The following is a 129,509-nucleotide window of genomic DNA, read 5'->3' on the forward strand; positions in this document are numbered from 1 at the left end:
TCTCACCATAACTACTTCTAACCTCAAGCACGGGTCCTTGGCTGTCTGACCTCTACACTCTAGTTATGCAATGTCCTTAGAGAATTCTGTGCACTGGCCACTGTGATGGAAACCAATGGGCCGGGAGTGCTTTGAGTTTATTGGTAATTGTTCTGCCAAAGTTGGTGTTTGTATGACAAGCGTGTAAACCTGTCAGATAATCAGCAGAGGTCCGAGTTGGTAACGGCGCGTGTAATCGCCTCCGCCTGATTGGTAGGACCAGACGCTCGGCAGGTGTCTCCTCTCGAGTGCTGAGAGGAGAGTTCAGAACGTGTTCAGAACGCTAATTCAGAACGTGTTGGCACGTAACATCTGTAGTGACGGGCCTCCGTGCCGCGGGCGCGAGGAGGCGAAACCCTAAAGTAAAACCTGCCGCTCTGCTCTCGCAGTGATCTGTTGGCAATCGCAAGTCAGCAACACCTCTGCTTTATTATTTGACACTTTACATCTAAAAAGTCTTCTCTTTCTATTTATGTAACCCATAGTCTTTGAAGAGTATGGAAAATGGCATTTCTCTCTGACCTCTAGAAGTTCAAGTGTCATGGGAAAAAAAAACACAGGAACCCCCCCCCTTTACTCTATGGACCTCATTTCAATATACTGTTTACAGTTTGACGGAATTGTATAATTTAATATTTCTCTTGTACTGTAGTTTATATTTATTTACAGATTTTTTTTGTACTGTGTGATTTGAATTTTTTGTTCCTTGCTATGATCAATGTTTTATGTAGTAGAGCACTTATGATCACAAATTAAGGTTTTTGGTTTGATTGCACTACATTAATTTTTTTTAATGCAGTTCTGATTTTTTGACTGGACTAAATAAGCTGTGTCTTAATGTATGTGATAAGTACTTTTAAATTTTTATTTCATGTGGTCCATTTATTTTTTGCATTGTATGTCAAAGCGCTAATTCTCTTGTTGTGCATGTGTAAGATTTAATGGCTCCATTGTATTATTTGACCATGTCATTTGGAAACACATTCCCAGCTGTAACGTTGTGTATGGTAGTTTTCACTGGATGCTAGACTTTTCAAAACCACTATTCTTCTAATAAATTTTGTTGTGAAAAACTTTAAGGGGTTCCAATTCTGTCATTTCTAGTGCGCTTTCTAAATGCCCGTGCTAACCACCCGGGGCTGCGAAATGCAAACTGTCACAAATCGAGAGCGGCAGAGGGCGAAGTGAAAATAGAAGGTGAAATTAATTCCAGCCCAAGGATTGAGTTTTGGAGTCTCTGAACTCCCGTTTGTTTCTTGTCCTAAATAGGAGTGGCGATAAAGCTGCTTTAGCAGCTGGGTTGGGAATACATGTGAAAGCTGAAACGCCGCCTCGCAGCAGCTCGGTCTCGTGAACTCTCGTACTCTAATTCGCTCTTCCCTGCTGGCCACCTTAATTTCTTTCATGGTAAATAATTCATCTGGTGAAGAACGAACAGTCTCTCAGGGAGGGGAGTGGGGGAAGTGACGTAGGCATGTTCATCGAGCACTTAGTAAGGAGTCAAGGTAGGAAGGGTGGTAATAAAAGCCTCGCTGGGAAGCCCGGCGGCTGCCTGGTGCGGTTGGGTTTGGCGTGCGCTGGGTCGGGCAGCGGGGCAGCGTGCCTTTTGGAGAGGCTGGGTCATGTACCGGCGGAGGTGGGACCAGGCCGATGGAGGTTGCTCAGCTGCTCGCTTGCACCAGTAGGCACGGGTGTTGATTTTATTCTCTCTGTGGCCACCAGCTCTCCCTCCGCAAAGGGGCAGGTTGCTGGCTCCCTGTTCACATCCGGAAGGCTCCAGCGACTGTCCTGCTGCCCTCCTGCACAGGGGCGCAAGGCAAACCCAGCAGTGACGCCACGCTTCAGCTGGTCCTTGTTGGAGACCCGTGTTTACTTTCTCGTGACCGTGCTTTGGGTTGAACTACTTTTGACATTATGCATTATTAATACTGAAATGCTGAATACTAAAAAGTAGGTTACAGTAAGTGGTGTATAATGGAACCCACACGAGTTTAGGCATTTTTGCTAACCTCTATGTTCAGCCCTAGGATGATTTTGAGAGTGACGCACAGGGATTTCCTACCTTTAGGAACATTTATAGTGCTGCACACTGTCTAGCCCAGGTTTCTTTTCTCCTGAGAAATGGCTTTTCTCACTTGTGCTATTGAAAAGTAGGTAATTTAGGGTTTGCGTTGTGCTAATTAATGTGATTTTTTTTTTTAGTGGTGTTTTTCTTTTTTTTTTTACCCCCAGGATCCTGTTCCACTGCAAACTCTTTGTATTCCTTGTATACTAATACTAGTATTAAAACCAAAAAAATAGTAAGGTAGCTGGGTGTTGTCATTGGTTTAGCTTTACTGGGCAAATATCTTAAATAAAAAACTTGGTTTGACTAGAGACTACATCTTACACTTATTCAGGAATAGTAAGCCTTTTTGTGTAAATAGCTTGAAAGCCTTGTGCTGTAAACTAGCATTTATCATTTTTTTTCTATGTGTCTGAATACATCTGTCAAATCTATGAAAATAGCCTTTGAAAGTGATGAACCATATTCCCATCTGCCATTCTTTAGGGTGTATTACACTCTGCAAGCTTTTCCCAGAACATTTTAATCAACGCTTTTAGTCCTGCGATTATCAGAAATACCAAGTTTTTCAGGTTTTCCTGTAGGACTCGCTGATGGTCTCATACTGTTAAGCTGAAGTTCTTCAGGCTTAAAGGAACACAGCCTTGAATTCTTCTTTAAAAGCTGTTTTCTGTAACACACATGTATCATGAGGAGACTGCACCCAGACCCAGGAAGAAGCATCCATGCTGTTGTTGCAGAAGTAGAAAAGAAACCTAATTAGCCCTGTTAGGCTGCTTAATAAGTCTTCTACTAATTTGCCTCGGCTCGTTTTGACTCGGGATGGGTTTTGGAGCTGGAAAGAGGCAGCTATCTCTTCTGAACCTGCAGGAGCACATCTGGTCACCTGCTGAAGTAACAGATCCTTCATGGAGTAGCAGTGAACTGTACCCCCACGTACACCTGGGTCACTTTCTACAGTCCAGATACTCTAGCAGATGTGGAACAAGAGGCTCTGCTGATTGCTTCTTGGTGAAAATGTCTGCTTCTGTGAAGACAAGAGCAGAAAGCTTCAGGTCACTGCCTGCAAGTGTTGGGATTAATACTAGCTGATAAGGACCTACCTGAAAGTAAGCAACCTGACCTCAGCATGAAGGATCTGAAACACTCCTGCGTTGGATATTGACTTGGGTTTTGTGAATGAAGCTGATTTAATTAAGGAAATTCCTGAGCATCACAATTTCATCTTCTTGTGCAACCAAAACAGAGCCCCCGTGTCGTGGCTGCCCAGCAGCAATGCGAAGCTTGCTCTGGTGTCCTCAGTAAGGTGGATCACCAGTGGCTTTCCCGCCTGAGCCTGCGGAGCCCTCTAATTTCCTAGAGGCCTGACAAAAGTGGGTCTGGGGGGAGGGGGAGGATTTAAATCCCAATTCAGGAAGATATTTTAGCAAATCACTTATTACTTAATCTGCAAACTCTGCTCTGGCAGATGCCCAACTAGAGGTACTTGCGGAACTGTGGTTTCAACTGGACGTGAGTAGCAGGTTCTTGGACCTGTTTAGGAAAGTGATTCATGTACAGAGTAACAGAGGTACAAATAGAAAGCAATTTCAAAGACAGAACTCGAAGTGTTAGGCACAAATCCAGGAATATGGAGTATGATACAATGAAGATGACAAAGACATTAAAATAAAAATTGATCTTTTTAATATAGTTATTCTCAAGATGCTTTAATAGTTGTCACAATGCTGGAAGGATCCCATATAACACTGTTTGTGGGAGTACTGTTTCCCCTGATCTGCTTCCTTTGATGCAGCCTCTGTGACTCAAAATCCAAGATGTTCTCAGTTGTCTGCTAGGAAATTCAGAAGAAATCTGAATGACTTCACTCTTGTGAATTACGAATTAAGTTCCTTCTTGCATGCCTCCCCAAAACCCCAGACGACACAACCTTTAAAAGCTCTCTTTTAGTATCACGAAGAGGGAGCACAAAACAATTGCATCTTATTTTTACAGGTCACTTCTAACGTATCGAAATTTACAGGTCGCGTTTGAAAGAAAGCTTCCACAATCTCCTCGTGCCGCCGCCTCCTCTGCAGGCGCCATGCAGCTCTGCAGGCGGCCCACTGCGCACACGCTTTACAAGAAGCACATTTTTGTACGAGACGGCTACGGCGCAAATCTGCAGGAATTGTTTCAAAGCTCAGCTAAAATTAGAAGCGCTTAAGGTGTATTTCAGAGTGTAGAACTATGAGCACTGCTGCCTGAACATGCAAAAGTTGCCCGTATGACAGTACAGCTGCATCTCCTCAAGGGACTGGCCAGCCTCTCGGGCTGTAACCTACGGAGCACCTGCAGTACCGCAGGGAAGGACAGGGTGGAGGCTTCGGCCGCAGCCCGTGCAGACCTGCGGTGGGTCCAGCGACATGCTTCCCCCAGCCTGTGCTGAGGCTCCCGCCTGATCTCCCCTGCTGCTGTTACCTGGGCTAGCTCGATCCCAGCTCACGTGCCTACCTTTGCTGGGACTCCTGCCTCCAGGTGCGGATCAGCCAGCCTTGTGCCAAGAGGAGGGGTAGTTTGTCTATGCAGAGTGTCATGGTTTGACTTTACTGGAGAAGGAGAGACTTGTGTGAGTTTTAGTTGCTGGATCAGCCTAAAACCACGACACAGAGTTATCAGCAAACTGTCTGTAAAAATAATAGTGCTAAATAGGCAGTTCTGTTACACCTGCTAAGGTTTGGTTTTGGTTTTGTTTTTTGTTTTTTGTTTTTTTTTTCTGACCTGCACCAGGATCCCATCATCACATGTCCCAGATCCCTCCTACCCAGCTAAGAAAGCGTAGGGCTTGCTTAACTTGTTTTGGAATGACATTCCTAACTTTGAAAGAGGCTTTTATGGTTTCCTTTCTTAAAGCCAAGCCTTTGACTGTGCTTTTCTTCTCGCTGAGCTGAAGAGGAAGGCTCTGACACTAATTTTGGGAGTTACTCTGGCTCTGCAGGGATAAAAACGATACTAGGAGAAGCTGAACAGCTTCCCCGCGCATGTGAAGGGATTTTCATACACACAACTGGTACCTGTGCTTTGACCCTTGCTGTAATCTAAGGCTGAGGTGCTTGCTTGGAAAATCCAGTAGTTTCCGCCAAGTCCCCCTTTCAGGTGAAGGTGGTGGTATATTTTTTTCATGTTTTCAGATATGCTGTGGTCACACCTGGTCTCTCAGATTCCTTTCAGGTCTTTTAAAGCAAGTAGCCACATGTGAGGTGTTAGCAGTGGTTTGAAACAAACTATTTGACTTTGAAAGGAGATTGTAAAAAAAAGATGCTGTAGGATTCTGGTTTTGCATAAGAAGCCGTCATAACAAATGTACTCTGTTTGTACAGAAATACAAGTTTTCTTCTGATTTCTAGCCATCAAATATCAGCCCGAGATGGGAAAGCTATACCAGCTTACCTGGTACTTGAAGCGTGCTCACTAATAGCAAAGTTCTCGTTGGGCCATGGTGACAGCCACCTAACCTCACTGCTCGCTAGAGGTCTGCCTAGCTGTAATTCAGTGAGCTTTTCTGCTGATGCATTAGAAAAAGTAGATTTTTGCTCTTGTTTCAGGGCCTGCGTTGTCTTTTCTCTAATAGAGAGACACAAGTGTGTACGGTAAGGGCGACTGCTCGACTGCTCTGTAATTCTTGCCTTCTTGCCTTTACCTGCCCTTATGTCGGTGCCTGTACTTTTGTTTGAGTGTAGTCTGGATTGCTAATTGATAAAAGCAAAAATAACATACCTCTGGATTTAAAAGATACACACCTTGCTTTTCCTTTAATGATCTTATTATTAAATAATAACTAGTAACAAAGCTTAAAATCAGTGTAACCTAGCACAAAGTGACAAAGGTAGCGGCTTAGTGCTGGCAAAGAGCAGTTTGATGAGGTTTGGGTTTTGGCTGTTACGTCTCTTCTTTTATAGCTCCTGAGTGAAAAAAAAGGACTTTCCTCATGAGGTTAATAAAGAGTAGTGAGGCCTCAAAGGGACAACAGGGAATTGGGCACTCCGCCTTTTGTGGGTCAAAAATCCCCCCCGTATATGTGGTTTGGGCTCTGGCATCGCCGTCTGAACACGTGAGTCGCTGTGAGGAGGATTTTTCAGAGGTGGTTTTGCTGCGATTTCTGGGGATGGTCACATTCTGTGTTTCTTTGGTCATACAAAGCACAGTGAAAATGCCAACATCCCGTTAGCGCTGTGGTCTCATTACCACCGCGTGGTTAAGCATGAGTTCATTTCTCTGAGCTTTCAGGGTTTGCCTAGTGCACTTACTGTTAATAAGATAAAAAACATCTGTGGTGGAGGAGATCTGTGAGTGCTTGATGGGCAGTATGTGCTAATGGGTCATCATCACTTTAGTTTCCTCTGCGAAGGTTAGGGACTCATTTTCCTGCTGGTGGGAGTAGTGGGACCAGGGAGGTGCAGAAGTCAGAGGGAGGCAATCTGTGAAGGCATCTCGGGGGGGATCTGCCAGGCTCTGCTGCTCACTCCTTCCTCGCTGTGCATGAGGAGTGATGAGTCACTTTGGCTTTTTCCAAGGGATCTGTTCCTTTGCAGGCATAAGCTGTTGTTGATAATTTTTTTCCTGTTATTTTTATCTTTATGGCAAACCAGGAATCGATGGGTTTTGTCCCCAGTATAAAGAAACAAACAATACCTGTTGTTATGCTGCGGAAAGGAAAATGGCACAGAGATAAAGTACATTTTAACTGCGGCGTCCAATTATAAAGGGTAAACTGCCCAAAACTGAGGATGCTTTGAACACAGCAGATAACCCTAAAGGAAGCTGGGTGTATTAGTGGTGATGGTGTGTTACACACTGAGCAATGTGTCGTTCCCTGCCTCAGTTTGCCACGTAGCTGGACAAATAACAGATGCATGAGGGAGATGGGACCTTTTTTAGTGGACGTTTGGCATGGTCAGACAAGGTTTATTTGTTAGTCTTCCTTTAGCATTGAGATGTGTGGTGATGTAAACGAAGGAGAATAATAATCGTGGGCCAGGATGCCAAGGTGAATTTTTGAGAGGAGAATAGACTCTCTTAAGAGGAGGAGGAAGGACAATAGCGCGTAATGACAAGGGTTAAAAAAAGAAGAGATGATGTGAGGGATGTGCAGAAATGGAATGATGAGAGGTTTGAGCTGAAGGGGAGGGGTGTGCATTAGCGCAGAGGAAACCTCTCCCTACTGGCATGCATAGAGACATTTCCTGCCTTATGTTTTGGTTTCTTAATAGTTATCTGACTATAAAATTAACCTATATCGTTTAATGGTAGTTGAATGGCAGTTAAATTAACCCACTTTCAAAATAGAGCTTACCTAGCCCGTCAGCTCTGAGACAGCCTCGTCCCCAGGCATCCGGGGCTGCAATCCACTTCTCTGCCTTAACCTATTTCCCAAGCAGCCGGGCAGAGTGGTGCATCAGAAACAGAGTTTGCGGCTCAGCCTGGCAGTTGACAGAGAATACGGACACGTATCAAACCGCTAATTCGTATTTCACTGGCATTTTTGTGCAAGGAGGTATCGCATCGGCACGTGGGGAACACTGTCGTTAGGAGTTGTGATACCGTTTCTATTAACAGCGTGGCCTTGATTATCTGAGGCCCAATTATCTGAATCTCCAGGTTATCCGAAATGGGGTCATATCCCCCAACATCTGTTAATTACACCCAAGATACCCTCTGCTCTCCAAATGTCTTCCGCTGGCCCCTCCCAAGCTTTGGCGACCAGCTCGTGCTGAGCGTGTTTAGCTCTAGCGAGCGCTCTACCATGTTGCTGCATTTGTTTTTTCATATCCATGTTGGGAAAAAAAAAAATCCTGGATATTTGCAGAATTTCAGAACCTTGAAGACTTCTAGAAGTAGACAGTGGCTGTGCGTGGCAATGTGCCTGTTGGAGCTGGGACCAGCAATGTCTACAGAGAGGGAACGTCATGCATTGGGTTTTCTTCCATCCTGCAGGTGCAGCAGTCCAGCAGTATAGATGCAGTATAGGAGGGGAAGGTGGGATTTATCACAGCGCAGCGTATTCTGCCTTCGAGCCTTAATTTTCTAGAGATGAGTGCACCTTTAGTGGGGGTTTCTCCTGTTGTTGAACCTCCATGGTTGCAGTGACTCCAGCTGACCTGGATGTGCATGCCCGAGGGCTGGGTTAGGGAGAGCTTTGTCCCGGTTTGTGGCAGGATGGACGGGGAGCCAACAACGATGAGCTCGGGAGCAGTGGGGAGGCCACGCACCTCCCTCACCTCGGGTGCAGAGCCAGCACGCGTTCCCAACTTGTACCTGGGACTGTTAAAGACGCTAAGGGCATCCCTCCCTACTCCATAGGACTGCTCCCTGGGATTCATTCTCCCTTGCCTTAACTGGGTGCTGCTTATTTTAAAACATGTGCAAAGCTGTGAAAATCCTTGTAAGAACTCTTTTTTTTTTCTTTTGCCCTGCACGCTTTTGTTCTCCGACTTCTGGTGCTATCTTTTTTTCTGTCTCTTCTGATCTTTTGGTGCTATCTATTCTTTTAGAGCACCTAGCTCAGAGAAGATGCCAAGTACTGCCGCAGAGAGAAACATTCATGGTAATTTTTTTTTGTTTCCTTAAAGGGAAGATCCCAGATGTCCTTGATAATTAGAAAAATTAGCAAGGACAATTCTGGAAAGGCTTTGAAAGCTAGTATGTAGAATAATGTTTCCAACATGATAAATTTCCCTTGGTTTTAGAGCAAATAGCTCAGTGGTAAGATTTTTAATTAGTCATTAAATATTGTATTAGAAGTATTACAAGTGATGATAAACTACTATAGAATATGGTTGAGTTAGTAACTTGGGGAAGGTGGGAGTGGAGGAAGCTATGACAGGAATATAAAAAAGATAAACTTATTTGAGGTTGCCATAGTTTTATTTAATATAAAACCAACTTTGGTTTGTTTAATTTTTATTTGGCTACAGGTGGGGAGAATGTGATTTTTAATGTTTAACTACTTGAAAAATAAACAAACAGATAAAAGACACTACTCTGAAGGGTTAAAAGTCTGAATCTGTAATGGATGTCTATTGTTTATCCAGTCGGTTGGCTTATTGTACAACCTGGATACCTTAACGAATACATGCAGCTGTCAAAAACCCCAACCAAACAAAACCCATCTATAACTTGTTTCTTCCTGCTTTTCAGTTGAAATGCAAGCTCAATCCATGCCCACACGCGTCACCAAGGACAGTGTAAATTCAGGGGCCTTGAGAACCCAGCAGCACTATTTCCATAGTTATTTTGGCTGTGCTTTGCACAAGTTCAGCTTTTAATTTAGACAAGAAAAATGCTTTTCCTTCTTCCTAACTGTTGTGTGGAGCCTCAGCTCTTTCTGTGCTGCTTTTCTGTTTTTTTTCAGTGCAGCGAGAGAGAATTACTGTAGCACCCACAGAGGTGTGAAGGGACTCATTCATCTGTGTGGGGAGTGTTAGGTGCCAGGCATATTTCTGAGGATTGAAATACAGGAATTTAAACTGGTACATCCAGTGTCAGCCTTTGATCGGGGCTTTGAGAGATGAGCTCCAGAAAATCGGGCTGCAGTGGCTTACATGGCTGTTTTGCCCATCCCCTGCAAAGGACTGCCACATCCCAGAACAATGCCAGCAGAAGGAAACGTGTCCCCTCACCTCCACCTCTCAAAGCATGATGTCTTTGCTGCAGCTATGAGCGAAGATAGGTTTGAGCATGATACTGTGTGTCAAATAGGGCAAAGAAGATGCAACGTGGGTTGCCTTTTGCTGCCCTGGGATAATAATTTCAGGCAGAGGGCTGACAGTAGCCGTGGCTCCGTGTCCACTGCGGTGACATTGGTGTGGGCTGCTGCTGAAAGGGGCTGGCAGAGAGCTCATTTCTGCCTTCCACTGTGCGAGACCCTGGTGTGGCTCTGTGTGCAGACCCCCTTGGCACTGGGGAAAGCGAGCCCACCTTTGGCAACCCACAACCACTTTCAAGCTCACATTTGGCACGCAGGATTCACAATGCCCCTGGGGCTGGGGTCAACTCACCTGGCTGCCCACAGTGAGCAAGCTGCTTTTAAGAGGCTGCTCCTCCTTTGCAATCCCTCAAAATGGCATTTCCGCTTGCCCTGAGAACTAAATAAAGTGGCTGAAGCCAGCAGGGCTGGAGGTGCCACCTGAGGGCAGCTGGACACGCTGCCTTGGACCTTGGGGTCACAGTGGGCGTGTTCAGCGCTTTGAGTTCAGCGGATGGAGAGCATCGCTCTCAAGTTAGGCTTCCTTCTTAGTCATCCACATTTCTCAAATCTCCGCTTTTAGCCAGGTTTCCGAGGCACCCTTTGGCTTGGTGGGGTACTCCTGTGATACCTCTGGTTTTGGGTGGTGAGGCAGCGCTCCACCACAGGCATGGAGTCAGCTGAGTGACACCAGCAGAGGAAGGGGAGAGGTCATCCCCGTAAGAATACTAAATTGGGTTTTATAAGTTTATAGCTATGTTTTGTTTCTTTTACAGAACTATAATCCTGGTGCTTAGAGTGGTCTGAAAGGAACAGAAACACTTAGCCTTGAACTTTTGTTCTGCTGCTGCTTCTTGTGCCTCTGAGGTACAAAACATACCTGTAAACTTATAATCAATCAAACCGATGTTCAAGGGCTAAAAAAAGAAACCCTAAAAGGGCACAGGCTTCATGTTCAATAGTGAGAAACTTGGGGTGGGAAAACCAGAAGATTGCAGTTGGCAATCAGCAGGTTTTCGGAGACCGACGTCCCAGGTAGGTTGGTATGAACCCATTGATTTCTTTCTCACCCTCTTTCTTCTCCTCCTTGCTCCCCCCCAAAATACATTCTTGAGCCACAGGCAGGCTGGGCTGCCCCTAAAGCTCCGTTTCTGGTGTTCACAAGCAGAACAAGGGCGGTGTCACCCTGATGCACCCAGAAAAGGGGAGATGCGGCAACCCCACTAGTAGGTTGGGGGCACGGCAGGAGGTGGCTTTGCAACGAGGGCAAAGCTCCTGGGGCTGCACAGAGGAGCCTCGGGTCAAATCCAGATAACTTGGCCTTTCCTTCCCATACTGTAAATCCTATACCTGTGCAGCAGTCTATAGGTGTTATGGACAGACAAACCCCTGCCTTCCCCCAGCCCTATCATCCCCAACCGTGTGGCTTTTGTTGGAAGCCCTGTGTGACCCCCCCAGCAAGAGCTGGGGGAGGGTTGACTTCAAACTCCACTAAACAGTAGAGGCACAATGCAAACAAATGTATTGCAGCACGCAGCTATGCAAATAGCTTTAGAGCACAGCACGTTTTCCCCAGCGTTAATTGCTGCACCGCTGGGGTTGCGTAGCAACAGCTCAGTTTGTGTCTCTGACAGCTCCTGCCCCTTGATGTCTCTGACACCTTTTGCAGCAGGCAGGGAAGGAGGAGAGAACAGGGCTGCCCTGGCAAAGCTAGAAGGGCCAGGAGGCAGCGAGGGGCTCAGGTGATAGGATTTGCTCGGGGTCCTTCTGCTGGCACGGGGCGATGTGTGCAGCGGGGCTGGAAGCGGGATGTTGGGGTGCAGGAGCAGAGGAGCCCCCGGCAGCCGCAGCCTCATGTAGGCAGCTTTCAAGGCTGGTGGCCAGCAAGGGCAGACCTGTCGTCTCCCAGGCGCGGCAGGAAAGCTTGCTGGCAGGTGGGTTGTCTCTCCCATCGCAGTGAATCCTGCTGGGTACCCCGTATGGGTCTGCGACTGCGCTTGCAGCTCAGCTACAGGCACAGAGGGTTTCCCAGGAAGTCACCTCACCCCAGCCACGGAGCTGCAGTAGGTTTGCGGCTTCTCCAGCCCTTCAGAGGGATGACATGTTCCTCACGAACACCCAAAGCCAAGACAGACTCAGGCCAAGGCCCATGGGAAGAGGTGAGTGTGGGCACTGGGAGAAGGCTCAGATGGTACAGGCAGTCCTGGGCTCCCTCGCTTATCTGCTGGACCCAGCAGCTTCTGCTGTGCTGACTTGTGCCTCCCGAAAGGCAAGCTCTTCAGAGACAGGGGTGGCTGCCTCCCGAGAATGATTTTTCCTCCTCTTTAAAACCATGTTCCCAATTCCCATCCTCTGCGTTCACCAGTTGGTCTTCAGCTCCCGCTGTGCCTTTGCCAGCAGGGCTGAGGAGCCTGTTGGTACCTGGCACCTTCCCCTGGGAAGGCACTTCAGCTCTGCCATCAGCTCACCTCTCCTCTCCCCTTTGATAAGCCACGTAAGTAGATAGTTTCTCTGCAACAGTTTACACAATCTGTAAGCAACCCTGCCTGAAGCCATGGGGCACTTGAAATAAACGTCTCTGTTACACCTGAGCATGAAACAAGCTCTTCTCTGAAACTGCCTTAAGTAGGGAGGATGTGGGCAATCCTGTGTCCATCAGCTGCCAGAAAAGAGAATGACCATGGGCATGTTTTATTTAGTAGTAATAGCCAGAACAGACAGGAATGGTGGGAGATGCTGGGCAGGTACCAGGGCGCACAGATTAGCAGGTCCCAGGGAGCACAGAGCTGTGTCCGGGAGATCTGGGGATGGAGAAACACAGGCTGCAGCTCAGCACTCTGGGAGGACAGGGAGAGGAAGGACTGAGGTGGGGTCCAGCCATGCTTGGAGCCCAGACGCAGGTGCTAGGGAGAGCTTCTTCTCAAGGTTATCCTTTGAAACCCAGAAAAAGGCGATGCTGCCTGCAGCACCCAAACAGGAGTGGGCTGGGGAAGGAGCAGATGAGCTCAAGGGAAGAAGTTGCAGCCCATCTTTGAGCCAAAGTGACATGAAAGCAGAGGACCCAGAACATGGTGCACCCGCAGAGGCTGGTGAACCGTGTTGCTGAGCGTGAGATGGTTCTTCTAAAAACAAAGAGCATCGAGGCTGAGTAGATCTATTTCCTTTATGAAGCCGGAAAAACATTTATCTGTTTTATAAATTTACAGCTTGACAGGCTGTGTATGTCTCAGATGGACTCCTTGGAGTATGGTGGGGCAAATAAGGTGAAAACGAGCGCGGTGGTCTCAGTCACACTTCAGAGGAAGAAACTAGGTGAAGGCAAGGCACAAATGCCACCCTGGAGCCTTTGGCACTGGGAGCCCAGGTCCCCTCAACCATACGAGCAGATCGCGGGTCTTTTCCAGCCCTGCACACCTGTGCAAAGCAGGCGTGACCTGAGACCAGCTGCGTTCGGCATCGCTACTGCAAGGCGAGGAGGGACAGTACCGGGCCACTTTGGTCCCTCCTCCCAAATTAGGGCCTCTGTACACAGACCTGCAGCCTCCTCCCTCGCCCAGCCTGTAGCTCTCCTTTTCGTCCTCGTTGCCCATCCAGGCAACCGCTTCGCCTGTGCCATGGGCTCTTCCGTGGCAGCCAAGGTGCCTCGGCAAGGAGGGAGTTGGCTGTTTTGCCACCATAGCCGCTTCCGAGGCTGCCCGGGGAGTGTGGCGGCGGGGTGGGCCGGGGCAGGGCACACCTCTGCCGCCGCCGTTATAAATTCAGGCTCGCTGGGGGAAGATGGCTGCCGCTCTTAGGAGCTGGGCTTGGGAGCAGGTAAGAGGAAAGCAACCGCCCTCTTTGCAAAGGTGGAAGAAAAAAAGTTGTGCTGAGCTCTGCCTTTTTACAAAGCCTCCAGCTCCAAGCCCTCCTCTTGCTGGGGGGCTGTCGAAAGGTTTTTTTATCTCCTTTGTTATTCAGGAGGGCAAGGGGCGGAGCTGGGCTGTGTAAGAGATCCTGGCTGACATAACCCTTCCCATGCAGGGCTCTGGAGAGGGGCCAGGTTGTACCTGGGCATTTTTATTTAAACTAATCCCAGGCGTTGCAAATTGAAAGTCATTGCAGCACCAGGTAGAACCAGTTGAGACAGTTGCTGGAGGGCTTTTTTTCTCACCTGGGTGTAGTGAAGCAGTCTCAAGGTACGTTGTTTATCACTAACCTCAAGAGCCTGCTCTGGAGGTGCTGGAGCACATTCGACATGCCTAGCTTGCTCAGCCTTTCCAGGTGGTTTTGGGAAAACTCTGCCGAAGAAGCCTTTAAGGAAACTGAGTGGCGGTGATTGAGGTGAAGCCTTGTTACGCTTAAAAATTTGGGCAAACTGGAAAGCAAAGGGCTGGCCAGCAGATGCTTGGGGCAGGCTTGGCTGCAGCCTAGCGTTTCTGGGTGAAGAGGAGACCAGGTGCCACCTGACCAGCCCAGAGTGGCCCCTGGGCACCTTTCCCTGCCCTTTGCTGAGTTTGGGGACGAGCCAGGGGAAGCGGGTTGCTGAAGGTGCCTTCCTGGCACTTGCCAGTTGAAAGGAAGCAGCCAGCAAGCAGTAGGTAAGCAGCAGGTGAGAGCTGGCCAGGGCTGCGTCTGGCACACTGCCTGCCACTGAGCCCAGCCAGCTCCGGTCCCTGCTTTCCCTCCTTCTCTCCACTGACAGTTCCTCCGAGCCGGGACTCTTCCTCCCTGTCCACCTGCTGAGCCCTGCGCCTGGCAGCGTGGGAAGCGAAAACCCACTCCGGATTAAGCTCCTTTTCCCCACCTTAGCCCTGAACCTGCAATAAGTGTTGCCCTCCTCAAGCCAGCTGAGCGAGCAAGGTTGGCATCCGATGCTGGGGCTGGAGAGCAAGGCTGTAGCGGGGGGAAATGATTTTCTCTCCTCTGGTGCAAGACCAGGAGGTGCAAAGTGCAACCGTTACTGCAAAGGAACCCGACGTTGCTGGCAAAGATCCTGTGCGAGGCAGCATGGGTGCCAAGGCACGCAGTCCCCTTGGCATGGCACGGACTGAGTGGGAATCACCTGCGCTGCCGTTGGGAACAGATACAGACTCGATAACATTGCCTGGCATGGCACTCCTGATGAGTTCGTGCAAACGCTGGATAATTATCCCATAACTTCTCCACCAGTAGGTCCTAATTAATTGCCTCTGCTGAGCAGGTAAACAATAATCGCCTCGGTTCGAGAGCTAGCTAGTGGCAGTGATCCTGTAGCCAATGGTGCTGTAGAAGCACGCTTTTCTGGGCGACCACTGCGTGTTGACAGTCAGCCCATCAGCTGCAGAGCCATTTTATTACATGGCAGTAAATCAAAGGTCGGTGCAAATGGCAAGTCACCGCTCCACATCAGGGTGCGTTGCTGCCTGCATGTCCTGCAGGCCGGGAACTCGCCAAAATTTCTGCACTGGTTACAGAGGAGGCTCAGATCTGCTCAGTTTGCCCTAGACCCATTTCCTTCTGCCACCGAGACGTAAGCAGAATTTGAAGACCTAGAGCAGTTCAAGATTTCTGGTGTCTGGCTGCCCAGCTGGGACGCTGCTCTGCTCCCCCCAGCCTGGCTGTGCAGGCTGAGCATGCAGAGGTGTGCAATCATCCTGGCAGGTCCCCAAAGAGCTGGGCCTTCTACACTGGGCACCGTGCAGATACTAAATCTGATTCTCACTGGGAAACGTAGGTTTGCTTTGAACATGGCACATGGTGCCTACACACCAGGATGTCCTAGGCAGAAGTGTAATTATGGGTCCTCTGGCAGTGGGAGACAAACAGTAGTGCAGTCTGTGTCCTGCCAGCAGTATGCATACATAAGTGTGCACGCTGGGGACTGAAGGGATACCTGCCAGCCCCGTGACAACAGGGTGCTTGATCTCAGCTGGAGGTCAGGCAAGCGATTTGCCTGAGTGGGAGGAGAGGGATTATTCCAGTTTTGCAGCATAAACTTTTATTCCCTGGGACATGTTACTGATTGCTTCTCTCTTTGTCTCTCTAGTGAGGATGCAGCAGAGACAATAGCAATAGACTCTAACAATCAGCCGAAGTCTCCACTGGAAAAGTTTATGGTCAGACTGTGTACACATCACCAGAAGCAATTCATTCGTGTGCTAAACGACATATACACTGAAGTGCAACCAGACTCTGAAGGCCAGCAGTTGTCTGAATCCGAGAGCATGGAGGTCTCTACTTGTGGCTCTGGTTGTAGCCAGCGAAGCACTGAAAATCAGGATAAGGGTGCTACTTGTACTGAATTAAAGCCCCCTTCTTCCTTGGACCTGGGACAGTCGGGGTCTGACGGCCCCCTGCATGTTACAGGACAAGCCTCGAAGCAGACGGTGGAGCTGAAGTCTCTGGACAGAGCAGAGAGCTCCAGTCCTGCTTTGAGAAGGGACTTCTCCGAGCTCCCCATCACCAGGCTTCGTTCTGCTAGTCCAAAGGATAGCTCCACCCAAGGATACCTCAGCACATTGAACTCTTCCTCTTTGAATTTCCATCATGCCGCAAAGAGCCTGGAAGGGCAGCAAGCTGCTGGACACGAGCAAGAAGCCGGTGTCAGAAAGTGTGAGGACAAAGAGCAGCTAGCAGGTAAGACTCTTGTAGAAGGTTATATCTCAGTCAAAGTGGCAAACGTGAACAGCAGTGAGGACAGCTTAGACAGCTGTCTGGGGTCCCAAAAGAGCTCTTTCAGAGCTCTGCCGGAAGAGTCCTGGGATCCCGGCTTTGCGGTGACACCCCCTCGCAGAGCCGACAAAGAGAACACTTTGCAAACCAGCTCGAAAGCATCTTTGCACCAGGACTTAGACGCAAAAGAACAAGACATGAGACCAAAGCAAGAAAACCACCTGCACGCCGTGGCCAAGGGCAAGGCAGGCTGCCACCTGCACCCAGCTGACAAGGGCCCGCTCGACAAGTCCAAAGAGGGCTGGCTGCCTGCCAGCGCTGCGCCAGCCGCCCTCCGGACCTCCAGCGGGCACCCCCGCGCCAAGGCAGCCTCCCTCAGATCCACTCGGAAGAGCAAGAAGGCATCGGGGCTGAGGATCAATGACTACGACAACCAGTGCGACGTGGTCTACATCAGCCAGCCCATCACCGAGTGCCATTTTGAGAGCCAGCGGTCGGTGTCGTCCCGCAAGACGGCGAGGAAGAGCACGCGGGGGTACTACTTCAACGGGGAGTGCTGTGAGCTCCCGACTGTCCGCACGCTGGTGAAGAGCTCCCGGGTGGAGGAGAGGGGAAGCAGCCCAGCACTGCGAACAGAGACTCTTGTAAGCGCTAAGCCACCCCTGGTGCTCTCGGTGGGGGGATCTGCGGGGGCGGGACGGGTAGGCGAGAAAAGAGTTTCCCTGAGGCTCCTGGCTAAAGGGGCACCAACCAGCCGAGAAACAAAAGAGCGAGCTGAGCCAGGCTCTGTGCAGCCGCGGGATACACGGGCGCTGCGATCGAGGGAAGCCACCATGGCCATGCCCTTCTTCTCGCTCTCTGCTCCACCCAGCCCCCAAAAAGAGGATAGCTCAGCTGGCTCACTGCCCCCTGGATCCCCTCCTGCTGAAGGAGAGGGGACGAGAGCGGAAGGCACCGTCCTCTGGGAGGCTGGCAGCAGCCTGGGCTCCCACGGGGACAGCAGCGGCGGCGAGCAGGCTGCTGATTTTGCTGCTGCTGTCCTCGTCTCAGAAGCACCCAGTGGCAAGGAAGATCGTCCACTCTCCAAAGTACAAACTGATCCAGACCTCCCCACCAGCCCAGAGCCGAAGTCCCCCTTGCAGCCCCCCGCCACTGTGGACACAGCACTCCTGGCCCATGATGGTGCCGGGGATCCTGCCCAGCTTCCGGGCGCGGGAGATGTGGAACCCTGCGGGCTGTGTCCAGCAGAGCCCTCCCCACGCTCTCCAGGCCGGCAGGCTCCTGATGAGCTCCCTTCTGCCGTGGATGAGGAGAGCCCCCCAGAGCCCTCTGTCACCTTGCAGAGCATGGATGTGAACAAAAGCATTGATGTTGAACCAGAAGCCAAATTATTGGGCATGACAGATGGCGGCTCCCTTGAGTGGGAGGAGGCTGCGCTGACCAGCACAGCGCTCCCCGAAATCTCAGAAGGGGAGGCAGTGCAGAATAACAGCACAGCAGATGAAAAAGAGCTCGTCGAAGGGGAAATGTCGCCTGAACCCGACGGCTCAGACACTGCAGGGAAAGACTCTGTCTCTTCCAAAGACAGCCTAGACAAGAAGCGAAAGAAAGGCAGGAGAGTGCTTGTGGCATCAGACCGGCGTCTCCGAAGCCAGCAATCCCAGTCGCCTGCCGAGGGCAGTGCTGAGGACGCTGGTTCTTCCAGCTCTGTGCAGCTTCCTTGCCTTCAGATCAAGCTCTCCAAGAGCCCTGGTGCTAAGCGGTTCAAGAGAGAAGTGCACCTGGATGGGACAGCATCCATGCACTTCCCAAACGACTGCTTCCCCAATGTGCTGCTCAAAACCAGCGAGAGGCCAGGCACTGGCCAGGATCCAGAGAGCATCGCTGAGCAGCGGCTGGGTGAGGAGAATGGTGTCACCACCCGAAAAACCTATAAAAGCATCTTAGCGACAGAGACTGTGGCAGAGGGAGAAAATTCCTCTAAAGATGAGGCCCCTACTAACGGCAGCCAAAGTCAACCAGGTGAGATGCTGGAAATCAGCGTCCAGGCTGATTCTGAGAAGACAAGCATTCTCCTCCCTCTGGAGAGCAGCGTGCCTTCAAATGATGCCGAGCAAGTGGAGGTGAAACAAGGTGATGCCAGTGCAAAGGACAAGGAGAGCTCCGACAGTGCGATGGACACAGGCAAGCTGGAGAACTATGAGCCAGTGGCCAATTCACCTCCATGTCCCAGCAGCAGAGGTGGAAGCAAACATCTTCCAGCAAAGGCTGCAAAGCATAAAAAGGTCGCCCTGCAGTTTTATAACTTAAGACACGCGCCCACACTCATAGACACTGCGAAAAAGAGCACACCAGGGAAGGAGTCTATGCAAGTGATCCCCAAACTGAGGGACGAAAGCAGTTCAGGGAATGACGACTCCCTGGCATTGGAGGACGTAGACACGGCTGACAGCAAACCAAAGTTCATGGAGTGGTGTGCTGAAGAGGAGAACCAGGAGCTCATTGCTGAGTTCAATGCTCAGTACATGAAAGTTCAGAAGGGCTGGATTCAGCTGGAGAAGGAGGTGCAGCCAACCCCCAAGGTAAAGAACAAAGCCGACAAACTGAAAGAGATTTGGAAAAGCAAGAAAAGGACACGGAAAAGTAGAGGCTCGCTGGAAGTGCAGAAGCTTTCTCCTGTCCAGATGCTGTTTATGAAGGCCTTTAAGCTGTCTGACATTTGCCAGTGGTTTCTGGAGACGACCGAAACCAGGTCTCTAGTGATCGTGAAGAAACTCAACACCCGTCTCCCAGGGGAGATCCCCCCGATCAAAGTCCCCATGCAAAAATATTCCTCCTCCAGTCTCTACCCCAGCTCGCTGCAAGCTGAACGTTTGAAAAAACACCTCAAGAAGTTCGCCGCTACTACCCCGGCTCGAAATAACCTGAAGAACCAAAAGCTTTGGGCCAAAATTCGGGAGAACACTGATAAAGCCGAGGTTGAAGAAGCCACCGCTCCCAACCAGACTTCTGCCGACACCGGCACTGAGGACCTGAGCGAAGACAAAACCATCCAGCCTGCCCCTAGCTTGCCGACGCAGGCCAGCACCAGGATCCTGCGCAAGTACTCCAACCTACGGGGCAAGCTGCGAGCCCAGCACCGCGTGGTGAAGGCGGAGAAGAAGAGTGATGGCCTGGGGAACCACCCATCCCTGGAGAGCAAGCAGAGCCGGAAAAGCGTGTGCATCAACCCACTGATGTCTCCAAAGCTGGCCTTACAGATCAAAGCAGACGCCTTTCCCGCTAAATCTCCATCAGTGGATGGGACGGGGAAGGGGCGGAAGGGGAAGAGCAGGTCCCAGGAGGACCCCTCACCCAAAGCTGACCTCCAGCTCAGCAGGAAGAAGAGAACGCTGAAGGAGAGCGGGAGCATGCAGGAGCGATCTGTCTCCTCCACCAAGGACAAGCTGCCTGCCAAGAAGGTGAGTAAAATAAAGCATTCGGAGGTCAGCGCGAAAGCTCCCGCCACCCGAAAGCAGGCTGCCATGGAGAGGAGCAATAAGCTGGTGAGAAAAATGTCTTTGAAAGAGAAGAGAGTCCCGAAAAGGCAGCTGGAGAAGGTGCGGCTCCCCATGCGGAAGGGCAAGGAGAACACAAGCAGACGGGCCGTGCTCCCCCCCGGCCACGAGGAGCTGGCCAAGTCCCCGAAGCAGAAGCCCCTGGGCGAATCCTCCACGCGGTCGCAGAAGATGGCCAACAAGAAGCCCAGCAGTGGGAAGACCCTGACGAGGTCGATGAAGAAGATGCAGGAGAGCAGCGGGTCGCAGGGCAAGAGGAAGCTGAGGGCAAAAGTGGACTGTTCGCACAGCAAACGCTCGCGACTGGACCCGAAATAGCGGAGAACCGGTAGCCATGTACAAAACTGATGTATAGTAGTAACCCTTTACCATGCATTAACTAAAGCTGCTTTTATAAGCTGTAGCAAGCCTTTAAAAATCCGCAGTTAAAGGACAACGCCCGTGATTTTAGGCATCAGCAGATGTGTCTCGGACAGAGAAGAGGTCGGCCTGTCTGGCTCTGCTGTTCAGAAGGAAGTTTCTGCAGTTTGAACGTTCCTTGGGTTTTTTTTGAACTTGGAACCAGGCAGTTCTAGTTAAAAGTACAGTGCCTTATTTATCACTTTAAAAATAAAAATAAGAAGCTCGTCTGTGTGATTTGGAGGCTTGCGTTTTATACTTGAGGCACAAGCACTTGTACTGTAGCAGAAAGAAAACCACCTTCGTGCACATGAAGTAGCTTTCGGCAGCCTTTGGGTGCACGCAAACATTTCCCTTTCCTTCGGAGTCCTCCTGTCTGTCTCCTTTGTGGCATTTAAAGCAAAACCAAAACCATTTCCCATCAGTGAGGGAGAGAAAGGCGAATCTGTCCTTTGTCAGTTCGTTAGTAGCAGCTGCTGGTGTCCCATACTGTTACCTGCATAAAAGTATTAATTAGCTACTGGTGTGTGTACTGCTGATGGCCACCTCGCTGCCCCGTTGCACAGCCTGTGGGCTTGGGAGGTCCTGCTCAGGCAGAGGTGGTGGAGGAGATGCTGCCTTATCCGCTGCTGCCAGCTGGGCACGCTGGGCCGCATACGTCTTTATTTCTTGCTGGCTTCAGGAATGAATCGGTCCTGCCGTGCCCTGCTTTTGGACTGATCTCCTTCTCCCGTTTTGCTGCGCTCGTGGTGGTTTCTGTGGTCTCCGATGGCAAAGCAGTTTCCGCAGTGCTTCGCTGAAGGTTGAATCTCTCCCTTTTTACAGGCTCGAGCTCCTTCTGATGTCAGTGCTCTGCAGAAGGGGAGCCCTGGCCCTTGCCCTGTGCTCTTGTGCACGTCTTGCCTAGCACCCTCCTAAGCCAGGATTTGCAGTCGGAGTAGGGTTGAGAGAAGAGACTGACCTAAGTTTATTTTTCACCATGATTTGCATTTCATCCTTTCACTAGCGAGGTGCGGTGGGTTTGTCCTTGCTTGTGTCTGGTGCTGTGGAGCCTGAAAGTGGCCAAGCCTCTGCCCTGTCCCACACGACACTTCTGCAGGGCTCCTCTGCACGCCTCTGCAGCACGTTCCAAAGGCGGCTGCAGGACCGCAGTGGCAGAACAGGGTCACGGTGCACAGCACCTCTGAGAAAAGCCTGTTAGAAGCGCGGAGAGCGCGTGGCTGTGCTGGCTCTGCTGGGCAGGGGTGGTCAGCAGCTGAGAAGTAGCTGCTGCAACCCGTGCTCGGGGAAAGGACCCTGCTCAGCCATTGCGTCTCCACGGCTTCGCTTTCACGTTGCTGCACAAAGTCCGTGTGCAGGAATCCCAATGCAAGCTTCCAGCAGCAATGCCTGAGAGGGCACCGCGCCAGCGCTGGGGTCACCCAACTTTTAACTGCTGCTTGCCAGTCCTTGCTCAGCTCCTTGTCCCTGCTAAGAGCAAGGCTCCGGGGCAGCCCACCCCTTCGAGAGATGCCTGTGCTGGGGGCAGAGGCTAGAGAGGGCTGGGCTGCCATGAGAATTGTTTTTCACTGTCGGCATTCAACCCCCAGATCCCAAAACCCATGGACTGGAGATGGAAAGCAGATAATCATCTTTAAATCTCTCATTGTACCCGTTTACTATAGAGGATGAAACCAGGCGCTTGAGATTCGCATGCCCTTCGCAGAGCACCTCTGGCTCTCTCGCAGGTATTCCCTCCCCCCAGCACTGACACACACAAGGCTGCGGCACGTTTTTCTCTTACTATGAAATGGCTGATTTAAAAAAAAAAAAATCCTTTACCTTTCTTTTGAATCACACTAGAATAAGTTAACTCTCTGGACAGCTAGGAAGTGATTAAATCTAGCCTGTCAGTCCCTGTACAGATTAATATGAAGTGATCTATTACTTTAATTTTTACTGCATGCATTAAATATGTCAAACATTCCATCAGAAAAGATTTAAAAGTGTTTCAGGCGAGGTGTGAGGCAGGAGGGCACCGATGGCAGTTAAATGAGGGATCTGTACCTTTCTTAGAGGTTGTGTTTCCCTCTTGCTTCTCCATCCATGCTTACTTATGTCCTCCTCTAACCCCTGGCTGGGCAGCCTCTCTGCAGGCACGCAGGCCCGGGATTTCCCCTCCTTCGGCTGGGCCTGGCATGTGTGTGAGCACCCCTCTTACCTCTGCTCCTCACGCTGCTCCCCTGCAGCAAAACCCCCTTTCCCCATCCTTCAGTGTCACTCCTGAAGCGCCTGCACCGGCTGCGCGTGCAGAGCCGTGCCGGGCACCACGCACCGAGCGTTCCTCGGGGCTTTCCCTCTCTCTTGCTCTCTTTCTTTTTTTAGCTGCTGGTAAATGCAGGTTGTCCTGCTCTCCATCTTCTGTGCTTCTGGGAGTGGGAACCTCATTAGGATAGAAACCTCGACAAAGCAAGCAGAGAGAGGTTTTCTGGCTGGGGTGCTGCTGCTCCAGCCTCCCGGCTGCCATCCTGTGCCAGCACCAGTTGGCTCAACGTGGCAAGGGTGGGAGACAGCAGGTGTCACGCTGGCGCGGGAGCGAAGCGGGATCTGGGCATCTGTCTCAGTTCAGCGCGTGTTGCTTGACTTAGGCAGCGGCGGGATGAGCGCGTTGAGGTTCTGGGCAGCATCCCTTCCAGGCTTCAGCTTCAGAGAGGAATGGCAAGGACCCATTATGGGGAGAAATCGGAGATACTAAAAGGACAACCATATTCCTCCCACCCCTTTGAATTTCTGGTCTTGGTCTGTAGTTTTCTCTCATACTGCTGTGTTTCAGCTTACTTGGATGGAGATTTCCCATGCTGGACGTAGGTCCCTGTGGGATGAAGCCCTGTCAGCAGATGCTGTAGGAGTCATGGGGTCCCGGGAGGGACCGAGGTGGCCCTGGCCATGCTGGGCGGTGCACAGACAACGTGGCCTGAGGCCCAAAGCACCTGCAGTTTGTCCCAGTCTCAGATGCCTTCCCCCTCATTTAAAAATTGCAGTTTTGAGGAAAACTGAAGTGTTTGTTCTCTACATCATGTTGTTTGTGAGGAGCTGGCAGGAACGTTTCCTCCCGCAGCTGCTGCGCTGGGTGGTGGATTTGGCTCATGCAGGTAGTTTTTAGGGAGAGCAGGCTTTGCCAAGGGAGGGGAGGGTGAAGCCATCGCCTATGGTTGAGTAATTGCAGCAAACACTTGGGGCATGACCTCTTCAGCCCACCTCGAGGTGGGAATATCGGTGCTTTAGTCGAAGTTCTCTGAATTACAGGTTTGTGCAATCCTTTGGGTTACCCCGGGAGAGGATGCCCCAGGGGTAAGGTAGGCCAGGGGTGGTTGTCATCTCCGGAAAAGCATTAAGGCTTTCTGCTCTGGGGAAACACCCAGCTCCTTGCCGGGCTCCTTTCCTTGCTGCCACTGCTCGGGGAGGTGTCGTCTGTGGCCCCTCTGCCTCTCCTGTGTGCGTTCTCTACTTGACACTGGTAGTAGCTGTTGGGTCTTGCACACTACAAGACCTGCTTTTGGTGTGCTTCACACTTGCTTTCATGAGTGCTTTATTTTGGGGCAGGATGGAGGAATGCTGTAATTTGCTAGAAAATGAAATTTCAATTTAATTTGCTAGCAAGTTAAAGGGTCTACATGTGAGGTGACGGCCTGGCAGGGTGGCATTGCCTGGGTAGCTTCATTTTCTTTACCAGTGTTCAGACGTTTGAATTTTTTCTCCTTTTCTTTTTTCCCCAATCAGTCCTCGTTTGCATTGCTCTCTTCCCGATTTATTTCCCAATTTCCTCTCTCCGTGCAGCCACGTTTCAGCTAGAACAGTGCACAAGAGATATACGAAAATAAGAAGAGGTAATACCATATATATAACCTGTTGCTCTTTGTTAATGACTGGGGACACGCACTACTCGTTTCTGTTTGTTCTGCAGCGAGGCAGCAGTGAGGTTGCAGAGCTGCACAGCAGTCTGCTTCCAATAAACGCAGGTTCTGCGCCATGCGATGGGATGCACAGGGAGCTGCAGACGATCTTAATGAGCGGAAGGAAATAAGCGGCACGATTTATGGCCTTATTCCACACGGGGTTTGAGTGTGTTTCCGTTTGCTACGGTGCGGAGCTGCCCAGTGGCACTACCACAGTGCCATCCTCAGCTCCGCAGCCTCATTGCGCTCCTCCTCCTCTGGGCCACCCCACAGCTCCTTGCTCCTCAGCCTCAGCCCTGGTTTCAGCACAGGTGCTGTGTCCCGCAAAACAGACCTCTCCTCTTGCTGCTACTTTGACTTTCTCTGCCAGCCACTTTCTCATCCTGTTCTTGAAACTAGTTGCTATCCCAGTTGCCTGGTCCTTGTACCAGGAGCAGCATCTTCTTGGCTCTGCACCTCCACAGATGTCCTTGCTGTCCCTTTGCTGCCAGCCCTCTCTCGTTTGTGTGGTTACCTTTTCCTCTCTCACCTTGTCGTCGACAGCTCCGGGTCTTCATGCTTCACATGGTCAGGAACCATCTTACCTGGCCTTCAGAGGGGCTGGGTTTGCGAAGTTCAGAGTCAAAATTTATCTGTCAGAGGGTTGAGGGCTGCATCAAGGGCAGGTTGAGTCCAGGATGGCTCCTTCTAGCTGTTAGGTTCTTGTCTAGCAAAATGCTAGCCCTGGAATGGGTTTCTCTGCTGGCAGGGTGCGTGCGGTGTGCCTGAGGTGTGCACGTGTTTATATACATCACTAGTGAGGTTCTTTTTGCTCGTGTTTGCTGCATGCGGTGGTGTTTCTGTGTTCGACTGCCAACACAGCAGCGAGATGCCTTTCCAGCAAACCTTCTCCAAAGAGCTGTTTATCTGGCGCTGACGCTTTCAGCAAACCTTCTGCCGTGTTGCTAGTCAACCTCCATGAGCCGCGAGAAAGGTATGAACTTGTCCCTGCTGCTCTCTGTGTCTCCATCCCTCCTGTGCTGGACCGAGCAGACTGGCAGGCTGCCTGAGCCGCTTTTTGCTGGAGTGCGGATGAGCAAAGCTGCAGCCCAGCCTGGTCCCAGCTGCTCAAATGGCACCTCTGGAAATGCTGATGTTTCCAAAAACTCTGCCAGCCCTTCATAACCTCCCGGGAAATAGAGAGGCAATCTCAGAAGGACACGGAGGTACCGCTGCCCTGTTTTTAAGACTTGCTAATGGACAGTTTCTCTCTCCAGCTCGTATTCTTTCAGCCTGACAATTGCATTCCCGGTTGAAGACGACTGGGAAAGCCGCAGTTCCCGGCGTCCCACAGGCATGGGCAGTGCCTGGGGCAGCAGGGACTACAGGCTGCCGTCCGGCTCAGGCTCTTGCCTTTCCACTGCTGGCAGTTGTGCAGGGGGAAGAGGGCTGAGCCCCAGCCAAGGTGTCCTCGGGTCCTGGATGGCCCGGGAGCGAGGCGGAGGTAGGCTGCACCCTGCCAGGGAACGCCACTGCAGCTTTTCTTGTAGCAGTAGTTTTATTTTGAGCAAACCACGAGGCTACGATGTCCCCGCATCGCGCGCGTCCGTCCCCCCCACCCCATGTGTCGTAGCGTCCGTTCGGCCCATCCTTTAGCTTGGTGGTTGTGAAATGAATCCATCTGTTCTAAGATGTTCTCAGGAGTTCTTGTTTTGTATTAAGCTCACCCCTAGGCTTAGCAGAAATCACGGTCCCTATACTCCCTTCCCTCCTCCCCACGGACAAGCCCTCTCTTTCACGAGCACTTGCACCCCCTCCCCGAAGGGTGGTGGGTGGTGGGGGGCAGCTGGCGGTTTTGATTCAGGGCACGTTGGCAGCTTGGGGGCAGCCGGAGGAGCTGGGATGCAGCCGGCCGGTGTTCACGGCATGGGTCCAGAGGCCAGGCAGTCCCTCGGGCTGCGTTGCTAGCCAATGTTTTCTAAGTCTGTTTGTAAGAGTTACCTAATTTTAAAATGAAATGTGAATATATATTATGTGTAGGTGCCATGTAAGATAGTGTTGTGCTAGGCGGCAGGATGCTAACCTACTTTTTAAGCTTTTTTGGGGCAGGAAAAAGCATTTTTCTCTCACTTCATGCTCACAGATCTAATATTGTAAATAGTTTTTTAAAATATTTATTTCATGGGCTTTCCACAGGTTCTTGTTCTGTCTTGTCTGACACGGTTGGTGGGGCTGTATCGCCCAGTGTGCCGCAACCAAAGGGCTGGCTATTGCGGGGGGCGGGGGGCGGGGGGTGCAGACGGGATGGGATGGGGTGGGGGGGCGGTGGTGGTGTTCGGTTTGTTTTTTATGTCACATCAAATTTGAAGCATTAACTCTTTCTCTTCATCTCATCTTGATGATGTCAGACCTGGTCCATGGCCATGGTCCCCGGGGAGGCAGTGAGCTCCCGTGGCCGGCCAGGATGGCTGTTCCCTGGGGCGGGGGCACTGCAAGCAATAAGATTTGTAGTAATAATGTCTGCTTCGATGGCAGGGGCTCTCAGGGCCAGGTGGGAATAAGCCCGCTCCCGGCTAGGGCTTGGACCAGTGAGGGATGGGGAGGTCTCTTGGCCTGGGAATGCCCAAGGAGGCATCCCCAGGCATGCAGGAGGTGGGGGCTGTTGTCACCCCTGGGGAACCCCCCCAGAATGGCTGGGGTAGCATAGGTGGTTACCAACAGCAAACTCCTGCTAGCAAATTACTGCAGTGAGCAGCTGCCTTCAGGGCTCCTGTGCTTTCTGTGGGTATGGGTGACCCAAAGGAGCACACCACTGTCACCCTTAAAATCCCAGTGCTGGCTCCAGAAGGTCATTTGCTTATTTGCTTGCCATTCTGCAATTTTTATTCTCCTTCTAAGGGGTTCGAGGTCATTTGGTTGTTTTTTTTTCCTAAGTGTGTTTGGATTTTTCTTTTTTTTTTTTAACTCCTTTTTACTTGGAAGTGTTTGCTGGCTGTCAGCATCAGCAGGATCATTGCTGCTTTTATGGTAACGGGTCCCTGACTTGGAAGGGTGGAGCAGGGAGCACTGCCGGGTCCCAGCGCTGCAGGACCCCTCGCCAGCCTCACGCTTCCTTTGCCCTTGGAACAGGTGTGTAAAAAACAAAATAAATAAATAAATAAAAGTTAAAAAAAAAGCAACAACCCAGTAATTTTTTTTCTTAAGATGCTCAACGTTTAAATATTATCTCCACCCTGATGGCAAATGTTTTTCCTTCATCTGTATCTGGGAGAGTTTTGTTTCTCTGTTTGTTTCTATATGAATTGTAGACACTGAGCTGAAAAGTCCTCCTGTCCGGTACTGTATGTTTGAGCCTAAGCAATGTGAACTGTACAGACCAGCGGTGGGAAATGGGAGCCGGTGACTGCATCTGGGAGAGCCGCAGCTTGGGACGGCATTCCTGGTTGCTCTGGGGAGCGGGAAGTACCGCATCACAAGTTGGGAAAATGAACTCTCTGCTGTGAATTCTCGGTTGGAAATGTGGAGAGTGGTTTCCATTAGATAATGTTTACATACCTCACCTGATGAACCTTTGAAAGTGTATATTAAAAAAAAAAAAATAAAATTATATTAAGTTGCTTTAAATCAATATGTATAGCTATAAGAGCTGGGTCATTTGAACTTTGAATATGTATCAATTCTCTAAATGTTGACATTTTGTGAACTCTGTGCTCCTGTCTTTTATTTCATCCTAGCCTATGGAAGAAGTTGTGTTCTTGTTCCAGGTGAAAAGTCCCTCACTCAGATCTGAACTCTTCAAGGATTCCCACCACTTTGTTTTCTTTTCTTCCTCCACTGTCGATATTCACCCTATGAGCTTTCTAAAGGTCCGTATTTTATTGCAGCTTATTAAACGTTTCTTTGATATCGATGTTTGTTTTGTGTGGTAATTGTGGAAGGGCAAAGGTGAGCGAGTACATGGGGGTGGGGGGGAGGGGCAGCAGGCTGGCACCCTGTGGAAGAGGGATATAAATACCTGGGTGGGATCTGAGCGCTCCCATGCTGGTGGTGCCACTTTCTGGGGCAGATTTGTGTTTATGGCATGAACAGAGCAACCCCTTGGTACTCCCAAGGACTGCTGCCCAGGCCTCCCTCCCCTTCCCCAAAGGAGTTACAGGTGCCCAGTTTCTCCCTCAGCCCCTCCATCCCCGCAGCACTTCAGCTCCTTACGCTGCCTCGTGCATGACTCAGGCAGCGATGGCTCCTTTTGCAAGGCAATGCAGGGAGACCCCCGTCTCTCCCCAGAGATGAGCCCTCAGCCCAGGACTGCACATCCTAGCACCATCCGGGCAATGCTCTGGCCAGAAGAGGTGGCTGGGGCTGCTCCAGGAGCAGCGGGTTGTCACCCATGGAAGGACCAACCATCTCCCACACCTGTGCCACCTCGTATGCCCAGCAGCTCCTCAGCACCAGCTGCCCCCTTCTCCCTCCAGGAAAGAAGAGGCCAAGCCTCTGAATGAATAAATGTCATGTTCACATGGAAGACAACATAGACAATACCAAACATCTCCTAAAACAATACAGGCTCTGCCAGCGGAAGGATGCTCAGTGCCTCCTTCGCCAGCCTAGTACAAACCAGCGTCTTCAACAGTGACACACACAAACCCCACGGGCCAAACAAAGCCACCGTCATTTTCCTGCCCAGTAGCATCTGTAAACAAAAAGAAAACATCATTTGTTGACCCCGAACATATAAAAATACTATAACAAAATGAAATACAAATATATATTAGAATCTGTAAGTATTCTGTATAAAGAGATACTTTAGCGGTTAGCTTACAGCAAGAACAGAAACACAACACAACCAAGCCCCGGCCGGGCCACCGGCAAAATGAGACGTGTCCCGGCTCCTCCATGCGGCAGAGGGGGCTCCCGTGGAGAGGTCGTTTGTGGCCGAAACATGCCCCCATGGTGGTGGGAACGTCCTGGATGCCAGCAGTGAGCAGGGATGGTGACGGCACCCACGAAGCCAGATGCACGCGGCAGAGATGCCTGGAGCCCAGTCATAGCCGGAGGTGCAGACCTGAAGCTGCTGTGCTGGAGCAGTGCGATGGAGAGACCTGGGGCTGTAGCCCTGGGATGAGTTTGTCCACCCGGATGATACGGTGACGCACTGTCCAGCTGCGTGCAGCGTCCCATGTCGAGCTCCCACCATCATCAGTCCCACGGGCGCAGAAGCGATGCTGCAGAGGTCGGGTGCATGCGGTATCCCGGCATGGGCACCCCATGCGGCACCAGCAGTGGCGCATCCACTGCAGGCTTTGAGGGGCGCTGCCCGGGCACCAGCACCTGAGTGCAGGAGCTGGTGGGACACGTCCTGGCAATGGTGTCAGCTCCAGGCTTGCAGGCTTTGGCATCTTCAGCCTCTTCAACCAGCCCCAGCACTGGGCACAGGAAACCCGCACCCTGGCTGTTCCAGCAGCCTCCTGCCCCCGCTCGTTGGAGCAGTGGGACATGGAACACCTCTGCTCAGCTGCAGAGCTCGGGCTGAGGCCGGAGGACAGGGGGTCGTGTGCTGCCTCATGCAGTGCCCACCTCTGAGCAGAGCCGCCCGGCTGTCCTAGCAGTATTGGGGTCCCCTTCGCATTAACAGCACTGTGCTGGACTCCGCAGCGTGGGGCGAAACAGGCACCAAGACCCCCACAAATGTGTATGTGCCACGGCCCGTGCCCCTGCTCAGCACACCTGGGACCACCCTGGTCCTGCTCCACCCAGCATAGCCCCAACACCTCCGCAATGGGCTGGAGCCATGCCCTGTGCACCCTAGAGCCCAGGTGGCATGCACAGCACAGGGGTGCCACCAGCAGGTCAGGCTGTGACCATGGAGCTGGTGACATTATTTGGGGTCCTCTGGGCTCCAGCACCCAGCTGTGGCACCAGGGAGCTGCTCGCTGCAGCTGCTATTGGGGCAATGGCAGGTTCTCAGCAGGGAGGCCAGGGCTGCCGGAGGAGGGGACAGGGAACCTGGCTCGGGGCTCGCTAGCACCACGAGATGCCGGCTGTGCCGTGCAGCCCTCTGCCAGCCCCATCCTGCCATGGCCACATCAGTCCCCTCTGCTCCAGCCCCAAGGCTGGAAAAGCCCCTGGCTCACGCAGATGGACACAAGGAACAGGGCTGCCGGGGAGGGGACACGTGGGGCACACAGGCATTGCCCTCTGTGGCTGCGGGGTTGTGCTGGGGGGAAGGCAGAGCATCGCAGGGAGCAGACAGGGAGCACCCACCTTGTATCCACACATCCCTGTAGCTGCAGTTCTTAAAAAATTCTCTATCTACACATCTGCTTTGTTTGTTGTGTTTTTTTTTTTCTTTTTTTCTTTTTTTTTTTTTTTCCCCAACCCTCTAGCTGCAACAGCTCTACCCTCTGTCGGGCTCCTCCGATGCAGTTGAGGTTCGGAAACACCCGGACAGCAGCACCGTGGCTGCAGAGCAAAGTGAGGTCCTTCGCTCAGGGGTGGGCTCCCCACCGGCCCCCCAGCTCTCCGGGGCCGGTGGCTGCTCACAGGCACTGGCTACAGCCACACTTGCTGGGCTTCTCCACCTCCTCCACAAAGGTCGCTCCATTGCTGCACTCGAAGGCGTATTTCCTGCGCCGGAGCCGCATCCCAGTGCAGCAGCTGGCACCAGGGCTGCCACAGGCGCCCCGGCACTCCACCCAGGCCACCGGTCGTGTCGTCTGGCAGATGGCGTAGCCCCGCTGCACCTGGTGGTAGTCTCGCACCGGCTCCCCGCGGCACTCCAACTCTGGGGGACAGTGATGCTCAGCCCAGGTCCCAGCGTGGGGCTGTCCCCACCGGGCACCCACAGCCCCTGCACCTACCTTGGTCACAGAGGGCTCCAGTGTAACTGCCGTGGCACTCGCAGGTGGGCTGACCATCCGGGGTGAGGCGGCAGTGGCCGTGGACGCAGGGCCAGCGGTGGCAAGGGTCAGGTGGCTCAGCGGGCTGGTTGCAGAGGGCACCTTGGTAGCCCTCGTGGCACTGGCAGCTGTAGGAGAGGGCATCGAGGGGCAGGCACAGCCCGTGCACGCACCTGTGGGCATCCGGCACCGTCAGGCACCCACCGGAACAGCACGGCACCAGCATGCACAGCCCACTAGCACCAAGCATGGTATGGCTCAGCACTGGCACAGCACCAGTGCCAGCACAGTATTGCACCAAGACCAGCATGGCACTGCCACAGCACAGCACTGGTATGGCACAGCCATCACGGCACGGCACTGTCACAGCCCTGGCATGGCTTTGGCACAGCACCAATGGCACAGTACAGCCTTGGCATGACTCAGTACCAGTGGCATGGCACAGCACTACCACAGCATGGCACCACCATGGCATGGCACAGCCACGGCATGGCAGCGCCATAGCCCGGCAGTGGAGGTACTCACTTGTGCCCCTGGCAGGGGCCGCCAAGGGGCTGGTCGCAGTGGGGCCCGTCCCAGCCAGGCTCACAGTGGCAGATGGGGCCCTGGGCGCCAGCGGGCTGGCAGATGCCATGCAGGCAGTAGAGCTTGCGGCAGGGCTCGCAGCCCGGCACCACCCCCGGTGTCATCCGCGTCTTGGTGAAGTCCTGCAGCTCGTTGTTGATGTAGAGGTTGCGAATGCACCCATGGAAGCTGGTGCCGTTAAGGAGCTGCCAGAGGCGGAAGGCAGCCGAGTTGACGTCCACAGGCATCCCTGGGGAGAGGAGGACCATCAGCATACCCAGATGCCCCCCCCATTGCTCCCTTAGAGCCTGTCCTACCTCCCACGTAGAGGGGAGCCTCGCTGTTTAGCGTGTAGTGCTTGCCCGAGTTGTCCATGGTCATGGGACTGCCGCCATCAATGGAGAGGTTCACCATCTGATCAAAGGTCACCAGCTCCACAGTGTGGAACTGCCCGTCGTTGATGGTCTCGGCGCTGGCAAGGAGGGCTGGGTCACTGGGGACCCCGCCAAACCCGTGCAATGGGGGTGGCAGTCCCCAGTGAATGGGGACGGGGTGGCAGGTACCTGTAGATGGCCGAGCTGGGGTGGGTGGTAGGGTCATAGCTGACCCTGACGTGGCCCTGGTACAGCTCCACGGCCATGTGGTCACTGTCACCGTTGTACAGCAGGATGCCATTGCCTTCAGCCGTGGAGACCTGGCAGGGGGAGAGGTGGGAGCCCACATCCCCGGGGCAGCACCCCCAATGCCACCCCTCAGCACCCCACCTCCCCTCCCAGCCCTCACCTGCAGGGTGATGTTGGCCCGGGGCCAGTCCTGCAGGTCAGTGAACTGCAGGTACGTGTCACGGTCCACGAAGTTGACGCTCAGCAGCTTCTCACACTTGGGGCCACCGAAACCGGGTAGGCACTGGCAGAGGGCGCGGGCACCCCGCTCCACACACGCGGCCCCATTCTGGCACTCGGCTCGCTCGCAGAGGCCAGGCTGGCTGGCAGTGCGGGGTGGCATCTCGCAGAGCTGGCCACTGCGGGGCCAAGGGTGCTGCTGGGCATGGGGCTGGGAAAGCGCCTTACCCACTGCCCACTGCCCCATGGGGCTCTGACAGCACCCCTCTGTTTTGGGTTCCTCAGGGAGGCTCTCCAGCCAGTGGCATCAGAGGGACAGGGACCCCTGGAAGCTGAGCCCTGTCCTGGAGTCACTCTCCAGGGATGCTGGCTCCCCCCAGCCTCCATCCCCGGGGACTCACACACCAGCCCCAACCTTTCTCTTGCACTGGGGGGTGTGGATGGACGTGGCAGCCAGGGCCAGTCCCTCCTGCAGTGACAGGGAACCATCCTCATCATGCCCTGGTGCCCCCCATCTCCGTGGCAGTACCTGTAGCCCTCGGTGCAGAGGCAGGAGTAGCCGTTCACCTCATCCAGGCAGCGGGCGTTGTTCTGGCACCGGTGGTCCCGGCAGTCGTCGAAGTCCTCGCTGCAGTTGCTCCCCACGTAGCCGGGTGCACACTCACACCTGGGGCAGGTGGGGGGCTCACAGCTGCTCCTTCCTTCCTTCCCCCCAGTGCCGGTGGGCACCTGCTCCTCCTGGCATCCCGCTCCCCATGCCCCCTCGCCAGCCCGTGATGAAGCAAACCTTTCTCCCCCAGGCAGCCGGGAGAAAGCATTTGGTGGGAGGAGGGGGGGCTCACCTGGGCCCCTGGCTGGTGGAGATGCAGGTGGAGCCATGCTGGCATGGGCTGAGTTCAGCCGAGCAGAAATCCAGCGGTTGCTCACAGAAAACCCCTGCAGGGTAGAAGAGGGGGTGCCAGGGCGTGCCCAGCAGCTCCAGGACCGCAGGGGCAGCCCCGAACCCCATGGGCTCAGCTCAAGGCAAGGAGCTGTCAAGCCCACAGCCGGCACCGCCAAGGGCACAGGGCTCTGCTTCTGCCAGAGGCAGCTCTTGCCCCAGGCAGCGAGGGCATCCCAGGGTATGTGGGCTCGGCTGGGCGTACCCAACTCGAGGTGGCTGTGCCCAGAGGAGCCCAGAGGCCACAGTGACAGGCAGTGGGACAGCAAGCAGAAGGGCTATTAGCCCTCATGGGTGAGAAGGGGGAAGCACTGGGCACGTCCCCCTGCCAGGCCCACGAGGTTTGGGGCCAACCAGCCCTTGTTCTGGGTACCTGTGTAGCGGGCAGGGCACAGGCAGGTGTAGTTGGAGGCACTGGGCACACAGGAGCCCCCATTCTCGCAGCTGTGCTCCTTGCAAGGGTCGCTGGTGGCACGGCAGCTCGGACCCTCGAAGCCCACCGGGCACAGACACCTGCCGTGGGGCACAGGGCAGCATCAGGGGGCAGGAAACACTTTCGGGGTCGTTCCCCCCAAAAGACCAGCACAGGATCTTGGCGCAGAGTGTGCATGCCAAGAGGCCCCGGGAAGCGGGGTCCAGTGCCCCCCTGCCAAGCAGCAGGCGCAGGGAAGGGTGGCAGCGTGCAGCCCCGCAGCGCGGCAAGGATGCCGAGTTGCCACAACAACGGGCTTAGAGGCCACTCAGCGCGAGGGGCCATCGGCTGCGCAGCCTACCTCCTCGCCCCCAGCCTGGCGTCTATTTTCAGCTGCCAATTGCACCCTAGTTCCCAGAACCGCCTGAAACATTCGGGGTAGCGAGGGCTGCGCGGGGGTACAGCGGCTCTGCAGGGAGCAGCAGTGACCCCCAGAGACGCATCCTGCCCCATCCCTCAGTCAGTTCTGCTGCAGCAGTTGGATCCCTCTTCCCTTTGCTTCTCCATATCTCCTGTGGTGGCAGGACCCCCTCTCCCCCACGCCCTCAGCCCAGGAGCCTGCAGGGCTGGGGGGGCATGGGGAAGTGGAGCTGGCACTCAGCCCTGCTGGCACTGTGCTGGCAGGAGGTGCTGGCAGGGCTGCAGAGAGCAGGCAGCACGGGGCGGAGCTGCAATATCCCAGCTATATGCCCAAGGGAGCACGCAGGTGGGGAATGAAGCATCAGACTTCATCTCCGTGGAATGCCAGGGCTCCACACCACTGCCCAAACACTCATCTTCTGTGGGTCCACATCCAGCACTCACCTGAACCCAGCTCCTTTCCCCTCCTGAGGCTGGCAGGTCCCCCCGTTGGCACAGGGACTGGAGGAGCAGCTGCTGAGTGCCACCTCACAGTCCCTGCCCTGCAAAGGAGGGAGAAGTGGGAGCAAGGAGGGTGCCAGGGCATTGTGCCCAGCTCTCCCTGCCCTGTCCCACTCGGGGAGGCACGGTCCCACAGGCAGTGATCTCCAGGGGCACAGCAGAGCCCCTGCGTTGGACCCCCAGGACTAGCGTACCTTGTAGCCACTGAGGCAGGTGCAGCGGTAGAAGCCGAGGGGGTCATTGTGGCAGGTGCCCTGGTTCTGGCAGGGGCTGGAGATGCAGGGGTTGCACTTGGCCTGGACACTCAGGGCAGGTGGGCCTGCAGGATGGGAGTTTTGGAGATGACCATCAGTGCAGGGAGTGATGGGGAGGTGTCTGTTTGTGGGCACCCACCTCCAGCCACAGCTGGGAGCAGAGCCTGCCCTGCCGAGGGGCTGTGCACCAGGCAATGGGACAGCCACAAGTTTGCTCGGTCACCAGGGAACGTGCCACCAGCCAGGTAAGGGGGCAGAAGCATTCCAGTCCCCCTCCTCCACAAGGCAGTCCAATAGATGAAATGCTGGAGTCCCCCAGACTCATGGAGCATCGCTGCTGTCTTGCCGAAGGAGGGCACGGATAGACAGACAAATGGCATGGGCGTCTCTCACCTTGGCACTCAAACTTCTTGGCAGGGGTGGTGAGTAGCAGTTTGCCTTCCATGTCAGGGGGCCCAGCGCAGCGGGCGATGCCTGGCTCCTTGTAGCCCGTCTTGACCCAGCTGGAGAGCCAGCGCAGGTTGCAGCTGCAGTACAGGGGGTTGGCCCCGATGGCTCTGCATGGGGAGGAAAGGCAAAACTGAGGGAACCGGGCTCAGAGACCTTGGGACAGGACAGGACTCGGTCACTTGGCTGGGCTGCCATGTGATGGGGTACCCAGTGCTCCTTTTCCAGACCCACCAGAGGTGCTGCCCACGGTGGGAGCACCGGGGTGCTCAGCCCCACACCACTGCCCAGCTAAGATGACCCTCCTGCCAGCCCCACAGCCCACGCAGCGCTCTGTGCTGGGGCTCTCCTCTGGCTTCCTGCACAGAAATCCTTGGGGGTCCCTCTCCAGCACACAGGCAGAGCTGCCTGGGCCCAGGGCAAACCAGGCAAAGCACCTTGAGGCTGTGCAGAGACAACAGGACCATTGCACAGGAGCTGCGGGGCCAGCCTGGGCTCTGCTGCACAAGCCTGCGGGGCAGGGACTCGGAAGCAGGCTGCTGCAGACAGGCAGCGGGTTATGGTCAGAGCTCATGGGGGGAAAGCAAGGAATTGCTCCGAGAGAGGAGGGAGGGTTGCTCTGCTCTGCAGCAGGGCAGGGAGCAGCGGATGACGTGGGAGGCTGAGGAGTTGGATGCCTCTTTGCATCCTCCTTCACTGCAAAGGTCAGTGGCACTGGAGGGCCAGCGCGATCCACATCTGTGATGAAGGAAGGAAGGTGATGGCAGCCCAGGAGGCAGGTGGTAGGGACACGAGATCTGCTGGGGCTGACAAACGTGATCCTATAGCACCAACAGCGCCGGCTGGTGACACAGTTCAGCCTTGCGGAACCGGCAGTGCCAGCTGGCAGCGACAAAGGCAGCCCGGCACTGTGACAAGGGAAAAAGAGCCAGGGAAGACCAGATCAAGCGGTCTAACTGCTGCTCCTGAAAAATGCAGGGAGGCCAGGATCAGAAATGGAGATGCTCTCTGTAGGCTGGAGGAACAGCCTGAGGATGCCAAGAGCAGGAATGGCCAGAGGCAGGCAGGCAGGTGGGAACAGCTTCACAGGGACAGGGAAGGGACCTGAAAGTCACCATGAGCAAAGCTGAACCCCTGCCCTCGGTGGTGGGTACAGGACTGTGCTCCTGGGGCTCCCTCAAAGAGGATCTGAAACACCAGCACCGTCTGGAGGATGCTTCATGACAGATTTGGGGGGCTGCTGCAGAGAAGCATTGCGGCAGGAGGCTAACGACATGCTGGCATGGGTCAACGCAACGCCCATTGACCCATGGCTGTGCCAGCACCTTGTACAGCTTGACCTGTGCGTTAGGGAATCCTGGGAGCCTGGGGTGGGGGGGGAATCCCATGCCACCTCAAGCAAGAACCACAGGGCCATCCCAGAAGCACTGGGAGGCTCAGCTGCACACCGGGACCTGGTGAGGGCAGGCACAGAATAGCGATGCCCCACAAAGGCTGCCCCAGGTACCGGCCCAGAGAGGAGAAGAGGAGGCAGTTCAGCCCCCGCAGAAGCTGGGCTCAGCCTCGTGGTTTTTAAAGGTCTCCCAAGCCTACGTCCAACCGTGGACCCTGTGAAGTGGGAGATACTCACAGGTGGGACAGGGAGGTGACGTCTGCGAAGATGCCCTCAGGGAGGCTGGAGATGTCATTGCCATGGAGAGACCTGCAGAGAACAGAGGATCCTGCGACGTCTGTGGCTCCAGGGTGGGCAGCAGGGACTGTGACCAGCTGGGCTGTCCCCACCTCACAGGTCTGGGCATGGGTGGCAGAGCCATACCCCGCTGCACTGCCACTGTTGCAAATGCCCCATCTGCTCCGAGAGGCAGATGCCTTTTCCCTTGCTCCTGCTGCAGCCTGTCCCCCGCCTGCACCCAGCTCCAAGGGGAGCACAGGGGACACAGGGACGCATCCAGCAGCAGAGAATGGGCTGAACAGGGCTGTGAGTAGGGCTACGGGCAGGTACTTACAGCAGCCGGAGGGAGCGGAGGCCCTCGAAGGCCAGCGGAGGGATGCACTGCAGGGAGTTGTAGCTGAGGATCCTGCAGAAGGGAAGGAGGACAAGGATGCTGCTATGGGTATCACTGCACACTCCCCCCAGCCAGCCCCCCCACCCCACACATCTGCTCCAGTTCAAACCACAGCTTCAGCCAGGCAGAGCGGGAAGACCGTGGTGTCTCCAGCATTCCCCGTCTTTGAGGTCCCCTACAACACCGCAGGGACAGCACTTACAGGGTGGTGAGCTGGCTCATGTTGGTGAAGGAGGAGTTGCTGAGGGAGCTGATCTTGTTGTTGCTCAGATCGCTGGAAAACAGAAGCCCCAGGGGTTGGAGCCAGCTGGGCCCCGTCCCCCCTCACTGCTCTCCAACCTGCTCAGCTGCAATGGGGTGCGAGCAGCAGCATGGCACAGCCTCCAAGGGAGCAGCAGGGCTGTCACATAGGGTGATGGCAGCACTGCCGTTGTCACCCCTCTGCCCCGTGTCCAGCCCCAGCAGAGGCTGTGAGCATCCAGGGACTGAGCACCACTGCCAGTCAGCTGCGTTCTGGAGCAGAGCGGGGACACAGAGGGCTGTCAGGGGTCCCTGCGCAACGTCAGGCCCCTCCTCAGGATCACGCACCACAGGGAAAGCCTCTGTCCTCGCCCACAGGTCCCAGCAATGGGACTGGCTGCCTGGGCTCCTGCTCCTGGCTACTTACACAAGCTGCAGGTACTTGAAGGTGGAGAGCTGCCCCGGGACCTGAGTGAACTGGTTTCCATCCAGGTAGCTGCAAGGAAGAACGAAAGCACCTCAAAGTGCTGAAGAAGCAGGAGGTCCCTCTCAGCCCTCCTGTTTCTCCTGTGCAGACATCCCTGTGGACTTTGGGCTGCGAGAAGCATCTCCAGCATGACCCCCCTCCTGGCACCCAGGGCCTGAGAGGCTCTCGGGGGACCCCATGGCTGGTGGGGGAGCTGGAGTGCAAGTGCATTAGCATGTCGGGGGGCTCTGCGCTCAGGTCCCCGGGCAGTCTCCCAGCAGCTGGCATGCACGAGCGCAGCCAGCCATGTGCTGCTTTTACACATCCAACATGAGCGTGGGCAGCCGTAACCGTTCCCAAGGCATGTGTGAGAGAGAGCGGAGGATGCAGAGAGAGGAGGGGTGTGCGAGACAGCACAGGGGTGGGAGGGGGTGGTATACATATGCATGTGCACAACGAGTGCCTATAGCCCCTGCACACAGGACTTGCTGCCGGCCCCCATCCCAGACTAGTCCAGACCCACTCCTTTTGCGGCAATGGGCATCACAGTGCCTGCACATCCAGACCTGGCACGGCTGCCTGGGTGCGAGAGGTGACGGCAGAGGGGCCGGGGAGCCAGCAGAGGCGGGGTGGCCCCATCCCTGTCGCTGATGGCAGGCTGCTGGGGACCGCAGAGCCCTGGGCGGCACAGCCACGTGGGGACTGCAGCTGCAGGGAGTGGCTGTGCTGCGCTGCCCCCTCCCAAGGGCCAAAGAGCAGGGACCCAGCTGCAGTGCCAACACCCCTTGCACATCACCCTTGGTAGCCGTTAGTTGGCAGAGAGGCTCTCGCTGAGCCCACTGCTGGTGTCGGGGCTGGACAGGGTCTCCTGGCTGGATGGGGGTCCTGCTCCCACTACCAGGCTAGGGAGGGACCATCTCTGCCCCTACACCTGCAACCCCACCCAGAGCTGCAAAGTCACTGGTGGTCAGAGGGACAGCCTGGGCACTCGCCCAACACTCACAGCTCTGTGACGTTCTTGGGGATCCCCTTGGGCAGGGCCTTGAGGTGCTTGTTGCTGCAGCGGACGACAGTGTCGAGGCAGGTACATTCCTGCGGGCACTGGGGCCGGGGGACGCAGCTGGTCTCTTCCTGACCTGCACCAGACACAGAGAGACACAAAGTCACCGAGGCTCAGCCCTTCGGCACTGCATGAGGCCGGACTCGGCTCCGCGTGCCCACCTAGGACTGTGTCCCTCCCATGCCGACCATCTCCCCTTGCCCCCAAAGAAGGGGAGCCTGCTTGCCAACAATACGCTCAGCCCAGCTGAGTGTCAGCAGGGCAAGAATCGCTCCTGCGCCCAGAAACCACCCATCCCACTGGAATGGATGAACCAGCCAGCTCGAGGCTGCTCTGATTTTCACAATTTTCAGGCAAAAACGCAGTTCCAGAGATGGAAGAGAGGAGGGCACGCAAGAAGAGGCTCAGCCCTGCGAATCCTCCTGAAATAACCTCCTTCACCCATCTCCCAGATGCAGGCTAGAGGCAGAGGTGCCCGCGCCGAGCAGCCGGAGGGGCCGGCGTTGCTCCCCCTTCCCCACCGCAGCACTGGGCTCCTGCGAGAGAGGCGTCCCTGGGACGACCGTGTGTTATCTCGCACCGCTGTGAAAGGCGCAGGATGCAGCCCTTCAGTCTTTGATGCGGTGGAGGAGGCAAAGCAGAAGAAACGATGATTTGCTTGTAAATATTTTCCAGAGGGCTCCGAAGCCGTTCTAAAATTAAAAGTGGGTTTTTTTTAAAAAAAGGCTTTTCTCTCAACACGTGCACTCCCCGCCTGCTCTGTCTGCCCAGCTCCGGTGCGTGTGCAGGACTGGGATGGGAAGGAGGGAAGGAGCAGGATGAATCCCGGTGGGTTTTGCCTACACATCTGCTCCTGCCAGCACCTGGGGCACAGCGTAGGACCTGTCTATGCACAAGGGCCACACGGTGCAGTGGGTGCAAACTCCTCTCCCAGCTTCCGAGCAGCTCGTGGGTTTTTGAGCGCAGGCCTAAGGGCTGGGCAGCAGGAAGGGAAACTTGTTCATCGTTAGGGGAGCACATTAACGGGCTGAGGGATCCCCTGAGCTACCGGCTTGCTGCGGAGCACTGCCGAACATCCCAGGAGCAAGGACGGTGCTGGGACAAGGAGCGTGGTGTCAGTCCAGGAGGAGCAGCCCAGTCTCCCCTCACCCCTGGCGTCACAGGGCCCATGAGTTACCTTCCTCACACCTGAAGTCAGGGAAAGCCACGTCCTGGAGCGGGATCTGCCGGAGGAAGTCAGGGTTTTGGCACCGTGGGTTCCCCGTCACAATCTTCCTCTTGCGCAGCCAGTCCCCCAGCCAGGCCAGCTGGCAGTTGCAGTTGAAGGGGTTGGCGAGCAGGTTCCTGCACACGGGACGGAGCACGAGGGCATCACCTCACCAGCCATCGGGCAAGGGGACCCTCTGCGTTCTGCCCCCGATGTGATGGGGACAGCCTGGGAGCATCCCCACTGGGGGCCAAGACGTACAGCGTGGAGAGGGACTGCAGCGTGTCGAAGGCGCCCGGCGTGATGGTGCTGATCTGGTTGTCGTACAGGGAGAGCAGGCGGACATTGCGCAGCCCCGTAAAGCTGTCGTTGTGGATGCAGCTGATGCGGTTGTTCCTCAGCATCCTGCAGAGGGAAGGGGACATGGGCACTTAACGACCTGGGCGGGCACCACGGGGGAAACCCACCTCGGCAGCGCTCAGGCTGTGCCCACCTCACTGCCGGGCAGCAGGACAAGCCTGAGCTAGTCCTTGGGCAACAAAAACCTGCCCCCTGCCCCCGCCCCCCCCCCCCGCCCCAGCTCTGTATATGGCCAGAGGATGGGTAAGGCGCTCCCGAGCTGGCCCCGCAACGATGCCGGCAGCACCAGCCTGGGACCATGGGCAGGGCACGGGAGCAAGGAACAGGGATGTCACTGTCCCTGTGCCCATGGTGGAGGAAGAACTCACAGGGTCCTCAGCCCATCCAGGCCCCTGAACATGCCACTCCGCACTGACTCCAGCTGGTTGACAGTGAGGTGCAGCTCGCTGACAGAGGATGCCCCCTCGAACGCCCCATCCTCAATCTCCGACACCTTGTTGTTGCTGAGGTTGCTGTGGAGAGAGGAAAGCAGGCTGGGATGGGGAGCTCTGCCCCAGCCTCATCCTGAACCCTGCCTCCCCCACATCCCACTTAGCACCCCATGATGCCCAGTCCCTCAGAGGACCCTTGGGTCAGGACGTGCCCCCCGTTTCATGCCCCAGGCTGCCCTGGCATCAGTACCTCATGTGCCTGCCAGCCCCCGGGCACTCCCAATGGGGCTGTGCCTGCCCGACACTCACATTTTCTTCAGATGGGGGAGTTTCTTGAAGACACCGGTGGCCTCCAGGATGGAGATTTCATTGTTGTTCAGGCGCCTGGGGTGGACGGCAGGAAAAAGAGCTCAGGAGATGGCTGCGAAGGGCCTGGCACAGACTGAACCCTGAGCCAAACCCCAGCGCCAGCAATGATCCGGCTGCAGGAAGGAAAGCAGGGTGGGAGGGAGGAGGCTCTTACAGCTCGGTCGTGGACTGCGGAATGCGCTCCGGGATCTTGGTGAGCTTCAGGTTGGAGCACTCAACCACGCTGGATTCACAGCGGCACTTGGCGGGGCAGATGACGTCGCTGTTGCACTCACTGTTCAGCTGGTAATCCTCCGTCCCTGCACAGCGCGAGGGCAGCGTGGGCTCCCGGGGGCAGAGGCATAGGGGCTGTACCCGCCCGCCCCTCCACACCCACGGCTGGGCTCCGTCTCTTCCGCAGCTCCCCTCATCCCAGCTGCTGCACACATATAATTCCTCCCTGCGCCCAAAGTGGCTTATCCACAGGGATATTTGTCCCAGGTACATGGGGTGCTGCACTGCCCACCACCCCCTCCCCTCCTGCAACCAAAGCCAGATCCCAGGGACACCTCTGTGCCCATCCCAGTAATGGCACGATGGGAGATGCCGCAACACATCCTGGCACCCAGCACTTCTGTTACTGCGGCACCTGGGAATTCAGCAACCAGAAATGATGGGAAATGCAGCATGGTCCTGCCGGGCCAGATCACGGGGCTCTGGCACAACCATCCCCGCAGGCAGCCTGGCCAAAAGGGCACCACGCACACACCTGCACACACATGTGTGTGGCTCCTCCTCTTACCTGGGATGAAATACTGCTCTTTGGCTGTGGGAAAAAAAGCACATCAGCACCCTGGGCACACGGACACCAGGCTGGGGCAGGGCCGCGGACAGCCGTGTGCCCGTGATGGGGATGGGACGGTTCTCACCCGAGCAACGAAACTTCTTGCTCTTGATCTGGCCGATGCGCTTGTTAGCCAGGCGCCGGGGGCTGGCACAGCGGGCGCCACTGGTCTCAATGGGGTTGGCGCGGAGAAAGTCTGCCAGCCACTTCAGGTTGCAGTCGCAGACGAAGGGGTTCTGCGCTAGGTGCCTGCACCAGGGACCGCAGGTGACCACCAGCTCCAGCCCCAGCTACCCGCCGAGATGCTTCCCCTCAGGCAACCACCCACCCAGGCATTGGAGCCAGCACAGGCACTCACAGGGTCTGGATGGCCCTCAGGGAAGTGAAGGTGCCCTTGGCCAGGCTCTGGATCTTGTTGTCATAGAGTGAGAGCAGCGAGAGGTTCTGCAGGTCCTGGAAGGCGTCTGCCCGCACACAGTTGATCTTGTTGGCATTGAGGAGCCTGGCAGGGAGGGAGGCGAGTCTGGGGACCCCTTCACTACCCCATGGGTGCTGGGAACCTCAGCTCCGCTCGCTGGTGTTCCCACAGAACATCCCTCCCAGCCACTGGCTCCTTACAGCAGCTGCAGGGCGAAAAGTCCCCCGAAGACGCCCTTGGGGAGGTCTGTGATCTTGTTGCCATACAGCACCCTGGGAGAGAGACGCTGGTGTGAGAGAGATGGGGGTAGCAGTGCGGGGCATGGCTCAGGGGCACAGCGTCCATTCCACCCCACCCCACCTCACACACCCTGGCATGGCACTTACAGGGAGTTCAGCGAGCGCAGCCCCTGGAAAGCGTCGGGGGCAATCTCTGAGATCTGGTTGTTGCTCAGGTCTCTGAAACCCAAAGAGAGAAGGTGGCCTGGCCCCCGTCCTCCTGCTGGGTCCAGGGGACCACCCCCAGCACCCGATACACAGAGCTGGGGGTATTCAAGACCCCATCCCAGCACTGCCATGTGGGGCATCCATGTCACAGCAAGCACCCCAGGCCCGTCAGAGTCAGGGGGCTGTGGGCTCTTGGCAGTGGCCAGCGGGGTGGAGGGTGCTGGGGTTCAGGGTGAGCTGGTAGGGGCTGCGCACTTACATCCTCCGCAGCTTCTTGTACGGGGAGAAGGCGCCTGGGGGGATGGACTTGATGCCATTGAGCTCCAGACGTCTGCAAAGGGAAGGTGGAGAGGTGAAGGCTGTAGGGCTGGCCAAGCCCCAGCACCCCACTGTCAGGGCTGGGGAACCTGCAAGACCCCCAGGCTTGCAGTAAGTTACCCCTCCAAGTGGCACTGTTCACCCCAGTGACAATTTTCAGGATTGGGGCTTTCTCCATCAGGGAGAGGGTGGCATGGGTAGGGGGCACTGTGCCGGCTGGGGTGGGAGGAGCACCTCCTCCCCCTCCAGCACCCTGGGGCTTGGGGGCACCTGCTGCCTCCCATGTGCTTTGTGCACTGTCCCAGCGGGGGCTTTGCACCATAATTGGATTCCCCTAAGGAGATTATTTCTCTATTTACATTTTTAATGCAGCTAAATCCAGGGCTAAATCCAGGCGGCATGGGAGAAGGGCAAGCAAGGCCTGCTGCCCCCCCGTGGGGCGGCTGAGCCGTGGGGCTTGCCACCGTGTCCCCACTGCCACAAGCCACCCAGAGCCCATCAGTGACGGTGTGAGGGCATACTCACATCTCCGTCATGGTCTCGGGCAGGTTGGCAGGGATGGCCGTCAGCCCCTTGCCCCGACAGTCCACGATGCCGTTGCTGCAAGTACACATGGCTGGGCAGGAGCCAGAGGACAAGCTGCAGAGCTGGGCATGTGCCGGGTCCGTTTGTCCTGCGGGGAAATCAGCCAGCATGGGAATTGCAAAGAGCTGGATTATGGCAGTACGCTTTAGAAGGGACCCTGGTGACAGCTCATGGCACCCTTCAGCGGGTGCACGAGGTCCTGGTGCACCCCAACCAAAAGGCATGTGGCTCCAAGGGCACGGACTGACGCATCCTTTGTCACACCGATAGGCTGGTGTTGTACCCATGCTGTACCCTCACCAGGGATGGTGCTGACTGGAGCTGAGCCCACTGCATGTATCCAGGCTCTGAGCTGGGGCACGTGGCAGGGAGCAGAGATGAGCTGCACCAACGGGACAGGCTTTGTCCCCCTGACCTGCGTCCCTGCCCTGGCACCCACTGCCAACCCTGTCCCTCTCACCAGAGCAGCTGAACTCATTTTTCTGGATTTCAGCCACGTTGAGGCCACGGAGCTGGGCTGGAGCAGCACACTGGGTGAAGAGCCCGATGGTGGGGCGCTGGCGCAGCCACTGTGAGAGCCAGGCCAGGTGGCAGTCGCAGAAGAGGTGGTTGGAGTGCAGGCGGCTGTGGGGACGGGACAATCAGCGGCCACGGGACAGCTTCTGCCCACCCCACCACCCTCTGGCTGCCCCAGCCTGGCTCATCCCAAAGGCTTGGGGCATACAGAGGGGGACACAGAGGAGCCCGAGAGCATCTGTGGAGGTTGCCAAGGCCACCTTGCTTGGCAGTGCTTGGGGATGCTCTGCAGGGGTGTTCTCACCATCCCCTCCCCACGGTGCTGTCTCAGCACTGGGACTAGAGCTGGGAACATTCCACTCCAGCCCAGGGGTCCCTCCCATCCCCATGACCCCAGCACTCACAATGTCCGCAGCTTGGGCATGTGGTTGAAGCTGGACACAGGGATGGAAGTGATATTGTTGTTGTTCAGGGTCCTGCAGGAAGGCAGAGGAGGACAGGTCAGGGCAGAAGGTCAGGGTTGCCAGACCATAAATGGCAGCATGAGATGGTCCAAGTGGTACAAATCCCTGGGAGCAACAGCACCCACCCACCCCCTGGCACAGGGTGGATGGACAGAGAGGTGAGGGATGGCGACAGCTCAAACCCCCAGGCAGGGTTTGCTGCTCTTTCCAGGCTTCTCTCCTCCACAGCCAGCTGCAGGCAGGTGGACTCCCTGGGGCAGGATTGGGCCCTGAAGCACGGCTCTGCAGCAGTGGTACCAGACCCCTGCTCAGCCCCTCCTCAGGGCCAGGGAGAGATGGCATGCTGGGGATGTCCCTGCAGCGCCTTGGTGAGGGGGAGCATCCAGGAACACCCTCATCCCACATGGGGATTACTGGCTGGAGGCTCCAGCCAGCCCCTGGCCACTTACAGGACCTCCAGTCCCCGCAGGGCGCGGAAAGCCCCATCCTCGATGCAGCTGATCTGGTTCTTGTCCAGTTGCCTGCAGGAGAAATACGGAGGCAACATTGCTGGGACAGCCCAGGCAAAGCCATCAGTGACTTCCAATGCCTCCTGCACTGGATCTGACTCCAAACTCCCTTGTACCCGTCCCTGCCAGGACTCACAAGTTCTTGAGGTCAGTGGCTCCACGGAAAGCTTTCCTGGGAATGGCCTGGATGAAGTTCTCACTCAGGTCCCTGCAGAAGAAAGAGGCAGGAAGGAAAATGAGCAGTGCCTGCAAAGCACAATGCCCTGTGGGATCAGGGGTCCACAGGCAGGGGCATGCCCGGGCACTCAGTGATCCCCCAGGGACTCTGGGAAACTGTAATTTGGCTTCAGGTCCTTGGTTGCCCACTGCCCCGCCAGCTGTCCTGAGGCAAGTCCAGCTCCACCCATGGTGGCTGCAAGTGGCTGAGGCTCTGATAAAGCAGAGCAGCCAGGCACAGCTCTGGGAAAACCCTCCGTACTTAAATACCCTCTGACTGCTATAATCACAGGTCCCTGCTGATTAACTGGTAATTACACTTAGTGGCTCCAGCAGGCATTCCCATGGAGCCTGCCCCGCACTTTAGAGGGCAAAATAATCGGGTCATTAATTACTTCATCACTACACAGCACCATCTGTGCAATCACCTACTCTGCAATGCCAGGGCATGCCAGGCCAGCACAGGCTCTGTGTTGTGGGGCTGGCAGTGGGTCCATCTCCCATCACGCTGGGCTGCCTTTTAAAAACCATGAAGGCCAAAAATCTCCCTGCAAATAGGCTCTGAGTGGACAGGCTCAGCTCGCCCCATCCTTGGGGGGACCTGCCGATCGTATTTGTGCCCCACGGCTCCCATGCAGCCATTCCCTCTCCCAACCCATGGGCCACGAGCTTCTCCAAGCTCGGCAGATGCCTGTGTTGCCTGCCCCAGCCCCACGCCAGCACAGCCCTGCTCCAGCCACCCATGGCACAGGAGACCATGTCTCCGGCTCCCTCCTGGCACAGGGAAACTGAGGCACGACACCACATTTGTCCTATGCAGCAAGTCCTTGGGTGAGTGAGGAGCAGGACCAGGGCATCCTGCACAGATTAATCACCTCCCAGCATTACACAGGCCAGATACGCCCATATCAGCCCCGAGAGGTGGTCTGGGGTGTCCATGGATGTCAGAATTTCACGCTCAGCACTCACCAGCTCTGCTTCAACATAGTGAAGCCTATTCACTACTGATATCCCAGGGCAGTCGGGCTGGGTCAGGATGGAGGCACAACATTCACGCTCCTCCCCGTGCCCTCATTCCCTCCAGAAAACAGTATCCACATAGCCCACAAGCTGCTTGCCAAAAACCTGGAGGTCTCTGAATCAGGACTTCACTCCAGCCGAAAGCTTCACTCTCACAACAGGGAAACATTCCCAGAGGGAAGCGCCAGCATCACTTGCACCAATAGAAGGAAAACCCAAGGATGGTGCGCTTGTTCAGTCCTCTGCCGAGATGCTGAGCCACCAAGGAGCTACCATAAAGTATCAAGGCGATGCACCAGCCCCTGCCCCCGTACATGCAGGGGGCAGGGACTGGTGCATCGCCCCGGAATCATATGCAGGGAGCAGGGGCTGGTGCATCACTCTAGGTCGTTCCTGGGGATCCAAACCCGGCTGGCAAAGGACCATCCCTGAGCCAAAGGAGATGCCTCCCTTGGAAGTGTCTAGGCTCCCAGAGAAGGGTAAAGCCCAGTTTGCCTGCAAGAAGCCGGACGAGCAGCAGGCGCAATTTCACCGCTACCCACGCGGCGGCAGTGCCAGGCTGCCCTGTCTGCTCCAGCCCTTCCCAGGGCTCTGGGCCGAGCCCGCCACAAAGGGATCGGGGTCGCCCCACACTCTCCAAAAGGGAAGGACCCGACACCTGCAGCAGCCCTCGACACCCTGGCACCCATTCAAATGCAGATGCCTCCTCATCATCCTCTGCTGGGGACTTGATGAACCTGGAAACCCCCTGGAATTGCATTGACCTTTCAGAAAAATACAGCATCACCCCAAATCCCCTTTTCCCTTTGGCTCCTAGAAGAAAGAATTCCCTGGAAAACCCTCTGGAAACCCCCAAAGTTCACTGCTCTTCCTAGCAATGCATTCCATGCCTTGCACTCCCTCTTGGTCACTGCCTGTCTTCCAACATCAAACCGGTCACAGCGGGGCCGAGCATGGGAGCACCCACCCCACTTCAGTGCTCTGAATCCCCTTGTCAACTCCAGCACTGCCTTCCCGGGCAGCTTCTCCAGTTGCCCCATGGAAACCTTCCTCGTGTTTCTCTGCTCACAGCACATGGGAGTCCCAGCGCGCCAGGGGGGCAAACCCAGGCGTCTGTCTGCAAGCTGCTCACTTACAGCTCGCGAGGGAAACGCCGCTAGAAGGTTGCAACTGACTTTGCGAGGCTTCTCCCCTTCACAGCTTTTTGTGACAGCCACCCATGAAGTGCTGCCGTTGGGGGTACCAAAGCCAAGAGGGACAGACGCTGGATGCGAGGGTGTCAGCAAGGCCCTGGCGCCGGGCTTGCATTGCCGGCATGGTGACACAGCTGATGGCACCAGGACAAACACACACTTTGCCCGCGGGATCCTCAGGCTCCGGCGTTGGAACAAGGCACGGCCCCTTCCCTCCTGGTGTTTCATAGCTCCCAGCTATGTTTGCTTTACACTTTGGCGCCAAAGAAACAGCAGATGGCACGGCTTCTCCTCACTCCGCTGCACGGCTTGCGGCACCCTCAGCGGCTGCCGGTGCCACCTTGCACCCTGCCGAATACAAGCGTATCGCTGCCGTGCAGAGTGCCAGCTCGCAGCGGTGACCACAAGCACCGACAGGTCTGACGGCCCTGCTGGGGACCATCCGGCGGATGGGCATGGACAGAGGAGGGGGAAAGAAAGCAGGTCCCGCCCCATTGTCACAGCAGCCCTTTCTGCCTTTTCTGGTTTCACTTCCAGATTATTTTCCTAAAGCTCCAAGTTTAAGAGTTCCTGGTTATTGAATCCAGGGGATGCCCGAGCTGCCGTCCTCCCCACGCTGTAAGGACCACACACCTGGAGTTTCTCCCCACACAGCACAGGGTGCAGAGGACTCCGGTAGTCCTGGGATGCAAAGGGGGACGGATGCTTAGGGTGAGCAGGTGACGGGGGACACACAGCCTCCGCCCTGCGAGTGCCAAAGGACAGAGCCAGAAGCCTGCACTCGGGCAGACCCTGCAGTGAGGCTGTAACACACGTGTGCCCAGGCGGGAAGCTCTCAGCAGCCTGTCCGCAAAGTAGGGCCCCCACTTGCTCCCCAGGAACCCACTGCATTTCCACCCCTTCCTGGCCCAGCCCCATCCCAGACTCCTGTCCCAGGCTCACCTCCCACAGCGGGTTAATTAGCAGCAGCCAGCTCCAGCCCACAGCTGTGCAACGGGGAGGAGGGCACCCACTTTCCTTCCACTTCCCCTCAGCCTTACAGCTTTACAGCCAGGCTGTATCCACACAATCCTCCCCCGGCTGGGCAGCGCAGCAGGATGGCGGTGGTCAGGGACTGGGATTTTGGAGGCTTCTCTGCTTGGATCTTATAACTCCACTGCACGTGTGATGACTGTCGGTGCAGTATCCGCAGCGACTCAGGAGGAGCCCCCGGCGCTGGCTCTCCTGGCAGCCAGCAGTCCCTGCCCCACCGCTGCGGGTCCCCGGGGAGGCTCGGCGAGGAGCCAGGCACGGGGACATGGCTCCCTCATGGCTGGCAGGGGCTCGGCAGCGGGAGCCAACCCCCCAGTGCGTTGCCCTGCCCCGCACTTAGCGGGGCACCCGAGCAAAACTGTTCGACATGGCTTCCCAGTGGGGAGCCCACTCAGGCAAACAAACCCCGGCAGCCTTAATCTCCTCAGCAAGAGCCCGGTGGGCCGGAGGGCGGGCGAGAGGGAGGGGGCCGCAGCGGGACTGCGGCGGCCGGGCAGGGAGGCTGGGGCTATTACCATGCTCTCATTCTTTCGGCTAATCCTGACTTCACACTTTAACCTGATTGAGCCTTGTTTGGCGAGGCGGCTCCTCGTGCGAGCGTGAAGGGATTAGGGCCGGACGCAGCAGGGATGTAATTGCTTCCCAGCAGCGCTGGTCCCACGTCCTCTGAGCCCCCCGCTGCCTGCCAAGAGCGCTGGGGCAGCCTGGCAGCCCTCCTGCATGGCGCTCCCCTCGCCAGGCAGCCCAGCTTGGCAGCATCACCACAGCTGGCTCTGCCCGCGGTGCAGAGGTCTGTCTCGCCCAGCGTTGGCAGCTACCGGGGCACCTCCGTCCCCAGAGGGAAAGTTGCAGCCTGTGCCATGTCCTAGGCATGCCAGCAAGGGCTGTAGGGACACGCCACCGCAGGTAAGCGGCTTTCCGCCCTGGCAGCGCCCGCATGTCCAGAACTGGCTGCTGGCTCCAGGCGGGTGAAGCGCAGGGGTTGCTCTCCTCTTTCATTTGTTTCCTCCTTGGCTTCCAGGCTGGAAGCTCCTTAGCATCCAGTGGTCTCCCAGACCCTTTTCCACTCCCTGGGGCAGATCAAAGGCATTAACCCTTCAGCTGCTGCCAGGTTGCTGCTCCCACAATGAAAACACATGACAGGTGTGTTCACCGGTGTGCTCACCAGCCAGGCACATCCCCCAGCAGCTCCGCTCCACCAGCACTGAGACCAGCCACTGCAGACACCAGCTTGGCCACAGCAACCATCCACCAAGTCTCGAGCAGACAAGGCAGAGCAGCCAAAGCCATGCAGCCCTGGGCAGCACCAGCGTTTCAGGCTGGGATAGGTGCTCCCCAGATCCCAGCCTCACCTTGCTGGCACTGTGCCAGAGGCAGCTGTGCCAGGGTGCTGCCAGCATCTCCCCAAGCCAAAGGGCCTGCCAGGGGCTAACCAGCAAGGACCACGGCACCAGCAGCTACTAAGCAGCCCAGTGTCCCTCAGGTCAGCCCACACATGCTGTTTGTCCCAGCACAGCAGAAGGACAGGCAGAGCTGGGGCTGCCCCGCTGGCACTGCTGTTCACCTCCACCGCCTGACAGGTGACAAGAGCAAGTATGAAGGGACAGAAAGACTCCTGCGTTACACAAGATCGATACACTGATCAGCGCCTGCATTAGTGGCCGACAGCCCAGAGTCCCCCGGGGGTTTTGCGCTCCTGTTCCTCGCTGCAGAGGACGAGTGGCTGCACCCCTTGCTTGCACCGGCATCAACACCCACAGCCCTGTGCTGCGGGAAACAAGTGTCACCCACACGATACGCTCAAGGTGGTATACATGAGTCCTCAATGCCACAAGAACCCAGCGCCCAAGGAGGGGTGTCCCAGGGGGAGCTGCTTGCCAGAAGTTGAGGGCAGCTGCCCCGCTGCTCCATTAGCAGGGTGCCATGTAACGAAGCAGGGCTGAGGCAGGGTTTTGTCCACTGCGCCACCTGCCCCGGCTCCCAGCGCTGGTGTGAGCAGGGCTCCGAGCTCCGTCTCAGGTTCAGGCTCCTGTGGCGTGTCCCCAGCATTACGTCAGGCTGTTTGATTTTTAATGGGCTCCACTGACCCAGCTGCCAGCACCGCTCCATCCTGGCAGAGGGGGACGAGACAGACCTCCCACCCCCTCCACCCCTGCCTCGCTCCGCCATCTCCAAGGTCATGGGGAGCCTGCGTACTGCCTGCTGCTGCCTGCTACCTGCTGCGACCCCAGCCCCTGCGGCTGATGGCTTTTGCGCAGGACAAAGCAGGATGGCAGAGCCTGGTACGGGGGTGCGAACAAGCCAGGGTGCGGCATGGTGGGCTCAGCGTGAGCCCCTGCCACTCGAGAAAGAGACCATGGGGTCTCTGGAAATGGCACCTTGGCAGGGGCCAGAAAGGGAAATGGAAGGGGATGGGACAGCACCCAAAGGAGCACAGCAAGGGGGAAAGGGAACATTATTCATCACTTTTCACAACATCAGAACAAGGGATGACCGGCACAATCACAACAGCAAGTTTAAAATCACAGCTAAGAGTGACTCCTCCAAATTTGGCGTTGTTAGTCTGTGGGACTCCCAGCCACAACCAGCTCAAAAGGGAAAAGAATAGAAGAAAAGCGCAGAAGTGCACCTGCAACGCCGTGCTGCGGCAAGGAACATCTGCAGGTGGACGCTCGGGAGCTGGCTTCTGCTGCCAGGAGACCAGCTGGGCACACCTCTGGTAGCCACCACGCTGCGCGGTGCCGGCTGCGAGGCACAGCCAATGGCTCAGCCAGCAGGGACTGTCACCCAGCAGGAGTCACTTCTCCTGTCAGCCTGTTTTAGTGGGAGGTGGAGATGTACAACCCTTCTGCTCCCCAGAGCAGCATGGGGGACATGAGCCTGGGGTCAGCCCGATGCCAGCACCCCTCCACCCAGCCACGGCAGGGTGCCAGGGTCTCCACTCCAGTCTCTGCCTGCCCCTCCTGGGGTGGGGGGGACAGCAAGTCGGGGGTGGGCTGCTCCTTCATCAGTCCAAGGGGGAACAGCTGGTTGCTGCAAGGAGCATCCCAGGCTGGGCGGCACGGCACAGCCTTCCCCACTGGCAGTCGGAGCAGGCGCTTCATCAGGCAGCCCCAGCCGCTAACAATTACGTGCTGAGTAAATCGATGGGATATAATTGGACTATTAAGATCTCATTATCCTGCTGGCTCTGGGTGCCGCAGCCCACAGTGTGCTGGGGGAGACAGCAACCTGCAGCCACAGAAACTGCCTCCTGACTCAGACAGCCTTGATGGATTCTGGAGACAGGGTGCATGGAGCAGGGACAGTACAGCCAGAGGGGACAAGGATGGCAGCAGCAACCTGCATTCAGCACAGGAGACATCTCTGTGGCACAGCGAAGGGCTGTGCAAAGACAGAGAGGTATCCCTACAGGGGCCCTAAAGACGAGGAGGTCCAGGCATCCTTCTTCTAGCCACCACAGCAGCCTGAAAGCCACCCCTGGCCTCTGCTGTCCTGTGCAGGGCTCGTTGCTCCTGGGTGCCATGATGAGTTTGGCCTCTATATGCAATTTCATGAGTGCCTCTACCCCAGCCCAGCCAGAACGCAGGGCTCATGTCCCACCTGTGAGTTGCAGGGTCCCTGTGCTCTGACTCACCCAGGCTGGCTGGCCTCAGGAATCCCTTCCCCTGTGCAAGGGCCACGTACCCATCATGTCCATCACCTGCTCACACACCACCCATGGCAGGGTGATTGCTGGCTGTGGAACGGTCCTCCCACAGGGATCAGAGCCCTCGGCACCTCTTGGCAGGCAAGATGACAAACCAGGTCGTGTCCACTGAGGTCCAAGCAACAATAAATAATCACTTCCCTTCAGAGAGCTGTCCCCACCGCCACTGGAGGTTTTCTGTAGTAATATTTCTTGTTATCTTAGCACCAGCAAAGAGCGATGGATCAGATCTCATCTTTGCCAGGCCTATATATATAAGGACAAAACAATCTTTTGCTGGGGCAAGGCAAAACACTGCTAGACATTATGATGTCGTGCTGAGCATCTCAGACCATAGACCTCAGCAACACGAGCCCGATCGACAAATTCTGAGCATCCACCACGTACACACGGCAAAGAGTAAAGGTGAACGCTGCCAGATCAGTGAGCAATGCTTCACACCGCTCCCCCACTGGGAAAGGCTTCCCAAAGTGCCGTGCTGACCCCAGGCTCCAGCCCCAGCCCTTTCCCTCCCAGGAGATGCAGATGCTTCCCAAAACATGAAAGCTGGAGAGGTTTGTTGCTTGGACAGCCGAGCAGAGCATGTGTAAAATGCAACATATGTTCATGGCAACAGTTAGTGAGAAGAATCCCAGTCCCAGCGTGGCAGTGCTGATTTAGCAAAACACTTCAGGGTGTGCATAAATCTCAGCAGCTTCAAAGTGATGCTGCTGACCCAGGCCATGACCCAGGCTACTGTCCTTACTGGAGCACCAGCGACTGATACTAGCTGGTATCAGCCGGTGGTGTCTTCACAGTGCCTGCGTATACTGAGGGGGTGCACCAGGGATGGCGGGGCCCATGCACTGTGGGTGACACCAGCAGCCCTGTGTTTGGGCAGGGGAGAAGTTGGGGATGTGCAATGTCCATCGTGAGTGGGATGATCTGCACGGGGAAGGCATTTGCGTGAACTGGGCTTTGCCGGGCAGAGCCTGTGCAGTGGCTCCGGTCCAGCTCCGGCAAGGAGCAGCTCCTGCGTGGGCTGGGCTGCAAAGTCAGAGCTGCAGGACTCTGCCTCCGCAGGAAGGGGGATGCTATGGGAACAAGGGGAGCTGGCCAAGGAAAAGAGGGGAGGGTGGGAGGGAGGGCAGAATAAAGCATCTGCCACCCACCCTGGAGCCTCTTCAGAGCTTGAAACAAGTTAAAAGCAGCAGCTTTAATGGAAACACAAGTGAAATAACAAGCTGCAAACCCCGCGTGCCTGTCACCGCCCCCTCCCCACGCTGTCCCTTTGTTCCTGCAACCTCGTTATCTGCAGGAAGGGGGGCCAACATGAGGCTAAGGCATTGCCACCAGCTCCCTGGCACCTCAAAGTGCCTCGAGAGAACCCCGGCACCCGCTGTGCCCAGTGCCCCACGGTCAGGCAGAGGCTGGGGGTGTGCCCTGCAGCACACACCCCAGAGCAGCCAACCTGCCACTGTCCGCAAAGGGACCTGCTGTGGGGCTGACACACCTCCCCCGGCTCCCACTGACACTGGATGAGGGCTCACCCCCTTCAGCAAGTGCCTGGCTGGGCACCCAGTGTTAAAACTGCACCTGCCCAGCTCACAGCCTCCATGTCCTGCTGCCACCAGGAGCCAGGGCACCCAGCCGCACTCAGCCAGTGGCCCCATCACTGCATGGCCTCCTGCTTCTCTCCATCCCTGCTTTTCACCACCTCCAAGTCCCCTCCCCCGCAGTGTTCAGCAAGTTTGTTCTCCTCCTTCCTTTCATGTTTTTGCTTCCATCCCATCCTCCAGTAGTGGGAAATCCCTGCGAAACCCTCCACCAAAGCATGTTTTCTTTCCAGCTCCCACACTACCCTCCAGTCTGTGCACCTACCTGCTTCACATTTGCATCACCCGGCTCATTTCCAGCATGTTCCCCACGTGCTGCAAATCAAAGGCATGGAGCCGTCCCTTTCCCCGGGGCTGCACAGTCCCACCAGCCTCCCCCCGAACTCACCCTCGGCTCACCGCCCCACTGCTCTCCTGTTGCAGGGGGAAACCACTGCCTGTGGCAGAGCGCCATCCCAGTGCTCATAGACCCAGCATGGTCCCAGGGTACCTGGCAAATCAAGGTACCGCAGCCCAGCAGCTCCAGAGCCGGGGGGTAGCAGCAGGCATTTGCTAGCCCACACGGGGCTTTACTTCTGGCAGACGGCAGCGAGCCACAACAAGACCCTCCCGCGCAGCCCTGTGAAGATTAGGGCAAGGCCAGTCCTCCCTCACCCCACCAAGACCCCGTGCACAGAGGGCCCTCCTGGGTGACAGTGCTGTGCCATGCTAGGAGAGATGCCAGGCTCCAACCCTGCGCACCAGAAAGCCCTGCACCCTCCAGCACACAGCATGTGCTCCCTTTGCAGCAGCTCATGCCTGAGAAGACACCCCAAACTCTATGCAGCAACACTCACCCAAGGTGTAAATGAAAAAGCAAATAGCTCTTCTAGCGAGCCAGCCTGAGCCCTGTAGGGAACTGGCTGTGGCTCTTGTTAGCAGGCTCATCCCCTGGGTTTGTGGCACTGTTGAGCTCAGAGCTAATTGACTCCCAGGCTCTGAGGCTTTTAATTGCTAATAAGTGTGAAGCCAGCCCTGCCAGCCCTCCTGGATTCCTCCGAGGTGCGAATGAGGCTGAGCCAAGCTGAGAATTGCATCCCGGCTGTCCCAGATCTGGCGCAGGCTGCCAAGCCAAGGAGTGATTGCTGCGGATCTGCAATGCTGCTCCTCAGCTTTGCAGGTCCCAGGATAGCAACCCTAAACCCTGGTCCCAGTGTTGGGAAGGGCTAAAGCAAACTCCCCCTGGCCTGGAGGATGCTCTGAAACCGATGCTGAACCTTGCAAGACTCAGCTGGAGTTACCTGGCGAGATGCCCTGGCATGACCACGGGTCCTTCAGGCTCCTCAAACTCAGCCCTACCACTAAGAGGGGCAAAACTCTTGCCCCAGCAGCAGCTGCATCTTGTAGCCTGGCTTCCAGAAAGCACCTGGGAGCAATCACAGAGCCGGAGGTGGGAGATGCATCGCAGGGTGAAAAGCATCAGCCCCCATGGGCAGCCAGGGTGGAGCCAGTGGGACATCTCAAACCCAGCCCAGCAGCTGGAAAAAGAGATGTGATTTTACACAGGGCTGGGAGGAAATCAGCCCTGATAGGAGAAGGGTCCGATGGGAAAGGAGGGTGGGAAATGTGGTAGAGCGAGTGTGAGGCTGTGAGCGCCCTAGCATGGAAAGTGAGTGCAGGGGCACACAGCAGGAAAAAAACAACAGGCAGATAAAGAGATTCCATCCTGTGTGGTGCACATCAAAGCCAGAATAAAAACTGCTGGCAGGGCAGCAAAACTATGCCACAGGGCTGGGCCCAAGCTGGTGCTGCCCTTGCCCCAGTAACACTACTCCCAAGAGGTTTTGGGAGAGCAGCACCCAGTCATGGCCATGCCACAGGGGACAGGGAGCTGCACCCCAGCCCACGGGGCTTCCCTCCACGGGGCAGCTCTTTGAAGAGCCCCCCGGCAAAAAACCACACTGGGAGTCTGGGGAAGCCTCTGCCTGCAGCAGTGAGTACAGCTGCAGCCCCCATGGCCATAAAACACTTCCACCCACAGAGCTCGCCTCTGCTGGGGATCAACAGCTCTTCCTTGGTTTGGGGAGACAGAAATGAGTCGTTGGAGCTAGATCTGAGTGCTCCTCCTGCCCTTCCCTGATCCACACCGGCATGGTGCCTCGGAGGAGCAGCGAGCCCAGCAGCAGTGCCTGAGCACAAGGCACAGACCGGGGAGTCCTGGACTGAGCCCATGGGTGCTTGGGGGTCTCACACAGACCTTCAGCCTCTGTATTAAAGCTCAAGCAATGGACCAGCCCCACATCCCTGTGCAAGCTGCTCCAAGGTTAATAATCTTTGAGGTTAACAACGCATCTTCTGTCCCTGCTCCAAGTGCATCTCACTTCAGGTGGGGACACTGGCTCTGTGACCCCGACAGCCTACAGGTGACTCTTCCCTGCGGATGTGCCTGAAAAGCTGGGGCTGTGTTACCCGCGTGCCCACGTCTTCTGCCACAGCCCAACTGAGCTGGGAAGGGGAAGCTGTGCATTTCCCAGGAGGCAGCTACAGTCACAGGTGTTTTCAGGAAGACTGAGCATCTCACAGCCATCAACCGCACTATGCCAGAGCACCCAGCTCTTGGGGATCCCTAAGAAAAAAAATGCACGCCAGAAGCAGCTCACCTCCGCTCTCCTCTCCCACGCTATGCTCTTCCATTTAAAACTTAGCTCAAGCCCAGCTGGAATTGCAGCGGGAATCCCCACTAAGAGGAGTGCCGGGGTGCGTCTGGGGAGAGCGGATGGGACCCTGCACCCTGGCCGGCTCGAGAGGTCTCTCCTCCCAGCTCCAAGGGAGCTGCTGGCTGGAGCTGGATATGCCAGGGTTGCAGCCAGCCTCCAGCACAACTGCTAGGGTGGCCTGGTGCTGCTCGGCACAGCTGTGGCTCATGCTCTAGGACCTGAGGAGACGAGCTGCTGAGGCCGATTACCCCTGCCAGAGCAGGACCGGCGGGTTTATTTTTAACAGTTCTGATTGAAGCTGGTTTCCTGCTGACATTTACACTCCTTCATCATTATCGGCTCCCTGGCTTCCAACTGCCAAGATTAAAGGGGGGATGAAATCTCCCGAACAGTGGGGTCCTGGCTGCAAACCCTGCAGAGTGGGGAGAGATCCATGCCGGTGCAGCCAGGCAGATATCAGCCCCTGTGGAGTGAGGCGGGTGGCCGGGAGCCCAGTCTCACAGCGAGGGCATCACAGGCTGGGACCCCATCACGGGATGCAGCAGGAATCATCTCAGGGCAGCCTGGGGAGGGGCACATGCCATCCATCGTTGGCATATGTGCAAGGACATAGCATCACGGCCAGGCTATAGGTGCAATCCTGGGTGCCGGTGCCCTCAAAGACACCCCTGCTCCTGGGAGTGACCCAGCCATGACCAGCTCCAGGTGTTGGCACCTTGAGCCATGGCTGCTGGCCCAGGCCAGCAGAAGGGTGAGCGGCCAAGCCCCAGTCATATGCATGTGCCCATACCAGTGCCCCTGAGCTCCCAGCAGTGGGCACAGGGCAGGGATCAGACCCCATGCATGGTCCTCTGCCATGGGAGAGGTAAGTAGGGGCTGCACAGCACAGCCTGACCCTCCTCCTCCTTCCCACGCTGCCATAAATCCTTATTTTCAAGGCAGGCAACACAGTGTGGAGCTGGTAGCAGGGCTCCCAGCATGGCCAGAGCTCAGCACTCAGACCTGAAACCCTCGTTTTTTTCCTAAGAAACAGTCAAATTCCAACAAGTGCAGGCTAAAAATACACGCCAGTCTGCTAGGAACTCTGCCCGCTCTTACATCTCTTGGATGATGCATGTTTTGTCAGATTACAGCTCAGTTTCAAGATTAAAATACCAGGTTTGGGAGACAAGGACATCATGGGCCCAAGAAGGTGTCAGAGCCCTGTGGGAGGTGGCTGGAGACCTGACTGTGGTGGGAGATGTCCTGCTCCAGCCGGGACGGTGGGCTGGGCATGGTGCCTGCCACAGGGAACGGCTGTCCCTTGTCCTGTGGAGGGGAAAAGCCCAGCAGCAGCCCTGGATGGGCACACGCTGCTCCGAGGCCAGAGAACCGGCAATGACCCCCTGTATCCCAAATGGGATGGAAAGCAGCTCCAAAACGAGGCAGATGTGTGCAAGGGAGCTTGCCTCCAGCTTTTACTTAATTTAATTACCTTCACGGGTATGAAATTGTCAATAACTAATTAGACAGCCCTGTTCCCACCTAATATGCCAAAAGCTGCCTCCTAATTAAATATTATAGGGATTTAAAAGCATTTCTGACAACATTAGATATGTAAAACACTTCAAACTAGCCGGCTCCCCCACTGAAATCCTGCCTGGGAACAAAGCAGGGTCCTGGCTGGGCAGAAATCTGGGACATCTTTTCAAGTAAATTGGGAGAAGGGTCCCTTCTTCTGGCAAAACGTTTTTTTCTGAGGGTTAAAGATTCCCAGAGCACAAAGGAGTCAGCCCAGAAATACCTCTGCCCATCCTGCCGTCCCCATGAGCCCCACAGCAAAGGTGGTTGGGATGTAAGAGGGCTCCCGGTTAGTTAAGTAAACACTAATGCAAATTGTCAGCGACCCTGGAGATGAGATCCCAGGCACGGGGGCTTGGAGGGGAGCAGGCGCTTCCTCGTATTATCAGCCCATCCACCTGCCACGGGGGGAGCAAGAGCGAGGAGCTGCTCGGCACCAGAAGAAAGGAGCTCCGAGAGCCAATTTCCATCCGACTGCAGCACATTTGATGTCTTGTGAAGTCGAGTTTACACGTGCCGTCTCGCCTCTGCCTTGCACGGGGAAGGGGCTGGACCCTCCCTGCACACACACAGCCCCAGCTCCGGCCGAGCTCGCGAGCATCCCGCAGCACCCTGGGATCCAGCGTGGGATGAGCCATCCCCATTACACCAGAAAGTGGCTGGAGAGGAAAGGGCTTGGGTTTGGTCTCGTCCTCATGTGTCGGCTCTGAACGAGGCCAAAGCACCGCTGCCTCGCTTCGCCCCCTGCACAGAAAGCGTCTGTGCCTTGATCCTCAACACCGGCTTGGTGTGAGCCCAATTCATGCTGGGATAGAGCCATGGGGACCGCAGGATGGGGCGCGGGAGGGCTGCGGCATCCCCCACTGTAACGTGCAGGCAAGAGTCCAGTCCGGTGCAGCTCGTATCTGCTCCAGTGCCAGGCTCTTCCCCAAAAAGCAAAGCAGAGAGCAGCCAGTTTGCAGGAGAAAAGGCCGGGAGCGAAGGCAGGGAATATCGCTGGGTAATTGCCTGCAAACCGAACTTGGCTTGTAAGTGGGAGCCGCAGTGCCAGGCTTTGAACGGGGCTGTTTCATGTGCCTGGTGCTCCCGCTGCGTTCCACACCTCCCGTCAGACACCAGAGAGGGGATGAGGACAGAGGGAGCGTTTGAAATTCATGCTTCAAAGTTGATGATATCCGAGTGGCCAGGCCTTCGTTTTCTGCACAACTGGAGGCAAGTCAGGGAGCGGGAGGGTGAGCGAGGCAACGAGGGCCCGTGGTCCTCGAGCCTTTTATGCTGGGATCAATCTGCCAGAGGGATGCTTTGCCACAGTGGGAGCAAGGAGTCGCACTTGGCCCCTTCCTCGCTACAGCTCCCATGCTGCAGCTTGTACTCGGGGTAATGCTGCCTGGTGCTGGAGCACCCTCGGACCAGGGGCTCTCTGCACACTGCCACACTGCCTGGCAGTGTCTCCCATCCTGCCCATACACGCTGCGGCACACATGCTGCAATCCACCGCCCGCCACATCGCATCCACACACCAGCGTGCAGACACGCTGCGCATGCGTGTGCTCTCTTAATCACTCCTTAATTCTCGCTTTCAAGCCTTTGCCCCAGCAGTGTCATTTTTCACCCACCCTTGCACTGGCACACCTGGAAAAGCAGTGCCCTGGGGAGCAGCATAGGCAGGGACATGGCCTCTCCAGGAGACCAGCTCATCTTCTGGGGCCGGTGGAAACATCAGTGCAATGCTCCTCACCCAGAAACACTTCCTTGGGGCACAGAACCCAAGGAGCACTCTGGGGAGGTTAGAAAGGGAGGAAGACAGAAACTGGAGGCTGGGAGCAATTCTGCTACTGCAGTGGGCAGCTAAAATCAGTATCAAAACCGTTCGGGCCAGACAGAAAGGGACAGTGGCAGTGCCAACACCGAGGAACAGCATGAGACATCCACCTCCATCCAAAGTGCTCACAAGCACCTCACACCTCCACCCTCCCCCAGGAAACCCAGCGAGGGAGCCACAGAGGCGAACGGCTCATGGGAATCCTCCCAGCCCCACAGCCCCCACTGGGAGCCATGAATGGGGCTGGAGGTGTGGAGCTGTGCCGCTCGGGTGGCCCCTGGCCGTGGCCCCGGCTGCGGCAGGTGATGGGCAGGGGCTGCTCTGCCTCCCAGGCATTTCTGTATCTTCAGGAATAAGAACACATCCTGCACCCCTGGAGTCTGGGACGCCAGATTCAGACACATTTTTAGGAAAGCAACACATCCACTGTCCCCGGGGCAGGCGCAGCACCCTGACATCCCATCGCCCAGCCCAGGGACACAGATGTGTAACCCCAGATCCGTCCAGGCTCCGCACACTAATGCCCTGGATCTCCTGCTAATGCGCTCCCCGCAAAACACAGTGGGGATAAGGGTCTAAGTACATCAAAGCCGAGCTTTGAACTGGCTTAAAAAGGCACTTCGATTTTAATCGGACTGCCCACACTACCGACAACAAAATCCCCCCGAGCCATCTGCACCCTCCCACACAACATCCCAGAGCCTCACAAAGCGCAGCCAAAGCCCAGAACCGCCAGACCTGGCAGACCTGGGGGCTCTCCAGGTGAGGCTCGCACCCCCAACAGCCCAGGGGACGGATGCACTGAGTTCAATACCCAGCCAAAGGGCAGCCCTAAGTCAGGGCACAGACCCCCTTCTGCAGCTGCCACCTGCTTTCCAGGGGCTCAGCAGCCTCATGCCCCTTTTTCCAGGGACAGATCAGGGCACAGGGACCAGCACGCATCAGTGGTCATAAAGCCAAGAACCAAGGACCACTCTCCCTCCTGAAGCCCCTGTAGACCTCCCGAGCCCCCCAGCCCTGCCAGCTGAAAAGCTCTCCCAGGCTAAACCCCACCTGCTCGCTGGAGCCACGGTGTCTGTGGGACCAGCCAATACCTGCCCCTTCCCCGCCAAGGCACTACGGGGTGGGCAGCTGTCCCACCGAGCTGGGACATCCCCGCTCACCTCGGCGACCCGCAGGCAGCTGCGTGAGCGAGCATCTCCCAGCTCGCTGGTGGTTGCAGGCAGCATGGGGCTGGGGCTGGGGCTGGAGGGCAGCTGCCCGCCTCCCCCGGGGAAGGCAGCGGGCAGCCGAAAGGGGACAGGCGCCAGCCAGACCCACGCTGAGAGAGGAGCCGCCATGCACAAAGGCAGCACGGTGCCGGTCACACGCTGCTAAGGGCTGGCGTGATCAGCTGGCGGATGGTGCCTGGCAGAAGTGGGGTCCCACCGCCCATTTTTTGCCCCTGGAGAAGAGGGTCTGCAGCAGCACCCACCCCGTCAGGCTCCAAACAGCCTCTCCCCCTATTTTTTTCACTGCAAGAACTATCTTATACCTCATCAATAATTCACAGGTACAAACGATAACGTTCGCTGTCATGGTCCGGGAGCCACATGTTCCCGGCGAGGGGGAAGGGGCCGGTTGCAATCGCTATTGTTAATGCCTGCGGAGTTGGAGGGGGGAGAGCCGGGGGAGGATAAATATTTAACACTGTGTCTCCGAGCAAATGTCCATGACCGAGGGCTGAACATGGGTTTTACACAGAGCTGCTCCTGCCCTTGAGAGGGTCATTAGCATGTTAAAAGCCGTCAGAAGGGGGCTGATGGAAGGGCTCTGCCGGAGGGACCCTCCCAGAGCTCTGCCGGGGGCCAGCAGGGATGCTAGGGGGCTTTTTGCTGCTGCAGGAACATGGCAATCTCCATCGTGCCCAAATTTTCCCTCTCCCAAGCACAAAGGCTGCGCTCTCAGCCACCTGGTGAGGAACATCCCCAGCTCTGCCCGCTGCTGCATCGGGGACATGGCAGACAGGGCACCTGGGGGTACCTCGGGGCTGGTGGGTGGCCGGGGCAGTTCATTGTGCAGAGGAATTACAAAGGGGACACAAAGAGCCACACACCGCATTTTGTGTGAGCTTCCTCTCCCGGCCGCCTGGGCCTTTCTTTTGCCATGTTGAGGGTGAGCTTTCTGTGTAAATCCCTGGGACGTGGAGTAGGGGAGAATAGGTGTCTTTGTGAAAGAGGCTGTAAAAAAAAGGGGAAAAAAAAAAAAAAAAAAAAAAGAAGCACAAGGACAAACCCCAGGCCCGGCAGCAGCAGGCTGCAAGGACGGGAACACAAAGATTCCCAGAGTGTGTAAAGACATTCCTACAACCAGGGGATCAGGGGTCGGCAGGCTGTGAGGACACACGGGTGCCTGCACACACCAATGGCTCCCCACAGCATCCCGCCGCTCTGCACGCATCGTCCCAGACACACAGCCAGGGTGGGACCTTCCCAGAGCCACATCCCCAGCTACAGCCAGCTTTCGCCTTCCCACTGTCCCAGGCACAATTCTGGGGGACTGGCAGCCAAGAAAAACCCAGGGCTGGACAACCCAGGGGTGCTCCATTTTGGACTTGATGTCACAGTCACTGATGGCATCTCTCTGCAAAGGGAGTGGAACAGGAGAAGAGCAGATCCTACAGGGCTCGGCAGAGATGGGGGCACTGGAGGAAGAGCAGTTGTGGTGGGCAAGGGAGTGGCGTAGGGGAGAGACATCTTCAACCACCGCCGCTATTTACCCTCTGAACTCTGAGCCAGAGCCCTTGCAAAGCTCAGCCAGCACCTACCAGGCAAGGTACTCTGTAGCTCATGAAATTAAAGCAAAGCCATCTTTCCCTTTTACCATGCTAGGAAAATACAACTCTGCCTGAGGTACTCAGACAGGATTGCAGTGCAGATGTTGGGAAGGCCACGGCTGAGTATCCCCTGGGGAGAGCATGGGAAGACGGGCGCCAGCCTATCTCCCCCAGCCCAGCTGAGAGCAGCGGGGGCAGCCTGGGAGAACCCCTGGCAGCGGCAGCCCTGTCTGCTCAGACATCACCTCGCATCGTCCCAGATGGAGAGGTGCCTCCGCAGCCAGCTTTGCTCAGCCAGCCTCGCAGAGCAGGGATGCTCAGGGGCTTTGGGAGCAGTTAAGGTCCTGGCCTGGGATGGAGGCACTGGATTGATGTTCCCAGTACCCAGGGAGGGACAGCAGATGGGGAGCCATCCATCACGGAGAAGGGGACACTTTACCACTGGGATGCCTCCACTCACCCAGCCCAGACACAGAGGCCTCCTGAGATTCCTGCTCCAGCCCTGTCCCTTGCCATTTTCACCATCAGGGAAAGAAGTACAGTCTCCTTCACAACTTCAAAGGACATCCGATCCACCTCTTCTCAGCTGAATGTTCAATGGTTAACTGCTCTCTGTGGTGAAAAGGCAAATGTATTTCTAGTCTGAGTTTGCCTACTTTCAGCCTCCAGCTACTGAATGATTTTATGCTTTATCTCTTTTTCTTTTTCTTTTTTTTTTACAGAATTAATGAGGTGCCTACAATCAGCCTTCTCCCCATGCAGGTTCGCAGAGGCGGGGATCAAATCCCCTCCTAACCTCCTCTTGCATACACTAAATAGGCTGAGCTTTTTAATTCTTTTCACTGGAAGGCAGGTTTTCCAGACCTCCAATTATCCTGCACTTCCTCATTTCCCAACATCTCTCTAAACTGCGGGCCCCGAAGCAGAAACGATGCTTGGCGGAGGCCTACCCCCTGCCCCCCAAAACGGCGACACCTCCCCCCTCAGCCCAGCCCCTGGTACCCAGAGCTGCTGTGCTCATCCATCACTCCCCAGGCTGCCATGCTGGCAGCCCGCATCCCAGAGCAGGCTGCCGCGACGGCTGCTAAGTCCTTTTCAGTGTAACTGCGTCCCCAGACAATGTTCCCCGTCTTGTAGCTGTGACCTACATTTTTTTTTTCCCCAGCTGCATGACCTTGCATGAGGATGTTTTCCAGCGCAGGTGTTCCAGGCGTAGCATCCCACCAGACTGGCATCCCACCAGCAGCACCAGCCCTGCTCCTTTCACCTACCAGTTTGTGTCTTTTTCCAAACCAAGCTCCATGACGGTGCAGGTGGCTTTTCCCCAGCTACACCACCTACACCGCCCAGCTCACCGTGCATCCTTGGCAGGCATGGGGCAGAAGCAGGAGGCAACAAGAGGCCAGGAGACTCGAGGGGAGGTTGACAAGTGTCAATATTGCCACCAAAGATCCCAAGACCACTGCGACTCAGCAGAGACGGTGAACATCAGTTCATCATCATCATCAGAGCCCCGCTGCACCCTGCCAGAAAGGCAACTGCTGCCATTCCCCCGGGGAAGTCTACCAGGGAAGCACATTGTCAGAAATGCTACAGTGATTTTTGCAGAATATTAATGTTTTCATTGCAGTATCCTCCAGGCAAGAGTAAAATGACTTGCAGAAGTCTCGGTATATCATGTCAGCACAGTTGCTACTTATCAACCCAATTTGTCAGCTCATCAAAAAAAATGATATCAGGTTTGTTTGACGAGAGCAATTTTCCATGTGGATTGGCATTAATTATCCTTTAATTCCTCCCTGATTGCCGCCCGTGTCGTTATTGTAGCGGGGATCGGTGTCAAGCTGGAGGCAGAGCAGCCGGCTGCTACTCGGGTGGAGGCGTCGCAGGGATGCTCTATCATCACTTGCCTTGGCCCAACCAGTGCTGGGGGGGTTAATGATCTCACCGTCACTCTGGAGGTGGCAAAGTGACTGATGCATGGAAAGTGTCACATCCCTCCCTGCACAGCCCCAGTCCTGGGGCAGTTGCTAAGAGACAAGACTGGGAGGGAGGGAGTGAAGAAGGATGGGGAGAGGGAGGACTCGCAGTGCTGGACCCCACTGAAGCCAGATCCTGTCCTGGGGAATGACGGACTTGCAAAGGCTCCTGGCACCAACATGGGTCCCACACTTTGTGGAGCACTGGGCCACAAAACCATGTTCACGTCCCAGGGGCAGATGTGGCAATGGGCAGAGAGGCAGGCAGCCTGGGCAGCACACCAGCCATGCCCCTGGCCCACCACAGCCAGTGCCCGGCACAGGCTCACCCTCGTCACTCAAGTGGCTTTGCTTGTTCCTGCCAAGCCAGGGCACCTCCTGCCCAGAGGAGTGAGGTTAGACCATGGCGGGGACCTCACGCCACCACGAAGAGCCAGGTTCCTGCCGAGGATAAGGACGTGCCCACCCTGCAAGCCACTTTCCTCCGGCAAGAGGCAGCCCTGGCTGTGGGTGTGGGCTGGGGTGGCCCCCGGAGAAGCCAATATTTGCTTTCTCTCCAGTTAACCCTCAGGCTGAGGAATGCAGGGTCACCACCTGCACGGCTCCCTGGGGAGGCGGTTGTGTGCAGAGGGACACGGGGACGTCTCCTTTCAGCGATGCTATTTGTTTTCTCAATATTTGTGGAAGGAAATGAGAGCCGGGGGGATGTGGGGCCAAGGATGGGCCGGGAGGGCTGGCAGGCAGAGCATCAGCAGATGGTCAGCAGGTGAGGGAGGCCAGCCAGTGCTTCCCAACTGCCCCATGTGCCCCCTGCCCGGATCCTCCTTGGTCCTCACCTTCTGCCACAGCCCTTCTGGATCAGGAGCGCTGACATGGGTCTCCTCTCCTCTGCCTTGCCTCATCCCTCGGCTTGGCCATCTGCTTGGATGCAGCCAGATACATTGGAGCAACCTGCTGCCTTCACAAAAAGCCATTGCAGGGTGAGCAGGCTTGTTCCCACCAGGAACAGGGCTTTTCCAGCTTTCAGTAGCAAAAGGTACCATTCACTCCCATTAAACCCAATGGGCTCTTCTGCAGCCCACTCTCCTGAGAAGCTTAAATCCCCTGGGAAACGATGAGCCATCCTACAGCACAGGTGATACTCCACCCAGCCGCCAGCCAGCTCACAGCTTACTTCCCGCTCCTGCTCCCAGCCATTAATAAAGCTCACAAGCAATGACCCTGCCCGCAGCCCTGCCGTCCCCGCCAGTGACATCGCTCCCCAGCAGTCCTTCGCTCCTCCAAGCATCATCTTGCCTGGGACTGACGTGCTTCCAGTCCAGGCACTGTCACCAGATAGGCTGTGAACGTGCAGCCCTGGCACCGTGTAGCAGGTCTGGAGGAGAAACATGGCCATAGGTAGGAGGCACAGCCCCGGGAGAGCTGAGGAGGGCTGTCACCATGTCGCTCATCCTTACAGGTCTGGGAAATCCAACGGGCAGGGCCATGCAGGCAATTTACCTCCTGTGTCTGAGACTCAGTTTTCTCAGCTGTAAATGAAAAAAAAATATGCTGATGTCTGCAGCAGCGGGGACGTCAGTCTGAGCGAGCACCCTGGGGTACCCCAGAGCCCGGGGGAAGGGCACCAAAGACTAAATATTATCATTCCTCACATCGTAACCATAACTGCTGAACAGAAACTGCCACTCTGGTGATGCTGCCGCAGCAGGCTGTATTTGCAGCGTCAGCTAATGACGGAGCTGAGGCACCTCCAAAAGCCGGACTCGCACGCAGCGGTTGTCCCCAGCCCTGCATTCTCAGAGCCCGCAGTGGGGAGAGCAGAGCCTGCTGCATCCCGTGCTCTGGGCCAGCAGAGGAAGGCAGCTCCTGCAGTGCATCTGCCTGCTCACCTCGGGCACAGCCAGGCAGCGTAGAAGCAGCCAGCACCCCAGGAGCCTCAGGGCAACCCGGTCCCACAGGCACACACTCAGAGCAGGCACCCTGCCGCAGGACAGCCAGGCAGCCGTCTGCTGTAGCATCCCGGCTCCGAACTCCTTGCCATTAGCCCTCAGCTGGGGTTGGGGTTGTGGGGGTGTTTCCCAGTCCAGGATGCCCATCTGGAAGCCATTAGGCACCTTTAATCCCTCTCATCCATTCTGGTGCTGTCTGAGCTCCCCCCCACCAACACACACAAACGCTGCCATTCAAGCAGTTAATTTAAACAAATTCTGCCCAGCCGCCACATCGAGAGAAGTGATGAAAAAGCCAAACAGAGCAGCTCACAGCCAAGGGGGGACTGAAAAAAAAAAAAAAAAAAAAAAGAAAGAAAGAAAAGAAAAAGAAAAAGAAAACCACTCGGCACAACAGGGCTGATACCCAGAAAGACCAGCTGCATCCTCCCATCCCAGTCAGCTCCAAGTCCTCCCCTCTTGCAGGCAATCAGATACCATGCGGGCTGTGTAATTGGATGGCAAAAGATAGAGAGAGACATCTTAAAGCTTGGGTTTAATCTCATTAACACCCGGCTGCGGGGATGCTGTGAAATCGTAGGATGCAGGAATGAGCAACATGCTGCGCCCGTGGGGAAGAGAATAAGCGAGCTGGAGCAGGATGGCAACACCAGGAGGTGGAAATGCCTCTGGTTAGACAGCAAGAGCTGGAAACACCGCCGCGTCCCGGGAATGCTGCCAGCCCCCTTGCTTGCTTGCTCCCATTTACCCCACAAGCACAGATCCCCCCACCAACACACCGCCCTGACTTCATCCCTGTGATTAGTAATTAGTAATTAAGTGGCAATCACTGGGCAGTAATAACCTGGCTCTGCAACGGTGAGCAGCTGCAACAGAGCATCCCTGGAGTGAAACCCTGATGCCAGGTACCTGCACCCAGACCCTACACCCTGTGCCATGCATGCACTGATTTTGCTTTTCCACCATGCTTGGCATGGACCAGCATGTACCCAGCAAAACCCGCGGCTGCGCGTTTTGCTGGGTATGTGCCGGTCCACGGCAAGCGGGATCCCCAACCTCCAGGCAAACACCCCAAAAGGGGTCCCCGCATCCCCAGGCCTCCGTTGCTGAGGCAACTGGCAAGCCCGTGTTGCTTAGCAATGGACCAATGCCGGCCCCTGGGAAAAAGCATCCCAGCCCAGGGGTAAGGCAGTGGGGGGGCTGGCAGGGGGGACGAAGCACCCACCCACCTGTGGGGCTCAGAGCTGGACAAAAGCCCCTTTGAGTGCTGTACCAGAGATGGGAAGGCAGAGAGGTGGGGATGCAGGGCCAGGATTCCTGGGTCTCCTTCCCATTGCTGGCACAGGAGGGGTCTGGGGATGGAGGACTATCCCAGCTCCAAGCTGAGAGGCACTTTTTTGTGCTTTCCACACACCTTCCACATTTAATACTCTGTCTGTGCAACAGGGCTAAGGCTCCTCACTCCTCCATGGGATCCTGAAATTATAATTTCCCAAACACTCAAGAGGATGGTGGAGCATTTCTTACCTGCATCTCCTGGAGAAACTTCTCTCGTTCAGCCCCAGAGCTTGGAGAAAGTCTGAGCAACTTACTTTCTCTTCAAGCAGCTCTGCCCCCAAAGCCTTCCCCCATCAGAGGGATAGATGGGGAGAAAGCAGGGAGCGCTGAGGAAACCATTTTAAACCTTTCCTACCTCCTGGTTTACAGAAAGCAAGACAGTGAGATGTCTTCAGTTACCAACCACTCCCTTGGGAGCAGTAAAAATTAATCCAGCTTTTCCTGTCCTGAAGGGAAATACAGACACAAATGGGGACTGAAGCCTTGGGGGCAAAGGGGGATGCAAGAACCACGGAGGGGCCGGAGGAGGTAGCCAGTAAGACCCCTTAATCCATATGCTGCTTAGCTCTGGCAGGGGGGTGGGCGTCCCAACCACAGATGCCTGCGTCTCGCTGGTTAAGTGAGGATAAGCCTGGGATGATAATTAATTTAACACAAATGAGAATCTGGGAAATGAATCCCCACCTCCCCAAACCCACCCCCAACATGCTGCCAGCCAGGTTTCTTTGCGCAGGCAGCTGCCCTGCGCTTGTGCAAGGATGCCGATCGGCACGCACGGGGAAACGGAAACGGGCCCTCCAAACTGGGATGCCGCCAACCTACCCCTGCAGGAGGGACAGCCTCCCGTAGCAATGCCTACAAGCCCTGTCACACCAGGAAACCCCTGGGGTGTGAGAAGGGGCATCTCCCCCACTCACACTCATACATGTTTGGTCTTTACGGCACTTTAGCACAGGTAAAGCATCCCGGTGCCACGAGCAGCCTGCTTGGGCAAGGAGCTGGCACCTACCGAGCCAAGCAGCCGGCACCAGGGCTGCAGGCTGCACGGTCCAGCACCAACACCAACAGCAGCACAGGCACCTCGGGAGCAGCAGGGAAGGGATGTGGCACAGGCACCCTTGCATGCAGCTGTTGGAAGCAGTGCTGGAAACCACTCACAGCTTCTTTTCACGGCAGTCCCAGCAGGAGAGACAAGGGGGTCCGGCACCCACCCAAAGGGGAATCACCAGCAAAGGCAGGTTAATTACCTGGCTCCACACATTAACATGTTTGTGGGATACACGTGCAGGGATACCAAGTTGTAACTTACCCTAAAATCACCGCATAAGACTTTTTTCCTTCTACATCTTGGAAGTCAAATTACCAAAGGCTAATTCTGCTCACAACTCTCTAAAATTGCTTCAAACCTTTCTATTATCTGAGCTGTGAAAACAAGAGGAAATGCCTTCATTCTGCTCCCAAAAGTATGGACAAAGGGACTGGCTCCTCTGAGTGCTCTTTTAAGTCTTTCTGGGGGCCAAAGGTGGCCAAGGGGTGAACAGGGCACAACACAGGCAATGAGCTGTGAGGCAGGGAGTGAATAAATAATTCCCCTGTGTTTTAATGACTGTGTAATTAGCACCGCTGCCCAGCATTAGAAAGATTTGATTTTCCATCGCTTTTTCCCATGGGTTGCAAATTCCCATTTGCCGGTGCAACAGCGATCACCGGGGAGCTGGGCAGGGATGCTCGTCACGATGCCACGTGAAGGGGGGCAGTTTGCAGAAAGGGGCAGGGGGCTGGATGCTGCACCTCACTACAGACCCAGACCCCTTTGCTTTAATAATGTTACGAAAGCTAAACCCAAGCCTGCACCCGAAGCAAGACCAAGGATACACCTGGTGGAGCTGGTGGCTGGAGGAGGGAGCTCCGGGAGTGGGGCTCAACCCTGCACATCGCCAGGGAAACCTTGGAAGCAGCTCAACACCCAGAAAGCCAGAGGCAGCTGAGGGTCAGGAGCACAACGGGGTGCACGGAGGGAGGAGGCAGATTATCTCCAGGCAGCCGGCTGGCAATGCTCGCTCTTGGCAGCCTCGGCTCACCGGCAGGATAATAGCACAGAATAGAGCCAGGGACCAGGGCACCCCCATGCAGGGTCTGCACCATCACCCTGGTGGGAGGGCGCTCGGGCTGGTATGAAGTGAAGGGGGAGGCTGGTTGGTGTCAGGTCAGGGCACGGCAGCGACTCTCACCCTGGCACTCCTGTGCCTCTGGAGACTGCGAGTCAGGTCCCAAAAATCTTATGGGAGCTCTTAAATATAAAAAGGTCTTTGAAAAGCGTTTAATGACTTTGAGGCTTGGCTGTACTCAGGATCCCCTTGGGAGTCTTTTTGGGGCCCCAAAAATAAGCTGAGGTCCATGGCATGTTAATGGCGGAGGAAGAAGGGGTGAGCAAGCAGGCAGCAAGCAGCTCCCTGCACAACAGTGACACCCAGCACAAAGATCTAGAGACATCCTTGCCATGCCCCTAAGAATGCCGTCCCCACGAGGACAGCAGCGCAAGGGCATGCAAACCCGCCCCGGCTTGGCCCCACTGCAGCCCCCTGAGCCCCGCTACCCCAGGCTGGGGGTGCCAGCCTCAGCCCCAGCCCCTCGCCGCCTGCGGGCTGCCCGCCTGGCAGCATCTTTCCCTGGGTAACCTCCCCACCTATTAGTGGCACATTTGTTTTCCTGCGTTTCCTTAGAGCTGTCACGAGCCACACTGACTCTTTGTTCCCGGGGGCTGCAGCGAGGCCTCCCTTCTCCTTCCCCCTCCCCGTCCCCCGGCTGGTGGGGGGCTCTCGTGGTGCACAGACCCTGCAGTGCCCCCCCAGCTGCCGGGGTAAACACGCTCCCCCTCCTGATTGGTATTCGGGGGGATACGTCCCAGCCCGACGCCCCCCCAGTCCCGCTCCGTCCCTGACAGAAGGGGCTTTGTCAGGGAGCGCGAGGGGGTACAGCACCCGGAGTCGAGGGGACAATGGCCAAAATGTGGGCACGGTGACAGCAGGGACACTTGGCCCTCACCCAGAGAGGGGAGGGGTATGCTGCCAGAGGGGGGAACTGGGACAGAAACACAGGATGCTGGGGAAGGGGAAGCAGGGAGGTTTGCTCCCTGGGACAGGGACAGGGGAGCTGCTCTCTGCTCCAACTTTGGCACTTTGCTCTTGGACCGTGGACCTCTCTGCAAGGACACCAGCACGCCCACATCTGTGCAAAGAGCAAAGCAGCCGAGGGACACACGCCTGGGGAGCTGAAGTGACTGCGCTCCAGCACGGAGAGATGAAAACACAACGCCGTGCCCACAGGGCCCTTCCCACACAGCGGCTGAAAGCTCCCAGGCGCGCGTCAAGCCCGCCGGCTGCAGAACGAGCACAAAACCTCGCTGGAGGTAGCAAACCTCAGCCAAAGCCCCAACAGCAGTGGCCGTGGGAGGACAGGGTGGGTGTCTGGCACGGGAGAGCCGGTACACAGCCAGAGCCAGCCCACCACCACAGCAGGATTTCCAGGGAGCCAACACGCAGGCAGGCACCGAATATCCCCTCGCCAGATCAAAACTGGGTCTCAGGCAGGTGAGTCCCACTGGTCAGGAGGGGAGCAGAGCTCCAGCACCCACATTCCCCGGCAAGCATCCTCCCCGCACCCACAGCTCCCGCCCAGCACCAGCACAGCCACCCATCGCAGAGGAACGGGACCGCTCCTCTGCCCAGCCGCCACTGAGCTCACGTTTTTGTTCCGTTGTTTCTCCATCTCTCCCTTTCCTATCCGGGGGTTTTCCCAGCACAGCGCCAAGAGGAACAGTCACTGGTACAGTCTCGCAAGCAACACCTCCCACGCACAGCCAGCCCCATCCGAGCTGGGCCTGTTTTGTTATTCCCTTCTCCGACAGCTCCTTTTTCACTTGTCACCCTGTTTTGCTACTACTCAGCTCACAGCTTCCTCCCGCGTGGTTGCGGTCCTCTCCTCCTTGAAGGATGCAATTTGCATTTTCTCAAGCTATTTCGCACCGCTCCAGTTTTCTCTGCCTGCTTTTCTAAAGGCAATTAGGGCTGGCTTTGGCCAGATGCAGGGATGGTGTGAGGAATCTGCCCCAGAGCTCACCAGAACAAAACTCCTCCTGCCCAAGCCACACACCTCAGGTGCTTTTTGCAACTCAGCTCTAAACTCCCTCATTGCCCAGGTCTTTAAACACCCCTGGTCCAGGGGTGTCTGGATCAGCCCCTGGTCTCCGTCTCAGCTCCCAGACAGAATTAAGCAGAGAGCATCGCTACTCCTCTGCAGGCTCCAGCCGCAGAAGAGTCTCCTAGGAGTGTGACCATTTCCCCAGCTCCTACAGCATTTCACATGTCCCCGGCTCAGAAAGCCACCGGTCCTGATTGAGATGTTAATGCTGTTTCCAGGGAGCCTCTGCCCTTACAGACCAGAGAGCAGCACCGCTGGCCCTGACCCCTGGGCTTGGCTGCCAGCTTGGACACCGAACCGTCTCCTCCACCATTTTTGCTGGCATGGGTCCAACAGGAACTGACAGTCCACAGCCCATGTCCTAAATCTTCCTCCTTCTGGAAACAGGACGTTTTTCCCCACTCTCTGCTCATCCTCTCTCAGCTCCCACTCTGCCCAGCATGGAATGGCTGCTGCAGCTTTTGGCAAAGGAAACCTCTGGGCAGCAGCTCCAGAGGAGATACATCCAGCTGGGATCACTGCTCCCCTGCAGGAGCATCTCTCCAGAGCTCCCCTTGGCCAACCACTCACCACTCCTCTCTTCCCTCATGCCAGCTCGTCTTGCCTTGGAGAAAACCATTTATTTATAGCCATCCTGGCTGCCTTTAGCACATTTCGACAGCCCACGTCTTTGCCTCCCTGACGATGCACCCACAGCGTTTCTGTTCTCACCCTGCTGCTACGGCCATCCCTGCCTTCTCTCTCCTCCTCGCATCCCCCACCCAGCACTCCCAAAGGGGCTTAGAAACAGCTTCAGGAGGAGGTTTTAAAGGAAGGTGGGGAGAGAAGGGAGACAAGGCTACCAAACTCCTCTCCCATCGTTCCCTCATCCCTCTCAAGGGAGCAGAGAAACTCAAGAGCTTTGGTTCCGCCTCCCAAGGGAATCCAGGGGGAAAAGTGAGCTGAAGTGAGGTCTGCCAGCACCCACCCGGCTCCTGGTGTGCCGCAGGGCTGCACAGGGGCACCGGAGCTGAGCCAAGACACGTACAGCTGTGGGGCACTGGGGACCAGCGCCGGGCAGTGCAATAGCAGAGGGAGGTCACCTTCTTGCCTGGGTAATTTTCCTCGATAGAAGGAAAGATACATTTTTTCTCAGCTCTCCACCTCGCAGGAGACACACTTGTCCCCAGCGAGCTGTGGGGGGGACCTCAGCCCCCCCAAGCCCACGACGCTTTGTTCTTCCGTCCAGTGCTGACAGTTTAATTAAACCCAGTTTGAGATGGGGTCGCCGGGGTCAGGTGCTCTCCAGTGAAACCTCAGATCAGCACCATTTCCAGCCACCGGGACTGCTTAATGAGTTATCCACTCATTGCAGCGGATATAAATAAGGGAGAGTCCTCCTGCCTCCCGGCCAAGGCACGGGCACAGTTCCTCCCACCCCACCATCTCAGACCAAGACGGGCTCTGGGCAGGCATCAGCTCAATATTCCCAAATACTGAGGGGAAAACATTCCTTTCCAAGCGTCTCACCTCCCCCACTCCCTCATTTGAGGTTTCCTTTCCACTGGCCCTTTCCTGCCATTCCCCAGTTTATTTAAGCCCTGACGGATCAGGTTTAACTCCAACCTTTCCCATTATCCCGACGCACAAATGCTCTTTATAGTCAAGATCCGAGTAACTAATTGCAGCTTGAGCCAGGCTGGAAGACCACAGAGCACCACCAACGTGGATCAAGCTTTGACACTTGGACCCAGGAGGTGGACAAACAGCTCTCAATCCCAACCCCAGCCCGTGCTTGTGAGGTATTTCCATGGGGCTCAAGGTACAGTGGAAAACTGTTCTATGGGATCACAGACCCCACGTTAAACAGACTTGCCTTAACCTGCTGCCGTGTTACTGATGTGTTGTTGAAGATGCATCAAGACCAAGGCTAGAGGAGGCTGGAGCATCCAGGCCAGCACCCAGGTACCCATCTAAGCAACACCCACTGGTTCTTGCATCCACCCCTGGCTTCCTGCCTCAGCTGCCACTCACCTGCCAAACCTGGCAGCCTCATTTCTCACCTAAACAGATCTCAGCCCGACTTGTCCAGTCAGTTTCTGCTAATTCAAGACCTCCCAGTATCACAGCGTGAGAGCCCTGCTAGGACAGGAGGACCTAGCAGGTACTTCGGGAGCTTGAGGAGCTCACCATGGGTGGCCACGGCAGGCAGGGTGTGGGGAAGTCTGCACTAGTTGCTGAAAACGGTCTGGAGATCAGCATCTACAAGAGCACAGTACTGGTAAGAGCCCTCTCTTCCCATCCCCTTCCCTCCCATCCTGTCCCATCACGACAACCCAGCCTGCCTCTGGGGCAGGGAGGGGGCACAGAGCAGCGGGAGGGGAGGCCCCCCCCCCCAGATACATTTCAGCAGTTAAATAAGTGCAAAGCCTGGCGGAGAGGCTCCAATTTCAGTACAAGACGAGCTGATTTCCATTTAGCTTAAACCTGCTCCCCACTGACTCATATCCCTGTAGCCTGAGCCAGGTTTGCAGCAATTTAAGAGCATTCTTATGACCTCCCACACCAGTCAGACTAGCACCAGACCAGTTCCCACGTCCAGCTAAGCCAGTGTGATAGTGCATCCAGACAAGCTCTGCCCTGGGCATCCCCTGTCATGGCAGAGACGGCCAGAAAACAGTTTTAAGGCAAAGCAGGAGGAATAAGTTTCAAAACAAGCACCACATCACAGGAAGCAACAGGCAAAGGCTGAAATGCACCTGTACATGGAGTGGCTGCAAGGAGCATTTTGCACAGCCCTGCTCACCCACAGCAGTATGTGCACACCATGGGAGGGTACGTATGGCCCCGGCACATCCTGGCACAGACCCAGCTCCGCACGAGCCCGCGGGCTGCGGAGGGGCACACTGCACGGCCCACCTGGGCGGGGCCCTGCTGCATCTCCCCGGTGAATCGCTGGGGTTTGATTTTTGAAAGAGCCTGATATTAAAATCTAGAGAAGATTAAAAGGGAAACATTAATGTTCGTAAAATAATTCTCTCGACCGTGTTTCTGTTATGCAGCGGGTGGCTGGAGGAGGATGGGCCCTTGCTGGCGCCATGATAAGGCACAGCTGAGCTCAACAAATGCCATTTGATAATTAATTGAACGCCTGTGCTATCAGCTGCCATTACCTAGGCCCATCCTTGGCGCAGGTCCACCATTTCACACATCCCACGCTGGCAACCCACACAGCGTTTTAACCCTTCATTACACCGCCTCCGGCTGGACTCCAGGACTGACTCCCTGGCACTGTCGGAAGAAACCAGCATCACCTGCCTGCACAGGCAGGGCTGCCTGGCCCCAACACAGCCGTGCCTGTTCCTGGCAATGTCTCAGCCCATTCAGTTATTTCGTCCACTCCCACCCTGCCCCAGCAGGGACCTGGCATCCTCATTTGACAGCCGAGAAATGGAGATACAAGACGCAGTAAGCAGAGACCTCGTGTCCCGGCCACAACTGCCCTGCTCCTTCACACTGCGAATCAGCCACAGGGTGTGAGCATCTTCTCTGAGTGACAGAGTGCACCCAGCCCCAGCTCGGCATACACCCTTCTCCTCCTTACAGCTCCCTTCCCAATGTACGAGGTGCCTGACATAGCTGAGAGCTGGTAAACACTTTGTTAAGAGGATTTCCTGCAGTTTGAGCAATGCTGGCAGTGCTGATGGCACTGTTGCCTGAGCAAAGCAGCCCCGGGCAAGGGAAAGCCAATATGGAAAAGTGAATACTTATCAAATGCCAGCAGCCCTCCCCAGGCAGCCTGCTGCTGTACAGAGGGAAGAGGAGCAGAGGGGTGTGCAGAATTGGGGTTTGCACGACAGGAGACAGTCCCTGGGGGTGCTTCTGCAGGTGCAGAGGGTCAGGCAGAGACAGGGGCAGGCAGGGAGGGGGCAGCAGCCATGACGGGCTGGATCTGCCTCGGACAGGGCTTTTCACTTCTTCCCCAGGCTGCCTCAGACACCAGCAGAAAGGCAGCTGTAGAGCAGGGCCGTGGGGCTCTCCGGGCCCTGTGGAGGTCTCTGGGCAGAATGGGACCCCCTGGGGACATCCTCTTTCACCCTTCCTTCATGACAACCTGGTCCAGGGGGGTAAGGGCACCCCACTTCAGAGCCTGTGATCTGCACCCAGAGAGGAGGCCGCGGGGCTCACAGCACCTCTGCAGCCAGCATAGCCCAGCTCAGCCCAAACCACCAGCACCTCCTCCCACATCCCTGCACACTGCAAGGGCTTTTAACACCGTCTTTAACAGCACCGGTCTCAGAACTGCCACAAAGCTGATTCCCTGCCATGATGCATGCTCAGCTCGCCCAGAAACATGGTGCTTTCCCCTGCCACGCACTGGGTGCTCACTGGGACAAGAAACCAGCAACCTCCAGCCCAATTCCCCAAAGCAGCCCCCCCTAGGATGTCAGTCCCCTCCAAAACCTGCGGCAGCCCCGTGAGCGAGCCCACGCCACGGCTGGGCAGGGGAGCCCCACCGGCACGGAGGGTACTCACAGCCGCGACAGCGCCTGGTTGTTCTGGAAGAGGAGCTCGGGCAGAGTGTGCAGCTGGTTGCGGTTCAGCCGGCTGCAGGGAAGGAAGAAAGAGTCAGGGTTTTGGAAGGAAAGCAATCACCCCCCCCCTGCAACCCAGCTGGCAGCTCTGGACACAGCTAGGGCACTTTGGCTCACTCGGAGGGGTCATTAGAGCAGAGCATCCCACCTGGCGAGGGCACCCCTGGCCCACCCATGGCACCCTCAGGCCAGGGCAACCAACAGGGCATTAATAGACTTACTCACAATATTGTAATTACACACAGACAGGACTCCAGGCTGCTAACTGCTGATTGCTGCTTAACTGCACTGTTAACCTGCTGCTCGCTCAGCTCCTCATATTTGCTCGAACAGCTCAGGATTTTTAAAATGCTGAGCTGTTTTACTGAGTAGTGGACTGGAACTTACGGCTCCCTCGCTAACACATGGGATGCAGCTGATAATAGTGAGAGTGATTTGTGTTTAACCTGCCCCTCACCTCAAAAGCATCAGAAAGGACTTTAAGATCTATAGAAACAGAAATAGGTTTGCTTCCCACACTGTAAAACACCACCGCTGTGCAGCAGAGAAGCTGTTTGAAGTCAGACAGCACCGATACATTATGGTTTAAGGCAAAAAGTAAAGGATGCTTTCTGCGACTAAACCCAACCTCGCCGACCCGCCTCCATGCCCGGACACTCACAGCCGCTCCAGCTCCTTCATGTCATCAAACGCTCCACGCTCCACCAGGCTGATCTGGTTTTCCATCAGCTGCCTGTGGAGAGAAGGGGACAGCTTTCTGGAAAGGCAGTCCTCAGTGTCCCCATCTCACCAGTGATGTCCCAGATGCTCCTCTGGACCCAGGGCCGCCTCACTCCCACCATCCCCTCAACACAACCTGGCCTCTTTGTGCCCACTCCCTTCCAGCTGGAAGCCCACCATGCTCAGTCCAATGCAGATGCCCTCCAGCCCCGCCAGCAGATGCCCAGAAAAGGGCTCAGCATCATTTCTACCAGCCCCAGGAGAGGCCACAAGCTGAGCACGGTGCCCGCCAAGGTCGGGGCAGCCAGCCCCTCACCAGGAACTCACAGGACACGGAGCTGCTTCAGCCCAGCAAAGTCATTCTTGTTGATGCGCGTGATGTTGTTGCCGTTGAGCTCCCTGCAGAGAGAAGAGGCAGAGATCAGCAAGAAGTGCTCAGGAGGTGGCCAGGCACTGCAACTCCCCAGTAGCTCCCCAGAAACGGCAGAGATGGTCCAAAGGACAGCAGCGGCTGCTGCATTTCTGTGTCTCTCACCGAGAACAACAGGGTTGGCCGCTGGCTCCAGAGAGGACCCTCATCCTCAACAGCCAGCAGCACTGGGCACACAGAAATCTGTCTGGGCAGGAGCATGTAAGCTGGTATCTTTCATGGACCATAAAGCAGCAGGGGCTGCCCGGTTCCCCCATCTCCCTGTGCCCACACTGGGACAGAAGCCTCAGAGCCTTCAGCAATGTGATAAGCAGCCCAGTGACACCAGCAGCTGCCTGGCTGGGTGCATATCACCCCACTCTGGAAACATAGCAAACACCTGGTAGGGTCATCCCAAACACACAGAGCGGCTTAGAGAGGACAGGGGTAATAAGAAAGCAAACAACTGTTCCCTAGAAAAGCAGGATCCCTCCAAACACAAAGCTGCAGGTCACCCACATTCATCATGACTGGTTCAGCGTGCAGTCACCTCACACCTTCTGCCTGGAGAATGAGCCACCCTTAATTTCATCTGCTAAGAGATGCTTGCACAGGACAAGCTGCTTCTCCTGGCATTGCTCTCTCATGCAAAAGTCCCGGGTGAGCACAGGGACAAGCACTCCAGCCAGAAGGGAGATGCTGTCCTGGCTTGCTTGCCTCGCTAGTGGAAATAAGGGGAGAGGGCAGCCCGTGGGGTACCTACACGCACCCCATGGCTGCTGTCCAGCTCAGGCTCTGCTCAGCACCAAGGCAAGGTATGCCCCACAGCTGGACCCACACGTGGCAGGGGGTCTGCTCCCAGCCTGCTGGCTACACCTCCTCAGCTCTCCCCCACCACGCTCTCCAGCATGCCCCTGCCAGGATTATCCTGCTTTAAAACATATTGAGCTGGGAGCTGCAGAGATTTTCGCGTGGCAGTCTCCACTTTGCAGTGCCTTTCGGCATTACAGGCTATGAGCACGGTAGGGAGAGAGGGAATGTCACCCCTGGAACCCACTCGCAACCTGCAGAGCTGGGAGTCCCTGGGCAGCACCCCACGGCAGGAGTGAGCCTTCCCCCCTCAGCAGTGTGGAGCACGGCAGTGTGCAATCCTGGCCAGGAGGCCAATCTGCCCACGGCATGTCCTGGGGATGAAGGATGCCCACGCAAACGTACAGCCCAGGGAGGGCTCTCACACTGGAGACCCGATGCCTGCACTGAATGCAGATGCGGCAATAAAGAGGAAACAAACAAACTACAGGATGGGGAGGCAGTCAAAGGCAGGAGGAGCTGCTGGAGCCAGGGCAGGGCAGAGACAGGAGGCTGCCACCCCGGCGCAGGTTGCGGTGCGCGGGCAGGACCCCGCACCCAGGGCTCTACAACCCCCAGCCCTGGCAGCGGGACCGGGGAGCAGGAATGCCCCACACCGCCCGAGGGGCTGAATGCAAAGTCCATCCTCTCCCCCCCGGAGCCAAAGCCCCCCTCCACTGGGCTCCGCGGCCATGCGAGGGGCCGAGGTCAGCGGCGGGCTGGCCCCGGAGCTGCCGAGCAGCGTGCAGGGCCGCCGGGCAGAGCCAGCGCAGCCGCGCACCCCGGGGTGCTGCCATTGTCCTGCTGAAACGGCTGATAATGGCTAATGAGTTCCAGCTCGCCGTTATAGCCTCGTAATTACACTGCTATTCAGCGCCCGAGATTGCCGGGCTCCTGCCATTATCCAGCCGTGTGTGCCTATGTTGGGAAGGAGGTGGGGAGAGCACGTTACTAGGACACAGATGAATGGAAGCGGAGAATGAATAGAGGTTCCCCTGCCCCTGCGATTAATCTGAAACCCACACTCAGGCTCTGCAGCCCCACAGCTCGCCAGGCTCCATGTCTGGCTGGCACACAGCGGGCACATCTGGCTCCCGGCGATGGGGCTCCATCTTGCCCCTCTCCGAGGGAGCAAAACCCACGGCTAGGCCGTAAATCCTGGGCACAAGGTGCTGGAGTGGGTCATGCATTTTAGGGATATCTGTCATACCAGGAGAGGTGGCTTGGTGCAGAATTATAGAGTACTTTGGGTTGAAATGGACCTTTAAAGGTCATCTAGTCCAATCCCCCTGTAGTGGTATCTTCAACTAGATCAGGTTGCTCAGAGTCCTGTCCAACCTGACCTTGAATGTTTCCATGATGGGAAATCTACCACCTCTCTTTCACCACCTTGACCATAAAAAATTTCTTCCTTATTATCTACTCTGAATCTACTTTCTTTTAGTTTAAAACCATTACCCCTTGTCCTATCGCTACAGGCCTTACTAAAAAATCTGTCCCCATCTTTCTTTTAAGCCTCCTTTAAATATTGAAAAGAATATATACAGATGTCCATGCCCACCTCCTGATGGACCACAGCTTTGGGGCCAGCTAAGGGCAGAGAGAGACCCTGGCTTCAAAAGTGGTTTTCCCCCAGTGTCCTGAAGGGTCCTTGCCCAAAGAGATTGCCTGGAAGCTCCCCAGGGCTGGGCTGGAGGTCAAGCTGGAGGTTAGAGCACCTGTCTGAGCCCCTGGCGGATGTACGTAACATTACTCTGGCTGCAACATGTAAGTGGAAGTTAGGAAATCCCCAGTACTGCAGACAGACAAAGCAGACAGGCTTGATTTAAGAACTGCTCAGTCTGAAAGCCAAGATTATAACTCAGCCTGCAAAGCCCAAGGCAGGCTTGGACACCTCTGAAGTCTTCCAAGCAATGGCACCCCAGAGTCCTAGCCAGAGGCAGACCACAGGCAAAGCAGCGTGGAAACATGCAGAAACACCAAACGGCCATGGACTGGACACGGCCAGTCCCTCCACATGCCAAAACCAGGCTCTGCCCTCTCTCCCAGGCGCCTCCTGGGATAGTGCAGCCTGAACCCAAAGACTTTTCAGCACAAGGAAGCACAGGCAGGATGCACTGCCCTGGGAACATGCCATCCTGAGAGACAACTGTGCTGCCCACCCCAGCCTCTGCTCCCTGCACACTCACTAAGCATCCTCGGAGTGCACTGGCACTGGGGCTGGCGGCTGTCTCCGAGCAGGGAAGAGTCCCAGGGCCCCTTTGCAGCCCCACTCCCTTGGGGACTGGCCCTATGTGCTCCCTGACAACTGCTCTCAGCATCCTCCCTTGCCTTTGTTCAGCTAAATGATGGCCTTTGCAACCAAGATGGGAACAAACAGCAGGTAAAGCTTATTTGTAAGGATGCCGAGGCAACACTGCTATTTAACTTCATGCCATTTTTTCCCCTCTAAATCCCCTTCAGTTCCTCATGGAGATAAATTACAGTCTGCTGTGCCCAGAAAGCCGGATCCCCGCTGCTCAGCTGCTCACCCGCTGCCTCTGTGCCCTTTCCTAGTGAAGCGAAACACCCTGCCCTGCCCCGCGCAGCAGAGCTTCGATAAGGACTGATGTGTCTGGGGAGCTGCCTGGCAGATTGTCTGCATTTCTGCACCGTGATTTGAAAGCAGAGATGCAGGGCATGCTCTTTCCCCATTAATCCATAGGGTTTAATGCCAGCAAGCATCATCATGTTCATCCAGGCCGCCCTCCTCTGCCCCTCAGCACCCCAAATCTCACACTGCCACTGGAGAGGCTGTGAATTTCCATTTGCAGCCTTCAAGTTCTAGAAACCCCCCTCCCATTTCTCTCTGGGAAGAGGAAAGTCATTAAAACAAGCAGTCCCTTTGCTATGTTGCTTGTGGATCATCCCACTCCCAGATGGGATGTCTGGGCTGCAGCAGAGTTCATTTGACTTGGATTTGCATAGTCTGGGTTTATATTTGGTTTCAAGCTTTGGATGGCTTATTTCATTCCCAGGGGGTCTGATGCGTCTTTTCCCTTTGCAGAGTTTGGAGCTACACTAACTCAGTAACAACCTCAGAGAGTGCAAATGCTGAGAGGTAATTTATTAAATACAGCCAACATGAGTGATATTTCCCTGGGCACTGACTTATCAGGAGCAGGAAGGGGAAGGAGCAGACAGCGCAGTCCCACTATCCATACTCCGTTGCAAAGCATCAGCTATTCGGCACACACACGTCTCCTGTTCTTGTGCCCAGCTCCGCTCTGCTCTCCCACTGAGGAAGAAATCCTAACCACTGCGCTCCCCAGACTCCCACATTTAAGAAGGCAGAGGGAAAGTCTGCAACACGAAACCCTGCATTTGCACCCACAAGTGGAGAAACGTGTCCTGGCCCCGACAACGCAAGCACAGAGTGGGTTCCCACAGTGCCCGGACGGTGACTGCGGAGAATGGCAGAGAAGGAATCTGTGACAGCAATGTCTGCAGCCAGCTGTGGTCCTGCGGTCCCCGCTCCGAGGGCTGATGCTGTCCCAGTGCCTGGCAAGGCTGTTAGCTGCATTGTTGGTGTGATGCATTCCTCCCTCCATAGACCCCATCACCCCACCGTTTCTGCCCTTGGCTCAGAGCACCAGTCCTTGGGGGCGCAGCTCTCCTCCCAGCAGCTCCATAGCCCTCATCCCAGAGCCCTGACCCCAGCTGGAGCCAGCAGTTCCAGATAATAATCAGAGAAGTGGAGAAATGAAGGCTGCAAGGTCACACACCCCACAGCATTATCTCTGCAGCCCTCCATCAATCCTGACACGCGAATGCGGATCCTTCAGGGATGGGGACAGACACTCCCCCGTGCCCTCTTCCAGCATGTCACTGCTCCTGCCTCAAGGACCATTTCCAAAACTCTGACCTGAACCCCTCTTGCTGCAGATGAACCCCAGCCTTGCCTGCACTGGCCACCACGGTGCAGAGATCAGGCTGCTCCCTTGCCAATGCAGGTCCTCTCTCTCAGCCCCGTTCCCCCAACAAGCCCTCCAGCCCTATGGGTGCAGTCCTCCCTCAGGGTCTCTCTGCCTTGCAGGGGCAGGACCTGCTTGGCTCGCACTCCCAGTGTGCACCTGTGCTGTTGGTGACTCTCTCCCACCAAAAACCTTCCTCAAGTCCCCAGGCAACAGCATCCCTTTTGTCAGTCTATTCCTTGGGTTCACCAAGCCTGCTTTGAAATCTCAGCCTGTCCTCCAGCCCTCTTGCATCTCTCCCAGCCTGGTGGCATCTGCAAATGCCATAAGCAGCTCACGTCCCATCACACAGACTGCTAATGGAAACATGGACGAGGCTCAGACCCCAAACTGACCCTCGCGCTCAGCACTGGGGGACAGAGCAGCTGCAACCTTTCATCCTACACTTTTATTGCATTTTTCAAGTCTTCTCAAGATTTCACCCAGCTGCTTGAATGTAACCGAGTCCCAGCACAGGCTCGCTGAGAGCTGCCCAAGAAGCAAAAGGCAGGACAGAGCCCTCCCCAGTCCCAGTAGAGCTGGTCCCCTCCATCACAAGCATGCAGGGATGCTCAACACATCCACCAGCTCCCTGCAGCCCACGGGGGCATGGCCGGGTGCTAATTCCTCCAAGGTGCAAGTTGGATATGGAGTGCTGGTGCCCGCTGCTTGGGGAGGGGGTGCTGGGCACCCACACCTTGGGCTGACACAGCAGCACAAGGGGCTCAGCATCTTCTCCTCCTTTTTCTCCCCATCCCTGACCTGAGCAGATCCCTCAAGGAAGAGCAAGGTTGCCCACAGAGTTCATCAAAATCCCTCTGAGAGGGTCATACACCCCAGGGTGGACACCTTGCCAGCATCCCCCCCTACCAGACGCCTGCAGGGTGATATGCCCAAAGAGGAGAGCGAGCTCCAACAGCAGCTATGTGCTATTTGGGTGCATCTCAGAATAACTGCCCTTAGCCAAAGAGAAACCCAGCCCCAGGCACAGCGTTGGGCCCCAGAGCACGGGACGCCCTGTAAGCTTTTATGAGGTACTAAAGCAGGTTAGCATCACAATAAATTTTTAAGCGTTACAAACAGCATCGATCGTGCAAGTAACGGTGAGGATCTGGAAGGCTTTCTGCTCTTCCTAAGCTCTCTCTGGGGTTTTCATGCCACAGCCATTAGCCACTCACAGCCAGGGAGTGCTTTACACTCATGCAGCATCGTGGCGTGTCACCTTCAGGTTAAAACTAAATAAATAACCTCACTCAACCCCAACATGAGAGAGAAAAGGCAGCGTTTCTGTTTCATAAACAGGGAAATTGAGGCTCAGATTTACCAAGATACTCTCAAAATCAGGCTTTTTGTGCTGTGCTGACCAGCCTGGCAAGGAGTATCGCTGCTCCCATGGCAGGGAGGCAGCCCAGCCCTCAGGCTTCATCCTGCCACTCAGCAGATCGAGGTCCAATGCACCATCTATCTTCCTCAGGAAACCCTCTTTGCTCATCCCTCCTGGAGCCGCTGGACAAGCAAACCTGAGCTGCTGGGTTACAGGCTGCCTGCTCAACCCCAGACCAGCTCGGCCTCCTGGAGCATCTCATTTTGGAGCTGGAGCTTCCTCCCACCGAGAAATATCTAGAGCTGGGAACTTGTATCTCTCCCACTCTCAGTGCCCAGGGCTGCTCCTCGGCTGCATCACTTGAAAAATTAATCTTCCCGTTTTTCTGATCTTCCTCCTCCTGGCAGCCTCTCTCCCCCATAGGACACTTGTCTCTGCTATTTTGAGCAGCAAGTGCATCCAAAATGCACGCCAGGAAAGCAAATACTCAGCACAGCTTCAGAGGCTGTATGTGGCAGGGAGGCCTGAGACAGTCCCGGAGGGGACAGCCTGGGACCGACCATGCACCAACACCACGGAGAGGGACCCTCCATCCCACCTCATTCTCCTCCCGCTTCCAGCAGCACCATGACCCTAATGACCAGGCTGCAAACCGTCCCCTCTCGCTGCCCACATTGCTAATCGCAGCCTGGTATCATACAGCTGGAAAACCTCTGCTCACCGCTGCTGCCACTGCAGCAGTCCCTGGCTGTTCCCCACGTGGGGACAGGGGCCAGCTGTCAGAGCTGGCCTTGGAGCTACTCACGCTGGAAGCATGCCGGGGAGCAGGGATCTGGGTCTGACATCCCTTGGGACGGGGCCCTTTGCTAACGCACAACTGGTTTTTATTGCCTTTCAGCAGAACATGTACAGAAACATCTCTTTGCCTTTCAGGTTTTATGAAAGGTTATTTCGGTAGCAATAAAGATAAAGGAGATGCGTCCACAGCACCAAGTACCTCTGGAGCAGGCAGGGAACCATGAAGGACTTGGATGCGAGACAAAGACAGGCTCCCTGGTTGCTCACCTCGCCTCTCTTGAGCGTGCACACATGCACACATCCTGATCCAGTGCTCACCTCACCAGCTCTCTGGGAAGCAAACCGGAGCAAGGATGCAGGAAAAGCCCCTCTCAACACAGGGTGACAAGCTTGCACATCTTTCCCCGGATGGGACACCCTTTCCCTGCCCACACCGCCTCGGTGGCACTCTGAGTCCTCTCTATTCCCCTAGGCTGCAGGCTCTGCTCCCCCGTGGGGTCTCTTGAGCACCCTTTGCATTTTATAGCTGCCTCGCTCTTCTGCCGGCCGGAGCCATTGGTAGGAAACAATGAAGCAGGAGAGCATGAAACTCAAAGCAAATGCATGTCCCATAATGAGCCAGCTAGACCGTTTCAGCGTGTGCATACGCATGGGGTGCTATCCTGCACTGGCACTGCTGCCACCCTGCCCAGCACACAGCAGCAGCGGTGATGGCGTTTGAAGGTGCACATGAGAGACCCACAATTAAAGCCAGGAACAATTCCCCCTCCTCGCTCCCACCTCAGTGGCAAGGAACTGCCGGCGGCACAATGCATCACCTTGGAGGAGCAAAGTGGCAGCACGTTTAAGGCAAAAATATCTATTTTAAAGGATGCAATAAAACAGAGCCAGGGAAGGGTTTATAGGGAAGCAATTGCCGTGCAGGGTGAGAAGTGGTCACCAGAGGCCAATCCACCCAGCTTTATTGCCTGTTACCGGTGACTTTTCCCAACTAGGGGACAATAGATCCTCCGCTATCAGCCTCAGCTCCAGTCAATACAAACACGACATAGTTTTTTAAACTAATATTTTTCCAGCATGCAATTCCATGGAGAGCAAGAACACAGCGTTACCATGGCAATATATAGACAGCATCTGCCTTGGACGTAGCTGAAGGGAGAAATTGGAATAGAATTGCAAATTTCCTCTGTCCAGGAAGGCTCCCAAGGAAGCCACCACGGCGGGCTGAGCGGGCTGAGCAGACTGCCTTCCCCAGCCAGCCCACATCCTCCCAGAGCCCAGCACAGACTCTCCCGTGAGCGGAGGGCAGCGGGGCCAGCTGAGCACTGCCTCGGCTGGATATCGGTCCTGCATCCTGCCCCAGAGCTCTGCAGAACCTGTGTACTCCCTCTGCAACCAGCCTGCTCAGCTGCAACACCAAAACCATGCCCCGGCACCCCAGGAAAGGGAGAGGTTGACCCCCTTTGGGTGCTTCCTAAGAATTAATGTTCCCTGAAGCCCCCCAAGGAGACAACAACCGGTGTCTGATGCACGACTGCTGCTGCGATACACCAGCCTTGCCGCTGCAAGGCATTTTGACGAACCAGCTAGAGGGAGACGCGGGTGCATCAATTAAACACGCTCTGAACAAGAGCTCGCGGCTGTAATTTCGGCAGGGGATGGTTAGGCAGCGTGCAAGTGTGCTTCAGGTGTGGCCGCCTCAGCATCATGCTCCTGTATGCAGCAACTGGAGCTCAGCACCCCTTCCTTCCACCAACGCAGGCAGCAGAGACGGCAGAGCTGCCTGCGGTCTGGATGGGGCCCGTTTCAGCGCAGGCAAACCCCAAGTTGGGGGAACAAGGCAAACAGGAGCCCCATGCAATGCTGAGACCAGAGACCCTGGCAGGGAGAAGAGGGAGCCAAGGGGCATGCAGTGATGGGGACCCCCAAACCCAGCTTTGCTGCTCCCTACATGGGGGGAGTCAAGTGCTGAAGGGGGCACAGAATGGCTGACAGCGAGATGTTCAGCCCACCAGAGAGGAGGCGAAAGGGGTGAGCTGGGCAATTCTCAGCTGCCAGTTGAAAACTTCAAAAGCAGGAGCAAGCGCAACACCGTCAGGCTCAATTCACCCCCCATGAGCAAAGAGCTGGGCTGGAAGCAGCCGTTAGATGGTGGCGAATTTGCAGTGATCCTGCAGGCACGAGGAGAGCAGCCCAGCTCCCAACAAGGCGTCTGCTCTTCAGAGACGCTTTCAAAAGAAAAGCAAGGAAACGGGGAAAAGAACCCTTCTCTTCTCCCACTGCTCTCCTCCAGCAGCTGAGACCCGAGGAACCCCTGGGAGCAGATAACACCACACTGCTGGAGGATTATTGCCCCGTCCTGCCTACAATGCCTCCAGGACCTACTCTATCATGCTTGCCACAGACACAGGCAGAAGCACAGGCAGCCGTGCAAAGCACCCAGAGATTTTGCTGGTTTGCCCCTTGCTGCAGCTAAGTGTCTCTGCTCTGTGCCTGATCCAGGCAGAGGAGGGGCTGCAGGCACCGCTTGGCATTTACGTCGGCTTGCAGACCAGAAGGCACTTAGGGAGCAATGTGCTGTGCCCTGACACAAGGAAAGAGGGATCCCCTGTCCCCTCATGCAGCCACTGCCCATGCTCCTTCCTGCACAGGTCTCCAGCCCTCACCCTGCACCAACAGCACAGGACCAAGGAGCCATCACAGGGGAAACATTCAAGCAGGAGACAAGACAGTTTCTCCTCAGTTCGTAATTCTTCAAAGTTACAGTGACTCTGTGAGGCAAATAATTCCCTTTTCAAAGGACAAGGGTGTGTTTCAAAAGTGATGGAGCTCAGAGCTCACCACAGGACGCTGCTGTCTGAGTCCCCATGACAGCTTCGGCAGTGCCAGCACGCATGGTTGCAGTGGCAGCACTGCCCTGGCCAGGGGTCTGACCCATGCCACCGTGGGGCTCAGCCAGCTGGGAGGCTGGAGAAAGCCTGGAGCCTCCAAACACCACAGCGGGCTGCCCTGCAAGGCTGGAGCATGCAACAGGCAGGCAACACAACAGCAGGGACACTACCGCTCACCAGCACTGTGGGACACGCAGAAAGGTCAGCATCACTCACACTGCACATCCCAGGGCTTGGGGAAATAGCTGGGCAGCAGTAGGCAGTGATATGGGACTGCTGGCTTCCCAAAGAAAGCCAGCCCTTGGATACAGCAAGTCCTGAGCACAGACCCTGCTGTAGGCTCCCCTGCACTGAGAGCTGATCCTGCTCTGTCGAGCAGTGAGAAGTGGGAGACTGGGAGGTTGCAGCCTCTTTATAGGGAACCTGAACTAGTTTACGAGCTGTTACAGCAGGAATTCACTGCTTGGAGATAGACCTGCTCTGCACAGACACCCTCAAGCACCTGCAAGGGTGTGCAACACAGCGGGAAGTAGTTATCCAGCAGACAACACCCACGAGAGAGCAGCACGTCTAGCTCAACCCATCCGGCAGATCCGGCACTGGCAGCTGCATGAATATACAGAAATATCAATGTCGCCAAGCAGCGACGGACGTGGAGGACTGGGCCAGTGGAGGCAGAACAGGAGACAGCAAGCAGGACTGGCTGCCGGAGAGGAAGAAATGCCCTGCAGGGCAGGAGCGAGACACTCACCCAGGGGCATTCTCCATCAGCCCACTCAAGTATCGCCTCATCTGAAAGGTGCTGAGCACCTGCCCGGCAGGCAGAGGCGGGGGCTCGCTGCCTGCCTTCCCCCAGCACCCTCCACCCGGGTGCCTGCAGAGCAGATGCTGCGGAGCCCAGCGAGCTCCCCAAGGGGTGGAAAGGGCTGGTGCAGTCTATGCATAAACCTTCCCCCCACCCTGGGCACAGAGGAAAGGGGGATCCTGAGCTCAAAAACCGGGTCTGTGGGACTGCAGCTCGCAGCAGCCTGGTTGCTCTGATGGGTAATCATTGTTTGCACGAGGACAATTATGGTGGGAGAAGAGAAAACTCCACTAAAGCGGTGTCCCACAGGGCTTCCAGTGCTGCATGCTGGGTACAGCTCTGGTGGGGTGCAATCCCTGCCTGTGGGGTCTCTCCAAAGGCACATTCCTCCTCCAGAAACCGGAGGCAGCACAGGGGCAGGAGGAGCTCCGTGTGTGCCGCTGTCCCGGGACGCATCCTGCAGCTCTGCTGCCTAAGGAGGCGGCAGCCAAACGCTTCCCTGAGCTGCAAGGGGGATGTTGGGGCAGCCCGGGCCCACAGTTGGGGCTGTGGTGGCTACTGTGCCACCAGGCTTCACTGCAGGCCCTGGGACGGGGCACCCGCTGCCCCTGAGTGGAGGGGAGAGGCTGGGGACAGCCCTGCTCTCCTGCCCGGATTGGGGAAACCTGCACACTGGGAACCTGCAGCCAGCAGCAGGTTGGATACATTCAGCTCATGCCCCTCTCCCCAGAGCGGGGACCCGCTACAGCCACAGGGCCCCCAAGCAGGGACACCTGCCCAGCCGGGCACAGCAGCAGAGGGGCACCCTGCTCGGAGGAGCTCAGTGGGTGCCACAGGACCCCCGCAGCCGGCTAGTCTGTGACTATGCTCCATGGGAGAAAAGCTTTCCCTACGGGGGTCCAGCCAAGAGACCCAGGGACACCCACCCCCCAGCACCCCTGGGGATGTAGATGAGCAGGGAGATGCAGGCACAGGGCAGGGCTGGGTGAGCTGTGTGCACGGCTGGAGGCTGGTCACACCACGGGGGTCGCAAGGAGAGAGCCTGATCCCCCGTATAACGTCCCCAGGAGGGATCCCCGGGGACAAAGGGGTGCTCAGAACGGGTAGGGGCTCAAGGTGGCAGAGACCCGCAAGCACACACTGGCACACGCGGGCTCTTGCACATGACGGACCCCCTGCACATCCCTCCCACGGAGGAAGGGGGATGCATCCTGCCCCAGTGGGCTCTTGCACTCATGCTGCTCCCCACCTCGGCGGGCTACAGCACCCCCTTCACGGAGAGGGCGATGCACATGCGCCCACCCAACAGACTCTTGCACACGCATCCCCTGGACAGGCACTTTTACACACACACGACCTCCCCACTGAACGGAACGCTGCACACGCGCCCATCCCACCAGGTTCTTGTACATGCACCTTTTGGGCAGGCTTTTGCACAAGTATTCCCCTTACCAGACAGATGCATCCCCCTTGGACGGGTGCTTGCACAGACACCCCACGGACAGACTCTTGCACATGCATCCCCCGACGGGCTTCTGCACGCGCTCCTGGCAGGCGCTTTCACACAAATACCCCCCGCCGGGCACTGGCACGCACCCCCCCAGGACAAGCACTCGCCCCAGCACCCTGCTCCGCACACACGCCCGCCCCCGACGCGGGCCGTTGCACACCCACCCGCGCCGGGCCGGACAAAGCCCGGCGGTACTCACAGGCGCTCGGTGCCGCGGGGGATGCTCTTGGGCACGGCGCGCAGGGCCGTGCCGTGGCAGTCCACCGTGGTGCCGCTGCAGGCGCAGAGCGGCGGGCAGGCGGAGGCGCGGCCCCGGCACAGCGCGGCGCACGCCAGCAGCCAGGCGGCGGCCCGGAGCCCCGCCGGGACCCCCGCCGCCCCCCCGGGGGTCGGGGCCGCCATGGCAGCGGGGTTAGGCGACGGGGCCGCTGCGCATCACCGGGGAGCGGGGCTGGGCTCGACAGGGGTCGGTGCGGCTCAGCTCCGGGGCGAGAGCCCCGTCGGCGCACACCCGCCCGCCCTCACTGCCGCCCCATCCCGCAGCACAGGCACAGCCTCCGCGCTGGCTCCTCCCTCCCGCCCTGCCCGCCCCGACGGGCCTCCCCGCCGCCGCCGCCGCCCCCGCCTCTCTCCGCGCCCCCGGCACCGGCTGCTGCGGGAGTAGGAGCGGTCCTGGCCGGGCGGGGCACCGGCACCCCGGTAGCCGGAGCCGTCGGGGCTCTGCACTCTCCGGCCGAGCAGTAAGGTGGGGACCGGCTCGGTCCCCGCACCCAGGGCAGCGGGGTTAGCCCGCGGGGCAGCTGACTCCCCCCGTCCGTGAGATGGCTGCGGGATGCCGGGGTGCAGCAAGGCGAGTGGGCAGCGTGCGGGCAGAGGCACCCCGGGGACCGGCAGACACTGGAGAAACAGCCTGCGAGCCATGTGGCGGCAGGCTGAGCATTCCCACCTCTCCTCGTGGTGTGCCAAAAGCTTTCACGTTCCCCAGTGTGCTCCAGGCACCCTCGGCCCGTCTCCCACCCGGCAGCCCGGAGCCCCATCCCCATCATCCAGAGCCCAGGCGGGGCGCAGGGACCCGGCAGCCCCCGGGGACCACACGGCAGGCTGGCGCTCATCAGCCAGGACGGTACCCGGTCTGCTCATGGGAGCCCTGCAGCCAAGCACCCCAGCACACAGCGGGGACTTGGGCGCGCATCTCCACTTTGCTCTTTGCCCAACACACAGACGGCAAATCTTAAAGTCCTGGCTCTGGCTATGTCCTTTCCTGTGCCAGGGGAACGTCTTAAGAAATAAAGTAATGAAAACGTTTGTGGTAAATCCACTGGGAAGAAAGAGGCGAAATATACCCATTCTAATGCAAAAAGAAGTGAAGACAAGAAATCTCATGAGCTCAGCCTCAAGCAGGTGACATCTCAGAAATGTGAGCGTTGCATTAATTTACTCCCTCGAGGTCTGCAAATGCAAAGCAGGAGGGCTGGTCACTTGTTTCATTAATGACACCTGAAACACTCGTGACCCCATGGCTCCAAAACTGAGTCCTTAAATAAAACAACAGGCTTTCTGAGGTGCCCAACAGAGCCCTGGCTGCCAGCAGCAACCACTGCAAAAGTCCCCCTCAGAAAGGAAGCCCATGGAAGGAGGGGAGGTGGGAGACCATCGCATTGCTCCAGCAGCAGGAGGAGAGGTGTGTGAGCACAGACACCCCACCACACACTCATTTCCCCAGCCAGCAGGATATTTACAGGGACGGTGGCAGGTCCCAGGGGCAGGAGAGCCTCTTAAGTCAATGCGCCCTGCATACGGACCTTCACAAGCTCCTTAATCAGGGCAAGAGGGAGGTGTCTGCACAGGGTCTCGCTCCAGCAAGGGCCACCTCACACACACACACAGGGTTGCACCAGCTTGGCCCAGATCAGCAGCCCTTTCCCATCCCAAATACAGGCTCCCATCATCTGTCTGCATTTTCGTGACATCTCCTTCCTCTGGCCCCAATCCCGGGAGGAAGCTGTGCCTGAGATGGATGAAAGGGGTTTGTTCCTTGTTGCTACCCAGCAGCCCTGACAGCAAGGAAGATGAGCTGCTTCCCAGAACTCTGGCAGCTGACCGCTCGCTGGCATGGCTTCAGCAGAGGTGGCCCCACAGCCCGCCCTGGGGCTCCCAGGGGGACCTCGGTGGCACCGGCACCACAGAACACCCAAAGGGGTCCTGTGTCAAAGACCTTGGCTGGATTCCTGGGAATGAATGTTGTTTCATAGCAGCTCAGTGTTCCCCAAAGCTGGCTGCTACCAGTGTGATGCCAGTGACCCCCTTCCCTCCCTCCCAAACTCCCCCTCGGCCCTTGGTCGGCAGAGCAGAGCCAGGTCTTCCTAACCTGCCCTTTACCTCTGAGCTGGCAGGAAGGCAGGAGCGGGATGAGGGATCTTGTTTCCTCCCTTTTGCAGGCACTTGCCCCAGGCCAATCCTTGTGATCTGCAGAATAAATAGGCTCCCTCCCTCTCTGTGTCCAGCTGCAGCAACACCGGGTCACTTTACAGCCAGGCCATGGTCTCTGCAGAGGGAGTCGGTGGTGGGGGCCTGCCTGGGGGCCACCATCGCCTGCCCCAGTTCCAGTGGGAGCACAGGGCTGAGGAGGCTGAAAACCTCAGTTCAGGCCAACATCCACATTTTCTCCTGCTGGTACCTTGACTCATGCTGTCCTGTGGGAGCTTCTTGTCACTGCCTGCCACTCAGACAGCACCCCATGCCCCAAAAACACAGAGCATCTCAGTGAGCTGGGATGCCGGCCGCGGCCAACACCTCTGCAGCTGCTCTGGTTGCAAAAGCAACCCCCTTTTAGGGCTGCCAACATGGTGAGGGCTGAGCAAGCCTGGGGAGGCAGGACAGCAGGGGAGAGAGATGGGCTGTGCGCCGAGACCCCCTCCCCACACCTCAGCCCCTGGTGCATTTGGGCAATCCCAAACTGCTCAGGCACCCTGCACAGGGTGATGCGCGGCTTGGAGAGCAACAGCTGGCTGGGAAAGGCCCAGGGTGTCCCTGAATATGGATGAGGAGCAAGGAGAAAAATAAACCCCAAACTTTTCTTTATCGGAGGAGGCCTGGTCCTGCCGTCTGCCACCGGGATTTGGGCCAAACTGCTTGATAGAGAGAGAGACCATCTGGATCGTCTGATGGACTCTGGGTTTGGTTAAAATGAAGCAGAAGCTTGTTTTGCAGGAGAGGAGTTTTCATGGGAAGATCTGGGGAAAGATTCCAGGGTACGCGCCAGACCTGTCGTGCAAAGAGATGCGAAGCAGCTACAAAGCTTCAAACAAAAATTGCTGCCAGCTTTAAGTCAAGCCCCCCAGGGCACCATCCTGGCAATTTCCACCCACCTCGGGATGGGCTGCAGCCCACTCCCATTAGCTTTCCTACCGTCTAGGCTGGCCCTGGGTTCCCTCTGGAGCCGCCAGCGGCCAACAGCACCTTCCAGCACGTCTGGGCTTCAAGGCAGCTGTGCTGTACCACTGCACCCCGCACCTCAGTGCACCCCGCACCTCAGTGCACAGGAGAGGAGGCGGCATGTCCTGGCCTGTGCTTGCTACAGCATTTACGCTGCACTTCGCAGCCATGCCGTGGCTGTCGCTAGTCCACAGCAGTGCTCAGCCAGCCTCAAGGTAGAACTAAACACTGGTGCAGAGCAGAAGCATTTAAGCTGGAATAGCGTGGATGCATGGTTCCTGCTCCAACTGCCCTGCTGAGGAGCATTGCCAACGGCAGGATCCAGCTCCCCTTGCACCAGGGCTGTTCCTCAAACCCTTCCTTCCACTACCACCATCACTAAAACACACCTGGTTTGGGAGCAGTGGACGCAAGACCCAGCTGGAGACATACTGTGAGCAGAGCAGCTGTGACCTCCAGCTGCTCAGTGTCCCCCAGAGACCCCGCACAAGGTGGGCTGCCACGCTGCCCCTCTGCTGGCCAGGGCTGCATCGGTCACGCCTGGCCAGCTCGGCTTGTGCTGGGAGGCCAGGCTGCCTTTGTCCCAGAGAGTGAGGCATTGTGTGGGAGCGGGCCGGCGGTGTCGGCCTGGTTAGAGCACCTGTTGAGCTTGTGCAGCGCGACAATGACCTTGATGGGTCTATTATGGAGTGGTGTGGGCAGCCGGGGGCCACTGGGAACATGGTAAATCTCGCCTGATTAGCAGCAGTGGCAGGCAGGGCTGGGATGTGCTCTTTCTGGAGTCTCTCCAGGGACAAGCCCTACCTCACTGGCAAACAGGAAAAGCATCGCCCTGCAAACATGGCCAGTATCACACAGAACGTGACCAGCATCGCCCTGCAAACTGCCAGCATTGCCCTGTGAACATTGGCAGCACCATCCTGTGCCAGCATCACCCTGCAATCACAGCCAGTGTCATGCCTGTGACTGCGTGAGGACCTTACCACTGGGACCCAGTAAAGACAACAACATCCATTGGGTCCTCTGGGATGATGTGGGTGATGCTGAGGTTCCCAAGCAGGTGGATTTGGCCCCAGCCTCACACAACAGTGACTGTCCGAGCAGGGGGAGCCCATCCCATCCCGCTGCCTTAAACAATTGCAGAAGAGCAGGAGGGGGACAGTCTGCAAGGCACTGCATCCCAGCTTCATGGCGTAGCTGAGCAGAGGGGCAGAGCCCCACATCTTGGGTTCCCAAAACCAGCTCTAGTCCACAAGGAAAACATTTGTGCTGAGCAGCCCAGACACAGATGGGGAGATGCTGTTCCGAGCGCGGCTGGACACACCAACCGCCTGGGAGCTCTGCAGCGCAGCGCAAGCTGGTTTGAATAAACCACATGCGAGGAAGTGTTTGTGAAGCGCCTCGCACATGGAAACGCTATTGTTGGTGCAGCGTGGGATCAGGGACTCAGGGGTCCCCAGACATAGCGATTGTTCTACATCCGCGCTGTGTGTACACACACGCACTTCCCCACTCGCTCTGCCTGGAGCCACTCATTAACCCTCCTCAACGAAGATGCATTGGAGGGATAATTTACTATCTAACAGACTTAACTTTCCATTTGCTGTTGCCAAGCATATCCAACATATTTCTCCGTGGTGCCATAATCTGCAGCTCCTCTGCCACAAAACCCTGCCTCCCAGTAGGAGCAGGTGGGTTTTGAGGGTTCAGCTGATGACCTTGGCCATAGGGTGAGCAGAGACACTGGGCTTTCTTTTTAGAGGAACAGGGCTTGTTCTACCAACTCCTTTCACTTATTGCAACCCCCGTTGCACTGACATCACTGAGCTGAGAAACTGTCTAACCTGAGAAATAAGGAGTGCCTCAACCTGATGGATGAGGGAGGCAACAGCTCTGTCCTGACTTCATTAATGAAGATGCCCCAGGGGCAGGCAAGCTTGCCTCTGCTCTGTATTTATGGCTAGGTGGTGGCCAGTCCCACGCTGGGATGTAATCAATGGGCTGCGTGCCCGCTTGGGCTCACTGTGCTTTTGCAGTTGCGGGTGGCCCTTTCTGCACCTTGCCGGTCACACAGTTGAAAGCGTGTATCCGGGTCCTCCCTTCTTCACCCAGCCCTTATGGAATTACAAGCTACTAGAGGCTGAAAGAAAGTCAGATCCTGCACAACGCAGGACATGTGGTGCCAGCCCCACTTTGCCTCCATCACCCACATTCCCACACCGTAAAGGAGGCACTTTCAGGGTGCAAGCACTGCAGGATGAAGCAATGGCCCCAGGGCCACGAGCCCAAGTGACTGGCTACCAAGGTATGGCTCTGAAGGATGGCAAGAGGATGCCAGTGGCTAAAAATAACTTGAAAAGGAGAGGAAAAGGGTTTAGCTTGCCTTGTGACAGTTCTGTTCAGCCCCAGATGCAGGCAGGGACTCTCAGTGCAGCTGGAGCACCATGCTAGGGGCTACCTGCAGAGCTGATCTTTGTCCTTTGGAAGCAGGCATCCCTCCTCAGCCCCTTCCAACATCCTTCTCTGTACTCTTTACGTTCTTCTTCACCTTATGTTACAGCCTCAGCTTCCCACCCCTTCCATTCCCCAGATGCAGCCAGGGAGGAACAACCAGACATGTCCAAGCCTACTTCCTCGGCACATCTGGCCCTGGGGTCTCCCCCCTGGAGCTGTGGGGTGGGCAGGGGGTCCCATCCCGCAGCATGTGCTACCAGCCCCCTCTTGTGCTGCTGCTGCAGAACGGCCTTGGCGAGGCACAACGGAGCCAGAGGCTTTTGTGCAAGAGGTTGCTGAGATCCTGCTCCCCTGGAGCGGGAGGATGGGCAGGCAGAAGCTTTGCTCCGGGCCCGGCTGCCTGCCCGTCCTCCCGCCCTAGGAGAGCAAGGTTCAGGCTTTGTAAACGACAAAGTTGGAAGAAACAAATGCTAAAACAACCTCAGGCCAATGCAGACACTTCTACATCATAGACTTGTGCGTGTACCTGGTTACACGCAGCCACGATGGCCAAGGTGGGTTTGCAACTCCGTTCGTCACAATTCTCAGCCCCAGCAGCGCAGGAGCTTCAGCCAGAAGCAGAGAGGATGAAGAGGGACTCAGTTTCCCCTCTGGTGCAAACGGAGCCAGGCTTAAAATCATGTAAGGCACCCCATGGGAGCGTCGGGTGGTGGATCTGTAAATCCTTCCCACCAGCAACGCAGGGGAGGCTGGTTTAGCCTGGGAGAGGAGCCTGATTTAATCCAGGAGAGGTGGAACTGGGGAGGGGAGTGCAGTAATGCCCACTCCAGCTGAGATTCAGCATGGAAAAGAAAGATCTGCTCCCCCCAACCTGGACTGAAACCAGCACCTGGAAGGCTGGTGCTAGGAAGTATCTGAACCTCATCCCGTGATGTACAGCTGGGGACAGCTTTTCCTTCCATCAAGACACAGGAGCCCAGAAACAACTCAATCTCATTTCTCATGCATGGGCACTCCCCAGGAACAAAGCTGGGCTGGAGCAGGATGAGGCCAGAGAGCTGGCACCAGCAGAAATCCCACCCTGGTCCACAGCATAAGCAAAGGTCAGTGCAGGACCCAGCACGAAGATCTTGGCATCTACATGCCTGCACAATTTAGGAGCTTCAGCACAAAACCCTCGCTGGAGGGGATAAGCAAACAGAGCTAAACATGGTAATTTATTCACTCCATGAAAAAATATTAGTTAATCCAAGCCAATGAGATTGTAAAGCCTGATAACTGGTCTGGCTGGTGCCAACATCTATCGCTAGCAGTATTCGTGTTTTTTGTCTACACTGCTGCCCTAAGCAGTGAGATGCAGCAGCAGCATGACAGCTCCCAACCACACATGATAATTTAAGAGAGAAAAAATATCTTATTTCAACTCCGAACCAGGGCAGAGCAGTTTAAAAAAAAAAAATCAAGACAACTTGCAAAAATTGATTTAGATAGCAGTGACACTCTGCAGAACTTATTTGCAAGTCTGTGCTGTGCAATTTAAGATAAAAACTGTTTAATGAAATGAAGGATGAGCGCTGCTTGTTTACTTTGTAATGCCACTGCTGTGCCGGAATACCAACGGGCCAAAGCAAACACGCTGAAAGCTGAGCGATCCCCCTCTAAACGGTACCTTCACCCAGTGTTTGGTCCCAGTCACTGCTGGCCTTTCATTTGCAGCCACTAAGTGCTTGGGTTGTGGCTTCAGGAGCTAAAAACTATTCATTTTTAAAATTATGTAATCCATGTAAAGCTGTCACTTTGAATCACAGCTTATCAAGGAGGCGATATTTGGGTTTGCAGTATTCAAAATAGCTATTGTGAGTTTTTGCATTCCTTTGTTCAACACTTTCAAGAACAGAAATGTCTCTCTGGACTCCCATGCCCACTTTCAAGTGCACAGAAGCCCGTCGCCTCCCGCTCCCCGAGCTCCGGGGAGATGGGGCGCACCGGCCCCATGACACTCAACTGCAGCCCCAGAGGAGAACAGGGCCCGCTTGAAGCTCAGCCTGCAGGAAGGCAGCGCAGGTTTCAAACGTACCGCACTGCTTGCTTCTCCTGCTTGTTTTTCAATTGCATGGTGAGGATGTTAATGAGTGTCTGAGCCATGGCAGGCAAGCCCAGGGCATTTCGAACGTGGAAGAACTTCACAGAGAAATAATCTGCATAAAATCTGAAACGCCATTATTAAGAAGGAGGAAAAGAAAATGCAAGCAGAAACCATCCTCCCTCAGCAGCCAAGAGTGGCAAGAGAAGAATGGTTCTACAGAGAAAAATGTATTCATTTGATCCATTATTTATATAAAGTGCTCTTTGTAAAACTGATTTCCCATCACCCTGGGTGACAGCAGGGGGAAGGCAGGAAAAGAAGAGTCCGACTTCATACCTCCAAGGGAAAGACAGCCTGTCGGGGCACCCTGCATCACACCAGGATCCCAGAGAGGGAGCAAGTCCCAGTGCCATGGGAGGCCAGTGCCGTCCCTGCAGGCAGGCAGCGCGTCCCCAAGCAACCCCACGCTTAAGGGTAGCAGCTCTGGGGTTCTGAGCAGACGTTTTCTTCCTTTTGAAGGCGGAGGCACTGCCAAGTCCTTGCCGTCCCAATGAAACTGCTTAAGCCATTGAGCAAAATCACTAAAAATAAAAGCATTTAATATGGGGTTTTCACATGAACACATGGAAAGGCAGCAGTCCAAAACAGTACATACATAGCATACATAAATAAGGACAAAGCTTAAAAATACTTTGGAAACGATAGACTCTGGGAACAGTTAGTGGCTGCTCTGGGAGGAAGCATCCTTGTAAGTCATTGCACGGGGCAGACAAATAAGACACATCCAAGCATGACTAGAACTCCCCCTCGCCTGTGAGACAGTATGAACACATTGGGGCTGCAACAGCCAAAGGTCCTAGAGGCTGAATCCATCAACAACCACGCCACCCTCAGTACACAGAGGACAGCCCAGGGCACCAAATCCCTCCTGAGACTGCCCTGTCTGGATACTGCACCCGCTGCTTTGGCAGGGAAGGCATCCGAGACATGCAAAACGCTGGGCTGATGCACCATAGATAATTTTCCTTAGAGCTAAGCAAATCTCAGCTGTGCCAGAAACCAGACAGAGTCCCTGAGCTAGAGCCATCAGTAAGAGAAGAGTTACCTTCCTCTCATCTATACAGGAGCAGTATATTTATTCTTAGGAACAAGATTGCCTTGCCAAGCCGACATTGCACAGAGATATAGCCCAAGTAAGCGAGGGGTAATGGGGAGAGGAGGGATGGGATGAACAAATGCTTCACCCAGCAACTGCCCCCGATGCAGACAAAAGCAGAGGTAGCAGGACCACACTCATCTCGCCCTGTGCTGCTGCTCGACCTTTGCTCTGCCTCGTCTCTGTTCAGAGGCAAAGCTGAGATCCCCAGGTCTCCTGCAGGGAGACTGCAGGGGCAAGGCAGATGTGTGGTCAGCAAAATATGCTGTGCCCTTCAGAGAAGAGCACATAGACAGCTTCGTCCTCCAGAGGGAATGATTACAGACACATCCAAAAATCACATACTACTACCACAGCAAACAGCCTCTGCCCTTCCTCACAGCATCCTCGCCTGCCTGGTCCCTGAAGAACCAGAGCTCACTCTTTGCTGTGACAGAGGCTCCTAACACCAGCAACTCCCAACTCACACATCTACAGTCGTGCTACCCCCTACGATTTCAAAGCAGCTCCTCCAATTTGGGGTCAGACTGGGGACAGGCATGCTTGATAAAGTACCAGGAACATCCCTTTGGACAGAGCAGCATGAGCCGCATGCTTTGTATGTCAAAAAAAAAAATCACAGTAAAAAAAAGTGACAAATTCCAGCTAAGCTGCACAGGGCTCCAATGCCCTGCTTTGACAGCTCTAGCCAGTCGGACTGAACTCCTTCCTCACATCGCAATATTCACACCTCCTGCCACCAGTTGTCTCAGAAAGCTGTCAAGGACAGAGCTCTAACTCCTGCCAGCTGCTGGTTCTTAAAGATTAGAAGACAATTATAATTGGATTCCAGAGATTATTTGCTTCACCGAGAAGGGCTGAGAAGTGTTTAGATGGTTCCCCAGTTGATTAAATCTTTATTTCACAGTAGTGACCCTGTGTGTTTCTCACCCCAGAGTGCTTGCAGACAGGTACTTGGCAAGATTGGCTTATTGGAGCACTTCAGCTTAACAAGACAGCTGATACTGGCCAGCTATGATGGGGGTTTATCCTGTATCTAGATGGTTTCATCTCATTTCTGCAGCTCAGGACAAAGAGCTGAATCCAGCTCCAGCCCTTTCCCCGAGTTTAATGACTAATCAGCCAGTTGCCTGACCAGCCATACAGATATCTTGAGTCAAAGCCTTTGGCATTGTTTGCAGCAGATCACAAATGGCCAGAGCCCTCTCTCACCTCTCCTGATGCTCACGCTGTTCCTTATTCTGCACACACAGCCACAAGACTCTGCTTGCTCCAGACACCCCAGCTTCCAAAGGCTGGGCTGTCCTGCCCCAGACAGCCTTTGCCAGCCTCCTGCCCCACTCCACTTAGACTCCCTGAGTGAACACAAAGCAGAGCTACTCCTTGCTCACCAGGCAGAGCTGTGACATGCAAACATGAAGGCAGTGAGCAAGGGCTGCCTCCAGCTCAAGTTGAAACAGAGGGATGAGTTTATTGGGGAAGCTGGCTTCCCCTGGTCCCACTTGAAACGATGGCACCCAGAGCCTCTCCTCTTCTCCCAGGCCCCTCCTGTGCTCCATACCATTTATGCACTCCAGCCCTTCAAGGACAGCAGGGCAAAACAGAGTCCAGAGAAAGCAGAGGAGGGCATGGCTCCAGAGAAGGCCTGGAGGTAAGGTTAGCTGTCAGGATGTGGGTGATGGTTGGAGTTCATCGTTCTCACTGCTAACAGAGGGGAGGGAGCAAAATCAAGCCAATGTGTTAAAAACTCAGAGCAGAAAAGCAAAAACATACAGCCTAGCAACATTGCAGAGAAAGCTGGGAGTGCATGTGGGGCCCTGCAATGCACAGGGCTCTCCTTATAAGCAAGCACTCCAGCTCTTCCCAGAGCCAGCAGGTCAGACATGCTGCACAAGTTTTGGTTAGATAGTGGTTTGCCCCATAGTAGAATGAAATATAATTTATATACAGAAAGAAACAAGTCCCTGCAGTCTTTGCAAAGGTCCGGTTTCAAGAGCGCTGCCATGGTGGTGAGGGCTGCTGTGAGCCTGCAGCACTCCCCTCTCAGTGCACCACATTATTCACAGCTTGCGAGGCTGGGCATTCCCCACTCGTGCGTTGGTGCGAGGTGATTCAGAGGGAGGACGAATCCTTGGAAAGCAGGTGGGCTCGCATGCGTCTACAGGATTCCTGAAGCAGAGAATTAGAGCAACTGAATGCTTGAGGCACAGAATGCCATGCAAGAAAAGGCTGACATGCTGTCCTTCCCCTGCAAGGACTCCTCCCTGAAATCTGCCTCCCACATCTTTTACCAAAGCAGAGCACTAGATAAGAGGCAGTGAGCAGACAGGGACAAGCACAGCAGTCAGCCTTGGGCTGTACCAGCCTCTCGTCCCACCCCCCCCACCCCGACAGGCTGTCAGCACAACCCTGTGCTGTCGGCTTCCCTCTGCTTCCTGCCAGCTTGCAGGCAGAAGGGCTATACACACCTGCTTTGGTGAAACCCTTCAAGACCTGGCTTCCAGCATGACAGCTGCCTGCAGCTCAGTGCAGAGCAGGCTGCTACAAGCCAGGGGACCGCAGCTGTCACAGAGCCTTGCATGCAAGCCATCACCTCTGCAGGTGTCCGAGCCCAGCAGGCCAGGTTCCCCACAGCAGGGAGAATGGGCGCACGTTCGCATGTCTCACCTCTTTCCGGCCCTCCAAAGATTTCAGCTTCGCTTGGGACATGTGAGCTGGAGATCCACATTTCTGTAACTGGACAAGAGAGCGGAATAGGAACAGAGAGCTGGGAAATGAAATGACATCCACAGCCTTCCCTGGGAGCAGTCTGTACTGCCAGAGAGCAGCTACCATCCAAATCCACTCTTGGTTTGTCTGGGCTATGGGACAACCCTACTACCCACAGGCAGCAGACTCTGTACAACTTGTGGAGGAGGATGGGAGGGAAGGGGGCACAAGCCAATGCCTCAGGGCAGGGACATAGCTAGAGGGACAAGACTGGAGCAGAGGCCCAGAGCTGACACCCCTGTCCTGATGCTGCCCTTGCCATCGTCTCTCCTCACAGCAACTTCCTAAAACCTTATTTGATCATACAGAAGAAACTTGGAAACCTTCTCTTGGGCAGAGAACTGCAAGCAGCCCCCAAGGATCACTGAAACGAGTGCCCAAGTTGCAGTCAAACTCCCCTCACACGTTTCCCCACCAGCGGCTTCAGTGGTGCTGGGAGCAGCTCTTACCAGGTGGATGTTCTCTTTGCTGACTCGCTCAGGCTCCGGTGTGGCATCCCTGCTCTTCCTCTCCAGGATAACCGGGGTTCCCAAAACTTTCCGCTGCCGTAAGAAGAGAGGGCTGTTGGCTAGTACTTAGAGCACAAAGTGAAAAAGAAAGGGAAGGAGCAGGATGCATTGCTGGTAAGCAGTTGGATGCTGGGAAAGAAAAAAGGAAGCCAAGCTAGGACAATGACTGCAAAGCAGAACCACCTGAAATACCATGCTGCTAGGCTGAGCCTGCCTGATTGCAAAGGGTTTGGGAGCTGACCTGGGGTCTGGCCAGGAGCCCAGCCTGTCAGAAGCAGGAACGTGCTGCTGTGGGGCAGCCTACAGTGTGCTAATGCCTGTGCTAACAGGCTAGACTACACGACCAGCTCCCTGTCAGTCCTCATCTCAGGAAGCAACCAATCCTTCAGAAAGATGCATAGATCCTACAGCCATGCGTTTAATAGATAATTATACTTTACACTAACAAGGCTTATTGTTACTGTGCTGCCTTTTCTGTCCCCAGAGGATCTGTGTTCTTTGGCAGCCAATACTTTGAACAGCCCCTATCCTTTGAGGGTCCCATTCAAGCCAGGGCAAGGAAGAAGCAGAGAGCAACATCAGAAACTCACAGCAGAGAGCATGGGTCAGAGGCTGACTTTACCTTAATGAGGCCACTGAAGGAGCGTGAGCGGGTGCGTCGCGGTGCTGGGGATGTGGGTACATCAGAGACAGGAGTGAGAGCTGTAGGATGCTTAGTAAACTAGGAGGAAACATGAGGGAAGTATGTTAGCACTGTTACAGTTACACCAGTCTCTTGCTGCTGTGTGCTGCTCTACCTGCTGCCCTCTGCCTAGAACTCAGTTTGTCTCTTCCGCACGCCAAAACGGAGGAGCAGCTCAGAGCTGCAGGGATAAGAAAACAGAGGAAGGCCACATCTCCCACCCAGGATTACAGGGAGCTTGGGTGTGAGGCTGCTTTGTGCTGGCTCCCAGATTATCCAAAAGCAGCAGGTGTTGGAGCAGAAAGTGGGGAGGGCAGGAGCTGGAGGCTGGCAGCCAGGACTGGTGCTGACTGTATTGACCAGTCTCTCTGGAGCAGCAGGTTGGCTGGGAATGCCCACAGAACTGAGAGGACATCAGTTTGTCCATTCCCTACAGGCAAGAGAGGACAAGACTTTTCCCTTTCTGAGGGAGGAAGCTCAACAAGGCCATGATCAGGACTGGAGAGCTGCTGGCTGGCAAGTCCCTGGCTTGGAAAACAGCTCAAAGCACAGCTTGGTGCAGCAAGCTCCACGGTCAGCCACATCCAGGATAGGCAGCCTCCTCCTGTGCTTTCTTACAGCTCTACCCCTTACACAGCCCAAAGCCCACTCTCCCCAGCCTGCCCAGGATTAGCAGCAGCTCTCAAGAAGGCCCTGCCTTTAGCCCTGTGGACAGAACTGCGCTGACAAGCACATTTCAAAGAAATCTTTCATCCCCACACTACCTGCCGGATAAGCTTCTTCTTCTTTGCAGAGTCAGGCATATTGTGGACATGGCGGAAGAGCTCCTTCAGTGCCTCCTCCGTGCGCTGCTGGGTCTCCTCCTGATGGCAAGTGTCCAGCCGACTTCGCTTCTGAGACTTGAGGGGCTGCAGCTCCTTGGAGCCAGGAGACGTCAGCAAATCCAGGTCATCCTGGGAAAGCGGAGACAGCAGTCGCTTGTCGTGCTTTAATCCAAACGAGCCACCCATCTGAGCCAGGCTGGGAAGAGTCTCATGAGCTGCCTCCTCAGCCCCAGTGAATGCACAGGGCTGTGTTTTCCCTACCCCTCTGCAGCAGCACTGCACCAGCAGGCCCTGTGCCAGGAAGAGGTGACGGCAATACAAAGGTGACCCCGTTGCTTCTTCCCTCCCCTCCCAGATACCAGCTGCAGAAGCCCTTCCAGGCTGCAGAAGGGTCAGTGCAGCTCCTTGCAACATACCTTCCCTCTTCTGCAGCTGTGTGAGGCAGGGAAGCATTTGCTGGCAAGATACAGACAAATCTTGTCCCAGTGGCAGCAAGTAGCCTTTATCCCAGCCCCTCTTCCAAGCAGCCTGGCCACAGCAGCAGGCGCATCTGTCTATTTGGAAGGTACAACCCCATGAAGGAGCAGGTGCTGCATGTATTGGGCACAGAGAGCAGGTTTGCTGCTAAACAGGGGCTGGTAGCTTTCCCCATGCTTTTGATTAACAGATGCTTCAACTCTGCCCAATTTCCCTAATGCAGCCGCCTGTACTACCACACCATATGGTTCCTCTGCTCCTGCTCTCTGACAGATCTTCTTTCATGACTTGGGTTGTTTTCAGCTTCTTTCACCCAGAAGGATCCCTTCGTAGTATCATAGCCTCTGCCCTTCCATGGAGGGCAGGCACTGCATCTGCTGGCCTTACCTTTGATGTGTGGGATCTGGATCCCAGATAGTGCAGCCTGGCACACTCCCGGATGTATGCTGGGGCCTGTGACGATGAGCAGAGAAAAGGTCAAACGTATGTTTAGTACATTTGGCCCTGGGAAAGAGTGGCCCCAGCAAGAGCTGCTCTTCAACCACACCACAAGAGCCACTTCCATCAAGACTCAGCCGTTTAGGGCAGACAAAGCAATGGGATTTCATGTCCCCAGTGCAGTCCTTCACAGTTTCCTTTTGATGCAGGCAACCAGCACAAGTGGAACACAGTAAGAGCAGGGTTCCACGGGAACTACTTCCAAGCAGTTCCCCCAGCTCTGAGCTGGCCAAACAGGGGCCTGACAAAGAGGGCAGAAGGGAATCCTTCTATGGGGGAACTCTTTGCAGAGAGTAGATGCCTACAGTGACCAGGAAGGTCCTGAGAAGTCAAGAGACAAAACTCCACTGTTTTAGGGATTCAGCTCTTGGCAGTGCTCACCCAGGACAAGCCCCTCTCAGTTTCCTTACCCTGCCAGAGCCCGAGAGTAGCCCGGTTGCTACCTGCCCCCTGTTTCCCGGCCAGGCAGCAGGCACCGGGTGCCCAGCAGAGGGTGGTGTTACACTGCACCACGCTCTCAGCCCGCCGCCTCCCCTGGCCCCCAGCCCCAGCACCAAAGGAATGGGTCCTTCTCCGACTGCAGGACAGAGTGCCCAGAACATGTGCTTGACGCTTGGAATCTGTGTGGAGAAGGGGCATTCAGCCTCCTGCTGAAGGGACAGGCAGAGCGAGACGCCAAAGTGCGCTCACCTTGAAGAGTTTCTGAGAGTGTTTGATCATGAAGGTCACTCCATTGTTTAGCTTGGTGATGTTCTCCTGAAGGTCGTTTGCTGTCACCTGGCAAGGGGACACAGCCAAAGGCAGGGCAGTTAGAAAGGGAGAAGGAAGAGTCTGTGCTGCCCCTGCTGTCTCTGGGACACAGGCACACATGGTGCCCCAGCAGGAGACCTGCTGTGAGAAGACAGGCACGCAGGGCTCACAGCACACCGGCATGCAGGGCTCACAGACCCAAAGCTGCTCTGAGAGGAGAAACAGAAAACTGTGCAGTCAAACAGTTCATCAGCAGCATGAGAAACCATGCAGAGAGATCTGCAAGATTTGACAAAGCTGGCCTTCTTAAAAGGAGGACTGTGCTGTGCTTTCAATTTTACTGAAAAAAGATGAAGCATCAATTGCAAATGAGACCTACAGCAGGTATGGATGGGACACTGCGACTGAGTCCTGCCAGGAAGCTCTACCTCACCATCCCAGCCTCCAGCCCTCACATCACTGTATCAATCTTCCCATCTTGGTTTTTCCCGCTGTATGCCTGCCAAGCCTCTGCTTTCTACCTTGCCATATCCCACCCGCAGACACCAAGGCACTTGCTCACATTTCTGGGCCATAGGATGTGGGGTGCAAACATGAGGGCGAGATTGTGGGCAGACATCTTGTTCTTGTCCTGCTTCTTGGCGGTCTGGTAGAGCAAGTCCAGCAGCAGTTTGAGCAGACTGCGGTTGGGCGCGGGAAGGATCAAAAACAGCAGCTGGAGGGCTTCAATTTGGCGCTCTTTGTCTGGAGTGCTGGTCTTATTCCCCTTCTCATCAAACAGCGTCAAGTCTGCCAAATCACAAGGCAGAACACGAAGGACATAAATTACCTTCCCTAACAGCAGGTCTACTGCAACTGGTTACCCTTCCCTCTTCACAGGCAGATCTCCAAATTCCTGCAGTTCTTGGCCCTCTGTCTCTCCCCCCAGCTCCCAAGCTCCCCACCTGGTGAGTACTCCTCCCACAGGACAACACAGTTGCTAAGAGTTGCAGGCAAGATGGAGTAAGTTCACGCAAGGTGGTTCAATAATGGTTATTAAGTACATCGAAACCACACCTGGCTCAGCAGACCCCCAGGCTTAAAACAGATGGACACCCAATGCGGGCTCTACTACTGTAGGCATCTGTTTATGTTTATTGCTGGAGAAAAGACTGGGCTAGACAGACTCGGTCTGATTCCTCAGGATTTTCAGCTCCAGTCTTTCCACCATTAGGCTGAGATGGCAGGAAGATTCCTTCTTAACCTGCCTTTAGCAATTGGACTTCTGCAGGCTAGTGTGCAGTTCTGTGGCATTACCAGCTTTCTAGGAGGCTGGCTCCATTCCCTCTGCCCATCATTGCCTCTTGTTGCTCACTCACCTGCAATTTTGAGGTGGGCATGGAAGTGCTTGTGTGTCAGCAGCGGCTCTGGTAATTCACCAAGGAACATCTTAAGCAGGGTGGCCACATCATTGGAATGAAAATCCCCAGAGTCCAGGTCAATATCCGTACCGCTGTTCAGAGCATCCTTTAGGATCTGTTGCCTGATGCTGTTGCCTGGCACCCGAAACAAGCCTTCTGCTCGTAGATCTGCTCAGCAAAGGGGAGAAAAAGGCCACTGATTAAGCAGAGGCTGCTTCCCATCTTCTTACTAAAGCAGTTCCCTCTCGTTTCCAGAGCTTGACAGCAAACCTCAGTGAGCTGCTTTCAAGAGACATGACTTCAAGCTGGCTCCCATCAGTGGAAAGAGTCCACACTCAGAAGGAAAGAGATTAACTTATCTGTTAGGCAATTCTGGAAAACAGCCCCAAACTCCTGCCACTGGAGAGCTCAGAGGTTTCTACTCAGTCTGTACCAGAGACCTGAGGTGAGCCAGGCAGATGCTTCTTGGGATAGAAAGACAGCAAGACAGAGTCACTTACTTTTGTGCAGATACTCGATCAGCTGGGAGACCTGTGCAATGCCTTCTTCTGTCAGCGGCGAGCCGAACACCACCCCTTTCTCTGCACAACAGAAGATAACGTGTTCAGGCAGCTCAGAGCCCAACAGCCACAGAGGCAAGTGGTCCCTAAAGAACAGGATCTCAGCATGCAAAGACCAGTGTCTCAAAACACTAAGGATGAAGGTCACAAGGACCCTCCAGAAATGTGAGATATCACAAGCACTCCCAAATAAGTCACTTCATTTCACCATGCTATACTTACAAGGGCTTCATCATTCTGCTTCTAACCTCAGCTTAATTACAGTTTTTATCAGCTAAAGCAAACATTCTCTAGCTGCTGAAAAGAAAACAACACCAGAACAGACACTTCAGTTTTAAAGGGCATATCATCTGCAAGTCTGCACCTTACAGAAACAGCAAAGTGGGAAGGGCAGATGTGACAGCCTGGGCTGCCCAAGTGCCTGTCACACTGGCACATTCACACCTGGGAAGGAAAGTCCAGGTTAATCCTCACTGTGGCTTGACATGGAGTGTAGCAGAAAGAAGAGGTGCGGCTATGAGACTATGGGAGAGGGGAACAAGCACTGCTGGGGAAAGCAGACATTATTTGACTGGTTCTCACTGACCTTCTTTTCAGGGATAGGTAAATCCCTTGAATTCCCTGATCCCAGTGAATCTCTCTTCCATGTCAGCTGCCCTGGCCTGAGTACAGTAAAGTACAAAGGCTGAACAAGGAAGAACTAGAAAAAAAGGAGAGTAGCGAAGCAATCAGCTGAGCCCTTCCCCATATGAAGCACTGACAGCTTCTCTCAATCCCAGAGTTTTGCTTTCGTCTCATGGGGCTGTTACAGATCGGGCATGAGCTGCCAGCTCCAGAACTCCAGTCAATAACACAGTCTGCAGCCCCAACAGAAAACAGAAGAACTTGAGCTGAAAGGAAGGAGATCCTTGCACGGAAGGAAACATTAGATGAGAAGCCCATTTATCTGAAAGTCACTTGTTGAACCAATGCAGAAAAATGCTCTTGTCCAGAGAGGGACTTCCCAGGTAAGAGAGTGGTTATCCAGCAGGACAGTATTTTCTAATAAATGTAGCCTTGCTAGTGAATGGCTTTTTCCATTGAATACACACAGCCGGCACACTCTACTCCTCAGAAAGCTGAGGCAACTCCCAGGGGCTTCACTGGCAGAACTAAAGCCCTGAGCACCTCCTCTTCTTTCAGAGGCATGTAGGTTTTGACTGCATCTAGAGACGAGATGCTGGATAGACCATACCGCAACACGCTGACTAAGACTGAGAACTGGAACCAGGTACAGAGCTGGCCTGTCCTGCCTTTGCGCGTAGGCTTCAAAAACCCAATAGATTCCTCCCTCCTCCATGACCAGACTGCCAGGAGCATGGGCCACTTCTGAGGGCAAGCTGGGCATTTGCACCCCAGCTGTCTGTGGCTGAAGATTTCTCTCCTTATTGTTACAGCTGATAGTCCAGCAATCCAAGCAGTGTGTTGGCTGGTCTGATAAAAGTTATCTCCCCTATAAGCTTTATCTTGCTTCCCGCCCCGCCCCCCCCCTTCACAGCAAATTTTGAATTTACTAGCTTTTGGTCTGTTGTATTACAGACCAAATGTTCTGTAGTGTTGATGCTCACAGCATGTGGGAAAGACCTGGTTAACCCTATGCACTTCTCTAGCAGTCTTCCTGTGCAACTAAATTTATTCCGCCTGAAGAATGCTCCACTGTCTTCCAGGACTTCTGAAATACATGGTAAGCCACCAGGAACTCCAGCCTTCTGTTAAATCAAGAACTTTCTGACCTCCCTCTGATAAAGCACATGCTTCAGTCTTGCAGGAGAAAGGAGGGCAATGTGACCTCTTGATCCACACGTAAGATCTGAAAGGCTCAAATGCAAAGGGAGAGAATGGTTGGCAAAAAATTCTTGTCCTTGAGGAAAACTAAACTCATTAGACATTCAGCAGATAGAATCAATAGTGGCCAGGAAGAGAAGAGGAAAATACATCTTAAGACATGCAGGGCCTGACAAATTCAATTTACTTTTGAAGTCAGAAGTTGATATCTGAATAAGAATTTCATTCTCAAAGAAACTTGAAAGATGTGTCGTAGAATGGATGCTGAGTTACGAAGGCTTAGATGTTATCGTACGATTGCTTCTGAAACTAAGCAGCAGCATGAGATTGAGTTTCCTGATGCACAAAGAAGTTGTAAGTATTTGCAGTTTGATCGGCTCTGAGCTCTATGGTCCTTGGCCTCTGCCTTTGAAGAAATAAAACCTGTTTGTTCTAGCTGGCCTGTAACATGAAGGAAAACAAATTATGGCTCTGAGATGAAACACTCAGTACATGGAACTGATTTTCTCTGTAGGCACAAACTACTTTTTCTCAGAGTTTGGCCGAGGAGTTCACACAGACAGTGCCTATCAGTGCAGGGCGCCACTGGCATTGCAGCCTGGGAGTGCAGCCAGCAGACTCTGAAACATCTGCTAGCTGTAGCTATAGTAGCTATAGTGAGACACACAGCCATGGAGATGTCTGAATGGCAGAAGGCAGAGCTCTTGGGGAAGAGAGCTAGCAGAGACATCAGGTCTGATAAGAGCAGTGCTCCAGCAGAGTACAGATAATTTAAAAAAAAGAGCTAGAGAAAGCTCACAAGCCCCTGCTAGGTTTTGACAACAACATGGAAGTTTCCATGCACACTAAGAAAACTCTTTCAACTTGGTTACTCCCTTGCTTCTGTTTGTCAAGTGGCAAATTCATCTGAATTTAAGGTGTTCTGTTACTCTCCAGAAACAGAAGCAGGAGCAATAACAGGTACAAGCAGAGTCTAACTGGAGTTTGGGGGAACATGAAGACCTGTTATTATGGAGCAGCAAGGTAAGTCATGGCAATATTGAATAATTCTCACCTAAGGATGCTAAAGGACTTGATTTGCAGTACTCGATTTTCCCCTGCAGTGCTGGCCAGCCCAGGGTGAGTGTATCTACCAGGGTTCCCACTGGGTGAGCCAGGAATGGAGGGCTGAAGCCAGCACCAGAAAATTCAGCCTTAGCAGTGGAGATGCAGAGCTTGTCCTTACAAAACCCGATGGAGGTATAGGTTTGGTAGAATCAGAAACACATAGAGGAAACATATAGGAGGTTGAAGACAAAAAAAGCCATACTCGGACATAGTGACAGCTCTGTTCTCAGAGGTACTCACAGCAGCAGAATTGCTCAAAGGAAGGAGAAACTAATTAGAAGTGTTCAACCTCAGGCTGCCAACATCTGAAGGCAGCTACCTACAGATTTTCTGCCAGCAGACAGCCAGTCTAGCTAGGAAACCAGAGCTGATGAGGGATGTGAGAGGTGCCCAGATGGAGGCAGTTTCTGTCTAGCTGAGTGAGAAGGTTTAACTGAGCTCATCAAGAGAACCAGGCTCTCCTTGAATGTGGGCAGAGGTGGGAGAAGCCACACACACCTAGAACACCCTTTTAGTTACAACAAAATAGAGTGGTAAATGCCAGCCAGTGAAGAGGAGAGGATCTGAACAGAACTGTGCTCAAAAGCAAATCTCAGACTTCTGAGAAGGGGCCTGGGGCTAATGTTTCATAACCAAGACATTGAACTTGACAGAGAAGACAAGAATTGTCAGTTTAACAGAAGAAAACTCCAGCTGAATGCTTGCCTTAGAGAGAAAGAGAAATATGCCATTTCCTGGGGTTGAATCTGGGCTTGAGCAGAGTCAGTCTGCAGAGCTTTATCACTGACTCACTGGGTTGGGATGTGGATCAGAGTGGCACTGGCATTTGGATGGGAGATGCTAACAGATTTCTGAGCTGCACAGACAAGACCTTCCAGAGAGCTGGGACAGCTACTGTAGGAGACAGTGGGCACTGGATGAAGTCAGTGGCCTGGATAACCTGGGCATTATTGTTCTTTATGGAATCTGATGCTCTTAGCCTTTACTGATATTCCGTCACTTATGAGGAAAGCTAATGAGCTAAGGAAAACAGATCAGGGACTACCATGGATGCAAGTAAGCAAAGAGACAAAGACACCTTGGTGTGTATTGGAAGAACCTGCAGCTTGTTCAGACACCTTTCCAGCTCGGTGCTATCCACAGAGCCAGACCAGAAACGTTCACAGACCAAAACTGCATCTCTGTGGCTTGTGCTGAGCTGAGCACAGCAAGCAGCAGACCCTCCAAGGCCAACCTGACATAAACCACGGCAATAACCCCAGAAGAAGAGTACCCTAGGAGCGGCAGGGCATTTCCTGGATGAACCTCCTGCCCTCTGTTTTGCTCCTTTCTAGAGCTGCCATTCCTGGACATTACAAACCTGCAGTAGTAAGCATTCAACACAAGCTCAAAACAACAGGCCTACACTGAAAGTTTTGTAAACTATGTGTAACGCGATGACAGTTGACATCACCCTAAAGGTGGGCACCAGACATCATGCCATACTCACCCTTGCGCTTCAGAGACATCAGAGAACGAAAAAATCCAGAGGCTGTGGTGTTTGCCCCAGGCAGCTTCGGGTCCTCCTCTCCCATGAGCTGAGCCAGCTCTGCCCCAGGCAAGTCAATGAGCCTGGTTATGTTGCTGACAACGAGCTCCGTGAACACCTCTGGTTTTTCATGGCGCAGCTTTTCCACAAAGAAGTCAGGATTGAAGATGATCGGCTGGCTGTGGAGGGAGGAGTCATTGCAAATGACAAAATTGCAGATGGCATCACTGGAAAAAAGAGAAGGAGAAAGAAATTCAGTAACTCCTCATTGCTTTGCTTTTTACAGCCAGCTGGTCTGCCCTGAAGGATACATCTGCTGACACAGGAGCTACCAGTCTACACCATCAGCACTGTCTTTGGTGAGAGCTCAGCACAACACAGTTACATTTCCCTTTGGAGCAAAACCATTTCTGGCCCGTTTGTACAACACAGTCCCAGACTAGCACTCAATAACGTGATGGTTACATATGCAACACATGACAACACCCAGCAAAAACTTTCACTGTATCAACATCCTACTAGCTCAGGTGGCTATGACATTCAATATTTTACATTAACTTAATCGCTCTCAGTCATAAACAAGTCTGGTTCTGCCTCCTTTCCTCCCCAGAAATTCACTCCCCGTGGCATGAAAGTCTTAAGTCTCAGTATGTTTTTCATGGCCAACTTATAATCATCAGTTCCCATTGCTGTTCCATCATCACTACCTTCCTATCAACAAACAGAATGTTCCCATGCCTTGGGACTTTGTTTTTAAGATCATAAGCATGCAACAACACCGACCTGCGGTTCTGCTAGGGACGTGGTCAAATGCTCCCAGGTGACAAGCTGCCAGCTTTTGGTTACTGCTCTCTGCCCGCTATGGTAACTGCCCAACTATGCACTCTGAGTCTGGAGCGAGTGGGAACTCCTCAGTATTAGCACAAGCCACCCAAGATCAGTTCTTGAGGAACCGTTAGTAACCTTCCTCCTAGCACATCTCTTTTTGACTCATCCAGTTCTTGTCTCCCTTCAGGCAGTCCTTTATCTGACCTCGCTGCTCTCTACTGAATCCTACTTTCTCCGATTTATAGCTTCTCATGTGGCATGGGAAAAGGGATGCATCTGAGACACTGCTCTGCTAAGGGTTATCTATAACAGATACTTTAGGTAAGCTACATTTACCATGTTTAAAATCAAAATTTTATCATGTTTTCATGATAACATGAATCATGTTTTCAAAGAGAGATCTCAGGTTAATCAGTGCTCTTAATGCTTACGCTTAAAGCCTATCTTCATTACCATCTACTTCTAGGTCTTCCATTACCATCTTCCCACCACTTTTTCAAACACTTGCACTCTTCTGAAAGTCAAATCCACAGGCTAGAGTTGCCTAGCTTGCTTCTCCTGCCCCTCTTTTACTTAAATGTGAGGATTAGTGTCATTATTCTCCAGTCACAAGCTACTGCCCGATGTTCTTTGCTATAAAGTGCTGGTCTGGCCCCATGAGGTGGTTTGCCAGTTCTTCCAAGGCTCTGGGCGGAGGCTGCCTACCCACCCAGCTTGCACACACTGCGTGCTTTCACTGCGTGACATTCCCCACTCCTTTAATCGTTCTTGGGCTCTTAGATAATACTTCCCTTTCCACTGTTTCAACATCCCTCCTCAGCTGTGAGCTCCCACTGGACATTGTTTTCCAAGTGCACAGGCAATAGAAACACTGTGCCCGTGCACCGGGGACCCACATCAGTCCCTTAGGTGTGGTGCGGCACATCACTGTGTTCGGACCACGCTGGGCACCCATGGTCACGGCTCAGCACACCTGCCACCAAAAGGGAGGGCGTTCACAACCCACTGGACCTTACATCTGTTGGTTCAAGCAACAGAGCACTGCAGCTACCAGTTCAGAGGTCCAAGCAACTTACTGTTCCGATGTAAATCGACAGTAGCTAACAAAGGGGAGGACATCAAAGCACACACTGGCAAGTCCCCTAACTCTGGCATGCCTCCACGCAGTATCTGTGAACCCGACACTTATCTGAGCTACTGCTGGACATCTTTGACCTGAAAGACCATCTTGATGTGATATCCAGGATGCGTGATCAGAATAAGAGAATAAAAGCTGGGACTCAGGCTACACAAGGAGAAAGATACTTGCTGCAATCAGAGGAAACCAGGCTCTCAGCAACACTTGCATCGTGAGAATCCGTACAAAACCCTCTCCCTTCACCACCGCTCTCAAAGGATGTCAAAGACTCCTTCAAGAGGATGGAGAGGAGGAAGGTCTGCAAGGCAGACTGCAAGGCAATCTGCCAGACCATCTAAAATTTTAGAAAGCTCTTAAAGGCTCCCAACTGCATCGCCCAGAGTGGCCTAGCGAGCACACTGTCGCCTCCAAATGGAGGCCATATTTTTGTGAGTACCTCCCAGACTGTTTTTCAGCAGTTTGTTATCTGCAATAAATCAAGACCAAAATGCAACAACGCGGTATCAGCTGCCAAAAAGCAACTGCCAATCGATTAAATCATATTCGTGTTTCGCTGCACAGGGCTACAATGCACAAGCAAGTGCCAGCTCTGCCCGTAATGTGGAGCAAGCCCTTTGCCTGAAATCCATGACAACTCATTCATTGGCAATACAGATCCTGAGAAGGGTTAACAGCAAGTCTATGGGCCCAGTGACCCTGCCTTCAATGATCCGTGCACTGTTATTCACTCACTAGCAGTTTTGTTTCCCCACAGAGAAGATATGCAAATACTTTGCAGCAGTTACATCAAGCATCACAGACTATCTGCTCCCTCTGACAATTAGACACCTAGATTCAGAAAAAGAAAATTAAACAATTTTGTCAACTAGAACTGACTGACATGACTTCTCCGCACAGCCAGCGTTACAAGTTGCACAAAGTTTAACAACATTTAATGCAAAAATAAATAGAAAAAAGTAAATTTCTTACATGAGTGCTGAGAGCTTTTGGAGAGGCATTAGGAAGCAGAGACAGGGAAAAGAACTTGCTCCTTGTTTCCAGCAACAAAAGAAACCTGCCTGTCCCAGCACAGCCTATGCAAATTCCACGCATGCTACGAGACACAAGGGTGCATTATTGGGTCTGAAAGGCCCCCTTGGCGCACACTGGGCATCAGCCTTCACACAGAGACAAAACAGAAAAGAAAAGCTGGACAAATTGATTCATGTCTCTTGCCAAAGGCTGCGTAGCTGGAGTTTAACGGCAAATAATTCCTACATAGAAACCAGGGTTTTGAATTAGGACCAGCGTGGTATTAAGTGCTCTCCACCTGTATCCAAGAAGAATCCACAAAATGGCCCCAAATCTACCCTGTGTTTGCCATGAGTAAAGCCATGCAAACACATTCCCGACAGCATCCAAGCACAACCAATGTTACAGCACTGGCAGGACAATAACCCAGTCCTTTAACTGCACAACCCCGTGCCCAGGAACCTTGCTAGAACCACTCTCTGCCCCGCCTTTCACACTTATAGATCCTTCCAAAGACAAAGCACGTAGATTGGCCCCTCCAGAGCTGGAAACTGCACCTGGCCATTGCTCCTTGCTACCATTACTGTGCCACCATGTGCCATTCATCCACTTCAGGCTTCCCGTTCCACATTTCTCTGGATTCCCATCCAGTTTCCCTGCCTGCCGCAGCTGGGCCCAGCCTTGTATATCCTTATTGTGGTATGGCACTTCAATGAGCTACTTAATTTTGAAAGGTCACTTTATTAGCAGCTCTTCCTCACACAGAAAATTTGCCTTTGTATCATTATCGCTAATCAAAATGGAAATGTGAAGCAAACCCCTATTTCTGAGCAAAGATAAAAACCCCACTGGCTTTACACACAATAACCCTGCCAATCCTCACTGCTGCATATGCTATAACCTTCAGAAAAAGCCATGTGCCCCATCTGCTGTTTTCATGTTAAAAAAGGAAGATGGATGTACCCTACCTACACTCATAGTTTATATAACAGCAGCAAAGCGGAGACAAACATGTATTCAGGGAGTGTATTGCTTTCTTTTTTTTTTTTCTTTCCTTGAAATTAGAGTTATGTTTCCTATATGCTGTGATCTCAGATTGCTTTATGACATGTCAAAAGACGATAAAATAAAGGAGTAAGTAGCTTCCTCTCCAATCTCATGAATAAAATCAAATCCCAATGAATAATAAAACCTTGTACTAATAGGGTTGTGATTAAGACAGCAGATTAAAAAAAAAAAAAAGGGTCCTATATTGTGCTGAGATTCTTGCCATTCTAGTATCTTTTAGGAGCGAAGCCTGTGATCCCAGCCAAGTCACAAAGCAAGCTGTCTGTCACACGCAACGTTCTTGCTTCAGGCATGACAGCCCCATCATTTCATGGGGAGTGGATGGTGCAGGAGGTCAAAATCATGATGGATCAATTAATCCCTAAGGTAACTAGATTCAGGCCAGGGAAATGCCTTGGAAACTAGGACAAAAATGAGACTTTGACTGGCAAAACCTGGTGATTGAGCCTGTGGTGCAAGAGCTGTGCAAGCAGGCAGATTAGCTCGTGTGGCAGCAAGCTTGCATTCAGATAGGCGAGACCTCACTGTTTTAGCAGCTTTTATGAATTTTATATTTTTCTAACTCCATCCATGTGAAGCCAGAAACAGGTTCAAGCAATATGAAATAGAGCATAAGGAGAACACAAGTAAGCCAAGAGAGAGAGGGAAGAGGTACCTTTGGGGCAAGGCATTAGCTATGTTTGTCTAGCTGGAAAGCGTAAAAGCTGGAAGCTGCAGATTTCAGAGGAGCCTGATGTACCTAATTCCGTGGGCAAAATCCATCTCCAGTGCCGTTTTGCGCACTTCGTATGTTGCCGCTAAAGAGCAAATGCTTCAAACGCACGACAGTAGATGAGTCTTACCATACAGGAGTAAAGGATTAAAGAGCTTTTGAAAATAAGGCAGATAATAGAAGAAAATCGCCTTCTATAACAACAAAATCTTTAGACCAGGAGGAACAACCAGGCTACTGCCAAATAGTGAGAGCAGCGCGATAAGCAGGCAGTGCTAAGGAACACAAAACACGAGCGATTCTTTGCCTGGCTAAGCACAAAGGGAGATGGGACAGATGTGCTCAGGCTCATATTTCCCCAGGGAGAGAGAAGAAGCATCGTTTCCTATGTTGTGCCAGAGTAAGGAATCAATTAATGAGGATGTCTGAAGACAGTATTTCCCAAGCCAGATAGGAGCCATCCCAGATTTTGCAAAGAGATGAAAGAACCATAGTGGAATTATGTGGAATCATTTTAAGTACAAAAGGACTAGAAGAGAAATTATTTCCAAGATTAAAAAAAAAAAAAGAGAGATATTTAAAAGTCGTCTAATGGGAATGGACTGCAGAGACATGAGAAGTGACTTCACAGTTAAGGTTGCTTTGAGGACTGTACTTCAGACTGACATTCTTGTAAGATAGCATAACAAAGATCACATTCAGTCCTCAGATTTGGCACAGTAACGCTTCATAGGATGACTGACTTGCTTCTGAAAAATGTCAAGAAAACACGCAGCAATTTTTGCCTAGGGTTATACTCATAAGGTCTTTAGGGGCAGAGTCCTTTTGTGACGAGTACAGAGTGCACAGCACAGTCGATGCTGATCCTTGCCCACTGTCTCTAGACTTGTACAAGTAAGCCATATGAGATAACGCTGCCTTTTTAATTTTTGCTTTGCTCCCTTCACATTTAAACAGCTATCATGGAGTGAGTCAGCCTTTTGGCTATGGGAACCAGATAATAATATACAATTTAAACAGCAAGGAGCAGGGCAAGAAAGCTGCTATTATGTGACGGCAGCCTGCGCGGGACAATCTGGAACAAACGTAACACCTGGCCGTGTTTTGGACATTGGGTAAATTGGATATCCAAGTCACTGCTATAATCTATGAATTCAAATTCCGTCTCAGTAAAGGGCTCAAAGCAGACCTCAGAAACATCAGCTACACATCTGTGATGTGAACCTGGAGACGGACCTATCTGGGAAGATAAAAGGGCTGGAAGGGGCGAGGGGGGGAAGTGTCCTTTGGAAGAAACTGAAAATGCAATGTATTACCAGTGTCAAAGAAAACTGCAGTAGCAAGTCAGCTTGATGTATGTGAAACATCAAGAAATTTGCATTTCAGCATGGAATTTCTGAAGTTCGACCTCGGTGAATTCTTTTGTGATATCTTTAGTAATAGCCACTGGAATATTTTCAAGTCAACAAAGCAGTACTTCAATCAGCCATCACCACAACATCAGAGTATCCAGATGCCTTCTAGTGCTAGAAGGAGGAAAAGAACTAAGAGGCGCCTGAGAGAGGAACCGCTTGTTCACTGCGGTGCTCCTCACCGCATCTCCTTCCCAGCGCCACCGCCACAGCTCTGCATGATCCCACGCTGTGCGATGGCTCAGCCTCCTACCCAAGGCTCTGTACAAAATGCAGAAACACAGCTACCGCCAGAAACCCAGAAATTTTACATTAAAGCACTGCAAGCTCATATGTTTGCCTTAACATCAGAATAACAGTCTAAGAGCATCAAATAGCGATGCTGCTCCGATTTTCGTCACTTTCAATGCACTCTAAAGTTTGTGTCTTTATTTTAATGTAAACCCCTATAGGGAGTGGCAATAGAAGAGGAGCCTTAGATCCAATCCTGGCTTCACTGAAACCAGCAACCAGCACCAAAACTGAATCTTTTTAGATGGCAGCAGCTGCCTCTTCTCATTACGGATCTATTCACTTTTATCACTGTGGCATTGGGAACCTCGGTCACAGCTGGGGACTCTGCTGTTCTCCATGCTGTACGAACACAGAACAAAGGCAATACCCTGTCTTTAGAGGGCTGATAGCTAAATCTGAAATGAATGCTGGAGGGACAGAAAAGAGAAGGAATCCCAAGAGAAGAGGCAGCACTATCAGTCTGCATGACTGATATAACTGAACTCTGCCAGCTTTTCTGCAGACACTATTAAAAAGGAGGGCGAAGAAGGACAGGAAAAATAATCAGGTCACACTGCAGACAGTTAGAAGAAACCCAGCTTCTGTGCGAGGGGCGACATGGGACTGAGCACAAAGGAGGTGGTTTGAAAGCTATCAGGCAGGGACGGCTGGGACGCAGGGCTGAGGAGGCAAGTGATGAGCTCCTGGTGCTGGCTGGGAACCGCTGGCGAGGCAGAGACGACAGGCCAGCAGTGCTGGGGAGCCAAGGAGCCTGGCAGCACCGCAGGGCACCGCATGGCCGCATCCGGACCCCCGCAGCAGGGCGGGAGGGTTGCAGCCTGAGGAAGCCCTGCAGCCACTTCCCACCACCCAGAACATGCCGGGCAGGCACACTGCCTCCCTTGGGAGAAGGTCACTAGGGCCTGGGGCTAGTCTGTATAGAAACTGCATTGATGGAGTTTTCCCTGCCCCAGTCATATAGTTATAATCATGACAAAACAATGCACCTTTTTGTGGTTTATTTTACTAGTTTAAGCCATTTGCTTTGTGAATAATGTACCACAGATCTGAGGTACCCTGTGGGACCAGGTGGTATCTGCCACAAATGCTGCATCCCACGTCTAGGACAGGGATCTTGGGCGTTTTCTCCCCATGCCCTGCAGAATTACCCACCACAACTTTCAACTACGAGGCAAACTAACAAACTACAAGGACACCTCCTCTTCTCATGAACCCTAACACCTTTCTTGTGTAATCTAAAATTCTTTACTGAACATCTGTTCATGGACTTAACGTCAACTGATGGCTCTTCAACTTCATCCATATCCCTGGCAGGAAGTTTCTTCCTGCTTTTGTCTGTTTGGTCCTTAGCTGGGTGAACTGCAAGGTCCACACACGTCTGCTGCATCCTCAAAGTGTGCACAAGTACTTTTTAACTGCTAACAATGATAGCATTTCTTTACTCTCCTCATTTTAAAATGTCTTTAACTTCTTTACTTTTCCATTTTGAGTGTCCTGGAAATCAATAAAAGGCATGGCCCAGTCCTACCTTTACCTCTTTGGCCTCTAGGACTCAGAAATTGCTGTATGCACCTCTGATTGTCACCCTTACACTTGAAGATAAGAGCCCTAGGGCATCCCTCGGAGGCAGGGAAAAATGCAGTTCAGAGACTAGCAAAGATACACATGTAGATGCTTCTCACTCCAGCAGTTCCAAGCCAGTGTCCAGGTCAGAGCAAAATCATAAAGAGAAGCCCCACAACAATCAGGTTTACTTCTGACATAAAAAACTAAGCAATCACACAAAAACAGCACAGCAAAATTAACAAGCTACTGTAGCAACTAGTCTGGGAACTCAGAGCGACCCAGCAAGGAAGGAAGGGTGTTTTCCTCCAGCCCTCCCACAGGGTGATGACCACCCAATATCGGTAGCACCAGCTCACACTCAGAACACATTCGGGAATCCCATCTCACCATCAACTGTCAGCGCTCAAGCAAAGCATCGCAATTTGAGTATAATGTGCTGTAGCACTCACAGGTTCACTTCACTGCTGCTGTTTTTTCTGGACCAAGGGGATACCAAGACCTGGGTCAGGACCTGCAGCCAGCTCCCAGCAGTGCTGTCGGGTGAGGTTTTGTGGTCAGAGCCTGGCAAATACGGAGGACAAAGGTACATGGGAAGTCACAGCTCTCATTTCTGTTTGTTACACTTTTGTAACTCCACAACGCTTCTTAGCTCTGGAGGTGCAATGGGCAAGCTGCGTGCTTGCATCTGTATTTTGTATCACGGTGGCATCCGCAAAGGACGAGAGCACATCAAATCCCTTCTCATCAGCAATCCTCTGCAGACATCACTGAGTATGTCAGAGGCCACATCCCATGTTCCAGATGTGTAAACTCTCACAAGCCGGAACTGCAATGAGGCACACCTGGACGCACGCCAGCATTTAAATAAGCTGGTGACATCTGGTCAGGGCTGCCGAGGCACACAGATAAACAGGCTGGGCCAGCCGCAGAGCAGCACAGCACGCAGTACCAGGGAGACAGGGATGCACAAAGCAGACCAATTAACTCGCCAAATTGAACAGAATGGGGGCTTAGTGCTTTTGAAGGGGATTTGGGCAAGCTAGGATGTCAAAAACTGGAATGTTGTACACAGATACCAGAATTCATATGACAATAACCCATGCTGTTGCTTTATGCAACTCTCCCATACTGATCAGAAACTGCTGCTCTTCCTATCCTGTTTGACAGGTCATCTCTGGATTCACACAGTTTCTCTGCAGAGCCCAGGGAGCAGTGATATATTTATGTACAGCTCAGGAGGATGCAGAGTGGCACGCGCATGAGAGGAGAGCTCGTGAAGGATGTTCCCTAAAAGGCTTCCCGCTCTCCGAGGCACGGACAGTTGTAGCACACTTGTCTCCTGCTATATGACAGCTCACGAGCAGGGCTGTAGGAATGCCCATATGGAATTCCAAAACCATAAAGCTACGTTTCAACCTCGAGTCTGAGCTCCAGAAAAACAAAAAGGGAAACTAATGTCCGCTCCCCCGAGAACCTTCTGCCTCAGAAAATCAGAGCTGCCGCATTATCACTCAAGACGAAAGGATGTTTTGGCCTGACTCCAAATTATTAGAGGTTTATAGCCCAAAAGCAAACACATTAAAAGTTCTCGTAAGCCAGCTGGCAGGCAATTATTTAAGCAGCTTATCACATTCCCCATTATCTACAGTTTCTGAAAAAAAATATGAGGAAACTCTAGATAGCTTAATTGCAGTTACCTAGCGTAGAGATGAGAAAGTCCACGAGCCATGGAGCGCGGCTGTTGCACCTTGGAGAAGAGAACCCAATGCTCCTGGCAGACACAACAGTAAGTGTAATGCATTGCCGGGATGAGAGGCCAGGAAGACACCAGATCTGTGAAGCTCTGAAACAAAGACTTGGCCAAATTTATCACACCATGATGCCATGATCTCTCCCATTTCTCTCCCCAAGCTGGCTCCAAGACCTCTGTAACTCGGGACCACAGGAACCCACAGCGTCAGTCCCCAGGATCACGGCGCAGGTTTGGTGAGAGGCTGCTACTTCTGCACAAAAGCAGCACAGCAAGACTGTGCCTGGACCCAGCAGAGCACAGGCTAAAAAAAGGGCCTCGGCTCCCCGTTCTTGCCTCCAGCTAGGGAACAAGCGAAAATGAGATCCTACAGAAAAACCTAACTCTGAAACAAGTGGAACATACAAGGCCTCAGCTGTGACCAGGAGCCTAATCCATCTTACAGAGGGACAATATTTTCAAGAGGTACTTGACTTCAGTGCATCCATTAGATACTAGCCAACATTTCCATGCTACCCTGTCTCCTTTCCCATCTGTTCATGCCACTTACTAAACCAACTCACACTGAAGACTGCTGACCTTTAGGACAAGGAATTAGATTTCCCATCAGTGTCCAGTGCTCAGTGCTTCAGTTTCAGACTGAACCGAGTGCCCAGGCACCTTTAAAGGAGCGTTAATGAAGCCTGGTGACATTTTCATATGCATGTAAATGTGCACACAGCAACAAGGCAATGACTAGGCTGGCAAGGAGACCCAGACGCTGCTTTGGGCTATGTGGGCAAGTAACACTCCCCCTTCCTGCAAACAGACAATAAACTGAAGCATAGCAGAACAAGGATCCTGTTGTCCAAGCCCATCCCAGGCCCTGGATGGGAACAGGACAGGGTGTTACGTGCAAACATACAAAAATACTGCAAATGCAGCACAGCCTTGAGTTCGGGTCTGGATGTGTGCCTGACAGGGCTTGGACTGAGCAGGAGGTTAAAAGCAAGTCTAGGTCTCAAAGATTTTAGTGAGAGCTGTGGAAAACAGAATGTTTGAACAAGATTGTCCCCTGCTGCAGGCTATCTTCAGAGAAAAGTGGCCATGTGTTCAGACTTGGCTTTAACTCTGAAATCAACCATTTTTTCTGCATGACCCTCAGCAAGTCATTTTGACTTTTTCCCATTAACTCATGTTTACAGTTAACGTTTTCCTATTTGCAGTAAAACACAGATAGCAATTGTGCTTCCTTTCATTGCCTGTTTACGATGTGAGCTCTTGATGGCCAGTTGTGCAGTGACACTCTATCAAGCCATTTTAGTAAGATGCTTTATACCTTTCCCCAGCACATCCTGCCTTCCAGATCCATGGCTTTTGCCTTCCCCTCATCCCACCCCTGCCATATCAAATGGCCGACGTGAACACTGAGTGCCCAGCAGTGTTTAGGCACTGCTTGAATCCAACATTAAATGCATTCATTGAACAGATTTTTGTCTTTTGAAATTGAGCACTCTGGCACACTGCAATCATCATTCTCAGTTATGAAGAGCCAGTCAGAGGTTAGAGAGACCACAAACAGAAGAGAGGCCCACACAAATCATCTTTTGTCATGTTCAGTAACATTTGGTGAGGCGGTTAAGACAACCAGCTTTCATTTCCAATCTTTAAGTCAGCATGCTATAAGACCACACGCACAGCATGCAAGCTTTACTAGCTAACTTGTGCCTCTCTCCAGATGAGAGGAAACAGGGGCAAAAGCACAGTCGTGGAGCATACTTTAGGAAAAAAAAAAAAGCAGCAAAGCAGGCTTTGTGGCATTTGTGGTGATAGACCTGCAAAGCAAAAGATTGATTTGCTAGCGCTGTCTGTGGGTGACAGGAAGGAACAGGGTAAAACTTCAGGCTTTGCTTTAACACAATCACTTGCATGTAACAAGTAAGTCCAGTCATTTGGACTGATCTAGGCCACGTTTAAAATGCTTTATCCAAAAGAGTGTTGCAAGTATCAGCTGCATAGAGCATACTCGTCCCTTTATCAGGTCCAGCGTTTTAGGCACTCCCTGCTCAAATGCGCAACACAGAGCACCATCTCTTCATCCCTTCTCCCATAGCAATGCTCTGTCCCAACCCTGGCACCACAGCAGTTCCCCCAGATAAGCACAGCGAGGGCCAGCAGGATGAGACCCACTCAGCAGAGAACTGGACAGCACCCCTGGGTGCTGGGTATGAGGAATCAGCCCTCAACTGTATTTACTTTGCAAGTTCAGAAAAATTACACTCAAAGGATACTCAGTTTGCAGCTCCACACTGCATATGCAGGGGAGAGGGAAGGAAGAAATATTACAGCATTTCAACAGTAATTAAAAACACCGTTCCAGTGAGGTGCTTATACAGCCTCCGCTATTTTATTGGCAGCCGTCACAGAACGGTTACGTGTATAAAAGTACGCGCTAAAGATTAATTATGTGACGCTTACAGCGTACGCCTACTTAGAAAGCAAGAATAACTCACGTGGAGAGGACAAAGCGAGGGAAAAGCGCTGGATGCAAAGCAAGCCTATATAGTGCCACCGCCCTATCAAACCCTGCAACTGCCAAGCGCGCAGCACCGGCTCTCGCTGTGCAGCGGCCGGCGGAACGAGCCCGGGCACCTCTGCAGGCGGCGGGCGGCTGCACCAGAGCAGGGGCAGCCCTGCAACGCGCGCACTTCTCGTCGCTAACTCGGGCGCAGGGACGCGCTTCCCTGTGGAACAGTTCCCGTGCCCGAGGGCGGGTGGTTTAGAGCAGGACCTCTCCCCTCGCAGGAGGAGCAGGCGGCGTTCCCTCTGCAATGCAGCACAGAGGTGCCGCAGGGAGCGCTCCCTACCCGCTGGGGCTGAACCCACGGGAACGGAGCGGACCGCCGCGAACCAACGCGGGGGTGCCCGCAAGGTGCCACTCCATCTCCACCCGCCCCGCGGGGCTGCCCGGCAGCAAGGCCGAGCGCCGGGGCCACCTGGCGCGGCGGGCAGGAGGTCGGAGATCCCAGCCGGAGGAGCGGCTGCCCAGCCGCAGGCAGTGACAGCGAGAGCCCAGCTCGCAGCGGAAGCACCGCAATGGGCGGGCCAAGGTGCGCCGGCCGGCGCCTGCCCGTTAGCAGGGTGATAACGCACCGCCCCCGGCTGCGGGACCGGGCCGGGCAGCGACCCGTAACTCGGCGAGGGGCCGGCAAGGGCTCCCCGCCGCCCCGCGGACGGGGTACCGGCCCCCGGGGAGCGCCGCTCCTACCTGCCGCCGCGCCGCCCGCCGGGCGCCGGTGCTCCCGCCGCCATCTCATACCTGCCGCTCCACCTCCCCATTGGCCCGCCGCACCGCCCCTCCTCGGCCCCGCCCCGCCCGAGGCGCGGATCGCCATTGGGCTGTAGCCGGCACAACCCCGCCGCCATTGGGCCGTTCGAACGGGCAACTGCCGCTCCGCGCGCACGACGGGTGGGGGAACGGCCGCGCGCGGCATGCTGGGGGCTGTAGGTCGGCCCGGGCGCGGGGACGCCGGGCGTCGGGGCGGCGCGCGGCGCCCCTCGGTGCGCGGGGAGAGCCCTCAGGGCGGCGGAGCGGTTCCGCAGCGCGCCCGAGGCACCTACCGCAGCCCTTCTCGGCGTTGGCTGCCCGTGAGCGGCGGCGGCAGCGCGGGAGCGAGGCCCGTGTTGCGCCCGGCGGGCCTGCTCCCACTGCCCGGGGCAACGGGGGCGGGAAGGTGCCTGTGGCGCTTCGCCTACGCTTTAGCGTCCTTCGTGGGGCGGGGGCCGCCGCAGCTCCCGGCAGGGGAGAGGGGGATAGCTGACGCCAGCGTGACCAGCACACGAGAGCCACGGGGCTGTGCGCAGCACCAGTGCGGAGCTGGGGCAGTTCTTGTGACGCTTTTTCAGAGTCTCGTGCGCACCTGGCTCCCCAAGCCTTTTTATTCAGTAGCGAAGTAAAAGTTGCAGCCGTCATATTTTAAGGAAACTTTTAAAATGTGGCTTATGTGTTACCAATGCAGCAGGGTCTGCCTGAGGCTGCAAAGACCACAGAGCGCTCCAAGAAGCATGAGTTAACACCATAAACCCCAAGTCATACCTCAGCCTGAATATTTTTTTTATCTTTGTTCACCAACAAGGAGAAACTAGAGCAACAGAGACACTGGAAAAGCAGTTTTATTTCTTTGTTTCCTATTCTTTTTTTCCTTTGTGTGTGGAAGCACTTGCCTTGCCCCTAGCTGTCCCTGTGGTCCTGCACACTTGCTGCACCTGAGTTCGCACAGAGCTTTCAGGTAACAACCAAGAACAGAAAGACAACTTTTTAGAAACAATAGTTGAAACCATAGATCAGAGTGCTGAGGGGACTAGGAATTAATCTGACATTTTTTTAATTGACTAGATTTCAGCTGGAGCGGTCCCTTAGCATTTTCAACCTCAACACTTAATTATCTTACTGCCAATTATTTTAGCACAAACACAAAGGTTCCTCTTCTACTGCTGCCCCAGGAGGGTCTTCCCATTGCTGCACCTCGGTCTGTGCCAAATCTGGACTTTCAGCTGGGGAGACCCAGGTGTGCCTGTGGGGAGTCCCAAAGGCACTGCAGCATACACGGAGGAGGTGGTGGTGAAGCTGGATGCTGCATGGGCACAGCCCCACGGGGCACATCTGTCCTTCTCAGCACCATGCCACAGTGGACACAACTCAGGCAGGTAGCTTCTAGGGTAAGGAAATGCTGATGTGTTCCTTCTTCTGGTTTTAAGCCTTAAAACTCAATGTCCCAGCCAGCGCTGAGGGCAACCTGTTAGCCCTGCCAGCCTCTCCTCAAGTGTGCCCAGTACACCTGCAGCCCACAACTCAGAGATGTCTTGCTTTGCAGCTGGTACCTGCAAGGTTAAGAGCCCTTCGTGATAATTTCCTGCACAAGCATAGCTGAATGCAGGTACACTGTCTGTGCCCACTATTGCCTGCAGAAAGGAGCTGCATCATTTAACAGCATGATGGGTGAAGAAATAGCGTCCAGCCACCTCCCAGCTTGAACAACAAAAGCCAAGCATTGCTCCAGGTCCCTGTCTTGCGCTTCTCTGTGGGAAACCACAAACTATTTGTGGCTGGTATCTGCAGGAGGCAGGACCCCACATCACCCCTCCCCCTGCCCCATAGCAGAGAGCTGTGCTTAGGCTCCTGCAGGCCTCCGAGACGCAGCTCTGCTCCCTGACAGAGACAACTGCTGGTGGGGAGCAGGCTTGACTCACAGCCAGCCTCCCGGGGCAGGATGTTATCTCCTCTCCAAGGGCTTCCATTGCATTACATGATTAATTAGCTGATTAACAAGATGTTGTTGCAGAAGAATCTGTTCTCTGGACACCAGCTCAGGCGAACACCATCTTCTGTGCTAATGAAACTCTTCTGTTCCACACAGGCATGCACTAATTTAAGCAACAACATGCAAATGAAGAACAATACAGCGAGTAATCTGGAGCTTTTAAATGAATTAGCTACAGCATTCTCCAGGGCCTGTCTCCAAGGACCAAAGAGTAAGCAGGAAGATAGATAGCTCTGGTGGGCCCAGAGCCACATGTTACAGGTGTTGGGGGCTCAGGTGACTGGTGCCTGTCTGCCCCTGTCCTGCTCTCAGAGGAGGGAGGGCATCAGGCCAAGGCGGCAGGCAACAAAGGAAGATGTACGTAGCTCCTGCTGACTGAACATGGTCAGGAAGTGCTGCTGGAGAAGCCTGTCCCATAAGCCAGGCTGTGGGCTCCCTTCTGGTGGGATTAGAACAGCAGCACCTCAACAGGGCCTTGAGGCTTAAGGGTCCAAGTGAGAGCCCTGGGTGGGGAAGCAGGAAGGGAACGGTACCCCTGACAAGGCAGGACCAATACCAGTACATGAGCTTCTTCTCCACTCCCAGGCTTTTAAAAGCATCTTGGAAAAAAACCCAAAAGCACATGGAAGAGCCACAAAACTGGATTGGCAGCCTCCAGAAAGAAGCCTGCAGTAAGAGGCTGAACAAGCACGATCCCTTTAGCTTATTAGGAGGCTGAGAAGCACTGCAATTCCAGCATGTGAGCTACCACAGCAGAAAATGACAAAGGGCTAAAGGCTTTTTCGTACAGAAGAGGAAGGGAAAGCCAGCTACATTCACAAATACACGTTCTTTGCAATTGGACATGTATCCACTACCCTGAGCTCCATTCCCTTCAGCACACTTTGGCCAAACACCATATTTTGGGCCCAGTGCAGAAGTAACTGGGCAAAAACGGATGCTCAGGCCAGCCTGAGATGGCTGGGCAGCTAAAAAGGTCCAGGATTATTTGTGCTGCTCAGGTCTAGCTGGCAAGAGGCGGTCAGAGCAGAGGAAAGGGCTTCTCTCGGCTCTCCTGGGTAAAGAAAAGGGCAAGGCACAGAGGTTTGCAGTAGCAGTTTTCCAGCCAATCTGAAGAAATTTGCAGAGAACCGTTCTGCCCCACAACCAGGCATGACTGATGTGAGAAAAGCTGAGGCAGGACAGAAACCAGCAGCAGCCAAATGGCACACACCTCCCATGGCACAGATCCCCTGGCCCACAGTTTAGGGCAGAGATCCTGTTCATCCAGAAGATCCTGCCAAGTGGGAGTTTGTACAAGGAAGCTGGTTGTAAGCAAAGGACTTTGCCACCTCTGGCTTTTTTCTTTGGCCAACCCCACAACTCAGCCCTGCTGCATGTCTGCCAGGAGGGCACGCATGGGACATGGACATCGCCTCGCTCCTCTGTGCTGCCACATTGCTCCTGCCAGCTGCCTAGCAAGCCCCGCGCAGAGGGAGAGGGCTCCAGCCCCAG

At 54.8% G+C, this 129,509-nt stretch overlaps 3 protein-coding genes across 3 annotated transcripts; 1 reads left to right on the plus strand and 2 right to left on the minus strand.

Moving 5' to 3' along the window:
• Nucleotides 1-15,837: 15,837 nt before the first annotated feature.
• Nucleotides 15,838-20,589, plus strand: LOC104383388 (uncharacterized). Its single transcript, XM_009991537.2, has one exon. It carries the CDS (start codon nucleotides 15,899-15,901, stop codon nucleotides 20,330-20,332), a length of 4,434 nt encoding a protein of 1,477 aa, XP_009989839.2. The 5' UTR covers nucleotides 15,838-15,898; the 3' UTR covers nucleotides 20,333-20,589.
• Nucleotides 20,590-30,863: 10,274 nt separating this feature from the next.
• SLIT1 (slit guidance ligand 1) lies at nucleotides 30,864-91,279 on the minus strand. The gene is made up of 37 exons (XM_086617008.1): nucleotides 91,077-91,279; nucleotides 78,627-78,698; nucleotides 78,241-78,312; nucleotides 77,521-77,592; nucleotides 46,018-46,089; nucleotides 45,822-45,893; nucleotides 45,313-45,384; nucleotides 44,853-45,016; nucleotides 44,333-44,480; nucleotides 43,749-43,820; nucleotides 43,430-43,501; nucleotides 43,244-43,315; nucleotides 42,984-43,127; nucleotides 42,711-42,874; nucleotides 42,584-42,607; nucleotides 41,957-42,101; nucleotides 41,743-41,817; nucleotides 41,371-41,514; nucleotides 40,904-41,047; nucleotides 40,613-40,779; nucleotides 39,379-39,511; nucleotides 38,337-38,405; nucleotides 37,872-37,943; nucleotides 37,610-37,681; nucleotides 37,234-37,305; nucleotides 35,550-35,713; nucleotides 35,097-35,221; nucleotides 34,846-34,943; nucleotides 33,943-34,082; nucleotides 33,472-33,565; nucleotides 33,159-33,296; nucleotides 32,571-32,808; nucleotides 32,351-32,481; nucleotides 32,105-32,259; nucleotides 31,749-32,037; nucleotides 31,185-31,396; nucleotides 30,864-31,108 (listed from the first exon to the last, which is right to left on the minus strand). The coding sequence occupies exons 1-37, from the start codon at nucleotides 91,277-91,279 to the stop codon at nucleotides 30,864-30,866; spliced, it is 4,617 nt and encodes a 1,538-aa protein (XP_086473134.1).
• Nucleotides 91,280-102,120: 10,841 nt separating this feature from the next.
• ARHGAP19 (Rho GTPase activating protein 19) lies at nucleotides 102,121-115,900 on the minus strand. Its single transcript, XM_009977705.2, has 12 exons — nucleotides 115,872-115,900; nucleotides 112,898-113,163; nucleotides 108,418-108,498; nucleotides 107,876-108,085; nucleotides 107,080-107,306; nucleotides 106,458-106,544; nucleotides 105,657-105,722; nucleotides 104,733-104,921; nucleotides 103,909-104,007; nucleotides 103,227-103,319; nucleotides 102,676-102,744; nucleotides 102,121-102,177 (listed from the first exon to the last, which is right to left on the minus strand). Exons 1-12 carry the CDS (start codon nucleotides 115,898-115,900, stop codon nucleotides 102,121-102,123), a joined length of 1,473 nt encoding a protein of 490 aa, XP_009976007.1.
• Nucleotides 115,901-129,509: the final 13,609 nt, after the last annotated feature.

This window comes from Tauraco erythrolophus, chromosome 9, assembly GCF_009769465.1.
Source record: "Tauraco erythrolophus isolate bTauEry1 chromosome 9, bTauEry1.pri, whole genome shotgun sequence".
Lineage (NCBI taxonomy): Eukaryota > Metazoa > Chordata > Aves > Musophagiformes > Musophagidae > Tauraco > Tauraco erythrolophus.

What these genes read in the sequence shown, in the direction of transcription:
- SLIT1 (XM_086617008.1), bottom strand. Translation starts at nt 91,279, where the DNA reads ATGGCGGCCCCGACCCCCGGGGGGGCGGCGGGGGTCCCGGCGGGGCTC. An exon ending in CTGCAGTCCCTCTCCACGCT is followed by an intron (nt 40,780 to 40,903) that starts GTACGTCTTGGC and finishes TCCCGTGTGCAG; the next exon opens with GAACCTGCTCGCCAACCCCT. An exon ending in CTCCGCTCCCTCCGGCTGCT is followed by an intron (nt 37,306 to 37,609) that starts GTAAGTACCTGC and finishes TGTTCTCTGCAG; the next exon opens with GTCTCTCCATGGCAATGACA.
- LOC104383388 (XM_009991537.2), top strand. Translation starts at nt 15,899, where the DNA reads ATGGTCAGACTGTGTACACATCACCAGAAGCAATTCATTCGTGTGCTA.
- ARHGAP19 (XM_009977705.2), bottom strand. Translation starts at nt 115,900, where the DNA reads ATGCCTCTCCAAAAGCTCTCAGCACTCAT. An exon ending in CAAAAGCTCTCAGCACTCAT is followed by an intron (nt 113,164 to 115,871) that starts GTAAGAAATTTA and finishes TCTTTTTTCCAG; the next exon opens with TGATGCCATCTGCAATTTTG. An exon ending in CCTTCAGTGGCCTCATTAAG is followed by an intron (nt 103,320 to 103,908) that starts GTAAAGTCAGCC and finishes TTCTTACGGCAG; the next exon opens with CGGAAAGTTTTGGGAACCCC.